The sequence below is a fragment of the Aplidium turbinatum genome, chromosome 9 (assembly GCF_918807975.1).
Source record: "Aplidium turbinatum chromosome 9, kaAplTurb1.1, whole genome shotgun sequence".
NCBI lineage: Eukaryota > Metazoa > Chordata > Ascidiacea > Aplousobranchia > Polyclinidae > Aplidium > Aplidium turbinatum.
The window spans coordinates 1,080,842-1,202,737 of NC_137480.1; the positions used below are offsets into that span (position 1 = coordinate 1,080,842).

At 38.7% G+C, this 121,896-nt stretch overlaps 1 protein-coding gene and 1 non-coding gene across 2 annotated transcripts; one reads left to right on the forward strand and one right to left on the reverse strand.

Moving 5' to 3' along the window:
* Positions 1–26,850: 26,850 nt before the first annotated feature.
* LOC145776950 (importin subunit alpha-6-like) lies at positions 26,851–104,495 on the forward strand. The gene is made up of 13 exons (XM_082588198.1): positions 26,851–27,026; positions 43,615–43,705; positions 73,978–74,082; positions 74,470–74,693; positions 81,212–81,300; positions 83,217–83,316; positions 83,463–83,593; positions 91,951–92,062; positions 96,990–97,102; positions 98,279–98,419; positions 98,638–98,810; positions 102,838–102,956; positions 104,170–104,495. Exons 1-13 carry the CDS (start codon positions 26,910–26,912, stop codon positions 104,239–104,241), a joined length of 1,587 nt encoding a protein of 528 aa, XP_082444324.1. The 5' UTR covers positions 26,851–26,909; the 3' UTR covers positions 104,242–104,495.
* Positions 54,226–54,327, reverse strand: LOC145777813 (U6 spliceosomal RNA). Its single transcript, XR_014290385.1, has one exon. It is a non-coding gene; the product is annotated as a U6 spliceosomal RNA (small nuclear RNA).
* Positions 104,496–121,896: the final 17,401 nt, after the last annotated feature.

Below are 121,896 nucleotides of genomic sequence, written 5' to 3' on the forward strand. Positions count from 1 at the left end.
TTCTTCACGTCGTAGCTCAGCAGGTTGGATGCCTGCTAGGATGGGTAGGTAGTCCGTCGGGGTTGGACGCAGGCATCCAGTCACAGTACGCAGGGCGTCGTTGATGGCGTTGTCAATCTGGTGGCTGTGAGAACTACGGCACCAGGCTGGTGAGCAGTACTCAGCGGTGGAATAAACAAGAGCTAGGGTGGCTGTTCGAAGTGTTTTTGCACCAGCTCCCCAGCCGGAACCCGCCAATCGCCTCAAAAGTGCGACGCGTGTAAATAGTTTTTTGCGCAGTGACTCCAGGTGTCGGCGGTACGTGAGTGACATGTCCAAGGTTATGCCGAGATAGGTAGGTTCGGCACAGTAGGGCAGGCGTTCCCCGTCAATGTTGATGTTTATCTCACGCTGTGCTTCCCGGTTGTTAAGGTGGAAGGCCGCCGACACTGGTTTTGCCTTGCTGAGCTGTAGCTTCCATTTCTGAAGGTATGCTGAAAGTGTTTGCATGTCTTGGCTGAGGTTCCTCTCCACTGACTGCCAATTTTCCGCTGAGTGCCAGGTCGTCTGTGTAAGCATATTTCCTGGAGATGGTAGTGGGAAGATCGTATGTGTATAATGTATATGTTGAACAGGAGAGGAGCCAAGACTGAGCCCTGTGGGACGCCGATTTTAAGTCGGCGTAGTCTGCTTCGACGACCGCTACCGGTTGTAAGGGTGAAGCTGCGGTTTTGCACAAGTTCCTTCATCATGTGGACCATGTGTCTGTCAGAGAGCAGACGGAGTAACTTGCAAGTAAGGCCGCTATGCCATACGGTATCATAGGCAGCCGCGAGATCAACAAACACGGCGCCAGCCTTCTTAGCCGAAAAACTATCCTCAATATCTTGGGTCATAAGTGTGACCTGATCTACGGTTGACCATCCGTGTCGAAAGACAGCTTGCTCACCGGGAAGCTGCGGTTCCATTATTGGTTCGACACGGACGTAGTGAGGATCTTAAAGGAGATGCAGACCAGTGAGATTGGGCGGTAGCTCTTCGGGTCTCCTGGGGGCTTCTTCGGCTTAGGAACTGCAACCACAAGGGCTCTTCTCCAGATTATTGGAATTTGCAGGTGGCGCAAGCAGCAGGAAAGGAAGTCTTTTAACCAGGACTAAGGAGGCGGCAGCATGCAGTATCAACTCCGGGCATAGGTTGTCATGGCCCGGGGCATTACCTGGCTTTATGTGCTGGGGGGCGGCGGAAAATTGGTCCGAGGTGAACTCACCCGAGATGTTAACCCTCCAGAGGTCCGTCATTTCTTGTAAGACGGACCTGTCTGATGCACGGTCTCTCGATTTGTATTTCCCGTTCTCCACAAGTTGTGAGGCGATGGAATTTGCTGAAACGGAACATTGTTGACGAGAGGCTCGTGATCTGCCAGTTAGGTTGTTCAATGTACTCCATGCTATGCGGCTGGAGTGCGTGAAGTCGATTGATTCAACGGCTTCTGTCCAGCGGTCTTTCCTCTTTGAGTCCAGCCTTGCCAGCAGGGCTGTGGCTGAGCTGTTGGTGTCATTGCTCTGAGGGGCGTGGAAGAAGTCGAGGGAGAGGCTTTCGCACTCCTTATCCCAGCACGGCATGTAGTTCTTTCGTCGGCCGCGGGATGGAGTGTTTTGCTGCTGATGTTATTGCATCACAAAAGTCCTGGTAGGCTTCTTCCACGTTGTTGGTGGGTGGGAGTGGGAGGTACTGGGTGGCTTCGTTGGTGAGGAGGCTGTAGTATTCCCAGTTAGCCATTTTGAAGTTCCATCGCTTAACCGGCTTGCTCGGGACAGTCATTGTGAGCGTTGGAGCCGTGATGATCGAGGGTCGGTGTTGGGACCTGGGAAACTTCTCTAGCACACGTCTGTCCGGCTGGTAATTATCGGGGTCATCACTCACGAAAGCCAGATCGGGGTTTGTACCAATGTTCCAGCGCCCGGAGAGGAAGCTCGCTGCACCCTTGCGATCGTGCAGTAAGGTGAGGTTATTATTGTCTGGCTATGAGGCCAGGCTTTCTCCGTCGTTGGTGGTGTTGTAGCCCCAGTCAACGTGATGGTGACAATTAAAGTCGCCAGCATAAAAGCTGGGTTAAGGGAACACTGGGATGGCTGTTGGTGTTAAGCGTGAGGGTGGTGGCTTATAGACATTGATGATGTGGTACCCTGATATGCCTAGCCACTCTATCTCCGATTGGGCATTGGACTGGTCTATTGGCGTCCAGCTCAGTTGCTCATGGACAAACGTGGCGAGGCCTGTTTCCTGCTGATGGTTGCACCTGCGAGTGTGAAGTTGGGTAATACCAACTTATCCACAGATGTGCAGTGGGTCTACTGGAGGAGAACAACGAGGGCCTGCTATTTGGTGTCCAGATACTCGATAATGCTGAGCTTACTGGACGTAATTCCCTCGGTGTTCAGCTGCAGAACGGTAGGCCGTCGGTACTTTTCGACAGAGGAGCTGCCGCGCCCTGAGAAGGGCGTTTCCCTATCACCCTGCGCTGAACGCGGGCCTGGTTTGCTCGGGTGTGACAAGCTTCGCTTCGCACATCTTTCTTTCTAGATTCTAGAAGATACGGTACTGATGGGAGTGACCACGAGAAGGTGCTTGTTCTTCCCAGTGATGTGTGATACAGTACGTACATTCAGTGATGGTGAATCGTAATAATAATAATCGTGTTTTTTATTTGCGTCCATTGCGATAACATACAGTAGGCTACACTGCGACCACAGAGGCGATACAACAGACGATTTGGCTTGCCTTTAAGTGTCTTTGCCGAGACACAGCCGCGTGCTCTGGAGCGGTGTCGAACCTACGTCCTTTCGAACGTCGCGTAAACGTTCTCACCACTCGGCTAGGCAGCCGACAATGCTTTACAAATTTCTGCCCCCTAAAATTAGGTTTTGAACGCGCAACCGTTGGAGGTATAGGCTACCTAGTCGTAACTTATTGCAGCACCATTCCGAGCACTGCGGTGGTGTGGAACTGTGGATGATCCAAGAATGATGTCTGGATGTCTATACATGTATGAGTTCATTGCAGAAAAACAATCTTCTAACCATCAGGACGCAATTAACTCAAAAGGTTGCAACTGAAAAATGCCTAACAGAACTTGGTGAACTGAATCAAATCGTGACTCGTAACATAAATTGAACTGACACCCAGGGTTGGAAGTTTTAGTCAAAAAGCAATGACTATTTCACAATTCGATAGTGCCCAAAATAGCAATGACTTTCCGTTATCGATACTTAAGAAAAGCAATAAATAGCACAATTTTGGTAAAGAGGTCACTTTCTTCAACCACAGACATATACAACCAAGCAACCACACAGCATTTAACATAATCCATTAAAATTGAACATAAACTATAAGCTACAAACGTTTTCGGCCATACACACGTTAGCCCTTATCAAGTAACAAAAAAATAACTGCTTATCATATCTACACTGAAAATGAATAACTGATCTAAACACTGAATTGAAAAAACGAAATGCAAAATGAAACGGCATAGCATAGGAGAAAGGCACATCACATGACGTTTAAATTACACGAGGCAAAGACGCATCATATGACGTATCAAGAAAAGACGTTGAGTAAATAAGAAGCACCTGAGGCAAACAACTGTGTATTGAGGCGAGGATTGTATGAGTCAAACATGTTCTAATAACAAACCATCCTTGGAGTCGTTTAGAATTATGCGTAAATGTTCCACCGAATTCGACACTAAAATCCACGAGGCTTTGCTAATAAAATCATACAATCCTCGCCTCAATACACAGTTGTTTGCCTCAGGTGCTTCTTATTTACTCAACGTCTTTTCTTGATACGTCATATGATGCGTCTTTGCCTCGTGTAATTTAAACGCCATGTGATGTGCCTTTCTCCTATGCTATGCCGTTTCATTTTGCATTTCGTTTTTTCAATTCAGTGTTTAGATCAGTTATTCATTTTCAGTGTAGATATGATAAGCAGTTATTTTTTTGTTACTTGATAAGGGCTAACGTGTGTATGGCCGAAAACGTTTGTAGCTTATAGTTTATGTTCAATTTTAATGGATTATGTTAAATGCTGTGTGGTTGCTTGGTTGTATATGTCCGTGGCAATGAATAGCAATTACTAAAAATATTGTATTGTATTTGCGTATTTAACGACCATTGATGCCAGGTTGTTTTTTTGAAAACAAGCAAGTGAATCCAAAAAACAAGCCCAAAACAGACAAATCAACACAAAAACAAGCCCAATAACTTGCAACAAATACCAATTAGCATGAAGCACGCAGTTTAGAAGTTCAAAATTTTCAATACAACCTTTGCAGTCCATACGTCATCACGTTTATTTCAAGCAAACCACTCAGCAGTGGCCGAGTGGTTAGCGCGTTGGGCTCGCAGTCGAGAGCCTGCATGTTCGACTCCAGCCACCCGCACTTGCTGTTGTTACTCTGGGCAAGAAACTTTACGATAATTGTCTCTACCCAGTGATCGATTTCGAGTAGGCTAATGGGTAGTACCAAATTTAAGTCATATTCAGGGGTTGTCGAGCATTTTCAGGTGTCAGGGGTTTTCAGGGGGTACGTCTAAATACCCATTGTCAGGCATTGGAGGCATTGTCGGGCATTGTCAAGTATTGTCGGGCATTGTCGGCTTTTTGGGGGGTCGTGGAGCATTTTCAGGGGTTGTCGAGCATTTTCAGTGGTTTTCAGGTATGTAGAGTAGGCTAACTACTTTCAGGCATTGTTGGGAATTTCCAGGCATTGTCTAGGATTTCCAGGCATTGTCGATCAATATCAGTGTTTGACAGGTTTGGTAGTCATTATGGAACATTTTCAGGCATTGTCGAACATTTTCAGGGATTGTCAAACATTTTCAGGGGTTGTCAGGCATTGTAGAGTAGCTACCTTCAGGCATTGTCGATAATTTCCAGGCATTGTCTAGGATTTCCAGGCATTGTCGATCATTATCAGTGGTTGACAGGCTTATTAGGCTTTACAGAACATTTTCAGGCATTGTCGAACATTTTCAGGGGTTGTCTAGCATTTTCAGGCATTGTAGAGTACGGTAGCTATTTTCAGGCATTGTTGGGCATTTTCATGCATTGTCAGAGGTGGGCAAAAAGTAGCGCCTCTCCCGCTACCGTTACTTTGGAAAAAAAGTAGCGCCGCTACTGCAGACGTTACTCCAACTAAAAAGTAGCGCCGCTACCGCTACTTTTACCAAAAAAGTAGCGGCGCTACAAAAGTTGCGCGCTATTGCCCACCTCTGTGCATTGTCTAGGATTTCCATGCATTGTTGATCATTATTAGTGGTTGAGGGGTTTGTCAGGCATTGTCGAACATTTTCAGGGGTTGTCTACAAGTTGGATGTCGCAGGGGTTGTCGCACAAGTTGGATTCACCATCTTGTGCGTGTGGCTCAGATTTTCAAACTGCACACCACATCATCTATCAATGTCCTGTATACCGACCACAAGATAGACATGTGGACCTAACAACGCTCGATGAATACACAATCCATTGGCTGCTGCGCCTGGATGTAACAACGTGATCTGTGGCGGCCTCAAACGCAAGAAGAGAAGGGGTTGTCTAGCATTTTTAGGGGTAGTCAGGCATTCTAGATTAAGCTACTTTCAGGCATTGTTGGGCATTTCCTAGCATTATCTAGGATTTCCAGGCATTGTCAATCATTATTGGTTTTTGACACGTTTGTCAGGCATTGTCGAACATTTTCCATGCGCAGCAGAATGATCCCTTTCTATTTTGCGTACCGTAGGTTGTAAACGTATTTACGGTATACACAAACACAGCAGCGTTTAAATGACCTGGCTATCATAAGTACTTATTGAGATCATGTGGAAGCCCTCGATCTCATCGAAACCGTAGATGAGTTTGTTTCCAGAAGTCAAACCCGTCGCAACAAGTTTGGATCGAGTTTGTGACTCCATTTCACAGATAGAACGCAAAAACTGTTCAAACTAGCCTATATATCAGGATTGTGTGAAGGGAAAATTGCCAATAGTAGGTATTCAGACAAGTAGTAACCAAAACTGTTGTGCACTGTTGTCATTTTATCTTTATATCTTTGTTTTGTGGGGATTGTTTGTTGATTGACCGACATATTTAAACCTGAACGAAAGACATTCATTGGGTTGTAGTATTTATTAACCCAGTCCTAAGCATGCGAGGGTTTCTCTGCTTGTCTTCAAAGGCGTTTGGTCAAAGTTACGCAATTACAGCCAAACTACATGCTGCACAAAATGTTGCACGACAATTGCGACATTTGGGTTCTCAAATAGTGCATAACAATCGCTTAGACTGAAAATCGGCCACTTGAAATATCACTTTCAGGATTAGTGGGAATTCTGATCCTCCTGGAATTACCTTACTTCAGTAAAACATCCACGCCTACGTGTAGGCCAAACTTTTTTTAAATAGGTGTTTTTATTCCAACTTTTCTTGTTTTTTTGTTTTTTTCTTCGCGCAACGCTCAGAGTTCAAGATGGATACCACTACATCTTGCAGGTTTACAATTTTCCATATAAAATGGATTTGTTTCCTGTCTCATCATTAGTGCGTCCGCTCCGGGAGTCGTCCACACACCCAAGCACTCAGCAGGCACACCATACTTACATGGAAGATACCTACTAGGGAGGCGAGGGACTCACTACGACCGAAGGGACCCACCGCGGTAGATGGTAATCTGTGGATGTAAATGTTTGGTTAGTGGCTGCCTCAAGCTGATCTGCCTGTCTCAACTTTCCTCTTGCTGATTTTGGAGCAGACTAGGAGATGGTGGGTCAAGCATGAGAACTAGCGCGTTTTGGTAGATAATTCATTTTTTAATTTTATTTGAGTTTGTTTGTGTGTGTGTATCTTCTTGTTGGCCGCTTGAAGAAGGGCACCTGCTTGTGGGAGACGGGCCACTGCAGTCTGACACCTCATTTAGCGGAGATGCCAGAGAGGAGCGGCCAGAGGGAGGGTAGCTTTCGCTGACCCCAGAGTCATCTTAGAATGGGCCGCTGCAATCCTGTCATCCCAGAGCGAGTGGGACAACGGAGAGGGACGGTTAAAGATCTCCCGCTGCAATCACTCTTCCGGCATCAGGCCGTTGTAGATGAGTGAGAGGGACGGGTTAAAGGTGGGTTGTACGCCCTTGGCTGTCTAAGCTTCTTCGAAGATGATCTACGACCGTACTGTGCTAGTGAGATCCACCGCTGCAATCAGTCATCCCTACCACCGAGGACGACTGAGAGGGCGGTTGAAGAGTGGATCTCGACTGGTTCTTCTTTCTTCTGACCGTAGGAGGAGGTTTAGAAGGAGTAGAAATGTCAGATGACAAAGGAATGTTATGCTTTTGTGTTATGTTTTTCGTTTTTGTCATGATGACCCACAGGGCTTGAGTGGTGGACCGTTTTGTGTCCTGTATATATGTGTCGCCTATGTCCAGAGATATCTTCTTTTGTGCAATCCGAAAGGACATGGAGGATAGGTGAGGTGGAAGGAGAAATTTGATTTCTTTTTTTCTTTGAAGAATTTCGTTCCAAGGAATCTTCTTTCCGTTTTGATCAATCTTGTTAGTCTTCTTTTCATTTTGCGTTTTCAGATTGAGGTAGATGTTTTTATAGGAAGTATTTTCCCAGTCGTGTTTCAAGCCTTTGAGTTTGCAAAAGGACTTGAAGATGTCCGCATACATTTCGTTTGGATTTGGGGCATGCGGAATGCTGTTGGAGAACAGATGAGGATTAATGTGTCTCATTCTGTAGCTCAAATTGAACATGGCTCATTCGTGCCAGATTTCGGTGGCGTCTTCTAGTGGGAAGAGGTGCCGAATTCTGTCTATGCGACTAGTTTGGAATTTTGATTGGATGTCCACCATGTTGATGCCTCCATCTTTGACAGGAGGAAATGTCTTGCTTCTCTGGAGCTGTTCAAATGGCGAAGGATACCAGAGGAAGTCGAAGAGGATTTTGTTTAGTTCTTTGATGTGTTGTTTCGTTGGCATCAGCACTCTACTGAGATGCAAAGTGACGGGTACCAAGAGAGTGTTGATGATGGAAATCTTTCCATAGAGGGAGAGTCTTCGTGGTTTGTGGATGTTGGCGATCGTTTGAGTTTTCCTGATGGCGGTCTGCCAGTTCATCTTGTCGAGTTCTGTTTTGTTTGTTCCTAGCCAGATGCCCAGGATCTTGACGTTGTTCAAGATCGTAGCTTCTGGAAAGAGCTGCTGAGCTCTTTGGGCCAGGTCAGGTTTGGACGCCAGGATCTGGGTCTTTCCCTGGTTCACTTTCTGGCCGGACATCGTCTGGTAGATGGCTAGTTCTCTGTTGATTTCTTTGAGAGATGGAATGTCTCTTGTGATTTCGGACTTGTCGTGTATGTCTTTCTTCATGATGAACATTGTCCCTGCATAGAAGGGGGTTCTGTCAGGTTCTATGTTGGTGTATGTTATGTAATTGTTATGTTGAGCCCACGTCTCGAGTTGATCGGTGGGGATTCTGTGTGTTTCCTGAATTGCCAGTACAGAGAGTCTGTGAGATGTAAAGAACTGTTTGACATCTCGCAATTTCTTGGATATTCCGTTGATGTTCATTGAGCCAACCTTGAGGTTGCCCAGTCCGGCGTCCGAATCGTCACTCTCCGTATCTGCGAACATGATTATAGATAGAGAAAAAGCAGGTTAAAGTTTAAGGGGTTGGACTAGACCGTGTAAATGGCTGGGTCGTCGCCGTCTGAGTCCGTGAGCTCACCCACCGAACTGAAGACATTTCGATGGGGAGGAGAGGTCCCGGGCAGTCCAGCCCGCGGAGACTCTCTCGAAGAAGCGGACTCCGAGTCAGTTGACGAGTTGTCATTGTCAACTGAGACCGACGCATCCTTGGAGCTGGCGTAGGATGCGTCGTGGTCTGTAAGATTCGTCGTCCTGGGAGATGCTGGTTGGGGAACCGATCTCCGCTTGTGCAATGGTTCTTTTGGAGTCGATGTCTTGGACTCTATGTTGGACCTGGGCTTATCCATTATCTCAGCATCTGGTGAGAAGATGCTGCGCACGGGGGTTTTGGGGTTGTGTTTCCCTCCTTTGCCCACGGTGGTAAAGCCATCGTCGCTCGTGGGGGGGGGTTCTTTCGCTTCCTACTGTTTTTCCTGAACTTTTCTCTTGCATTGCAGCCAGGTTTGTGTTGCCAGCCTGTTGATCGGCATACAGGACAGGCGATCTGCCTGGTCGGCGGCGAATCTGGCACATATGTTTTGCTTGATGTGTTCTCTCGTCTTACAAGGAAACCGATTTCCTGACATAAGACTCTTTCGCTCCTGTCCCGAGAGCGTTTTGATTTTCTTTTAGGCGTCCGATTTCTGGTCGTCTTGGACGCTCGATCTCGAGGTGGATCGGCCTTAGGCGCCGGGTCTCGAGGTGGGTTGGCCTGGGTCTTCTTCGGCTTCGTGGGGCATTTGGAAGCTAAGTGGCCCCGGACTTTGCAAATTTGGCAGAGAGGCAAATGTCCTTCCCCAGGCTTGGTGATGGATATCCATTCACCAAACATCTGCACCTTTTCTGGGATGTTATTCAGTTGAGTGTTCTGCAGGTAGACATGCAGAAACTCGTTGCAGATGGTGGAGTGCTGCTTATGTCTACCTTTGGTCATTTGATAGATTTTCCCCCAGTTTGCTTGGCAAGCAAACTCATTGATTAAATCTAGATGCCACTCGTCTGGCACTGGATATAATGTGATCACGTCGCATGGTGGCATCGGTCGCCATACTTTGATCACGTAATCAGTTTCCTTTTGCTTGTAGGTCACGGGTGACTGATGGTCTAGCGCCCGCTGTTCCATCAGCAAGGATTTTGTTTCATTCTCAGAGGCTGAGAAAGTAACGGTGAAAATGTGCTGCCGCAGGCTCTTGGCACGCACAGCTTTTAGCTCCTTTCCATATTTGGCAAGGAAACCGCCTTCCATAAAGAAACCTATGAAAGTGCTTACATCAAGCCAGGACTGGCTTGATGCTTGCACCACCAAGGTTCTTTGATACTTAAACTCATTGGCCTTAGAATCGCCCATCATGAAGTAAGTATAGTGTAGAGATGTTAATTAAGGTAAGTAAGAAATAAATTCAAACGGACTTACCGTAATTCAAGCTTTAAAAGTTTCAAATTTTCCTTCTGAAGGAAAATTTAGCTATTTCTGGCTTGACCACACCCTAAAAGCTGGTCACGTACTGTCTAGACTCGCTGTAGCTAACTAACTATTCTCACCTGACCTTTCTACGTGGTAATCAGCTAATTCCCTTAAGGGGAAAGGGCTGATACCAAAAAAAATCTAGGGAGGGAAAAAAAGCTAACTACTCGCCTAGATCAGTGGTTCCCAGCAGGGGGCCACTGATCTAGCTGACTTAGGCTATTTTCTAAACTTTCTAGTTATTTATTTATCTAACTGACTTTTAAAAAAAATCTAAAAAGGCTGGTAAAAGTTAGGCCGGTGTCGCTTTCACTCGCTCGCTCTAGCGAGGAAAGCAAGGCTTGCTGTTAATCGCTTTTGGCAGCACTGTCTCCAATGCCACCAGGTCGCAAATAATCGTTCGCACTTTGAATCGGGGTTCACCAGAGGGCGACTTACCTTTCAAAGAATAGAATCTTTTCTTGTAAATACTTTTTTGTTTTGTCGGCTGTCAAACTCACAAGAATGCTTGATATGAACGATTCGGTTACATGTGTTGTAGTGGACTGCAACTACAAGTTTATTTATTTGGACATGGTTGAAAAATTTCGATTTGTTAAATCAACCAAACCTCTTTGATAGAGCTTATTCGATTGTAGATTCTGTCAAAATAATAAAGTACCGTACTTTCGAAATCAACATTTACCTGCAATGTAGGCCTATACCCAGACAACCACTTTATTTGGTCTAGATCTTTACCAGATCGGGTACGGATTTGACCAGATAAAGTGGCTGTCCATGTAGGATTAGTCTGTCATAGCAAATCTTCTGCAACACTGGAAATGTCATTGTGCATTGGCTCTTATGGCTGTACCAGGGAACTGGACGAAAAAAAACAAGGCTACTGAACAGGAATACATTAGTTTGTAGCGTTTTTTGTTGCACCAGTGACTCGCAAAATCTTGTCGAAGCATCAAAACAATAAATCATAAGACTAGCATTTGCCTAATTTGTCACCTCAAGTGGATTAGAAAAATTTAACAAATTAGGCGAACTGACGATTTACGCAAACAGGTCAAAACTATAGGGAGATGTTCCACCAACGGACAGGGTACGACCAATGGACCACCCTTCTATTTCTTAAAATAAAAGTTGGAAGCACGAAAAATGTTATTGTGGTTTTGAGATTTAACCTTTTTGGTTTTGGAAATCTTCCTTGCGGGGACCTGTGATTTTTTTTCTTATTGTTATGAAGGAAAGTATGGTTTACAAGGTAGAAAGTAAAATTTGAACATTTTTCTTCTGCAATTTTTTTCACCCATCGGTTTATTTTTTCAAGACTGTTTTTTGTTTGCTGATTGCTTATTCATTGATTAGTGAAATTGCAATGAGTTTTTAGTGAAATTGCAATAAATGTTTAAATTTTATCCATCATAAAACTAGGCCATAAAATCCAAGAACTATCATGTATGTGACCAACGGACCACCCACTTGTTCGACCATTGGGTCACTAGCTAATTGTTCAACAATGTCTTCCTTTATGTATTCAGACTAAAGATGTCAGAAATTAAAACAACTAGCAATAAAACAGAGTTGTTTAGTTCGGAAGATCTTAACAAAGCTGTCGAAGATGTTTTGAAACAAAATATTTTTGTTCGAAAGTCGGCGAAAAAATATGATATAGACTACCACGAACAACGTTCGCTCGTTATGTTAAAGAATAAACCAATGAATAGTGAGAAAACTACTGCACCAACACCCGTGGCATCTACAAAACGCCTGTCTGATATCTTCAAGGTTTCTGCAACTTTAAAAAAAATATGAGATTTAAAAAGAATAAAATAAACACCAAAAACACTTGAAGCTCATATTACCGTACAGGCATGAAATTGAATATGAAAATATGAAATGAAATTTCATAATAAAAACATGTTTCTAGTGCTTATTGCTTATGTTGTTGTGTTGTTTGTATGTTGTTCATGTATTAAATAGTCCAAAATATGCTCCAGTGCATCAGCTTTTTGCCATGTAGAAGTGACCCGTTGGTCGAATAGCAGTGGCCCGTTGGTCGTATAGGGGTTTGACCAACGGGGCAATTTTTATTATCATTTAAAAGTTAATTTTCGGCAGTTAGTAGTTGGAAAATTAAGAAACTTTTTAGCTGAATATACCACGGTATGTGACCTACTGTTATGCCAAAAAAGAAGGACGCATGACCTTTGTATGGCCAGAAAATAACAAGTATGTGAAAAATGACCCGTTGGTGACACATCTCCCCCTAACGACTCGTATACATGGCGCATTTATTTGTAGCCTATTTATAAATGACCTTTTGTACATTTGGGACCGCGCGCGTGTTGATCTAACTAGAGCAGGAGTTCCCAAACTTTCTGTTTATCGGTACCCTTTGGCCAATTTATAGATTCGCTGGTGTACCCCCAAAATTTTCTCATATTTTTGGCTTTAGAAAGTTTAGATATTGCAACAAATTAACAGTAGAGCTGCATTAGAAGACTGCATACATGATATTTTGTACCAATCAAAGCACACAAAGTTATTCATAACAATGTAATCCAAGGTTAAACAAACACTACAATCAATCAAACAAACAATATATCGTCTGAATAAGCCCAGCAATCCTAGTTAATGTGATGGATGAGCCTGGTTTTTAGCAACAAGCTCATTAATACGAGATGAAACATTAGCAATAGCACAACAAAGATCATGTTCAGGTGTTTTGAGCTGTGATCTGTTTTTTAAATTATTAACATCATCAGGTGATCAAAAATATTTTAAGGCTGATTAGAAGTTATGGAAAGAATATCCTTAATCTAATGTACCCCTTGAAAAGTCGAAATGTACCCCTGGGGGTAGCCTACATGTACTCCAGTTTGGGAACCCCTGAACTAGAGACTGCGTGAAATAATCTATGTTGCTGTAACTAACAAAGCTGTGAATTTATAGTATTAAGCGAAGGACGAAGTGTGGGACGCGTTCTAAATGCTTACTGTGAAGCAGGTAGAAAGTGTGTAAGTTTAGTAAACATTTGAGAAGTGTTAATTTTAAATAGAGCGACATAAAATATAAGAAGTAAATTAAAGTGGTTTTTAGCTTTTAAAAAGGTTTCTCACTTGACAGTACGAATCGGAGTGGCGTTTTCTACGTTTCATTTCAATATTATAGTCAGAGCGAAGTCAATGCCAAACAAACGATCTAAGCACGTAAACACTTGAAAGCATTAATCGAATGGCGAATTAGCCCAACAAAATGCTTTTCGGGAATATAAATATAGTTGACGAGTTGAGCGAATTAGACGACGACAAATTAAACGAACTATCATGTAGGCTACTGAAAAAGATAAGAATTCTGCCGGAACCGAATAAAATGTGACGAATAAGGCGAACTGACGAATTAAACGATGACGAATTCTACTAACGTGATAGGTAGATTTCCTTTGTGAAAGTATTGTAGGCTAATCAAGATTGAAAAAAAAATCCAAAAAACTTAATGTGAGATTAAAATAAAAATGGCTTAATGTGATAATCATTCGGTGAAATAACAACGAAAATGCAATATACGAAAACAGGTTAGGCCTTCAATATTGAAACACATTTTGCAAAAACAAGAAAAAACTATCCTTCAGTCAACCCCCAGTTTAGGCAGAAAATGTGAACACAAAGAATTACAGAACAACATTTATAGTCAGGCATAGGCTATATCATTCTGCACATGAACTGTCTAAGAACGATAATGACATTTTTCAGGCCTTTTACGTTTTCTCTGCCCTGGCTTTTTACCACATGAATTGGAAGGAGGCACTGTATGCAACCTTCCCTCTGTCGAAATGCACGGTTTTGCCGTTTTTGGAGCAAATACCATGAAGCGTTGAAAATGACTTCTCCGATCTGCCAACGACCAAGAACACCAGTTTTCGTATGACGTTTTATATGTCATATAAGGTTCAAGTAAACTCTATAAGGCCCAAGACCAATCACTGCTTTTTCAATTGCAATAATGAAAATGCACCATTCAATACTTTATTTATGTAGAATGTGCCTAAACCAATCTTATCAGCTAAATACTTTTGCAAATTTTGTCTCAAATGGCGACAGCACAACACATGAGTAGCATTTGGAAAAGCATTCAAGATTGCCTGATGCATCGCCCTCTCATCGTCAGTTCCAAATATCAAGCGATCTCCTTTCAAAGAAAACTTAAGATACAAAAAAACTCTGTAAACGTCTGTAAATCAGATTTGGCATGCAGAAACGATGGTCCTAAAAAAAGAGGAGCCTTTCCTGATGTACTTCTCACCACTGACACGTTTTGATATACCGTTGTGGTGAGAAACATTTTCCCCAAATTATACGTCTTGTCAACACACAATACCACATTTTGGTTGCAGCAAAGTCGTTCGATGTCCAAAATTTGATCCTGAACGAACAAAATGATGGAAATTGGCATTCCTTTAGAATGAGATACTTTTTGGACAAATGGATGTGTTTGAGTCATGTCTATGACTTTTAGAATATCGTCGCTGTAATTTTGGCCGTAAACTGTTGGTTTGTAATCAATATTTTTTTTCGTATTATATTTCAAATTATGGAGCTGTTGTAAGTTTCTGGGAACACGAGACATATCATCTGTTTGCATGGCTTCATCATATACATTTTTGGCTGTTTTCAAAGGAACCTGTTTTTAAAAATCGTTAAAGATGTCTGGTTTTACTCTGATGTAGTCATTTGTATTGAGTTTAGCCTACTATTTCCATGTTGAATATGGCCAGGGGATAAACCGAGATATTCAAATATGCACAAGGTTTGAATGTTACATTCTCCAAAATAGTTCAGCCACGTTACTCTCCGCTTGTAATTACAATCTGTTGCATGAAACGATATGTATTTTGTCATTTTTACAATTTCGCTATGATTTGGCTGTGGATCCATGGTTGTGTATTGATTTTGTGTAGCTTTTCGAAACGAAAACTTATTTTTGAATACATATATCTGTCGTAGGCTATCTTTTTTGTAGAAGGTTGAATAGTAAGACCCTTTTTTCCAACTGCCGCAATCATCATAAAACTGCTGCGTTTGCCCAATTTTTTGTCTTTGGATGTTTTTCATATTTTTTGTCACAAAGTAGATATTTTATTTTTTGCCCAGTGGAATATTCTCCAATCCTTTAGTTTCCTTGTTACTTAATGTTTCAATAATTTGCCTACTTTCCAGAAACTTGTTGTCTAGTGGTTGACCTTTTTGTTTCTTCTTTGAGTTCAATTGAGGTTCCGATGCCTTAGCGCCTGCTTTCTCATTATTTTTTTGTGGTTGGACATTATCGGGAAAATTCGCATGTTCTTCATCTTCTTCGTCATCATCTAAGTCGGTTGTATTGAAAATTAGAGTTGAAGAACAGCTAGGACTACAAAGTACATTGAAATCGCTGTGGTCACCTTCCAGTAAAGCACTAAAATGATTGGGTATCCAAACGCTTTCTGGCTTGTGTTCGGACACCCTTGTCCATATAATATCATATTTAAACTGCATCTTAATCGAAGTTCAGTTGATAATGATTCGTTTCCACACATAGCTATAGAAACAGCATTAAACAAACAGTTTCCATCTGGAGTTGTTTTAACTGCTTGTTTTGATTTTAAATGTGGGAGTTGTTCCAAAAGTTTGTTGGTGTAGTCATCCAACTGTAATTTGCTCTTTGATTGACTTTGGCTTGAAAGAATTCTTAAACTTGAAAAGTTCTGCAGCAGGAGATTTTCTCTTTGCGCTCTTTTTATCAACTTGTCTTTGTCACAGAAACCACACTGAAAATAAATGAATTGTTTTTGTTGACATTTTCTTATCACGAACAAAACAAATTCTCATTTTTTAAAATATGTTAAGCTGCTTCGAGAAACAACATTTTACTGCAAGATGATCATCCATATTCTACATGACGCAAACTCATTCCTTAACATTACTCGTTTGCAGTTGCAACATTAAAAGTCTTATGTTTTATTTGAATTAAGTCATAAATAGGGGCTGAGACTGCGCTGAAGAACAAGAGCAACCTGTATTTTGCACTTTTGTGCATTTGGTACCTACTTGGAGTAGAATACATTCTTACCAATTTAATTTATCAAATTCGCTTTGCTGTGATGAGACACAAAAAAGATACAATCATTAATCAAAGTTCGAATAGAAAGTAGAAATTTTAGTCTACTTTGAAACGAAATATTTCCACGTAAGCTACAAGAATTTTTTACTCGGGTGAGTGTTTTATCAACGTTTGGTGGAACCAATTCATAGAAGAGTTGTCAAACGTCCAAGACATAACCTTTTTTAAATTATCAATTATTTCAAAAACGATTCAGCCTGAAAATAAAGAAGCAGGTAGGCCTACAAGCATTCAATATTTATATTAAAAGCAGTAGGTTTAAACTTTGGATACTAAACAAGCAGTAAATAACGACCTTTAATCGATATTTCCAATCTTGAAAATGATGGGAAATACAAATACAAAAAGTGAGCCCGAAAGAAAAAGAATATTTAGGTAAGGGAACGTTCAAATATTACGTAACGCCTTCGAGGGGGAGGGGGGGTTTATGCAAAGCGTTACGTTAGCGTCACATCGGGGGGGAGGGGGTTCACGCAAAACGTTACGTAACGCTTTCGAGTACGGAATGGTAGTTTTTTGTGCTGAATTCGTAGTGAAAAAGCGTTACATGGTGGAGGGGGGGATTGAAAAAAGCGTTACGTTGGCGTTACATGGGGGAGGGGGGGTCAAAAATTCGGAAAAAATGCGTTACGTAATATTTGAACGTTCCCTAAGAGGAAACGAAGCGGTTGCTCTTGAGAAAATTTTCTATAGGCAATTTCGGTCTTACCCTAATGTTGCTTCGTTTTAAAAATAAGATGTACCGGTAGGCTAAAGGCCTACACATTTCAAGATATTCTCATTTCTTTTTGCAATACGAGGATTTGTAAGGTATTTTCGGTGGAATGATCGTAATATATGAGCATCTATTCGAAGAATCAAGTCCAGTTGGCTGCTATGTGTCTTCTTATTTTATTTACTATTGTATACAGTGGCGTACGCAGAAAGTTTTTATGGGGGAGAGAGGTAAAAATTTGCATGAGACCATGTTAAGCTATGGTAACTTACATTTACTTCACGGTAGCAACAAAAATAGATAGGTCACAAAACGTAGGCTTGTAGTTGTGCTAATGATGAGGGCTACAAGATGGTGGAGCAAGCTTCATTAGCATCAGTTTGGACTTGGACTAAAAAACTTCTTTGAAAGCTTAATTCTTGTAGTTTCCCATAGCCTACTTGCATAGGCTTTGAACCACCGCCGCTGGCCCGGTCACCTAGATTGGCAGAGTGAAGTTTCCGTTTGCTGAAGTGTTGTTATTGTTCCATCCAGTAAGTGTAGCTGAATGGAGCTCTTCTTCATGATGCAATACCTTCAATAGCTTGCTCTCCTCCATGATGAGACACCCACCCCATGACTATAACGCACCCCTCCAGACCATCAGCACTCTTGATAACGCACCAAGGCCGATCAACTGTTTATTATTTTTTGTTTTTACCAATATAAATTTAAAAAAATTTCCTTGCTCTTTTTTCCTCCTCGTTTTTCTAAATTTTGAAACTCTTCGAAGGTGTTGCTTACCTTTGTGTCATATTTTAAGCTGATTATTCTATTATGGTGTCAAGCACGTTATAACTTTCGCGTTTTGACGCTTCTACTTTTTCTAGACCTCTGTTAAGTTTGGCATAGGCTATATTGTTATTCGCTGTGATGGTCAAAAATAAAAACAAACTGTCCTTAAAATGCGTTGCTCGTACGTACACCCCGTGAGCTGAATTAGAGAACCTTGCGGTTTCTCTCGTGCATGAAGGGGGGGCGCTTAACCAACTGAGCTATCGGGACGGACCGTAATCTGAACATACTTTTAAAAAAGCGACTCGCAATTTGAAGGCACACTAGTGATTTGAGAGGATGATTTGATTTTCAGACGTCAGCATAAATTGTCGGTCGGAGGTCCTATGAAGTTAGTTCTTTATGGGTCTACTGTTTGTTTTCCAGATTTGAATATGGAGAACTGCCTTGAAGTAGCCTGCATTGCTCAAGCACATATAGTTACATAGCCTACTCAAAAATTAAAAAATTACTTTTGTTTGATCTTGCTGTTTTTTTTGTTTATTTTACTAAAGTATGATATTTATCCATAGACCATTCGGGGCAGACGTTTTCACCATTATTGAAGAACAAAAAGATTAGGCTTAGGGGAAGGTGGGGCAGGACGGGACACTTAACTTTAATCGATGTTTTGCAGAATTCTATTTTATCAATATCGGTAACTTTGGTATCATGTTATTTCTATTGCACACCACTACCAACCAACAAGATACAAAGACTCAGTTAGTATCGCATGACCTTATAATTAACAAAAACAAAAAAAAAATTAATTTGTCCCATCTTGCCCCACACCTGGGGCAGGACGGGACGCGTATTGTTCATATGAGGAATCACCTGTAAAACCACAAATCTACTGATAATATCTTGTAGCCTAATTTCAAAAATGACCTGCATTTACAGCACACGTAATTACATCAGGGCAAAATGACAGACTACTTTTTTCAATAAAAATCTCATACCAAATTGCCACGCCCATTATAAGCAGAACAGATGTCCCATCCTGCCCCAAGCAGCTCTGTCCCGTTTTGCCCCAATGACTGACATTTTGAAATTTTCTGTTTGTTTATTATAAGGCATCTGCAGCTAATAAGGCCCGGCCAGTAATAAGGCCCACCCCCTGGATCTCCGTTGTTACAAATCTTTTAAACAAAATTGGAAGCTCTGATTGCTGCTATGGTGAATTGAGACTAACTGGTAAAGTTTCACAGACTAAAGTTGAGAACTTTTTGAGTTACGAAAAGTTGAAGTTTGGGGGGACTGAAATTGAGTGGTTTTATTAATTTTCACATATTTTAGACTGTTCTGCAGTTAACAAACCGCTTTGACTTCCGTTTTTTTGCATTTTATGTGAAAGATATGTGCATGCTGATGCAGTAAAACCAATAAATTTGAACTTTTTTTCTAATTAAAGCAAGACTGATAATGATGATCAGACTAGGCTAATTTTGGTAATGAGGCCCATGGGCCCCTGGAGTAACGTTGTGCACCCCTGGTTAAGAAAGTGAGGGTTAAAGGCTTGAGTGACCTAAACAATTCTTGTTACACCATTAATCCAATTTGTTATTGCAATGAAATATCATAATTTCAGAATCAAAATACTTTATCATCCCTACCATATCTAAAAACACCATGTCGCTTTTTAAAAAATGGAGCATGGGGCGGGGGAGGGAATAGTTGTCTCTGTGTATTTAATTATTAGTTATGTGCCTGTGTTGTCAATTAGAATTTGTTTTGTGGTGTTGTTATAGTGAAAATACACCTTTGCCCATCACTTTTGGTGCTAATTCAAACCGGGCCTTATTCACAACACGTGCATCTAATAAGGCCCGCTTGAGATTTTTTTAATTTTTTTAATTTTTTACAACCCCTTTTACTTAGAAATTTGTTTCATAGATATGTTGTTTAGATAGACCTAAAGTATCCTCATTCCAAGTTTCGTTCAAAATTATGCAGTAGGCTATTTAGAAAAATATTGAGGTTTGAAAATTAGCGGGCCTTATTAGCTGCAGGTGCCTTATATGCAAGTCACATCTAAAAAATCAGATACCCCAAAAAGCACTTTTATTACTGTATCTTCAGACCACGTATCATCTTCCAGATTTTTCTGAAATCATGCCAAAATGTGAAAAGTTTTAGTAAGATTTCTTATAGCAACTAGCCTCTAATCAGTTATCTTGTTGCCACAACCACGTTTTTTCTCTGAACATCTCTTTTTTTTGCAAGTCATCGAGAATCATGGTGTCCTTCATCTAAATGGGTAAAGGACGCTGAAGCTAATACTTTTAAAAATATCCACGGTGTCCCGTCCTGCCCCACGTCCCATCTTGCCCCACCTTCCCCTAAGTTCCATTTGAGCCTCATACTAAAATTCCGAGGCAAGGTTTGTCAGGTTGTCTTTGTTGAACTGACGGAACTCAAGGATTAAAGTTGTTTCAATACGCTATACCACTTGACTGTTTTAGGATTCCTGTTGAAGAAGATATAAGCAAACTTCGGAAGCAGTTATAACAATTTTGCTCCTGTTATACACTAGGAATGGCAATGGCCAACTCATCGATTGTGATCGACTAGAAAATTTCTTAATCACTAGCGATCGACCGGTCGGTGATAAAGTCACTAAACAATTTTTTTCCAGTGACACCTTTACTGTAAATGCATTTACATTTATCACACATTCACCATCGTCACATTCGTCAGCACAGAGCAGTCTATTCATGTTTCAGTTAATTTGGTTCTTTACAATAAAACACGAAAAGAATAATTATGTTCTACAACTAAATTTACTTTAAATTTCTTCTAAAGAGTCAGTGAGATATTAGAGTCATCATGTTGTAGGTACTTCAGCTTGCCGTTATCAGGACATCAGGTGTCTAAAGCAATCGTCCAGGTGGCGGTCGGTTAGCACAGCACGTTGCTTTGTTTTGATTACGTTCACAAATGAAAATGCAGGTTGACATAAATAAGTTGAACCAAAACAAGAATGGATGTGTCCCGCACATTTTTTGATATTGCACTATTTTGCATCAACAACAAACCACTAGAAATCATCTTGGGATGCTCGAACCTTCAATGCCTACATTTCCACTTCAATCGTATCTACGTACCTGTTTCCAACAAAAATATTTCATTTATTTTGAGAGAAATTAGTAGAGAGTAGACACAATTAAATCCGACTTGAACGGGTAGGCTATGAGACGTAGTCGACTATTTCTTCGATTTCATGAAAAACATTAAATCGAAATTCAAAATCATCAAAAACCATTTTTATTTTTCGGCAATGGATAATGGATATTTTGTTTCTATACTTACTAAAGCTCTGACTGGATTTATTTACCAAGCAAATTATCTGAGTCGATCGAGAATTTTTTTTCTCTCCGGAATATTGATGAAAAACATGCTTTTTAGGAATGTTTTTCTTCCTTGTATGACTGTTTGTTATCAAAAACATGTGTTGATGTTTGTTTTTTGCTGTGTATTGTGGATAGTGTGTAACATCGACAATGCTTGAAAAACCTGTCAAAACCTGGTAGATCGACAACCCAAGAAAACGTTCGACAATGCCTAACAAACCTATCAACCACTGAGTATGCTGTTCGACAATGCCTGGAAATCCTAGACAATGCCTGAAGATGTCCGACAATGCCTGCCAGAAAGAATCTAAAGTACTTTACAATGCCTGAGAACCCCTGACATCTGAAAATGCTCGACAACCCTTGAATATGTTCGACAATGCCTAACAAACCTGTCAACCATTGATAATGATCGACAATGCCTGGAAATCCTAGACAATGCCTTGAAATGATAGACAATGCCTGAAAGTAGCTACTCTACAATGCCTGACAACCCCTGCAAATGCTCGACAACCCCTGAAAATGTTCGACAATGCCTGAAAATGTTCTATAATGACTTAAAAATCTGTCAACCACTGGTCACAGCGGTAAACCATAATCTCTTCGTGGGAAAATTGTAACATAAGATTCCCAGATCCGTTCGTCTGTATGTAATGACCGAAAAGAAACACTCTTCAGGAAACGTCTATTCGAGAATTGTATTTCTGTAAAAATAGCCTCAAAGCTGTCGAAAATGGGGTGCAACGCGATACACCACTAAAAACTTGTCACTACAGAACAGATTACTTGGATAAAAGACGGAAATTTTCGTCCAGCTGACAAGCACTAAGCAAAACAGTTAAACATGCGACCAACCTCTTCAAGCAACAATTTTAAAATGACTAGAATAATTTGCGATATCTCAAACTCACGTGAACAGTAACCAGTAACTGTGACGCAATAGTGAAAGACATTGTCACGCAATTCAAACAGTTGTTCAATGGTGGTGATCCAATGTTTCATGTTTAAACAGGTTTGACACAGCAAGTCTTACGAACGATGGTGCAAGTTTGGCTCATTTTTAGGAAAAATTCCATGACGTAATATGCTAAGATTCAGTAGACCTGAACGGTTTTTATATGACGTTTGATTAGGTGAACAATTGTCTGGAACAACCACTGATAATGATCGACAATGCCTGGAAATCCTAGACAATGCCTGGAAATTCCCAACAATACCTGAAAGTAGCTACTCTACAATGCCTAACAACCCTTGAAAATACTCGACAACCCCTGAATATGTTCGACAATCTCTGAAAATGTTTGACAATGCCTAACAAGCCTGTCAATCACTGATAATGATGGACAATGCCTGGAAATCCTAGACAATGCTTGGAAATTATCGACAATGCCTGAAAGTTGCTACTCTACAATGCATGACAACCCCTGAAAATGTTCGGCCACCACTGACAATGTTTGACAAACCCTGAAAATGTTCCACAATGCATGAAAATGTTATATAATGACTAACAAACTTGTCAACCACTGATAATGATCGACAATGCCTGGAAATCCTGGACAATGCCTGGAAATGCCCAACAATGCCTGGAAATGCCCAACAATGCGTGTGCGGGAATTTTATATGAAGGTTATGATGCGGGGATAGCCACACCTGAATGTAGCAACTCTACAATGCATGAGAACCCCTGAAAATGCTCGACAACCCCTGAATATGTTCGACAATCCCTGAAAACGTTCGACAATGCCTAACAAGCCTGTCAATCACTGATAATGATGGACAGTGCCTGGAAATCCTAGACAATGCCTGAAAATGTTCGACAATGCCTGAAAGTATCTACTCTACAATGCCTGACAACCCCTGAAAATGCTCGACAACCCCTAAAAATGTTCGACAATGCCTGAAAATGTTCTATAATGCCTAACAAACCTGTCAACCACTGATAATGATCGACAATGCCTGGAAATCCTAGACAATGCTTGGAAATTATCAACAATGCCTGAAAGTATAGCTACTTTACAATGCCTGACAACCCCTGAAAATGCTCGAAAACCCCTGACAATGTTCGACAATGCCTGAAAATGTTCTATAATGACAAACAAACCTGTCAACCACTGATAATGATCGACAATGCCTGGAAATCCTAGACAATGCCTTTAAATTATAGACAATGCCTAAAAGTAGCTACGGTACTCTACAATGCCTGACAACCCCCGCAAATGCTCGACAATCCCTGAAAATGTTCGACAATGCCTGAAAATGTTCTATAATGCCTAACAAACCTGTCAACCACTGATAATGATCGACAATGCCTTGAAATCCTAGACAATGCCTGGAAATTCCCAACAATGCCTGAAAGTAGCTACTTTACAATGTTTGACAACCCTTGAAAATGCTCGACAACCCATGAAAATGTTCGACAATGCCTGAAAATGTTCTATAATGACTAACAATCCTGTCAACTACTGATAATGATTGACAATACCTGGAAATCCTAGACAATGCCTTGAAATTATAGACAATGCCTGAAAGTAGCTACTCTACAATGCCTGACAACCCCTGAAAATGCTCGACAACCCCTGAAAATGTTCGACAATGCCTGAAAATGTTCTATAATGACTAACAAGCCTGTCAACCACTGATAATGATCGACAATGCCTGGAAATCCTAGACAATGCTTGGAAATTATCAACTATGCCTGAAAGTAGCTACTCTACAATGCCTGACAACCCCTGAAAATGCTCGACAACCCATGAAAATGTTCGACAATGCCTGAAAATGTTCTATAATGACTAACAAACCTGTCAACTATTGATAATGATCGACAATGCCTGGAAATCCTAGACAATGCTTGGAAATTCCAACAATGCCTGAAAGTATAGCTATTCTACAATGCCTGACAACCCCTGAAAATGCTCGACAACCCCTGAACATGTTCGACAATGCCTGAAAATGTTCTATAATGCCAAACAAACCCGTTAACCACTGATAATGATCGACAATGCCTGAAAATCCTAGACAATGCCTTTAAATTATAGACAATGCCTGAAAGTAGCTACGGTACTCTACAATGCCTGACAACCCCCGCAAATGCTCGACAATCCCTGAAAATGTTCGACAATGCTTGAAAATGTTTTTTAATGCCTAACAAACCCGTCAACCACTGATAATGATCGACAATGCCTGGAAATCCTAGACAAAATGCTTGGAAATTCCCAACAATGCCTGAAAGTAGTTAGCCTACTCTACAATGCCTGACAGCCCCTGAAAATGCTCGACAACCCCTAGAAATGCTCCACAACCCCCCAAAAAAACGACAATGCCCGACAATGCCTGACAATGCCTGACAATGCCTGACAATGCCCAACAATTCCAGACAATGCCTGACAATGGGTATTGAGAGGTATCGTCATTTTCTCTCTTGCGGTCAGCAATGCGTTTGTGGAGTGTTCTCTCTTGTTTCGGCGCAGTGGACCAAGGAAAGGAACATAATTTAGTGAAATGACAGTCAAATCCCGGCTACAAGTAAATATAAACCTATACCTGAGCTGCCGTGAGATCCATGAAGCAATTTTTAATAACAAGGAGTTGCTGGAGCAGCTCCCAGCCAGCAAGCCTATATGGGCCCCACATGGGGACCCATATGGGCTGATGTACGGGCCCCATGTGAGATGCCCATATGGGGCCCATACACATTGTGTCCGCGGGCATCACATTGCCCCCATATAGGCTGCCCATATTCATTTATGGGTTGCTCACACTCAACCCACAAATCTAATATGGGCTGCCCATATGTAACCCATAATTCTAATACAGGCTGCCCATATGTATATCAGGTATATAACTGCAGACAGATGCCAAAGTGCCAAACTGCAAGCAGTGAACTTTGCGCAATGCATAGCAAGGTGCCCCCAGTAAAGTGCTCAATCGGCGTAAGCCAAGAGCGTCAACTGCAGACAGTGCACACGATGATGAACTGTTTTATTTTGATCAACAACGCACGAGTAGGTATATAGCTCCATGTGACATTTTCCTATTTGTGGTACGTAAGCACAAAAAATAGTACTACTGCTAACCTTGCCAAAGTGCTCCAACTGCAAGCAGTGAGCTTTGCGCAATGCATAGCAAGGTGCCTCCAGTAATTTTGCTTGTTCAATTTCATTTTGTGTTTGTTTAAAAGATCAACAAAAGTCGTTTGAGACAACTAAAAAATCTCAAAGTCTAGACAAATGCTGATCGAGGTGTATATCATATTAGTATGGGTTGCCCACAAACCTTTGAATCACTGTGTGGGTAGCCCATGGTCTGCCCATAAAAAATGTGGGCAGTCCATGGTCTGCGCATAAAAAATGTGGGCAGCCCATGGCCTGCCCATGAAAAATGTGGGTAGCCCATGGTCTGCCCATAAAAAATGTGGGCAGCCCATGGTCTGCCCATAAAAAATGTGGGCAGCCCATGGCCTGCCCATGAAAAATGTGGGTAGCCCATGATCTGCCCATAAAAAATGTGGGCTGCCCATGTTCTGCCCATAAAAAATGTGGGCAGCCCATGGTCTGCCCATAAACAAAGTAAGATCAATAATTTTATGTGGCTAAATTTCTTAAAATGCATTTATATGATCACGCATTTGAAGATTGGAAGTTTTATATTCCACCTTGTCATTTAGCAACACATTCTGCAAGAAAGCCCATATTGGGCGCATATGGCAAAAACAAAAAAACCCACATAAAACCCACATGCCCACAAGCCCATTAAAATAGTATATGGGGCCCATATGGGCTTGCTGGCTGGGAGATTGTTTCCGGCAAAAAGTATGGAATGTGATATGACACGGCTCGTATAAATACAAAGTAGGCTATGTCCAAAAACGTTTTTTAAATGTTAATCTAATTTTTCGGTTGTCCTTATTTTTGGGCCCATGTCGATGGCAACCCTGGTTAGAGCATAGATTACTCTAAGGTTAGTTGGGGCATAGATATCTTACATATAGATATGCATCTCAGTGGTATAGATATGCTAGCCAAGCTGGCAACCTTGATTGTTGATTGTGTCCATAAAGTCAGTCGAGCGTGACGATAATTCCACGATTGCTGAGTTGCATATATCTGTGGTTAGGGTAAGGGTTAGCGGAAGCTGCGGTTAGCGGAAACTACGGAAAATTTTTTGCGGAAACTGCGATCAGCGAGGGTTAGAGCATAGATTAGTCTATGGTTAAAAGTTAGGGTTAGCGAAAAGTGCAAAAAATCGTTTGCGGAAACTGCGATCAGCGAGGGTTAGGGTTAGAGCATAGATTAGTCTATGGTTAGGGTTAGCGGAAACTGCGATCAGCGGCTTCGTCTTTCTTTCTCTCGATCTTTTCAGGGGAAAAATTTTAAAATGTTTGCGGAAACTGCAATCAGCGACTTTCGCTTTTTTTAATTTTTTCTCTCAATCTTTTCAAGGTATGAACTGAGGGTACGAACTGTTCAGGGTACGAACTACGGTAGGTTGCATCCAAACGATACTGGGTGGGTACTGTGTGGGTAGTGACCCGGTGGTTGGGGACCCCTGATGTAGGCTGGGTGAATTTTGCTAATGCTGTATTTTATTTTCTTGGTTGGTTGCACATTTGATTATTCTTGACTGCATGCTTTTCAACTTTATCCAACAAATTTTTAAGGTTTACCGTACCAGCCTACTGTACTTGAACCTATATGTATAGCCTATTAACTACATGTAGTTGTAATGGCATCTAAAGAACGATTGCGAAGCTACAAAAACAAAGCCAAAGATCAAGATGAGTTGCGGCGTAAACGTGAGGAAGAGGGAATTCAGCTTCGTAAAAAAAAACGAGATGAACAGGTAAGCTTTTGATCTTAATGAATAATATGAGATCTCTTATAGGCAGTGGCTATTTGATCGGCTCCGGTCTTTTAATCTGAAACACTATTTGACCGGTCATGACGTCACTATATAGATATTTTTTTCTCTTTCAAAGCAACAGATGAGAAGAGACGAAAAAGTGCCTAAGATATAAGTTCTAAATTTGACAGTAATATTCAACTGAACCAGTGGCGCGTGCAATCTTTCTTGGGCTGGTGTTCCAGAGGGAATGAGTTCGGTACCACCCGAAAGCGTTCTTGTTTTTTAACTAAACTTTTGACCAGAACTTTTTGACTCAATCGTTAGGCTGCTGCATTTTTGTACGTAGTCAATTTTTAATTCGAGTAGCTTTTTTATGTCTTTTGAAATAGGCAGTGGCTATTTGACCGGCTCCGGTCTTTGAATCTGAAACACTATTTGACCGGTCATGACGTCACTGCATAAGCAGTTAAGCACTTTTTTCTCTTTCAAAGCAAAAGACGAGAAGCGCCGACATAAGTTCTAAATTCAACACGTATTCTTCAACTCAGTTCGTGGCACGTAGGGTTCGTCTCAGGCTGCCAATCTAGAGGGGTGAGTTCGATACTATCCGGAAGCATTCTTTTTTTCATTTTTTTTTTTTAAATTTTGACCCGAAGCGCATTTATGTGGTCAATTTTTAATTTGAGTAGCCTACAGTCCAAGTTAGTTAATAGTTCTCAAGTTAGTTATATACAATACTTCTTTTAAAAGAAATGATAATGGTAAAACCATTTTTTAAAGAAGTATTGTATATAACTAACTTGAGAGAAAAATGTAGGGTCGTTCGGCAACACACGTTCACTTATGACGATCGGAAAATTACCAAGAGAAATTCTCAAATTCCAGCAAATTAAAAAAACTCTAACATTATTACTCACATTTGAAAAGACATAAAAAATGGGCTGTAGGCTACTCAGATTAAAAATTGACCACAAAAATGCGCTTCGGGTCAAAATTTAGATAAAAAAAAAATGAAAAAAAAGAATGCTTCCGGATAGTATCGAACTCATCCCCTCTAGATTGGCAGCCGGAGACGTATCGCACGCGCCACGGACTGAGTTGAAGAATATGTGTTGAAGTTAGAACTTATATCGGCGCTTCTCGTCTGTTGCTTTGAAAGGGAAAAAGAAAAAAGCGCTTATGTAGTGACGTCATGACCGGTCAAATAGTGTTTCAGATTCAAAGATCGGAGCCGGTCAAATAGCCACTGCCTTTGAAATATAACTAATAAAGTTAGAGATTTTTAATTTGCTGGAATTTGAGAATCTCTTTTGGTAATTTTCTGTTCGTCATAAGAGGATGTGACCGTGTTTGCCAAACAACGCATTACCGGTACATTTCTGCTCTCAACAAGTTAGTTCCCCAGCAACAAGACTTCAACAATCGGAAACTTCACTCTGTCAATCTCGGTGACCGGGCCTGCGTCAGTGATTCAAAGCCTCTACAAGTAGGAAGTGGCTACGTTTACGGCGCCGTAAATACAGCCGTTCCATGCCTTTTTTTTAATCTTTACGTCGCTTTTACTGCGCATGCGCGCTGGTGCATATTTTTTCTTTTTTCACCTTCTCTTTGAAAGAAAAAGTGAATATATAACTTCTAAATTCAACCGCCTTTGCCAAGTGAGTCAGAGGCGCGTGCGATTTTTGTCTGACTCTTACTCCCAAGGATATTAGTTCGATACCACCAGGAGGTGATTCTTTTTTTAAACTAAATTTTAACATGAAGTGACTCAATCGTTAGGCTAGTACGCATTTTTGTGGCCGTTCAGTTTGTTTGTTTTTAGTTCTGACCATCACAACGAAAAAACAGTATATGATTAACACAGCAGAGGTCTAGAAAAAGGTAGAAGCGACAAAAAGCGGATGTTATAGGCTAGCCTAGTGTGCATGATACCGAAACAGGACAATCAGTTTAAAATATGGCACGGCCGTAAGCCCGTAACACCTTAATAAAATTTTTATAAATTTAAAACGAAGAGGAAAAAAAGGCTAGCGACTTTTTCTAAATTCATAAAAATTTTAGGTGTTACGACCGTGCCATATTTTAAACTGATTATCCTGCTTTGCTATCATGCATGCTATAACCAGTGGCGTACGGTATAGCCAGAAAAAAAATTTGGGGGGGCCAAATATTTAATGAATTGAAGAGAACGACAAAGTATTTGATTTAAGACATCGCCACCTGTGCAATGGCGTATCCTGGTGGCTTAAGCAAGGGAAGCAATAAAGCTGTTGGGGGTTTAGAGCGTGCCGAAGGCACGCTCTAGGGGGGTCCGGGTAGGGGTAGGCAGTACTAGGTCATATTTTCAAAACCAGCTTGCCTGTCTTTTTTTGGGTGTATTTTAGTCCAATTAAGCCAAATGTGAAAAAAAATTTAAATTTTTTTTCTTTTTGGCGGTTTGCACCCCAAAAAACAGAAACGAGCCCTAATTTCCTCTAAAAATTCATCGCTCCTTATCATTTTTCAATGAAATTGGCTGCAGACCTTCTAGAAAGTTGCTTAATGGCTCTTTTCCTACTAATTACAACCCAAGGATTCCAAATATAGCATTAATTTTGTCCTATCTCTTATAGATTTTGAAATATTCGCAAAATGTTCCGATGGCGAGTCAATTTTTTCTGTGGCAGAAAACTGACTCTATCATGACTGATTCTGTGAGTAAAAATCTAAATATTAAACAGGAAGTTACGCAACTTCTGGTATCAACTCTTCCTCCACCTAACCATCTACTGTGCAAATCCCATCCTGTTAAAGCACTTGATCGACCTAATCTATTGTTTTAGCTGCAATAGAGTACAATCTTGAGCTTAGAATAAAACTTGACGGCATCAACCCAGCTGTGAAACCATTTCTTCGTGGTAAAACAACTGTCGTTGAGTGTGCCATCAAATCCATTTTGTATCTGATTAGTCATGAAAAATCAGCACGAAGCACTAGCCAAGCTGGTCTCTTTGATTTCATTCTACAAAGAGAAAATCAGGTCAAGCACATAGCCAGTTACCATGAACGGAGATTCACTAAACTTGGTTACTGTGTTGGATCTATCATTCAAAGCTTGCCTTATTTGAGAATGCTTCTTTATGAAACGCATTTGAGTAATCAGCATGTTGAAATAATACGATTGCTGCTGGATTCAGAGTTTCTTTTGACTGAGTTGGAAGTTCTTGCATACTTTACACACAAAGTAACACTGCCATTCCTTTATTTTGTTGAAGTATATTCACAACAAGAGCTTCTGAAAACATTTCCTCAACTATATACAGATCTTCTTGCAGGAAAACTGTCATCCATTATCCTCATATCCCACTCCTCAACCCAACATCAGCTTTGTCAAAGAAGATATGGCTAAAAATGTGCACTGAGGCTGCTGAGATATTTGGGAAACAACCTCATGCAACAGAACTCAACTTATTGACCACAGAACAATTAAGTGGGTTACCAATTAATATTCCAAAACAAAGCTTCGTTCCTAAACTTTTCATCAAATTTTCCTATAATTCAACTGATGATCCACTGGGATGCACGGTGTGACAAAACATTTTAAATAAAGTAAACAATATCACACCAAATCAGAAGAATCGGTTTATTTAAATACAGAGCTTTCGCCACACAAGTGTGGCTTCATCAGTATAAACTGCAACAATAATAAAGAATGATATACTATTAAGATGGTTATAAAAGTGGTAAAAAAGTAGATAATATAGTAAAGAAATAGAAAAGATCAAATATTATACATAACTATAAGACTTTAGGTCAATACACTAGATAATAAGATGATAAGCAACATGTAAAAATTCAAATCTATTAAAATTGTAATTGGAGAGAACTTTAGAGAAAATTGGAGAGAACTTTTAACTATAGAACTAGTTTCTACGTATTGTCGCTCCTATCATTTGTCTGACTTGTCTGACTTCTAACGATGACATAGCCTACACTATTTATTATCGTGATAGCAAGGAATGAAAACAAACTGAACTGCTAATTCAAAGAATGTTGAGATGCAAACAAACTGAACCGCTAATTTAAACAGAACTAAATTCTAAGAATGTTGAGATGCAATGACATTGGCATAGCAACGATAGGTTAAAAGTAAAAATGCATTTCAATAATGATGTCATAATGAAAATTTATATTAGAAATGAATTAAAAATGAACAAGGGAGTAGTAAAGAAAAAAACGTATTGAAATGTTTAAATCAATAAGTGAAAGAAAAGAACATCTAAATCTAAAACGAGAGAATTAGGAAAATAGACAAAACAAGAAGGTCTAAAAAGTAGTTAGTAAAAAGATCGTCAGTAAAAGAGTGATAAGAATGTTTATTCTCTAATGTTTATCCCAGTAGGTTCTTGTGAGTGAAGTGTTTTAATCCAAAATTGTTCTTTAGTTTTTCTATATTCACACGTTTTGTTAAGTTTATCAATGGCAATGGCGTGAAAATCAACAGTGGTATGATTTTGTTTGTTGAAATGTGAAGCAACAGCTGTGTTTTTATTGTTTTTGATGTCTCGTAAGTGTTCACTAATTCTGATTTTAAATTTGCGTCCAGTTTCTCCAACGTATTGTTGGAAACATTTTTGGCAAGTAATTAAATAAATGATGTTAGAAGAATCACAATTAACTGACTGGAAAATATTAAACTGTTTATTTGTAACACTGCTGGAAAAGTTTTCGCAAGGATTAGAATGAGCACAAGTGGAACAACTTTTTCTGTTACAATGGGTGAAACCAGGTGGGGTCAAGGTGGAATGTAAAGGTTTAAGGTTAGTTTTGACTAGAAGATCACGAAGAGTAGGGCATCTTTTGTAAGCAGGAAGTGGAGGATCAGGAAATAAAGTTTTCAAATTTTCATCAATTTTTAAAATGTAATCAAATTTATTAAATACTTTTTTGATGTTAGGAAGTGCGGGATGATATGTGGTGACGAATGGTATACGTTTAGAGTTAGTGGTTTTTATTAGACTTTGTTGCTCAAGAAGACTTTCACGATTCATTGCTTTAGCTTTATTAATGGCATCAGTTATGATTTTAGTTTTGTAATTTCGTGTTTTGAGATGAATGCTTAAAATTTGGGTGTGTTTATCAAAAAATTGAGTTGTCGAGCATATTCTGCGAAGGCGTAGTGCTAAACTGTATGGAATATTTTTAGTGACGTGAGATGGATGGCATGAGGTGGGTAAAAGGTATTGATGTGCATCTGTAGGTTTACAATAAAGTTCTGTTTCAATTTTGTTATTAATAATGTGTACAGTTGTGTCTAGAAAGTTTATTTCATTTGAAGAGTAGTTTAATGTGAAGCGAATAGTGGGGTGAAGTGAATTGGCAAAATTAAAGAAGTCTAAAAGTGATTGTTCTCCCGTTGTCCAAATGATAAAGATGTCATCAATGTATCTTAAGTAACAGAGTGGCTTGTGTTTTGTAGATTGAAGTAGCTGGTTTTCAAAGTTTGCCATGAAAATGTTAGCATATTTCGGAGCCATTTTAGTGCCCATGGCTGTGCCTTGAAGTTGTAAGTAGTTTTTAGAATCGAAGGTGAAGTAATTGTTTTTTAAAATGCAATTAACAGATTCTTTTAATAATGTAATGAAATCGTTGTTAACATTTGTGCTGTGTAACATTTGGTCTAATGCATTGATACCATCTTCATGCGGAATGTTTGTGTACAAAGATATAACATCAAGTGTGACAAGCAATGATCCTGTAGGTATAGATTTGATTTGATTTAAATACGAAAGAAAGTCTGTGGTGTCTTTAATGTGGGAAGAAATGAAAGATCTGTTCATAAACTTTGAGAGATGAAAGTCAACAAATTCAGATAGTTTTTCAGTTGCTACACCATTACATGATATAACACTATATATATTACACTCTTTTACTGACGATCTTTTTACTAACTACTTTTTAGACCTTCTTGTTTTGTCTATTTTCCTAATTCTCTCGTTTTAGATTTAGATGTTCTTTTCTTTCTAGATATGCTAGGATATGCTAGAGATGAGAGAGACCATAGACCAACTGGCAAGGGCAAATGGAGTAAGATGGTATGGACATGTGATAAGGAGGGAGGAAGGAAGTTTTCTTAGAAAGGCACTAGATCTAAGGGTGGATGGGAAGAGGAAACGCGGTCGTCCAAGAAGAACGTGGAAACAACAAGTGAAGGATGAATTTAAAAAAGTCGGACTGAAGGAGGAAGATGCAAGGGACAGGGTGAAATGGAGAAAAGGGATTAAAACAATTGCTGCGCGGAAACAATCGGCCACCCCCACTAGTGGGGAACAAACCGACGATGGATTATGATGATGATGATGATTTCTTTCACTTATTGATTTAAACATTTCAATACGTTTTTTTTTTACTACTCCCTTGTTCATTTTTAATTCATTTCTAATATAAATTTTCATTATGACATCATTATTGAAATGCATTTTTACTTTTAACCTATCGTTGCTATGCCAATGTCATTGCATCTCAACATTCTTAGAATTTAGTTCTGTTTAAATTAGCGGTTCAGTTTGTTTGCATCTCAACATTCTTTGAATTAGCAGTTCAGTTTGTTTTCATTCCTTGCTATCACGATAATAAATAGTGTAGGCTATGTCATCGTTAGAAGTCAGACAAGTCAGACAAATGATAGGAGCGACAATACGTAGAAACTAGTTCTATAGTTAAAAGTTCTCTCCAATTTTCTCTAAAGTTCTCTCCAATTACAATTTTAATAGATTTGAATTTTTACATGTTGCTTATCATCTTATTATCTAGTGTATTGACCTAAAGTCTTATAGTTATGTATAATATTTGATCTTTTCTATTTCTTTACTATATTATCTACTTTTTTACCACTTTTATAACCATCTTAATAGTATATCATTCTTTATTATTGTTGCAGTTTATACTGATGAAGCCACACTTGTGTGGCGAAAGCTCTGTATTTAAATAAACCGATTCTTCTGATTTGGTGTGATATTGTTTACTTTATTACCAATTAATACTTTGGAAGCTGAAAGGCACTTGGCTAGGTTTGGCAGGCGAGCAGCAGTGCCAAATATACAAAGAAGAATTTCACTGTCAAAGGAATTAGAAATAACTGTACTCTTCTCTTATCGAATTCTTTCCATAAAGATACAAGAAAAGGCTTCAATGATGTTGTCAAAGTACTAAATTATATGGAAAACAAATGGTACAATGAACAGAAGCAGCTTCTTAATATCAGGATTGCTGAAAAAAAAATCGAGAGGGGCAAGAAAAAGAGTCAGTACACACAAAAGGGTCTCCAGCTTTGCAAAGGATGGGATGGCCCTGCAACTAGTGTTGAGGAGCTTCACGAAATTCTCTGCTCACATCCTGACATGAAAGAGAGGATTGTACGAAATGAATTGATATACTATCGCGATACGCACATGTCTGATGTTTTGGACAATCCAACTACAGTATGTTCAAGGTCAACAAGAACTTACATGAAGAGAGATTAGTCAACCTTTGTACACTTTTGGCTGGACAAGAATCTTCTTATTCTAGTGCCCTATTACCAACAAACAGAGATGCTGAGGTAGCTCTTGAATCTAATGTGGCAGAAGTTGGAACTGAATATATGGAAAGTGAAAGTACTATGTTACTGTAATCACTGAGGGTGAATGCAGCACTTGGTATATTGCTTCTTGTGAGAACAGGAATGATGGGCACATTCCAAATGTATCATCTTCTAAGAGTTAAAAAGGGTAACAATTTGACATATGGAAAAATCCTAGAAAACCAGACACTCTAGCTTCTATTCTGGACTGTGGACTCTAGCTTTTCCAGCCGGATTCTGGACTCTAGCTTTGCACTCAGCTTCTATTCTGGACTGTGATGCAAATGGTGAATGGTATGTTTCAAACAAACATTTTCCCTAAGAAACCATAATACTGTACCATCAATTGTATGGTTGAGAAGGCATCACTTCAAATAGTTGAATAAAAGTCCTTGATGAACTCAATTTTTCTACAAGTATTATTAACATTATTTTGCATATACATACAACATAGTAACACTGATTCGCATGTTATTTTCGCAAGCGCTATGCCTAATGACCAGTAATACTTGCAATTTGTACTTATATAAATGCTAAAAAACATGTTTAAAGGTGCAACTAGCTTACATCAGTCATACAAGTAATGATTTTTTAAGCTGGGAGATGATTATTTTTGCAAAAAGATCAAAAACTAACTCGTAATTAGTGAAAAATTGGGTTGCGGTTGAACATTTTCTCAAATATTTCTAAATCTACAAGAGATAGGACAAAACTAATGCTATATTCGGCATCTTTGGGTTGTAATCAGTAGGAATAGAGTCATCAAACAACTTTCTAGGAGGTTTACAGCTGATTTTAATAAGAAATAAAGTGATGCGGTGAATTTTAAGGGGAAATTATGGCTCGTTTCAGTTTTTTGGGGTGCAAACCGCCAAAAATGAAAATTTTTCAAATTTTTTTTCACATTTGGCTTAATTGGACAAAAATACACCCAAAAAAAGACAGGCAAGCTGGTTTTGAAGATATGACCCAAAATTCACACAGTACTGCCTACCCCTAGTCCGGGGGCATGCTCTCCCGGAAATTTTTTGCAAAATTACACTCAAATAATGGATTATAGCGCTTTCTGGAAACACTTTCAGGGTAATATTTGTATGAAATTTATTAGCAGATAAACAGCTATTAACTTATTAAAGGTAGCTGTTACACACGAACGGGCAAAAACTGCGGCTAAAATTAGAGAACACAAAAAACTCAGCTACACAAAAACTGCACAAAAACCCAACAGAGTAAGCGATTCTGAAATTGCTTCCACAAATTAGTTAAAAGAAGCGTAAATCGGGTAAACTTTGCGCGATTTACGATTTGCAAAATTTATTGGTGTCTTTCTGTGTGTCTAAAACAGGGGTTCTTAAACTGGGGTCCGTGGACCCCCAAGGGGTCCGCGGATTAGTTTTAGGGGGTCCATGAAGGCCCAATGGAAATCTTAGTGTATAATTCTGAAAATGGAATAAATTTTTCAAAAGAAAAGAGATTGTTTCAACAGCGCTGATGATTTTCCTCAGGTCATCGTTACTCATTGCTTTTTACATCGCCATGCATTAGCATCGAAAACTCTCCCAACAAATTTGAAAGAAATTTTGTCTGGCAGTGTGAAAATCGCTTATTTTATCAGAACTTGTGCTTTGAACCATCGAATATTCAAGAGGGTATGTCAAGAAATGGGAGCGGAACATTAAGTTATCCTCAATAATACAGAAGTTCGCTGGCTGTCAAGGGGACAAGTTTTGAAGTGCTTTTTCTTTTTTTCTAAGAGACAAAAATATTGAACTCTGAAAGCAGTTCAACAGTGAAGAGTTTATTCAAGGGTTAACTTACTTGGCGGATGTTTTTACTCACATGAATGAGGTAAATCGTTCTATTCAAGGTCCTGCCGTTACAAGTATGGACTAGGGTGGAGTGAAAAAAATTTTTTTTGAAATTTAAAAATCAGTAGTTTTCAAGTCCTGACAAATATGCCAGAAACACCAGAAAAAATGAATTTGGGGGGTTGCCACCATTTTCCAGCCGGCAACCAGCCACTAGGTGTCTCAGATAACCCCAAAACATAAAAATCTTTATAACTTTTGAACCGTACATGCTAGGAAAATTGTTGTTATTGAACAAAAACCGAAATTATTGAACAAAAACCATGAAGTTATTGAACAAAAACCGAAATTTTACCAAATAAAAACTTATTGAACAAAAATTATTGAACAAAAACCATGAAGTTATTGAACAAAAACCGAAATTTTACCAAATAAAAACAATAGCCTATGATATTAAGGAATATTCTGCCATTGTTCTGCCACAATCACAAGTTCATCTTCGAGCTCCGTGCCTTGAAGTGATTTATAAAGCTCATTTGCAATTGTTTTTGTTTGATTGTTTATCTTTATCCTGCATTGCGGGAAAGCGGACTTGAGCGCTATGCATCGGTGTACGCCTTCCGACGTACTCCTGACCCACGCTGCAGCCGACTGCAATGTCTGTTTCCGGTTGTCTACTTTACTTATGACTTCAATTTGGTACTACCCATTACTCGAAATCGATCACTGGGTAGAGGCAATTATCGTAAAGTTTCTTGCCCAGAGAAACAACAGCAAGTGCGGGTGGCTGGAGTCGAACATGCAGGCTTTCGACTGTGAGCCCAACGCGCTATCCACTCGCCATTGCTGCCGACCGCAATTGTACAACCCCTGCCGTCAGTGTAGGAGAAAGGTGAGTCAGGTAGTACTCTCCTGGTTCACCCACAACAGATATGTTCTTCTAGCATTAGTGATCTGTACTGCTTTCCGTTTGGCCCTTCCAACCATTGTGAGTGTAGCATCTTTTCGACCATCGAAATAAATGGCATTTACTGAATTTTCTGGTGTTTCTGGCATATTTGTCAGGACTTGAAAACTACTGATTTTTGAATTTAAAAAAAAAATTTTTTTCACTCCACCCTAGTATGGACGCTTCTGAAAAACTTAAAGCTTTTCAGGACAAGTTATCTCTGTGGAAAAGGAGATTGGAGACTAACAACTATTCTAATTTCTCAACGTTGGAAGAATTGATGCTTTAAAATGGAATTGCAGTTTGTAATGCTCTACCATCTTCTCTGCACACAGACATGTGCAGACATTTGGAAGCATTGTAAAACTCTTTCAGAGGTTACTGCTTAGCCGCAGAGGATATTAAAAATACAGCATGGATACGTTACCCTTTCCTCGTTGAACTGGAAATCTATCAGTAATGAGGACCTTGCAAAAGATGAGTTTATTGAACTAAGTGCAATGGAATCATTAAGAATGTCCTTCAATTCGAAAAGTATTGGCGATTTTTGGAGTTCGTTGAGGCAAGCGTATCCTCTTTTGGTAAAGAGAGCCATGGCTTGCATAAATTTTGTTACCAATTCATTTTAATTTTATTGCGTTATGTCCAATTCATGCTGATCAAAAGTTTCTCGGACTAGGCCACAATGGGGGTCCACGAAAACCAAAATTTTTTTGAAGGAGTCCGCGTTAAAAAAAGTTTAAGAACCCCTGGTCTAAAACAAGTCCTGGGAGTTGTTAATAATCAGATGTCTTAGAAAACAATATAAATTTATACAAATTATATTAGGAGCTAGTTGAGCACTCTCTTTTGATACAAACATTATATATATTATATTTTCAACAAAGGGTTCAACTTCGGAATCCAAACTTTGAAAAATTGGGGGGGGGCATGGCCCCTTTCGTGCAAGAAGCAATGGGCAACAACCATGAGAGGAGCTTCGTTTTTTACTAAAGCAGCAAATCCGGGTTTGTTCCCAAGCATAGCTGGTGCTCTATCCGTGCATATAACTTAGAACAAAGTATATTTTTTTTCTCCAAAATTCATCAAGGTAATCACGGACCCCCAAATGCTTTCTCACGGACCCCCAAGGGGTCCGCGAACCCCAGGTTGGGAACCACTGCTTTAAAGCATAGCCTATGCGAAGTTTCTATGAATTAAACATGATTTTGTTCCGACATAAATTTACAGAGCCTTTACATTTCTAATAATTTACTTGAAAACAAAAGCAAAGTAGGTTACGGTAGCCTAATCCAAAAACTTTTCATGTCATTGTGTTTTGTCAATGAAAAGAACATTTCAAATTTATTACATATATTAGTAGGCTACCAACGCAAACCTTTGCTTTTTGTTCTAAATAGACATAGTGGCTCAGAGTAAGTTTTGAGTAGCCTACCGCAATCGTTTCAATCTTAGAATATCGCAGCAACAAAATTAGTCGAACAACGCTACTGCTGGCCAAGCTTTTTTAACAACATGGATTAACTGTAGAAAATATGTAGTATCAAAGAGTGACGCAAAATTAGGTCAGCGAGTCATAATCGCCACTGTTGCATTGTGCGGGGACATATGATTTGTTATTGATGAAATATATCCATCTGCGATCACCAGCGCTGTATAAGTCTTGTTTGTAATATGTTTATTTTAACAAAGTCTTAATCCGAAGTGCTAATTTACATCGGCTGGCAATATTGTCGTTTTTATGTCGATTCGATGTTGTCGGACATTGAATCGTTGTTAAAAAGGAGAACTAGGTTAGTTGACATCCAAGGGGAAAACATTTTTTGATCATATTTTGCAAAAATTATGCTTCTTTTAGTAATGTCCTTCACATCATTGAAATACTTATTTTATTACCTCGACGTCATCGTCAACACAATCATGTCGAGCGTTGTTTTTCGTTGCTAAAAAGAATTCTAGGGAGTGGCGAACTTCTTTAAAATCAGCCACATTGGAGACTCTCGTGCGAGTGTCGTTAGATGGTCCCGCAGTAATTCGTTGTCGTTCTCTTCAATTCATTAAATATTTGGCCCCCCCAAATTTTTTTTCTGGTTACGCCACTGGTTATAGCGTGCATGATAGCAAAGCAGGACAATCAGTTTAAAATATGGTACGGTCGTAACACCCAAAAATTTTATGAATTTAGAAAAAATCACTAGCTTTTTTTCCTCTTCGTTCTAAATTTATAAAATTTTTATTAAGGTGTTACGGCCGTGCCATATTTAAACTGATTGTCCTGCTTTGGTATCATGCACGCTAGCCTATAACGTCCGTTCTTTGTCGCTGCTACCTTTTTCTAGACCTCTGCTGTGTTTGTCATATACTGTTTTTTCGTTGTGATGGTCAGAACTAAAAACAAACTAAACTGAACGGCCACAAAAATGCGTAGCCTAACGATTGAGTCACTTCGGGTTAGAATTTAGTTTAAAAAAAGAATCACCTCCTGGTGGTATCGAACTCACATCCTTGGGAGTAAGAATCAGACAAAAATCGCACGCGCCACTGACTCACTTGGCAAAGGCGGTTGAATTTAGAAGTTATATATTCACTTTTTCTTTCAAAGAGAAGGTGAAAAAATACGCACCAGCGCGCATGCGCAGTAAAAGCGACGTAAAGATTAAAAAAAAGGCATGGAACGGCTGTATTTACGGCGCCGTAAACGTAGCCACTTCCCTACAAGTATGCGAAACTGCCAGGATTAAGCTCTGCAAGAAGCTTTCCCAGTCCGAGGATAAAAATTTAATCAATCAATCAATCTGTAAGAAGTTATAATATATAGCCTACAATACTTCTTTAAAAAAAAAATGGTTTCATTATTGTCAAGTTTACTTTTAGGCAGTGTTTTTTGCAGGCAATTTAGTTTGAAGTAAAATGCTTCTGGGTAGTACTATCTAACTCATACCCTTGGGGATACCAGCCCGAGAAACATCATACGTGCCGCTGATTCAGTTGAAAAAAACTATTGAATTACTAACTTGTTGAGAGAAAAAATATATTGCGTCGTTCGGCAAACACGGTCACACTCACATCCTCTTAAGACAAATGGAAAATTACCAAGAGAGATTCTCAAATTCCAGCAAATTAAAAAAACTCAAAAATATTTGAAAAGCCATAAAAAATTGGGCTGTAGGCTACTCAAATTAAAAATTGACCACAAAAATGCAGCAGCCTAACGACTGAGTCACTTCGGGTCCAAGTTTAGTAAAAAAACGACGTAAACACGACGTAAACACCAACCAACGCAACAACGGCTGGTACAAACCGCATTGCGCACATGCGGAATAATCAACGCAACAACGGACTCGCGCAAACTGCATGACGCACACATGACCGTTGCCATAGAAACCTGATTAAAGGCGGGAATATGCGCATCTTTTGTTTCATCTGCAACACGAAAACAGGTCAACCATAAAGTTGAAAGCAGGTCAGTCATAAGTTGCGATATTGTAGTGAAAAGGGAGCTATAATCAAACGTCTTTCCGTAACTATTTTTTAAGAGCTGTTTACGGATGTCAGCAACTTCTAAATTTATTCAAGGTGACGTGCTGTTGAATTGATGTAAACGTGAATGATTTTACTTTCAACAGGTACATTTTCAAGCGTATAATCAAGTTAGTACTTGCATTCCATTTTCAAGACCACAAGACATAGTCATTCCTTTTACAGTATACATACCTTTTACTTTTTAGTAAACCTTTTCGTCTCTTATTTTATGGTAATAAATCTAATTCGTTGCTAAACTTTATGTTGTGCTTAGCTTAAAGAGTCGCAGTTCATCAACCGCTAGTTTACGCAGACGCATGGCATGTGTTTGCTTAATCGAAGTGGTCAAGTTTTGTTTATAATAATTAACGGTACCGGTAGGTCGAACGTAGCGATAACTCCGAGTGTGGCAATAAAAGCAATCCTAGTGTGACGACATAATTATGTCATCCATCTGCGTGACATTTTGCTGAATTTACGTTGCTGCTGATGAAACACGCTTTCGCCCCCACGGCCAAAAAAATAGTTAGGCGCCTATGAGCTACAACATTAAGTTTCGCTGAGAAACGTTGTCGTGTTTTATCTGAGAAAACTTTCTTCAACATTCATCAGCGAAACTCAACCTTGCAACACCCGAATTGACTATATATTTTTCGGACATTTTGACCGAATTGACTATATTTTTTTTCGGACATTCAGTCCTCGAAATTAGCGGCGGCACTCGGCAATTGCCGTGGTAAATGCCGCCGTAAACGTCATAATGGCCATTCTGCTACGGCAATAAAAATGCCGCCGCAAAATGAGCACTTAATTAGAACAAAACTTGTTCAAAATTTCTTCCTGTGTTATTTACTCGCAGCGGGAGTTTAATCAGCAGAAACATCGCACCAAGAACTCACCTCGGACTATTTTAGTTGCTGTGAACACTCACGCAGTCTTCGAAAATATTATATTTTATAGCATATTTTTACTTGGCAAGAACTTTGCCGAGGCCAAACGGCAAAAGTTGAAATTGCGTCGGCAATTGCTCTGAACGTTTATTACGAAACAATTGTACCAAAACATGTGAAACGAGAAGGGAAAAGTATACTAGAGTAGTCTATCACGACCGCATCGTTTGATTTGTTGTGATGTAATAATACTTAAAGTAGCGATAAAGCGAGCAACGCAATACGCACGCTGTTACGTTAATTCACGTAAAATAGCTCAGGGGAAAAGTAAGTTAATTTTGGGTTGATTCAACGTTCGAGTCAGCACAAATCGATTTACAATTTTCCCGGCGGGTTATATTGCGCACCCAGACAGCAAAACCATCATTTCTACATCGATTCAACGTCTACAGACGCAAAATCAATGCAAAAATAACGAATTATGCTGCCTGGGTAACAACAATGCCCAATAAGAAATTTACGTTTGTTTTTCGACATCTAGCGACGTTGAACCATCATAAAATAACGTTAATTGTTCAAACAGGTACCGGTAACAAATTAATAGCTCCCTGCGAGATTGGCTCGATTTATGTTTATCCTAACATAATTTCGGCACAATTGGGATACTGCGTGCGAGCAACACAAAGTCTGTTGGATAAAGAACTAGTCGGATATCATATATAAATCGGAATCATCAGATGCTGTATCGGAGGATGAGGTTGTAGCGTCGTCACTGGAATACTTGAAGACGCAAAACTGCCCGTTCGTGAACGCGCAATGCCATATGATCGGAAGCATTATTTTACTGCCGAAGAACCATTTATCCAATTTTGTTCTACTTTTTTAACTTGACCCCTTAGCTTTTCTAATTCCGATTTGTTTCCGTCATAAAATTCTTTATAAATTTTGTAAAATACCACACTAACTTTTTCCTTCTGTTCCCTCTGTTTGATAACCTATAACAGGTAAATTCTACTTTTCAACTGTATCCTTCACCATGATTTATATTCGCAACGACACCGGTAAACAATAAGCATTCGATGTAACAATAACTTTTTCGTAACAATTAAGCCAGTATTTACAAGGTTGCAAACTTTTTACAGTTTACAAGAGCATTGTCAGCGCGTAAAATAGCTTGCGTGATGCTATTCGCTACCGCCGTATGAAACACGAAGAATAAACGATTAAAATTTTGTTTGTTTAAACTTTAAAGCATACGGCAATTGCCGCCGCAATCCAAGGTTTGCTAATTTCGAGGGCTGGACATTTTGCTAAAAAATCGGTCAATGACCGATAAATGACCAAAAAAAAAACCCAGGTTCAGTTGAATATTGCTGTTGAATTTAGAACTTATATATATAGGCACTTTTATCTTCTTTTCTCGTCTGTTGCTTTGAAGGAGAAAGAGAAAAAAGTACCGTGCCTACCTATATAGTGACGTCATGACCGGTCAAATAGTGTTTCAGATTAAAAGACCGGAGCCGGTCAAATAGCCACTGCCTTTCTTGCAATGCAGCAGCTAATTTTAATATATACATACAGTATTGTGAATATAGTCTTTCTGAGGCTATATGCACATGTTCACTCAAGCATGATGCATTTTTTGCTTACTTTTCTCTTCCTACAACAACAAAAAAGCTGTGTTTATTAGTGGTACCTCTAAACTCGAGACGTTTCCAGGCCTCGAAATTTGTACTTTTTTTCGGCGGTCAAGCATATCCTACCGGACTGGCCCTTTCAGCGGACATTTAATATCAGCCTACCTTGAAATGTACAGGTATTTAAAAGACGCAATGTTTTGTTGGATGAAGAGAACGATGTGACTGAACGCATTCAAGATGAAATGGTTCATTCCACCACATCAGGAGGTTAGTATAGTAATTATTTGATTGAAACTGGAGATTTCATATCTTCAAATACTCTGCATATCACACAAAAACACTGCTCTGTGTGAAATTTATGGTGTTTATTTACAGGTCTTTTAGATGCAGACACCAGACAGTTAGGCGTCGGTCAAATAGGCAAAAATCACTGACTTCAACCACCATTCGTTCAAGCACATGACTAGGGAACTGTGTCCTGAAACCTAGTGCAATTCATTATTACCACAGCAAACTAGCAGCATTAGGCTAAAACAGGTCATTAAAATTACATAATTATATTTAACTCTCTATGACAACTTGTAAAAAGTTAGTAGAATTCGGTACACGACAACTGGGCGAGCCAAGGTGGGCGACGGCCAAAGTGGGCGACGGCCAAAGTGGGCGACGTGTCAAGTGGACGACGGCCAAAGTGGGCGACGGCAGCGAAAGTTTAGCCGGTCGGAACGGTGGTGACATATATAATTTATGTAGTTGCTTTGTGGCGTCACGGTTTATCGTGAAGCTTAAGAGAATAAAGTCATATTTTCTGTTTTAGATCATAAAATATGAATTTTTATTTTTACTTTAAAATGCAGTTCAAACAGCTCCTGTAGACATTGAAATTTGATAATTTGTGGAAGAGAGGCGATGGGAGTTTCACGATGTTAATTTGCATTGTGACATCATCTTGACACATTATTTTGCAACACACAAACCAGTCTCTGAATATTATAAACACTTGCGTTAGGTCACTAGGTCAGCCAGTGCTGAGATCTTAACTACTAAGTAGCTGGTTACGTGCATTAGACATTTGAATTTTGGCAGTGATTTTCAAGCGAAACCGAAGTTTTTTGTTAGTTGTTCGAGTGTGTTATTGTTCAAAATAGGCCTACATGTAAAAACTTACATACGATTCATTAACTACGGAGATTAGCATAAATTTGATGCTCTAAAGATAAAGTCATATTTTTCAATTTTTAGGTCATAAAAAATGGCCCTAGTAAGAACTGTCAGTCACAATGTGTTCCGTAAACTGCTGATGCGGCTACGCAGCGTCTAGACTAGAACATTCGGATTAAAAAATATCAGTTGACAGTTCGTACCGAAGTATTTTTCTGACTTGTTTGAACCGGTAGCTGAGTATCGTTCGAAACTCGAAAGACGCTTTCGATTGTGATGACAACTACGACTTGCCTTGCATGTATTATACGAAGTATTTCAATTTGTGAGCACCTTCTTCAGAATGTCGTGGCCTACATATATATAGGTCACCAATCGAATGATTGTGGGACAGACGCATGCGATCAAAACAAAGACAAATGTCTGTAATCCCAGACCATAATCTTATGTTTAAACGTTGTACTGCAAACAAAGACGTTGAATCAATATAAAATAATATAGTTTCGGGAGAGAGTTTGCTTTTTTATACCAAAGACAGGCAAGACACAACAATACCACAGGGTTGAGCATTACAACAGTATATATTTTTTACATATTTACAAAATAGTTAACATTAACAAAAAATGTTAACTATTTTGTAAATAGCTAACTGCTCTTGGCTGATGCTGAGCTGCGTCGGAGTCTGCCTCGCTTTCTGACCTAGTCTTATTCTGAAACGATCCCTGTTCCATATCTAGAAATCTAAAACCTCAATTGCTAAGGTAACAGGGATCAGTAGTCAGTAGATGTTACAGAAAATATATTTCGCACTTATTCAGTGCATCGTCAGTTCTGATAAAGGGTTCTGAATAAGTGCGAAATATATTTTCTGTAACATCTACTGACTACTGATCCCTGTTACCTTAGCAATTGAGGTTTTAGCTATTTTGTAAATATGTAAAATATATACTGTTGTAATGCTCAACCCTGTGGTATTGTTGTGTCTTGCCTGTCTTTGATATAAAATAATGCAATGAAAAATCTAAACAACTTTTAAAAAATTGTTTGTTGGTCTGCTTTGTTAAGTCAACAGTCATTATTAAGTTAATAAGTCATTACTATTCACTAGGGCAATTTTTTTATGACCTAAAATTTGAAAAATATGACTTTATTTTTAGAGCATCAAATTTATGCTAATCTCCGTAGTTAATGAATCTTATGCAAGTTTTTACATGTAGGCCTATTTTGAACAATAACACACTCGAACAACTAACTAAAAACTTCGGTTTCGTTTGAAAATCACTGCCAAAATTCAAATGTCTAATGCACGTAACCAGCTACTTAGTAGTTAAGATCTCAGCACTGGCTGACCTAGTGACCTAACGCAAGTGTTTATAATATTCAGAGACTGGTTTGTGTGTTGCAAAATAATGTGTCAAGATGATGTCACAATGCAAATTAACATCAAACAGCAAGCGCTATTACTAGGCTACAAAAAATAATGAAAATGTTGCTTCCAATGCTTCGTGAAACTCAGCTTCAGCGTGAGAACTCTCATTGCCTCCCTCAAATTATCAAAGTTCAATGTCTACAGGAGCTGTTTGAACTACATTTACGAAGTTACTAGGGTTCAATCATTGTATTTTAAATTTAAAATGAGAAGTCATATTTTATGAACTAAAACAGAAAATATGACTTTATAACTTCTTAAATTGACCCCGTAGCAACGTCGTTGTTTCACTGTTATCGGTTTGACAACTTTCTTCACCACTTAAAATTATGACTTTAAAGACTTTTAGTTACATCTTTCGATAACGGTCAGGGAGTATTTTGAACAATAACACACTCGAACAACTAACAAAAAACTCCTCAGAGACTAGTTTGTGTGTTGCAAAATAATGTGTCAAGATGATGTCACAATGCAAATTAACATCAAACAGCAAGCGCTATTACAGCATGCTTCGTGAAACTCCCATCCCCTCTCTTCCACAAATTATCAAATTTCAATGTCTACAGGAGCTGTTTGAACTGCATTTAGGAAGTTACTAGGGTTCAATCATTGCATTTTGAAGTAAAAATAAAAAGTCATATTTTATGATCTAAAACAGAAAATATGACTTTATTCTCTTAAGCTTCACGATAAACCGTGACGCCACAAAGCAACTACATAAATTATATATGTCACCACCGTTCCGACCGGCTAAACTTTCGCTGCCGTCGCCCACTTTGGCCGTCGTCCACTTGGCACGTCGCCCACTTTGGCCGTCGCCCAGTTTGGCCGTCGCCCACTTGTCTCGTCGCCCACCTTGGCCGTCGCCCACTTGATTCGTCGCCCACCTGGTCTCGCCCAAGGTGGCATTGCCCACTTTGTCTCGCCCAGTTGTCGTGTACCGGTAGAATTTCATAAAACTTCACATTTCCAGTTTTTTTCACTTCTATAATTTTCAATGTTTTGTTACTTCAACACCAGAGGAAGCTATTGAAAAATCTTGTTGCAACCTTAAACTATTGTCAAATTTGATGGTGGTTACCTGATTACTATGGCTGGTCAAGATCCTATGATCATTTTCACTTTTGTATGCTTATGGAATCCTGGGTCTGCTACTATTCGGCGAGTCCGATTCGGCGAGTCCGATTCGACTAGTCCGATTCGGCGAGTTCCCTATTCGGCGAGAGCCCTTTTCGGCGAGTGCCCTATTCGGCGAGTTTTTGAAATTTTTTTACGGTAGCCTACCCGATAATTTCCTTTCAATCTAAGCTGTAGGAGTGTAGGTCACACATTTGTTGATCCAAACTAATCATTTTAACCATAGGCGCCTAAGCCGTGGGGGCCAGGCCCCCACGCATATTTCCGCGTGGGAGCAACTTTTTATGCGGCATTGATACATAAAACAATAGATGAACTAGCGATCGGCAGCAGAAAAACATTTTTAAATGCAAACCGCAACAGCTTCGCAGTAAATAATCACTAGAACGAGTAGCGATGCTACAATCCCACCCCAGACAAAAAAATCTGTCATTTTTACGTTGATTTAACGTCTGCAGACGTTGAATCAATGTAAAATTACTGATTTTGCTGCCTGTGACATAGTAAAAATCTACCATTTTGCGTCGATTCAATGTCATCAGATGTTGAATGCACCCAAAAACAACATAATTTGCTACGTTGACGCAGCGTGCGTTTAACTTAATGCGCTTGCAAACAGCCTCGCTGTCGCTTTCGAAAGTCGAAACCTCTGCAGAGAATTGTCGCGGCAGTGAATCGGTTGCTGTGAAAATGAACTTGAAGTCTCGGCCCTAGGTTACCACTAACCAACGTAACAAGGGCTGGTACAAACCGCACTGCCCACAGTCGCACAAGCGGCATAATCAATACAACAACGGACTCGCGCAAACTGCATGGCGCACACACGACCGTTGCCATAGAAACCCGATCAAAGGCGGGGGAATATGCGCATCTTTTGTTTCATCTGCAACACGAAAACGGGCGTATTACAGCGAATTGAAACTTGAAAGCTGGTCAGCCATAAGTTGCGATATTGTAGTGAAAAGGGAGCAGTGTCAAGTCGAAAACTTAATCAAACGTCTCTCTGTAACTATTTTTCAAGGGCTGTTTACGGATGTCAGCAACTTTTAAATTTATTAAAGGTGACGTGCTGTTGAATTGATGTAAACATGAATGATTTTGCTTTCAACAGGTATATTTTCAAGCATATGATCACGTTAGTATTTTCATTCCATTTACAGTATACCTTTTAGTAAACCTTTTCGTCTCTTGTTTCATGCTAATAAATCTAGTTCGTTGCTAAACTTTATGTTGTGCTTAGCTTAAAGAGTCGCAGTCCATCAACCGCTAGCCAACGCAGACGCATAGCATGTGTTTTGGTCGAGCTTTGTTTATAATAATTAACGGTAGGTCGAACGTAGCGATAACTCCGAGTGTGGCAATAAAAGCAATCCTAGTGTGACGACATAATTACGTCATCCATCTGCGTGACATTTCGCCGAAATTACCTTGCTGCTGATGAAACACGCTTTCGCCCCCACGGCTAAAAAAATAGTTAGGCGCCTATGATTTTAACTATTCAAAAGTACTAACTTATAGACATAAACATTATTTTTTTTGTAACATTTTCTTCGTTTTATTTTTCCTTCATATCTTAAATTTTTCTGAAGGTGATGCAACCTTGCCAAATTTCTTTCAACTCAGTAACTTACTTCGGTCACAAGCACGTTTTAACGTTCGCGTTTTGTCGCTTCTACCTTTTTCTACACCTTTGTTATGTTGACGTGAATTGTTTTTGATATCATGATCAGAAATAAAAACAACTGAACTGACATGACGAATTCAAGCACGTTTTAACATTCGCGTTTTGTCGCTTCTACCTCTGCTATATTGACGTGTATTGTTTTTGATATGATGGTCAAAAATAAAAATAACTGAACTGACATAACGAATTCAAGCACGTTTTAACGCTCGCGTTTTGTCGCTTCTACCTTTGCTATGTTGACGTGTATCGTTTTTGATATGATGGTCAAAAATAAAAACAACTGAACTGACATGACGAATTTTAATTTAATAGTTCAAACATTTTCTTTTTATTCCTTTCTGCACGATTTCAACGTTTAGCGACGTTGAAACGATGTAAAAACGGCAATTGTAATTAGGCTACGGTACCCGATAATTTCCATTCAAAAATTTCAAAAACTCGCCGAATAGGGCACTCGCCGAAAAAGGCTCTCGCCGAATAGGGAACTCGCCGAATCGGACTAGTCGAAACGGACTCGCCGAATCGGACTCGCCGAATCGGGCCATTCCGTGGAATCCTTGCCCATTTTGACAACTGTGCTGGTTAGGCTAACTAACAGATAATGCCTCAAAATAGAGTTTTTTGAAAATAACTTCATTTTTAGACATTTTATGGCAAAATGTTCTCTTAAGACAAATAGAAACATGCTTCTTCTGCTTCTTTTGATACCAGGTTTAGTTCTCTATGACCATCGGCTAAAAAGTTAGAGCACTTTCCAAAAACTTGACCTTTTGCGACCTTTAGTGCGATGTTGCTCGGCCACTAGAGGGAGCAACTGAAAATTTTTAGTGAAACAGAAGGTTTTGGACAATTTGCCAACTTTTTGGAGGGGCCACTTTTTCAATTTAAAAAAAAAGTTTTTTTCAGCCCACCCTATCATCAGACAAGTGAAAAGTCAGTAAACTGGTCGGACTAGTGAAAACGGGGAGCAACTAGTCTGGTGGGCTAGTGAAAAAAAAAGTTAAGATCGACCCCTGCAAGTAGGGCAATACTTTTCACACAAAATGTTATAGGCCTATTGAACAGAGAAATATGTTGTTTTGTTAACGCACATGCATTTATTTGTTGTTAGTCATGGCTTCAGTCAATGAAGCTGCTTTATCCGGCATTCCGGCAATGCTTTTCACACAAAATGTTATGTTGAACGGAATTTTTTTTTAATGCCAATGTTTGGCATTTATTTGTTGTTAATCCAGGTTTAATCCACTATTTGTGGACCCCCACGTTAGTTTGTTGCGAGTGTTGTGCGTCCTTTTTCGCACTGTTTAGTTGTCTGTAATTGTGTAACAATTACTGAACGACCCGGAAGCAACTTTTGAAAAGGTACCATTATAAAATCCCCTTACAACTTGGTTTGGTAATTACAGAAGAAAAAAGAGCAACAGCTGCGGTGGGAATCAAACCCACGTCAATGTAATTACTAATTACTACCACCGCCCTAACCCAATGCGCCAAGCCAGCGGATGGGGAACGGATGACTAAACTGAGCTAGAATATTCGTTTTCCTTTGTTGCTCAGAGGGGATTTTTTTATGGTACCTTTTCAAAAGTTGCGACCCGGAAGGCAAATAGCAAAAGCTCTCACATGCTTAAAATGTAAGACTTAGGGCGGAATTCAGAAACCAGACTTAAGGCGGCTTAAGTCTGTCTGGACAAAAGTCTGCGTTAAGCGTCGATTTTGCGATTCAGAAAGCAGACTTACGCTTTAGCAAGGCTTATACTCGGCTTAAAAGCCGAAAGATATAAACCAACTGCGGAGGTGGTTTAAGCCTCTGTTGAAGGAAAAAGTGTTTGGCTAATACTGTAGGTATTGAAAGTAGGAGGTTTGTTACAGCATTTTTTTAAAAAATATACCATCTGGTGCAAAGGCCACGAGACTTTTTTGATAGTTTTTAATGTGAAACAGGTGTGCCTGTTATCTTAGCTTGGTTGCAGGCAGAGTTTCGGTCTGACAGTTGGCTTGATTGTTGAATAACTACACTTCTTTCAGACGCTGACAATAGTAGGTTACTAGTGTTATTGCTGGTGGTGTAAATTTTGAAATGTCTATTTTGTGTTGTTGAATAACCAGACGCTGACACGCAGTTTAGTAATACTGCTTCAGTCTTCGAAATTAGCCTCGGCAATCGGCAATTGCTGAGGTGATTGCCGAGGCAGATGCATGAATCACACATTAGCCTCGGCAATAAAAATGCCGAGCGCTTGCAAGGACCACAAGATTACAAAAATAACCCTCATTTTCTTAGACCACACCAGACTAGGAGGTTGATTCAATCTTACTATTGCTTGATGTTTTTATTTGGGTTACTTTCTGCTTCGCCGGCGCTTGGACACATGCCCAGCTGGGAGAATTGAATCTTTTATAGAAACATCACCCTATTTGCATTGATTCAACGCCAGTAGACATCAAATTATTGTAAGCATTTACTCCTTATCGCGCTTCGCCTTCCGTTATCTCGTCCAGCTGTATCAGAAACAATCGCGCCGCTTTCACAACGAACCACACAACATCAACATACGTCCAATACATGTAAGTAATAGGTTAACGCGTTAACTTTTAGAGTGAGCTTTGTTAATTGCGGTTTGTGATAGATGTCTGGTTGCGTAACAACAACAGGTGCAATTTTATGCGCTGACAATGCCCATATTCCCTGTATCGCCACTAGTTTGAATCCCGCCCCAGCCGAACAAGCTGCGCGCTCACGCCAATCTACCACTCAGAGCCAGGGTTCTGTAATTTTCTGTTCATACGCGATGCGCAATGGTAATCTTGACGAAGGGGAAGCTCGGGTTTGCATTGAAATGATGGACGTGCTGGATACATTGCAAGTTTCGTTGCAAGAACGGATGAAGCAAATCACGCAAGACTCGTTTTTTACTGCAGTGGCTACCGTCCTGGACACCAAGTCTTACGTCAGTCAAGAGATTGAAAATATCCGAAATGCTGCAAACCGAATCATGAAACAATTTTCATCTGTGCTTGAGCAAAACAACTTTAACCAAAGCCGCATAGGTGAGTCTATTTTCATCAGTATTGGTTTACTAGAGATAAAAAGATGAACAGCATTCGGTTGACGTTTTATATGTTTTTTTAACAAATTGGTAATTTTTTTTAAGTAGCTGGTTACTTTTATGACATTTTTACGTTGATTCAATTCAACGTAGTGAGACGTTGAATCAACGTAAAAATAACCAATTTTTGCCTGTGTGGGGATTTTGCCTGTGGGTCATCTCTGGCAAGATTGTAGCGAAATAAAATGGTTGTTCCTGATCGAAATACCACACTTTTATAGATTCCACGTCTGACGATGTTGAATCGACGAAAAATATTGGCAAATAAGTTTACTACAAAAGGCATTTATCAAGTTGTATTTTCTTTAGGAATTGAAGTCAATCTGGCTGTCTCGCACGTGCGACATTTCTTCTCTTCTTCCGAGCCAATGAAAGTATGGAAGCAACTGTTTATGCTACGAGACAAGCTGCGACTCCACAACGTTCTGCAATTATATAATTGAGATATGCGCCGTTTTGCCTCTTTCCAATGCGGAAGTTGAGCGTGTGTTTTCTTCATTTGCAAGAATGCTCAGCATTTTATATGGAGTAATAAAATTACGTATGACAAATTGATAATCTATATGTATAAAGATTTACCAATGAAATGTAATTTATTGCGTACTTTTTGGTTTACACTGTAGCCTACTAAATCAAGGATAAATGTATAAAAAATAGTTAGGCTGTGTTGTTGAAACTGTGTTATTCTTTTCTCTTGAATGCGTCTCAACAATGATAGCCAAAGAGCACTAATGCGAGTGCGATGTGCAGGAAGAGACATTCCTCCCAGTCGATATGCTACAGCCATAGATTTGTTCCTTAGTCAACACCCTAATGGACAGGCTACGGTGCGACGGAGCAAACAGCTAACCACATCATCTTTGGGTGTCCCATCTATTCCCCTCCCAATGGAATAACAGGCCTCCGCACACTTGACGATCTGACGAAAAGTTGGCTCCAAGTCCTTCCATAAAGCACAACATTGCCTTATTTGGTGGTTCAGCAGGAATGTAGCTCAGCTTTACAGCCTTCAGTTTCACGCTTCATTACCTCAACCAAAGAGTTGCTATAGCAATTTCTCTTTCGCGCGAAAACAAAGAGGCTTAATGCGGTCTTATATAAGTAGCGCGTAAGGCGAGTTTCTGCATCGCAAATAAGCTTCTCGTATAAGCCTGGCCTATATAAGTCTGACTTACGCATAACACTGACTTATTTTGAGACGCAAATCTGAATTCCGCCCTTAGTTAAATACAACACAGTCAACGTTGTTCGTTAAGGACTAAATTTGTGGATCAATCAAGCAACAATCACACCACAAAACAAATGAATAAAGAGAACGAAAAAGTGCACAACAGCTTTTGTTGTCTGATTATTGTTGACAACTTTCTTTTTGTACTCCACAAATTTTGTTTCACGTTCCCCTAATAGAATGCAAAACTGTTTACGCTATTCATCTATGAAATTAGGAACAGAGGAATATGAAATAGGGTGGAGTGAAAAAAACTTTTTTTGTCATATTAATAAAGAAGGCTGTTAAAAGGGTGTCATAAGGTCTAATATTGACTTTAAAAATATTTTTTTGACGTGGCACCCAAAATCGAGCGTGCCACCCAGCCCCATGGGTCACTCAAAGGTCAAAATTCATGTAAACAGCGTAACTTTTTTTTATAATGCTCCTAGAAAGCTGGGAGTAGGCTTAAAAGTTGCAGAACAGCTATGTTCCTATATGCTCTAAAACAGGGGTCACCAAATGGCGACCCGCGGGCCACATGCGGCCGCCACGCTGTATCGCTGCGGCCCACGGAAGGTATCAGCGTACAAGTATAACCAAAAATACTTTTCTTGAGGGACTTAAAGAGCACGAAGGCAAAAAATACTTTCCTGGAAGCATATTTTCGCATTGCATACGATTCCACCGACCGACCAATCAGATTATAGTTCTAGGTGGGGGTTGCTTAAAGTTATTCCAATGCGATGTCCAGCCACACTGTCCCAGGGGTTGATTAAAACGTCTGTTTTCGAATTTTGAAATTGTCTGTGAGCATAGGGTTGCTTATTTTAAGTTTGCAATTGTCATGTAAACACTAGTGCGAGTTTCACTGTTATTGTGTTTCACGAGCAGTGTTCCTTTTATGCAAGTTTTTGTTGGCAGAATGGGTCGGTGTGCCAACTCAATTTATAATAAATTGACAATATATTACATTTAAATTTAGAGACTTTTTCTGATTGTATTATGAAAATATTTAGCTTAGTAGGCTACGCCTAGTGCAAAACGTTTTCTTTTTTAAGAAATATGGAACGCTTCACGATTTTGCGTGTCATCCTTGCGCAGGAACCATGCTAATCTGTATCGTTCCAATTATAGTATATGTACTGCCGAAGCAAGTACTGCAAAATGTTGTTAATCAACAAATTCTTGCCACGCTGATGAGCACCGCAAGTGACAGTTGTCTATAATAAAAGAAAGACGGTTTTATAGATTCTCACAAAAAAGGATGAAAAACCAACTCATTGCTTTTTTCGAGGGAAGACTGTTCATAAATTACGATTTTTCGGTGATTTTCACAAGCGTTTGTTTCATTTTACCTGGTGTGATGATGTCTAGTTTAGCGTTGGTGGTGCTTTCAACATTTAGTTGCAGAATGGTCACTCCTTGACCTACAACAGCTGGTGCTGTTCGCCCTGACAAGGGCGCTGTGCTTGGTCTGGAGGTGCCATTCTGATGATTGTTCTTCCGCATAACTTTATAGCGACAGTTTTAGCAAGTTTAGTTTCCCAAAGTCGGTACTTGCGGGGGCGGCCACGTGGAGGTACTTGCTTTCGTCGGCAGAGAGTGCTGCTTGTGAGTGTGGTGAAATGCAGACGGCAGCACACATTATCAAGGATTGCCGGCTGTACAGACCTCCTCATGGTATGGAAGGCCTAGTTTCCATCGATGACGACACCAGGCAGTGGTTAACCAACGGATGCCCTGACATATAGCGACAACACGAGAGAAGATGGTAGGCCTACCTGGTTTTTTTTTCCCTGTTATTGGAGCCTATTTTTTGCTGATATGTTTGCAGGTCACTATTGTTGCCTGTATTGCGATGTGTCAAACATTTCCTTGTTTACTGTTAATTACTGTTAACTGTTTACTGTTAACTGTTAATTGCAAGATATCTTTTGCGAAGCGAAGTAACAACACCACTCTTGCTTGGCGATGAATATTCTGATGAAACCGCTCGCCTCGCTATTAGTGCACAAAACAAGTGGCCTCTATTTATTAGGCATTGTTAAAAAAGTCAAAAGTGTTGTAAAAGGAGCTTGGCCTGGCAGTAGCGTTGTTTGATTAACTTTGTTGCTACGGTATTCTAACATAAATATGAACAACATGTAACGCTGGATACTGGGTACGAAATGCGTTCTTTTCTAGCATAAGAGTCAACCTACTTAACATTTTATTAGTGCGGCCCGCCACAGCTCTCCTTAGTGCCAAAGTGGCCCGCATGCAAAAAAGGTTGATGACTCCTGCTCTAAAAGAACATTTTGTTCTAAATGCATCTATTGGGCAGATATTCCAAAAGAAAACGTATTTTTTCCATTTTCGGGGGCAAATTCAGATGAAATAGCATTTATTTGATGCTTAAATACATTTTTTACTTCACTTTGTTCAATTATTTTGTGTGTTATTATGGAGTCTACATAATTGGACAGATGGGTACCTTGGCTATTTTAATTGAATGGTTATGGTTGGGTGCCTAGTTTGTTGGTAGGTAGGCGACCATACCGTCCTTAGCATTAGCATATTGTAGCGGACTTGAAGCAAGCGAATACTATCTTTTAATTTGATATTGTTATGCATTCATCAATATTATAGAGAGTTACTTACACATTGAACAGGATATTTAGAAGAGCACATATCTAGGTATTTAAATTAAAATAGAAAATGCACATCAAACCATAGCTAAGCCACAATTCGACTGATCTGCCACCATCCCCAGCCCACAATTGAACAATTGTTCAATCTGCAGAAAGTTTAATTTAAAGCAACAGTAGCCAGCTTCGAGGAAATACATGCATATTGCATATAAAACAGTTGTAGTACAGTAAAACCATAAAAAAGTGTTACAAGAATAGTAGGTATTTAAATCATCATAATATTAGTCCATTAAGAAGCAAAATGTTTCTTGGTGTCGAAGCGTTTCATTAAACACTGAGAGTTAATTTTTGCCTGATCAATCCGTCATGTCTTTCATAGCCAGCAACTGAAGGCGATGCCTCGGTAACAAGTTTAATGTGCCTTTCAACAGCTTGACTATGATAGGCTATGGATGTTGAAAGCACAATGGGGTGGATCTTACTTCTTCAAGCTGAACATCATTCAAGTGTGTGATTGCCTGAGGATCAGAGATGTCAGCCACGTTTAAATTGACCATTTTAAAATATTTTTTTGCTTTAAAGTTTAGCTTTGGCACCAAGAATTTCTTCAAGCTGAACATTATTCAAGTGTGTGATTGCCCGAGGATCAGAGATGTCAGCTTCATTTAAATTGACTGTTTTAAAATATTTCTTTGCTTTAAAGTTTAGCTTTGGCACCAAAAATTGTCGCACATCAACATTATCGTTGCTTGATTCGTCTTCACCATCTGATTGATCAACAAATCCACCATCAAAATCACCCATATTCATATTTTGAGTGGCCACTACATCATGTTTTTATGGCTTTGGATGGAACGACAAAAAACCCGGATACCTTTTCTGGAAAAATTGGAAAGGAGTTAAATGGAAGTGTATCTGATTGGCCAGATTTTAACTCCTTTCCAATTTTTCCAGAAAAGGAATTGAAAGATGTAACGGATTGATCAGGCAAAAAATTAACCCTCGGTGTTTAATGAAACGCTTCCACACCAAGAAACATTTTGCTTCTTAATGGACTAATATTATGATGATTTAAAATACCTACTATTCTTGTAACACTTTTTTATGGTTTTACTGTACTACAATTGTTTTATATGCATGTATTTCCTCGAAGCTGGCTGCTGTTGCTTCAAATTAAACTTTCTGCAGATTGAACAATTGTTCGATTGTGGACTGGGGATGGTGGCAGATCAGTCGAATTGTGGCTTAGCTATGGTTTGATGTGCATTTTCTATTTTAATTTAAATACCTAGATATATGTGCTCTTCTAAATATCCTGTTCAATGTGTAAGTAACTCTCTATAATATTAATGAATGCATAACAATATCAAATTAAAAGATAATATTGGCTTGCTTCATTAAGTCCGCTACAATATGCTAATGCCAAGGACAGTATATGGTATAATAGGCCTACCTACCAACAAACTAGGTAACCAACCATAACCATTCACTTTAAATAGCCAAGGTACCCATCTGTCCAATTATGTAGACTCCATAATAACACCCAAAATAATTGAACAAAGTGAAGTAAAAAATGTATTTAAGCATCAAATAAATGCTATTTCATCTGAATTTGCCCCCGAAAATGGAAAAAATACGTTTTTTTAGAATATCTGCCCAATAGATGCATTTAGAACAAAATGTTCTTTTAGAGCATATAGGAACATAGCTGTTCTACAACTTTTAAGCCTACTCCCAGCTTTCTAGGAGCATTATAAAAAAAAGTTACGCTGTTTTCATGGATTTTGACCTTTGCGTGACCCATGGGGCTGGATGGCACGCTCGATTTTGGGTGCCACGTCAAAAAAATATTTTTAAAGTCAATATGAGACCTTATGACACCCTTTCAACAGTCCTCTTCATTATTATGACAGAAAAAGTTTTTTTCACTCCACCCTAATATGAAATAGTCGTAAACTCGATCCAAACTTGTTGCAAAATTAGTTTCATTAACAACAACAAAAATAAATATATCCTGATTTAAAAGAATTTTATAACATTTTTTATTCAAACATCCAAGTAGTCCTGCATCAGTGATTCTCAAGCTTTTTTGAGCAAATCTGAGTTTGGTGAACACCTCGCGACCCAAGATACAGATAACCTGTATTTAAACAATTACCGACATGTACAGACAATTTCAGTACTCTACTATTTTTTCAATCTATGGTTGCTATACAGTAGACAAAACATCGACAACCTGACTGATTTTGTTTACTTACTCTAGGCCAGTAGTTCCCAACTCGTTTTTAAGGCGACTCATTTCCATAAAAAATTCAGTTCGATAAAATCTTACAACCCAAGCAAGTTATCGTAATATTTTAAAAGCCATACAAGATTGCGTTGCAAACAAATATCACTACAAAAGCAGTAACTTTTTTTGAAAATAATATGTTTATCAAATCAGTAATGAGATAGCTGTGCTGGCTTGCTGTCAATGAGTTTATGCAGTCGAGGCGTTATTTTGCTTAGGCATAGCCGCATGTCGGCTTTAACTTCCAGCCGGTTGCGCTGTTTAGTTTTCAATACACAATCGCGCTAAACCCAGTCTCACAAAGCCAAGTTGTTGCAAATGGAATTTTATTTTTGAATCACTAATTTTGAAACTGTGGGATACACTTTGTAGCCTACATGGAAACCCCAAAGTGGATGTTTGCAGAATCTTTGGGGTAGCTGTTCCGGACAATTGTTCACCAAATCAAACGTCACATAAAACCGTTATGGTCTACTTAACCTAGCTGGCATCTTACGTCATGGCAATTGCTAGAAAATGTCCAGAGATTGCAATATACTTCGTAAGACCTGTAAAACATTGCACCTGTAGCATTGCATTCCACAATCTCTCTTTAAACACCTGTTAAAATTGCTTCATAATGCAGGCCTCGAAATTTACGGCGGACATGTCCGCCGTCACAGCATGTGATGTCCGCGGGAAGTACCATCTAGATCGGTCAACCGAGAAGTACCATCAATATTGTCCACCGAGAAATAACACAGGAACTAGCGATAGAAATCGTCATTACGTAGCACGAACAATTGTTGCGAGAATATACTGTAATTTCTGTGCATTCTAGCACGCATCCAGAAAATGTGAATACTGTATCCCTTAGCTTCTATTCAAGCAGGAAGACTTAGATTTTTATGTTGCTTCAACGATTGATGACGTTGAATCAGCGTAACAAAGGTGAATTCTTTGCTAAGAATCGATGGGAGTATGTACTCCTACACTAATCACGTGCAACTTTGTTCAAGTCATACGTCACAATGTTTGGCTTTGATCTCCGAGTAACGTTGATAAGACAAGGTTGGTTACAAAGTTGGATTATAGGAGTAGACTATTACAGCAAGATGCAGCAAAATTTGTTAAGTTTTGGTATTAGGCCTACAATTCTTGAAAAAATACGTTTTCAGAAGATTATTTTTTCGGTGTTATCACATTCAGATGAAAGGATTCGGTAAATTTATGTTACAACTTTCCCACGAAGATATTATGGTTTACCGCTGTGACCAGTAGCCTATTTGTCTTTGCAAAAGAAATACGATTTGCTGCTTCTGTCATTGTATATCCATAGGCTAAACCAGTGCTTTTCAACCTTTTTGAGAACCATCGGTTGCTGCTGAATATTTCTGGCAATTTCAGACCAGTTAGGCACAACTTCTTGCTCCAAAGCTCTCAGCATTAGGCCATCAAGTGTCTCATCAAGAAGACAACTCCTTTTCCTCGTTTTAGTGTCAACTAGTGCACTAGTTGGACATGCAAAAAAAACGTGACATTAAAAAGTTAAAAAGTTTTGAAATGTGGTGTCACAAAAGACTATTACGCATCAGCTGAATGGAAGGAAAAACAAATGAATTTGTTTTTCAAACAAATAAACGATAAATGGAGTCTGATAAACAACATTAACCTCAGAAAATTGAGGTATTTCGGACACATAGTAAGAAGCAACTTGTTGGAAAATTCAATGTTGACTGGGATGGTGCAAGGCAAACGAACAAAAGGACGACAAAAATGAAATATTTGGACAATATCAAGCAAATTACAGGAATAAAAAGCATCCCGGAAGCACTAATAAAAACAAAAGACAGAACAAAATGGAGGTAGTTCATAAGGGAGATCACAGCTGATCAAACATGATCAATCTGTTGAAGAAGAAGAAGTGCACTAAAGCCATTTTTGGCCAAATAAGTTGTTTTTTGTTTTGTACAAGAACTTCTAATGCTTGGATGGCCAGGTCTTTATAAGAACTATCCAGAACTCCTATCCAAAACGCAGCGTGTTTTCCGCGATTGAAAAATACTTGCTGGCAGAAATCGGTTTTAAGAGTAGGTTATGACCCAAAGGTCGCGGAGGCTCCTGTTCACCGAAGGGCTTCAAAACCCACAGCTTTGTTTGTAATGAATCTGCCTGAAGTCTTAGAAAATAAGATTTAAAACTAAATCACAATGAGTAAGTTTATTTGAATTATTCTACGTCAGAAAAAGTAAAAAATATGCACAATTTTCATCCGCACTCATCCGCACTGCAATTTTTTTCATTCGCACAAGTGCGTACCATCCCACAGGTTGAAAAGCACTGGGCTAAACTGTTCTGCAACATGGATGGAAAGTTGAGGCAAATCTTTTCCAACAAATGGATCAATTATCCAATTATTTTGGCTATTAAGTGTTAGAGATTCTCCATACTAGTGCACAAACATTTTTTCAATCTGTTTCAGGTGTCCAATTATGGTTTGCTTAATATCAACTTTTTGCCACAAATATATTGCGTTAGCTGAGGAAATATATTATACTCATCTCTGGTGATATAATTTTTCCAGAATATGAGTTTTTGTGGTAAGCAGAAACTTTTGCGGCACGACCAATCATCGTAAAACCGTTGCCTTGCATAGATAAATTTAGAGAATTCAGAGAGTCAAATCGGCAAGGTAAGCAACTTTTGCGTTGAAATCTTCTTGCAAAAACTTCTTGGCTAATCTCACACAGTTCTGTTGCCTCAGGAAGATAGCAATCTCTTCCCGCAAATTACAAACTCGCTTCAGGACACGACCTCGTGACAAATATATAGTACTCCTGTGTGCAGCAGAAATGCTTGATAACAATCAGAATCCATGTCAGTGCACAAAGACGAATGCAAACGCCGATTTAGTGGACTTGCTTTGATGAAGTTTACACACTTCACAACATCATTCAACACTTTGTGCAGCTCTTGAGATAGCTTTTTTGCAGCGAAGGCCTCTCTGTGGAGAAAGCAATGAGTGATGAGTCCATGCAGCACTTGGGCCTTTGTCTTTGATGCGTTTTACCACATCAGACTATGTGTGGCTCAACGACGTCAACGTGTGGAAAAATTTGTCATGGTTTGTTCGACATAGCGTTCGTGACATATAGTGCACGTTACAATGTATAGTATGTATTACAATGTAGCCTATGTAAATCCCGTAATTTTGGCAAGTTAATTTATGTTTGAGACTGAAATTTTTGTTGTACATTTATATACTAATAATAATAACAATAATAAAAACGAAAACTGTTAAAACTTCTTGCACCACGATCATGCTACAAAGCTTTCCGATGTCTCTACATGAAACACTTCATGACTTGTGCTTATATTTTCTAGTTTTGTGATCGATCTTTTCACGTTTTAATTTTTTTTCATTGTTTTTTTTTTCGCCCAAAATACAATATGCCTGAAAAACAAGCAACCCAAAAATATAATTAGGCGACCCAACTTTGGGTCGCGACCCATGCGTTGGGAACCACTGGTCTAGGCTATTATGTTAAATCGTTTGGTTGTATGTTAAATAAAGAACCCTTGTATAACTTTTCATCCTCGATAACATCGAGAAACCAGAAAATGACATCACCGTCCATTTCATTATTTATACCGGTAACCGGTTGTAGTGTGGTCTACTATTCTATTTTGTGCCGTTTCTTGGTACTGCAAAAATGCCCTCGTTTTTCACATGCTCCGTGTCCTTCGTCTACAGATGTCTGTTTGACTTTCTCTTTTTTAAGGATTCATTTAACGATATTTCATAGCACAACCCACAATAGGGCTTTTACAGCACCAGGATCGCAGTTAAAAATGAACTCCAAACTCAAAAAATAGTTCAAAAGTATTGCATTGTGAACATACAGTAGGCCATAATTCACGTTGGCTGTGATTTTCTGAAGGAAGTTGCTTGAATGCCGGCGAACTACTTATTGAAGCAATAGGCTAATTCAGTGGTTCTCAACCTTATTTCTTTTGTGGCCCATTTTGTTGCACAAAAATTCTTATGGCCCGTTAATTGTTTATGCAAGAAAAAAATGCAATAATAGATTTAAAAACAAAAAAAAAACAGCAGAAAATGTTCAAAAACAGATTATACCTTGCAGCAATGAGATGCGTGCTCCTGCATGTTAACCTTCTTGAAAAGACACAACTATTGTCAATTTCTCCCCACAATAATAAATCACAAAATAATACTAAAACAGATTTGCACAAATTTCAGTAGGCTACTGCTTTCAGTTAGGCTATGACTTGATTGTAATCACAAAGTGGTCTGTTACATCATAAAGTGTTGTAAAAACTCGACGTTGATCTAATTCTGAGTTATAAATAAATTAACCATTTCAAAAAATTATTTAGATAAATTTACATTTGATTTACATTTCTTCCCAATTCCTTTCAACACGATATATTCCTCCCTTTAGGTTCTCCATACGGAGCCAAGTGGCTCCCTATAAGAACCACACTGTTGTAGTTGCTTGAAATCAACATTCATATATTATGCAACAGACAGCATTGATTACGGTTTACGGCAGCAAGTCTTTTAGGCGCAGACAGTTAGGCGCCGGTCAAATAGGCGTGCACACTGTGGCGTCGGGATATTTAGGTGCGGAACACTGTGGCGCCCGTTCATTTAGGTGCTATTCCTAGTAACGTCTGCAGATTAATCAATCATTCAATCATTTTATTTTTCGTCATTAACGCATCCGGGACGAAAAAGATACTAACTACAAAAATCGATACAAACCTACCAGCACGTTAACGAACGGGAAAAGGTGGCAAAACCTTGAATTGTATCTGCTTGGCAGGTAGGGCAATGCTTTTCACACAAAATGTTATATTGAACAGAAAAATATGTCATTGCTTCCGTGAGTGAAACTTCTTAAACCGGCAATGCTTTTCACACAAAATGTTATCATCATTATCGGCCATGCCTAAATAAGGCGTCGGCTACCGTGAGTCTCCACAACGATCGATTGTTCATAGTTCTTATTAAGTTTTGAAAATTTTGGTTTGTCCATGTTGAAAGATTTTTGAAGATTTCCAAATGTGGACGGCTGGATGGTGGACGCTCCCGGTGCCTCTGGCCAGGAAGTTACCCCATCATTGCCGAGTGTTCAATTCCGCGTTTGCGATAGACATGCCCAATAAATGAAAATGTTATATTGAACAGAAAAATATGTTGTTTTGTTAATGCGTGTGCATTTATTTGTTGTTAGTCATGACTTCAGTTAGTGAAGCTGCTTTATCCGGCAATGCTTTTCACATAAAATGCTATACTGAACAGAAAAATATGTCAAGGCTTCTGTTAGAGCTTCTGTGAGTGAAGCTGCTTAAACCAGCAATGCTTTTCACACAAAATTGAACAGAAAAATAGATTGTTTTTTTAATACGCGTGTTCGGCATCTATTTGTTAGTCCATGTTTGCGTCGGCGAAAGCTTTATCAATAAATTATTCAAGTTTCCGAACATGACTTAGTTCACTTTTAATTATAACTAGACTAAACATCAGTAAAAATATACTGTAGCCTATATTCAAGCGGGTGGTAGGCTTGAGTGAAAAGTAACTTAGTTTTCAGTCAAAACCTCGACTAGCTGCCAAGCTGATACAATCTGCAGACTTTACTAGGAATAGCACCTAAATGAACGGGCGCAACAGTGCTCCGCACCTAAATATCCAGACGCCACGGTGTGCGCGGCTGCGCGCCTATTTGACCAACGCCTAACTGTCTGCGCCTAAAAGACTTGATTACATCACCCATCACCCTTAAAACCCTTGATTACATCACGCCACCAAAATTATTATTTTAATAATTAGAATGGAAATTACCATTCTGCAGCAAGTTACAGCTGTAACCGCTGGGTTAATTGATCTTGATAAGAGGAGCCAAATAAATACTTATGATAGAATAATCTAGTCGATGTTGGAATTAAAACAACTTGATAAAAGAAAAAAAAAAGTTTATTAATAAATTGATTTGCAACAGGCCAGTTTTGGCAGATTTAGATCGTCCCTGCACGACTCATTTTTTGACCTATTGTGACCCATAGTTTGAGAACCGCTGTCCTACATTAATGATATGTTTGCTGCTGCCGGCAAATTCTCCCACAAGCGAGGGTCTATCAGTTTTTACAGTCTCTTCAACCACCACACTTACCAGATGTTAGGGTTGATTTTATCCGGTTTCCTTGCACTGATATCATCTCTCACCAACTTTAGCCATCTGTTCTGTTCTTATTCAAATTTTCTTCACCTGGACAGACTTAGCTGTCAGTATTAGATTTCGGTTTATTTGTCGGCCAAAGTGCAACAGCAAGGGTGGCAGTTTTTGTGACTTTGTTCAAATGCATGTTATACTATTCTTTTTAGAATTTTCTGAGCACCCAGCCCTCGAAATTAGCTTCCATCTACGACGGCAAAACATTGCCGTTGCCAAATCAACAAACCCTGGATTGCGACTGCATTAAAGCCGTATGCTTTAATGCAGTGGTTCTCAACTTTTTTGTTTTGGCGGACCCCTTTTGGTACCTTCGAAGCGGTCGCGGACCCTTAGAAAATTGTATCTGAAATTTTGGTATATCGATTCTCCTACAATAGAATCAAATGTTTCTTAAGTTTCGAAACGACACACGTGGAAGAATTTGTTGAACTCGCTGACGATTGATGACATTGACGAAATTGTGTTATGAGCTTTATGTTGGCACACAGCATCAAAAATCAGCAGGCTAATCTATATGCTAATTTAATGTTTTTCTATAAATTTTATCAAAAATCAATAGAATTTTGCGACCGTTACAAACAATTTCTCCCTTTTTTAATTTCTAATCAATATTAATTCATTATAATCTTTGTCATTGCAAAACTGTGAGGGGTGATAGACTGCTGACTAACGTTTGCAATTCTAAGTTAAGCATTGATCAATAGACTGCTGTCTCAAGAATTAAGTTGAACATATAGCCTTATTAAAAAATTTATTTATATGATACTTTTTTAGTTAAGAAACCAAACCTTTGAACTTTCTAAAGACGTCGTACTAGTTTGTTGGGAGGTAGGCTACAGTTTGAAAATCACGGTAATACACAAATAAAGCACAACCTACCAATTTTTAAATTTCTTAATTTATCAATCATGCTGCAAACTCGGAAACTTTCACGGACCCCCTGAAATTGCTTTGCGGTCCGCGGACCCCCGGTTGAGAACCACTGCTTTAATGATTAAAGTTTAATCAAACGAAATTTTATGCGCTTCTTCATCGTGTCACATGGCGGTAACCCAGAGCATTACGCACATAGGCGCCGGGTTTTGAAAAACAGGGGGCAAACTTTCTAGCCGACTCTTCTTCATCGTGTGTCTCACGGCCGTAGCCCAGAGCATCACGCAGGCTCTTGCTCTATCGTTGAACTCGGCCAAATCCTGTGCAGAGCACCTTGCTTTTAGGTCAGGGCATTCGAGTAGATGTTGCATCGTTTGCTCCTGTCCGCATTTGCAACTTGTGCTCCCCATGGAATACCCCCAGTGTCTCATCAAGGTTATACACCTGCCAATACCAGTTCTTAAGCGGTTGAGGCATCGCCAATACTTCCACGGTTCACGTTTTCCGGGAGGAAGGCTCTCCATGGGTGTGAGCTCCATATTGGCCAATGTCGGTCCGGCTGCCAGTCTCTCCTGCCATAGTTGAACCCGCACATTGGCGGCGACATCGTCATGACCTAATGGGACAACTGAAGCAAGGAAACTTTTTCTTGACTTCAGACGCCTGTGTGCTGGAGTTTGGCCATACAGTGGGTGTCTCAAATCCATGTCCTGACAAGATGTTTCCTTTCTGCTGGTCACGCTTCTTCTGATGTTGGGGGGAGCAATTCCAGACAGAATGTGCAGCGACGTGATGTTGGTTGGTTTGAGACAACCTGTAATCAGACGGCAGCTTTGGTTCAATATGGGGTCAATTTTCTTGGCATGTGCTGAGCGTTTCCACACTGAGCAAGCATATTCTGCAACCGAATAGCATAAGGCTAAAGCAGTTGACCGTATTGTGTCAGGGAGGGCACCCCAATTAGAGTTTCCGAGTTTCTGCAAAATATTATTTCTAGAAGCCACCTTAGCTCTTACTTTTTCGATATGGGATTTGTATGTGAAGGACCTATCTAATTTGATACCGAAGTATGTGGGATTGATACAGTGTGCCAGTTTGGTTCCATTCTAGGAAATGTTTAGTTGGCGTGATGCATCCCGGGATCTAAGGTGGAATGCGCAGACTTGGGTTTTATTGGCGTTGGCACGCAGGTGGTTGTCCGTGTAGTATGTTGTCAGCCCATCCAGAGCATCGCTGAGTACTCTCTCCGTGGAAGTGAAATGTTTGTGTTGTGTTGTTATACACAAATCGTCAGCGTATATGAAGCTTCTTGTACCAGGATGGATTGGTTGGTCGTTTGTATAAATGTTGTACAAGATGGGGGCTAAAACACTCCCTTGTGGTAGACCATTTTTCTGCTGTCTCCATCTACTATTTTTGCCACAAAAATAAACATAGAAACGGCGATTGCTAAGCAATGATTGTATCAGCTTAGTGAATCGAAAGTTCTCGGTGATATTGAGGATCTTTGATATAAGGAGACGATGGTTGACAGTGTCACACGCTGCAGATAGATCTACAAAGACAGCTCCAGTGACTGAACCCTCTTCAAACCCATTCGCTATGTGCTGTGTTAGATTCAAGAGTTGTCCTGTGCAGGATTTACCAGGTCGGAAACCTGCTTGTTCATTAATGAGTTGGTCTTCTATGAGACCAACATTAACAATATCTAGCCGACTGATTGTTTACATTCAAAATGCTGATGTTTGTTTGTCAGCATTAATGTTTTTTTGCGTCTATATGCCATTGTATATCGCCAAGCTTTAAAATGTAGGCTCAGGCCTCGAAATTCACGGCGGACATCAGACATGTCCGCCGTCACAGCATGTGATGTCCGCGGGAAGTAGGCTACCATCTAGATCGGTCGTATTTGTCCGCCGAGAAATGACACAGGGACTAGCGATACAAATCGTCATTGCATAGCATGAACAATCGAACATTGAACAATTGTTGCAATAATCTAGAAATTCTAGCGCACATCTAGAACAGTGGTTCTTAACCTTTACTAACCTGCCGAACCCTTATGCTAATCTGCAAGCTTTTGTTGAACCCCAAATTTTCGCTGAGTCACAAAAACAAAAATCTACCACATTTAATAGTAATACATTACTGTTAATGAGATTTCTGTTGTTTTTCTGAGACCAATAGTGAGATTCGAGATTTTGTCTCGGAAACAGCAATCTTCATGTCATTTTCGCATGCAAGCCGGTTTAGTTTTTTTGCTCTAACAACCACCAGAATAGAAAACGCATGCTCGCATAAAAATAAGTGGTTATGAATGGAATGAGAACTTCAAGGGCAACTTTTGTAATAAGAGGATAACTTTCCATTTGTTGGTACCAAAGCGTTTGAAGATTTGTTGTGTTGAAGTTTCTTTTTCTGCACCTCGCTTTCTTGAAGCTCGATAATGTCATCCAAGTATGAACTTTCTACACAATCAGTGGGGCGTGTGTTAATGTTTCAGAGGACTTTTGCGCTGAACCTCTAAAACAGCTTAGTCGAACCCCAGGGGTTCAATCGAACCCTGGTTAAAAACCACTAATCTAGAAAATGTGAATACTGTATCCCTTAGCTTCCATTCAAGGAGGAAAACTTTCCATTTTTACATTGCTTCAACGATTGATGACATTGAATCAGCGTAACAAAGGTGAATTCTTTGCTAAGTAAGAATCGATAGGAGTACAGGTACTTCTACAATCTACACTTATCACGCGCAATTTAGTTCAAGGTTTACGTCACAATGTCTGGCTTTGATCTCCGAGTAATAATGATACGGCAAGGTTGGTTACTAAATTAGATTATACGAGTAGGCTATTACAGCAAGATGCAACAAAATTTGTTAAGTTTTGGTATTACAGTAAGAAAGAAAAGACCCAAGGAAAATTCACTTTCGCTCACATGACACGCAAAAATAAACTTAAAGAAAAAAGCTTGTGAAACTTTGCACAGCAGAAAATAGTAGCGTTAGTGTAGAAATTTTCCATTCCTGCCCAGAGCATTGTGACGCAATAAGCCACACGACCTCGTTCGGTGGAAGTTAATCAGTTATGTGACGTATCGACCAGCTACACGGCGCTTTGACTCTTCAAGCGCAAGTCGTTGGTATGATGAAAGCCTTTCGGAGTGACTTTACTGAATTTTTAAAAAGCCTAAAACCGTAGTTATAGTTCTGAAATGGCGAAGAATTATTATCAAGATAAAGTGATTAAGCATGACGATCGACGGCTAAAACTGGTGTCACTTTGAACTTTAGCTCTTAATACGCAGAGATACTAAACTGAACAAACAGCAAACCGCACCTCGTTATTGACACTCCCAAGAAAAAACAAAGCAGAAGAAATCAAGAAAAACGTTTTTCAATCATTGTTACTATGCTTAACGGCACTATGCTGGCGTTTATCAGCTACCGTACTTCTGTTTCTTTTGTTATCTTAGGAGCAGCGCTCTTGTTGCAACAAGTACCGGTAGATCTTTTAATTGAGATCGATCCGCAATGAAGGTCAAACTAACGCAAATCTGAACTTAGAAACATTTGATTTAGGATTTTTTTTTTAATAATTTGCGGGGGGGCAGCCACCCTGAGCTAAATTTACGGGGGGACGTTGCCCCCCTGGAGTCAGCGCCTATGATTATGCAAGCTATTTTATGCGCTGACAATGCTCTTGTGAACTGTAAAACGTTTACAACCTTGTAAATACTGGCTTAATTGTTATTCTTTCATCGAATGCTTATTGTTTACCGGTGTCGTTGCGAATATGCATCATAGTGAAGGAAGATACAGTTAAAAAGTGGAATTTACTTGCTATAGGTTATCAAACAGAGGGAACAGAAGGAAAAGTTAGTGTGGTATTCTGCAAAATTTGTGAAGAATTTTATGACGGAAACAAATCGGAATTAGCAAAGTTACGGGGTCAAGTTAAAAAAGTAGTACGAAATTGGATAAATGGTTCTTCGGCAGTAAAGAAAAATAATGCTTCCGATCGTATGGCATCGCATGTTTATGAACGGGTAATTTTGCATCTTCAAGTATTCCAGTGACAACCTCATCCTCCGATACAGCATCTGATGATTCTGACTAGTTCTTTATCAAACAGACTTTGTGTTGCTTGCAGTGTCCCAATTGTATCGCGAAATTATGTTAGCTTATACGTAAATCGAGACAATCTTCTCGCAGGGAAGCTATTAATTTGTTACCGGTAACTGGTTGAGCAATTAACGTTATTTTATGATAATTTGACCTCGCTAGATGTTGAATTAAGCAAAACAAACATAAATTTCTTATTGGGCATGGTTGTTACGCATTATAACTCGCCGGAAAAGTTAAATTGATTTGTGCGGACTCGAACGTTGAATCAACCCAAAAGTAACTTATTTTTCCCCCATGAGTTATTTAACGTGAATTACCTTATAGCGTGTGTATCGCGTTGCTCGCTTTATCGCTACTTTTGGTATTACTACAGTACTGTACATCACAACAAATCAAACATTGTGGTCGTGATAGACTACGGTACTCTAATATATTTTTCGCTTCTCGTTTTGCATGTTTTGGTACAATTTTTCATAATAAACATTCTCAGCAATTGCCGAGGCTATTTTAACTTTTGCCGTTTGGCCTCGGCAACGTTTTTGACGAAGTAAAAATATGCTAATTTTGAAGACTGTGTTAGTCTTCACAGCAAGTAAAATAGTCCGAGGTGAGGTCTTGGTGCGATGTTTCCGCTGATTAAACTCCCGTTGCAAGTAAATACCACAGGAAGAAATTTTGAATAATTTTTGTCCTATTTAAGTGCTCATTTTGCGACGGCATTTTTATTGCCGTAGCAGAATGGCCATTATGACGTTTGCAGCAGCATTTACCACGGCAATTGCCACATGCCACCGCTAATTTCGAGGACTGAGCACCTGTTGATCAACTTTCGTACAGCACCTCCGAATATGCTTCCCCCACTTGGTGCCGCAGCGTACACACTTCCAAAATTGACACTGCCCTCAACACCACCATGAGAATAATCACCGGTTGCCTGCTTCCAACTCCCACTGACTTTCTGCCGGTACTATCAGGCATCGCCCCAGGTAGACTTCGCAGGGAAAACCACGCACGTAGGCTGGTTTTACAAACTAGGTCAATGGATAGCCAGATGGTCCTAAAATCGCATCTCCAAAGGCCCCAACGCTTGAAATCTTGACGCACTTTTTCCCACCATGCTGCAGCTATCTGCACAACTCCAACTTCCACATTTCCGAACTTTAGTACAGTGAATGGAGAGAAGTTCTGAGATCAGTTCAATGCACGACCCTTTCCTAAACCAACGCTCCACCAGGAGCAGAACTTCCTCGGAAGGAATGGGTGAAGCTCAATCGCTTGCGGACTTGGGTGGCCCGCTTCAATAGAAACATATTACAATGGGACCTTACCGACTCAGCATCTTGTGCAATGTGCATGTGGATTGTGGATCAGATTTTCAGACTGCATACGGTACCACATTATATACCAATGTCCTGCACACCGACCCAAGAATAGACATTTGGGCCTCACCGTGCTTGATGAACACACAATACATTGGCTGCCGCACCTAGATATAGCAACGTGACCTGTGACAGCCTCAAATGCAAGAAGAATACGTAGATCAACTGTACGAAAACTTTACAACCAACATTAAATTGTTGTTTTTTTCCAAATAGAAAATCTCCCTGTCAATCCCTGCCGCAATGTTCGTAAACCTTTGCTATATGGAATTACATCTAAATAGCTTGTGGTTTTTATTAAATGCGATTCGACCTTAGAAACAAGTAATGGACATTTGTGCCAATTTTGAAGTTGTTATGTAATGTTGTGGTCTCCTACTCCACGGAGTTGCCAGTGAGCTCTTTCAAGTGAAAGTCAAAGGCGAAACTTCCAGTAGAAACTGAAACTTTAGGAAATAAAGACATTGGAAAGAATGTGCTATGAATGAGTTTCTTAAAGATGCTGAGAATGTGTGGCTTGATGAAAATATCAAACCGAGTGGCCTGTTATTAATTCCTAATTTTCCATTTCTCTATTGTCAGTTTGCAAAGTATTTCCCGAACATTAGAGATAATTATTTGCCATTTGTTAGAAATCCGTAGCCTATCTGTCACAGAGTTTGTGAACAATCAGAGATGATAAAACCGTAGTTCTAAAAAAATGACTCAACTTCAGAAGACGTGTTTGTCTACGCAGGTCACAAGTGCCACCATTCGAGCTTTAATGTATTTCAGTAAACTTGGCTGTGCCAGATTGACTTTTCAGCATCGCTAGAAATAAAGAACAAGGCCAGAAATAAGTTAATAGTAGAGCCAGACCTAAGCTGTTCTAGTGACAATACCGACACTCAAAAGAAAAACTCTTCAACAAGATGCAACACTGGTCATCCCACAGATGCTACGTTTGTCTGCATATCATTAATAAACTCTATTTAATAGATTCTATTTGATTAACTTGATTTGAGTCTATTTCTATTTGACTTCCGATTCCCTTTTAGGGTGAAACAGGCTGTAGAGGTAATAGAAAGTAATAACTATATTTTAGGGTGGTCGACCGTGGTCCCGAAAACCGAATTTTAAAAAATGCAATGTGACACTACCCAAAACTTCTCCAAATGACCAAAATGGACCCTGTAAAAATTTCAGAGAGATTGAACTTTGTTTAGAGGTGCCAGATTTACCTTGAAAATTCAGATTTTTTCCCTATGCGAACATATGGGAATTGGGAAGCTACAGTCTGTAAAACCATACTTGACACCACACTGAAGTTGTAATTATCCAACTGTTGATATAGTTGTAGGCAATGTCCTCTTTTAAACTGGGTTAATCTCTTTTTATCAGCATGATGTTGTTCCATTTCACTGACCACCATTACTTGGCTGCCATGTTGATAGTCTTAACAGTACCGCATATAAAATTATGTCACACCAGCTACTAAAGCTTTGTCTGTAGTTGAGCAAATATTCTAGATTCAGCTAAAGCTAGTTCAATTCAGCAATAGGCTACTGGTCAGAAGTCTGGTGCTTGTTTCCTAATTTCAAAAGAATTGAACAAGGACATGTTTCATCTGGCTTGTCGTCACCATATTCTGGAACTAATATTACAAAAAGCCTTCTTGACATGCCTTGGGCCATAATCTGGACCAGGCATTCTCCTTTTTTAGCGATTTAAATCAAAATGGAGTACATTGAATAGAGATGGGTATGTGACATTGGAAAAAGATGACAGCAGCTTTTCTAATGAAATCATACAGTTCTGTATCCACTATTTGCATTACAATGATCAGCCAAGAGTCAACTACCAAGAATTACGAGAACTATCGGTCATAATCCTCAACGGAACACCACCACATGGAATTCGATTCTGTCATCATGGTGCCCTTCATCGCACCAGATGGATGTATACTATAATGTATACTGTATATGCACTCAAAATCTGGTTATTTTGAATGCAGTTTGATTTGTCAAGTCAGGAGCAACGTGGTTTAAAGCAATTTGTTCTGTTTGTTTTGAAGGTGTATGTAAAATCATGGTTCACAGCACCTTTAGCTAAATGTGCACCACGACATGACCTGGAGCTCTTGAAAAGGGAAAATTTTGAAGAAGCCATGAAAACATTTTCGAGGCACTTGTGGTATATGAGTGAAGAACTTGTGGGCCTGGCATTTTTTAATGATGCTGTTTCTGTTAATCAAAAAAAGCCATGGTTTCCGCGTTAACTCATCAAAGTAACTCATCAAACTCATCATCGTTAACTCATCAAACCTTCACAGCATCTTTTTTGAGTACCAGATGATACTTCATCAAAAGATCTGTCGCACTTTGTCACATCAGACACCATGAGATTTTTCCAGATTCTCAACTTACCATGTGACTTTCTGAAGGTGGAAATCACATCATGGAATGTTGATGACAATTATAAGAAAGCGCAAGCTATTGTTGGTGGGCTCCATGTAATCAATGACTTTGCTGAAAGAGGTGTTTCTTTGATGCAAAATTTTAACAATGTATCATAATGTATATTAACGAAAGATGAAGAGCAAATTCAATACATTCTACAAGTTATGAAACAGCAAATCTTCAGAAAGTGTATCAGTCTACACTGTACAGACTGAATTGTATTATGTATTTATCTTTAGAATGCACTAGTTAATCTTGTTGCGAGTTAAACTTCTCGTTTTCCAGTAATATACTTTGGAGTTATAATCACTTTGGAGTTATAATAATCAACATAGTACTAGAAAATTATATCAGTGTTTCCTACTGCAGAGTTGGATGAGAGTACAGTATTCTTACATATCATTTTTCTCATGTTTATTGTTCGTTCTGCCATGATGTATTATGTTTTTTAAAGTGCAATTGCAAATGTTTCGTTATCTTGGGCTCAATTTATAAAATTTTCACCTATAATCTGGTACCTCTAAACCTTCATCAAATTCTTTCAAACTTTCAGGGAAATGTTTTTATATAAAAAGGAACCAAATAGAAGTGTGCGCACTACAATTTTTTAAGTTTGAAATTTTTGCATACATTTGAGGACCACCCTATATTTGATGTCAATAATAAACTCAATAAATGAGACGTTTTTGATCGAGTGGTTTTGTGATTATGTTAAAGGTTACTGGTTACATTGGATGACTGAAATGGGTCGCTGCATGAAAAAAGTAGAAAACCACTGCTATGAAGCAATAGCTCTTGTCAACACTGATTTTTTTATTCTTTACACATTACAGACGATCAACCACTTATAACTGAGGAGATGATTTTTGCAGTGAAGTCAGGAAGCTTGGAAGAAAAGTTTATTTTCACTCAGAAGTTTAGGAAATTGCTTTCTAAAGGTATAATACCTTTTGTGTGATTTTGTAAATGTTATCGATTTTGATTATAAAATTGTTTGAAATTTGTGCATACCTTTATCTATATTTTTTCACATGTTCACTGTTTAGCTAACTGTTGCATTGATTGCTACAGCATTAGACAGAAAAGTGTTTAAGGTCGTCAGACTACCCTGCATGCGACAACTCAGCATTTTCATTACATTTTCATTTTAGCTTAGTTGTTACTTTCTCAATTTCATCAGTTACCAACTTCAGCCACTTGTTAAAATGTTGCTAGCCCAATTGTCACTTGCCTAACTGTGATTTGCTCAATTCACGAAGTCTGCTCATTTGTATGAGACTCTTTGACTATTTGTGTTGATTTAATTTTTGAAATTGATGCTTCAGAACCGAACCCGCCTATTGAAGAAGTGATTCAAACCGGTTTGGTTCCAGAATTTGTTAAATTACTCAGTTACAATGACCAACCGACACTTCAGTTTGAAGCAGCGTGGGCTCTCACGAACATTGCATCTGGCACTAGTTGGCAAACAAGAGTCATCATCGATGCCCATGCTGTCCCAATATTTATATCACTGCTTACATCACCACATGAAGATGTCAGAGAGCAGGTGAGAGACGAACAGGCTAATCATGTATTTCTAGAGTATCTGTACTGGTCACAGATTTTCATTGAATACATACGTTAGTGAACCAATGCGTCTAAAATAGCAATTAATACTGAACAAATATCGACATTAAAACGATGTAATTGCCTTTACAGTTTTGTTGACATCAAAAATTCTTTGACTGTTTTGAGTTACAGCATCGTTTTGTGAAAAAGGTAGGATACATGTCAATTTTATGTGAGCAAACATTTTAATTTAATAGTTCAAACATTTTTCGCTAAATTTCATTTTAATTCATTTTTCTTTGTCGGAATGCAAAAAAAAACGATATTGTGGAATAAAATACAAAATTCTCTAAATAAACAGAAGGCGTCATTAAATTTTCAAAAAATCGCTGAATAGGGAACTTGCCGAAAAAAGCTGTCACCAAATAGGGAACTCGCCCAAACGGGCTATTCCGTATCAAAAACGTTCAGAGGTTTGCAGTCACATAAAATGCTCCAAACAAAAATACAGTATCAAAAGCTATACAAAAAAGAGGCAACATAATTATGTTTTCACATTTAATATATTTGTTGTACACAGACTCTAAACAATTCTTCGTTTGATTTATTTGTTGCAATGCACCACTTTACATAACTAAAGTCGGCCATAAAGTCCGTTTTTTAGTACCGCTATGCTAAACTTTTTAAACGTCTAACATTGGGTCATTTTTCAGGATTCACAAAACAGAATTGTGAAAATAGTTGAATCATTGGATCTGTTACTGCTTTGATAGAAATATGACAGGTTGTGGGTAGTGTGGGTATGACAGGTTGTGGGTAACTATCACATCCCTAACTCGTTACTGTAACTGCTACAAAAAAAAGATACTGAGCATGGCTCCATCCGGGCCGCTGCATCACGAATCCAATGAGCTAACCACTTACAGGAGTTCTTAAACTTTTTTTAACGCGGACCCCTTAACAAATTTTTGGTTTGCGTAGACTCCCTTTATGGCCTAGTCCGAGAAACTTTTTTGATCAGCATGAACTGGACATAATGCAATAAAATTAAAATGAATTGAAAACAAAATTTATTTCTATTAGAAATAGAATAAGGACCTTTTGACGATCCTTCTTTTAGGGTGAAACAGGCTGTCAAGGGTTTAGAGCAGTGGTTCTTAACCTTTTTTTCAATCAAGCCCTCCTTCAATAATGGTCATGTGCCTCGCGCCCCCCTAGATTTTAAATAATAAGTATCATACCAAAAAAATTGCATTTTTGTTTGTTATTGTACACATCAGTGAGATACTTGACACTGCTTTTTAGCGGCTAGATTTTTAATGCGAGGTTTAGCTCCAGAGAGTGAACAACGTAAGTCTCCTTTAACTCTCAGCCTGTTTCTGTACTTGGTCTTGATAGCAACGACAGCAGAAAATGTAGCTTCACAAAGATATGTGGATCCAAACATTGTTAGAATTCGAAGAGCCCGAGCTGCGATAAGAGCGTAAACAGGAAGATAATTGGCCCAGAACATCTCAAGTTCCAGTTCTTTGAAGTCTTTTTTAGCTGTGGAGTTGAACTTCATCTCAAGAAACTGCTCTTGTCCTTCGAAAATATCAACTACTTCGCATTGGAACGGTTGCAATTAAGTTCAAAAGATTCTCTAATTGCTCCAATAACTATCAATCAACTAGCCTAGCTGTAAATTTCTCAATTTCTTTACGCTGAGAATGACAAACTGGAGTGAATCGCTGCAGCCTACGATGCTCTGCAACAAACAAAAAAAAGGAAAAAAATAATAGTACCACGTGACTGCATCTAGGCTGGGAATAAGCCACTGAGCTAAGCACTCATGTGACCTGATAAGGTCATCGAGCATTAAATAAAAGTGTAAAAAGCAATCGAGCATTAAGTAAATAAAACAGGCCATTAGTACCGGTAATATTAAGTAAGGTGATCGAGCATTAAGTAAATAAAACTGTAAAAAGCAATTTGAACAAAAAAGTAAAAATGAAACAGCGTCGAGAAAATTTAATAAATCTGAAGGAGTTCAGCACAAAATAGTTTTGTAAAGTTCTGGTCTAACTAATAAAGCAAGAATTACTGAATACATTATAAAATACAAAATATGACGAACACTAACAGCATAGCCCCTAGGACATTAAAGTAATTTAAAAAAAAAGAAATTGTTGTAGAGCTTGCGTCCCCCTGAGAGATGCTTCACACCCCCCTGGGGGGGGGGGGGGCACCCCCAGTTAAGAACCACTGGTTTAGAGAATAGTAACTATATTTGATTTGAGGTAAACAAAATTTATGTTTTATTAAATTTAAGAAATAGCGAATGTAGATTGTTTTTCAATATCTTTGATTTAATTTCATTAATGTGAAGGATGCTGCTGTTTGTGTTCAACAAGAACATGAAATTGTGACTTCGTCTTTGATAGGGCATGTCATTCTTTGCATCCAACCGGTTTCGACTCTTTGTTTTGATAGTTACCAAGGATGAAAATCCTTTCTCACATAAATATGTAGTCGCAAAGGGATTATAGCACTAAGCAGCCATGGCTCTCTTTACCAAAAGAGGATAGGCTATGCATAAACCTTTCACAATCTTAACCTAGCTTAGCTGACGTCTAACGTAGCTGCAACTGATAAAATTTTGCGATGTTCAAATAGCGGCAAAAACAACAATGTGGAAAGTGACGTAACAAAAACAGTACAATGCGATAACAAATATCTGGAAACGCCAAACTAGAAATCATCAGCGTTGTTTGAACTTTATCTCTTTTTTTTAAAAAAATTATTCCATTTTTGAAATTATACACTAAGATTTCCATTGGGCCTTTATGGACCCCCTAAAACTAGTTCGCATACCCCTTGGGGTCCACAGACCTCAGTTTAAGAACCCCTGCACTACACCAACGGCAGCTGATCAAAATCTACCCTTAATGGGCTGTTAAGTGCAGCGTAATACTGTATCGATCATACGGTTGACCCGCAATCAAGGAGAATTATATAGGCACTTTAACATGAAGATATCCAATTCAACCACAAACCAATCAGATGTTACGTTCTCCATGATGTGTGAATCAGAACATGTTTTCGGTAGCTACCGTCCAATTGTGACCATTTCAGCATTCAGCCAGAGAGTTGATTATCACTCAAGTATTTTTTTTCTGTTATTGTATTCGTTTTGTTTTTTTCAATATCCCCCAACACTATTTGTAGGCAACATTTATTTGTACGTATTTAATGCTTGGCTGCAATTGTTTCCATTGTAATCAATTTATTCTATGGCTTAGGACATATTTTCAACCAACTCACACTCTTGGCAGCCATTTTGAGCTATGAGATTATTTCCAGTCAAGTTTATTCAAATAGATCTGCACAAAGTTCACACTTTTACAGTCCTCGAAATTAGCGGCGGCACACGGCAATTGCCGTGGTAAATGCCACCGCAAACGTCATAATGCTCATTATGCTACGGCAATAAAAATGCCTTCGCAAAATGAGCATTTAATTCGGACAAAAATTGTTCAAAATTTCTTCCTGTTTGATTTACTCGCAGCGGGAGTTTAATCAGCAGAAACATCACACCAAGACCTCACCTCGGACTATTTTACTTGCTGTGAACACTCACACAGTCTTCGAAATTAGCATATTTTTACTTTGCAAAAATGTTGACGAGGCCAAACGGCAAAAGTTGAAATTGCCTTGGCAATTGCTGTGAACGTTTTATTACAAAAAAATTGCACCAAAACATGTAAAACGAAAAGAGAAAAAAATAATTAAATAGTCTATCACGACCGCACTGTTTGATTTGTTGTGATGTAATAATACCAAAAGTAGCGATAAAGCGAGCAATGCGATACGCACGCTATTACGGTGATTCACGTTAAATAAGTCATTGGGGGGAAAAAGTAAGTTAATTTTGGGTTGAATCAACGTACGAGTCAGCACAAATCGATTTAATTTTCCAGGCGGGTTATGTCGCGTAACAACAATGCCCAATGAGAAGTTAACGTTTTTTTTTACATCAATGCGACATCTAGCGACGTTAAATTATCATAAAATAACGTTAATTGCTCAATCAGGTATCGGTAACAAATCAATAGCTCCCTGCGAGAAGATTGCCCCGATTTACGTATACACTCACATAATTTCGGCACAATTAGGATACTGCGAGCAACACAAAGTCTGTTCAATAAAGAACTAGTCAGAATCAGAATCATCGGATGCTGTATTGGAGGATGAGGTTGTCGCGTCGTCACTGGAATACTTGAAGACGCAAAACTGCCAGTTCATGAACGCGCGATGCCATATGATCGGAAGCATTACTTTTCTTTACTGCCGAAGAATCTCAATTTTGTACCACTTTTTATATTCGCAACGACACCGGTAAAAAAATAAGCATTTGATGAAAGAATAACTTTTGCATAACAATTAAGCCAGTATTTGTAAGGTTGCAAACTTTTTACAGTTCACAAGAGCATTGTCAGCGCAAAAAATAGCTGCCTGATGCTCTGGGCTACCGCCGTGTGACACACGATGAAGAAGCGCATACAATTTTGTTTGATTAAAGCATATGGCAATTGCCGCCGCAATCCAAGGTTTGTTGATTTGGCGACGGCAATGTTTTTGCCGTCGTAGATGGAAGCTAATTTCGAGGGCTGCTTTTATGTTATTTGCATTTAGATTTTGATTTTGAACTATAAGTAACATTTGAAAAAAAAACTAGTACGGTATGGTAAGTGCTTATTTGACGTTTCTTAAATTGGTTTCATGCTAATTATAAACTGTGCAGTAGTGCGTACACTATTCGAGTCATCATGACTCATGCCGTTCACTCACTTCTCTGCCTTGATTTAAGTTTCTTGTTGTCGTTAACATTTCAACTCCCCCCTTTTCTAGTTCAAAGTTTGTGCGCGATAATTTTTTGTCTAGAAGTTGAATTTTCATTTTGCATGTTCACTTGATTTCAGCTACATGGTTCTGTGTTTTGCCATGCTGGACAGGTAGGCACTACCTGGTCTAGTTCCTTGAAGTCAGTCGTGTCTGATTGACGAAACGTCGGAATAAAAGCAGATTGTCACTTTATACTTCTTGTGATAGTTCAGCTTAATTTGCACCCGTAGAACGCATCATGTTAACAATTGATTCACTTTCAGTTTTGTCGATATCTGGGCCTGTTTACGTAATGAGAACGATGTACGCAAAAATTACAAAAACGATCGCTTAAAACAATTCTTTTTGCTTAGTGAGCAGTGAATATTATTTAAAAAAAAAAACAGTTATTTTATTTCGTGAGCTTTGCATATTGAATAGCCACATAAAGTTTAGAATCGACAAGAAATCATTTAATTTGAAAATGCTATTTGAATCCTGGCAAATAAACGTGTTGAAATTTTTTACTTCGGCAATTACGTTAAATAGATGATCTAAAATTGCCACAGCACGATCCGACTGCAACCTTTTGTTGAAACACTTTTGGCGAAGTCGACTTTTTGGAAATTAAACAAAGGTAGCTATGCAGTGTGCATTCGCGTAAGCAGATCAAAATCGCCAGTTTTCTCACACAGTTGTTAATATTAACAAAAAGTCCAGGCGGCCAAACATATCTCGCTCCCCTCTATCTCAGATCCGAGGGGGTGCCGCCCTGTTTTGTTTTGTTTTTTCACTGAGACTTTTTGGTCATTTGTCCGAAATGACTTGAAAAAATTCGGTCATTTTTTCTGATGAAAATATTTCCTTTCAAGTAGCTGATAATTTGCACTCCCTGCAAATTATTTGCAAAATTTGCACTCCCTGACTAGTGACTAGCTACAACATTTAGTTTCGCTGAGAAAGTTGTTTTTTTCAGACATTTTGACTGAATTGACTATATTTTTTTCGGACATTTTGCTAAAAAATTGGTAAATGACCAAAAAAAAAAACAGGTGCTGCCCCCGCGTAGCGAACATAGTGAAAATTAAGAGTGTTTTACTAGGCTTGCTCCAACTGAAAACTTTTTAAACTAAAGCACCTAAAAACCTGTAATGCATAGAAAAGTGTAAATAACTAGAGAATGTAGTAACATGTGATTGTTTTTCTGATATGTTTCACAGAGTCAGGGTTGCTTGAATCGCAGCCCATCAAATGTAAAACTTCAATGCAGTACCGATATTGTGACGTATTTGCAGACCGTTCTCGACACGCGGCGAAACTACTTTTGCTTTTCTGAGTTGTCTATTGAAAAGATAATACTGAAAGACTGTCGACAGAGGAATTTACTGGGATCTGACCCTTGTGACAATGAGAAGTGAAGATCCGATGCACAATCTGCCATGCGTGCAGCTAGCCAGCGACCCATCTGGTGTGGGGCCTACGAGTGTAGAACTGTTCAGCAAAACCTATGTTAAAAAAAGCAAAACTGATGATAGTGATGAATTCAACCAAACAAATGATGCTCCTGTGGTGTATACAAAAAACGAAAATTTACTGCTTCCTTATATTGCTGATCCAAGGGGAACTGCCATAACTAACTGTGTTTACTTTCAGGCTGTCTGGGCTTTGGGAAACATTGCTGGTGACAGCTCACAATGCAGAGACTATGTCATCGATTGTGGTATTATCTCTCCCTTAATACAGTGAGTGTTGTGTGGCTTTCACCTGGACATTGTTCAGTAAAGATTCTTTTTTAAATATTTTACTTAATTTCTTGTTAATTCTGGTGACCTCAATAAGGGTGAAACAGTCTTTTAAGTTGTTTAGGTCAGTGGTTCCCAACCGCCGGTCCGTGGACCCGTGTCGGTCCGTTTAGAATTTTTGCCGTCTGCAAAGTATCTTATTACCGAGCTAATTTTATTAGGGAATCATAGACCTTGCAAAATTTATACCCTTTGTAAAACTTATGTTACGCATGGCTGGTTCACTGCAGTAAAATTGACGTATCTTGCCTTCGTTGATACCTCAAAATAAAGATAAACCTTTTGACGACCTAAACTTGTCCAGTTTATGATTGTTTTGTCACGCAGCTTTCAAAAAGTTTTGTAATTCAGGGTTGCTGAGTGGGTAGCTAATTTTGTCCCTAATTTCAAAAAAAAATTAAGTTGGTGGTGACAAAAAATCTAAATTGGAGAAATTTTGAGGTTCCAGATAGAAGGAGCAGAATGTAAGACCCGGAATGGCCCGTTTCGGTGAGTCCGATTCGGTGAGTCCGATCCCTTAACGGGGGATTTTTTTCAATTTTTTTTTTAATTATCAGGTACCGTGGCCTAATTATCATTGCCGTTTTAGGGTTAGGGGTTAGGGTTAAAGGTTAGGAACTCACCGAATCAGACTCACCGAATCGGACTCACCGAATAGTAGCAGACCCGTAAGACCTGCACTGGAAGCCTGCAAGAACCGGAGTTTGAGATTGCTAAGATTTTACATTTCAGAGATTAAACAGTGGTTGTTGGAAAACAGCGCTTCGAGATAAAACTCCAATTGTGAGTCAACACTTGAAAGAGTTGGCTGACAATTTTGATTATAATTTTGCTGAACATAAAGATCCTTGACATGAAATTTTTTAGATCAACAATCCATTCATCGAAGGCAATACACGTGGCCTTAATCTCCATAAAAAAGTTCGATTGAATTATGTTATTTTACTTTGCAGTTCAGATACAAAAACATTGTCATAATTCTGGATTTCTTTTGGAAACGAATATTTGTGTCTAACTTTGAAGGCGATCGAATTGTTGGTCATTGTTTCAACCAGCTATATGTGCGAGAATTTTTTTAATCTTTAGCTTTAATTATAACAAAGAAAAAGAATTCACTGGGTGCTGAAGCAGAGCTACGTGTGTCAAAAACTTCTCTGCTGCTTCGTTTGCCTCGCATAGGCTATTAGCAGCGAAAAGCAATAAGTTTTTCACTTACATTGAGTTTGTATTTGAATAATATGTAAATGAATGTAACATTTTGTCGTTTGAGTTAATTTGATTGCTGTTTTCTTTTAGCCTATTTTTTGTCTTATATACAAAGTCAAAACCAAAATCTTGCGCTGCGGTACGCAGCCACAACTAGGCTTAACAAATAATTATAAATGTCGACCATTTGCAACGATCTTTTGATGCCGGTCCGCAAACATTTTTTCAAATTTTTCCGGTCCCCCGGTGGAAAAAGGTTTGGAACCACTGCTTTAGATGAATATTGATTACATTTTCTACTTGACTTTTTTGCTTGACATTGAGCACTCTTTTGTGGTATATATGTACATATTGTTTTGTGTATATAGTTATACGGTATTTGAGATCGTTCTGAATAGACGATTTTTTTCAAATGAATTTTGTGTGGTTGTGTTTCACCGTCATGCAATGGTTTCTTGCGGAGTGATCTTCTAATATTTGTTTAAATAAGCACCACAATTCGACGTTAGAGATTAGGAGAGTGTGAAAGATCATTTGTAGTCGTCTTGTTTAATCTGGTTCATCTTGAAGCGTCAATTAAGGACTCAACGTTGGTAGCAACGAAATAAATAAGAACAATATTCTTTCAACTATTTGTTGATTTGTTTCAGGCTCGCCCAATCAAGCACGAGACTGTCCCTTTTACGAAACGTGGTTTGGGCGATTTCGAATGTCTGTCGAGGAAAAAGTCCTCCTCCTAACTTTCAGAAAGTTTGTTTATTTATTGTTGTTTACCATTCGCTGTTAATACGTTGCGAAAAACAACTTTGTTGCTACAGAACTAGATTATGTTTTCTGCAATAGCAGAAGAGAGTACATACCATTTCAATTTTTGTGTTAATTGTTTTTTGTTGTAGATTTCCCCATGTCTTCCCACACTCGCAAGGCTTCTTTTCAACGAAGAGCCAGACATCCTCACTGATACTTGTTGGGCACTTTCTTACCTCTCGGACGGCCCTAACGAACACATACAGACGGTCATTGACAAGTACGCTAAATAAATAATGAACTTCGATTCAAATTTCTGCATTTCAATAAAATAATATGAAGTGGTTGAATGAAATCATGAAAAAAGTGGACCTTCCTTAGGCTCCATAATGCTGCAAGCAATTACCTGAAAGAATATTTGATATGTTCCCATTTCTCTTTCGTACAGTAGTCCCCGCTTATTAAGTCCACAGGTTATTAGGCCCACCCGCCCAATTTGGTCCAGTCTGGAACAGAGAATCGTCCCTCGCTTAATAGGTTTCTTACCAGTAACTTAATTATTGTAACCTAGGGTCTGTTATAGCATGAGACAAACAGCGCGGTGCGGGGTGAATTTCGCACATATAGTCTGAATTAACACAAGCGGTAACTTCTCGAGAAAACTTATTTTTGCAAACTTTAGCGAAATGCCCAACTTTATTACAATGATAACAAGCTGCTCTTCGGGCAGGACATCTTACACTTCAATTACTAGTACAATTGTTTAGGTACACTACGATTCACTATTTTATAACTTGATATGAAGCATATAGGATTATCAGTTTTATCGCTATTTGCAATTGACTGTTTAATGACGTCATTGCTGACGTCATAATTTTTCGGAGTCAGTACACAATGAATTGGATTCTCCTAATTATATTGAATCTGTTGACGCATAAATCATCTTTTTACAATAAGAATTAAGTAAGTTCCTATTAAAAACAATGCATTTTCAAGCCTAGAAAAAAATCGCTCCAGGTACCTTTATAAATCGCGATGTTTAGAAATGAAGACGATGACCGATCAAGCTCAAACTTTCAGGGATGTCGTTTTATGACTATTCGCAAGAAAGAAAGTTTGTAGCAATGAAATCGGAGAAAAAGTCCAAATTTCGACCCACCCTAGGTGTAGTAACTGCAGAATATGCGCAGAATTAAAACCAAGATTTTTTACGCAGCCCCAAGGCACTCTTGTTAAAGCTACTCGCCCCTTCGAACGCATATCGATTGACTTCAAAGGACCATTACCATCCAGTAGTCGCAATGTGTGTTTACTACTAATAGTGGATGAATTTTCTCGTTTTCCATTCTGTTATCCGTGTTCAAACATGTGCACCGCAACGGTGATTAAGTGTCTTGATAATCTATTTTCTTTGTGTGGGTTCCCTAGTTGTGTACACACTGATTGTGGGGGATGTTTCGTGTCTAGAGAATTCAAAATTACTTAACCACAAGAGGCATTGCCACCAGTCGCTCTTCCATTTATCATCCTTTTGGGAACTCGCAAGTTGAGCGCTACAATGGTATTATTTGGAAAGCGATACGTTTGGCATTGAAATCTCGCAATCTACCTCCTAGTCGTTGGGAAATGGTGCTACCCGTTATGCTGCATTCTGTTCGGACGTTGTTGTGTACTGCAACTAATGCTACACCGCACGAGTTGTTCTTTCGTTTCGACCGGCGATCTCCAACTGGGTTATCACTGCCGTCTTGGCTACTGAAACCCGGGCCCGTGTTACTGCGCAATTTTGTGGGTTCAAAGAACGATGATCTGGTTCGGCTGGTCGAACTAAACGATGCCAATCCTATGTATGCAACTGTAAGATCTCCAGATGGAAGAGAATCAAATGTATCGCTAAGAGACCTAGCGCCGTGCCCGGACGACTTTCCCTATCAATCTCATTGCCCTGAACTGTTTGTCACGGAGAATTCCCGACTGGAAGCTGATGAGTTTTCTAAATCAATTTTGGAGGTTGGCAATGACCCGAATAACATTGGACTCGATACGTCTGCTGATAGCACAAGAAACTTCGACTGTGACGACACAAACCCAACATCAGACATTCCAAGCGAACTAACAAAGGTGTCCCACCACTGCGATATGGCGATCCCGTTACGTTTTAGGAGGGAAGAATGTTGTAAATTTACGTTTATTTTATGTATTTTTGTACGTTATGGTTTCTCTGCTCGGCGCGCTTTACCTTGATTGTTTTCTCTGTTTGCGCCTCTTGGCTCACTCAATCTCAGCAAGCCCGTTTTCATAAGAACTTTTCTTGCAGTGTTCAGTCAAAGGGACTTTCTTTTGCTTTAAGTTCTGATTGTGTGAGACTAACTTACTTTGTTTATTTATGGCTTGTGTTTTGCAGATGTACTTCGTTTCTTAGTTCATTAAAACCTAATAAATGGTCGTTTCAGGGTCATACGGGGTCAAACGGGACACTTTTTCAGTTTTTTGAATGCCACATAAAACCTATGATGAAATTTAAAAAAAATTACCACAGAGCATTACACCTTTCAGCAGTGAAATAAGACATTTTTCAGAAAAATTAAAAACTTGCAAAAACATAAAAAAAAATCTGCTAAGCTGGGGTAGTTGTGGCCCATTTGACCCCATCAGCTGTGGGGTCAAATGGGCCACAACTTCTATACGTCAAAATGGTAAGGAAAGAACTTCATTTTTGCTATTCTATCACAGACCTGTATGGTGGCATGTATTTTGTTAAAGTGATGCTCAACAATTATAGCCATAAAGGCCTTCTACGCCCTTTTCAGATAAAGGTAGAACACATGATTTGCACTGTTCTTTTTTGCAACTAAAATTGAACGATATGAATAAGGAAACATTTTACAAATGTTCAATTTTAAACGGGCAGTCATAAACAGAGTAGAAGGGGCTAAGTCAAACAGCAGGGTCTATAGTTGACAATTGAAATAGGGTACTACACAATAGGGTGATTCATGAATTGGGGAAAAATTAAAATTTTGAAATTCAATTCGGACACCCTCTCGCATCGTGTTAATACCTGAAAAAATAATCCTGTCAAAGTTTTGGGGCAATTGAAAATATTTTTAAGGTTGCTACCTACTTTGAAAGCTTCACGGAATACACTAATAGCAACCCGGGATTACATGATAAGAATATAATGACAAAATTACTCAAAATTAATTAGTTAAGTGTTGACAGATGTCCAGAATGTTATTAGTTATAGTTATTGCATCAATGTAGACTTATTCCTATATGGATACAGCTGTCTGAAGGTTTAGAATTAAACTGTCATTAGGAGGAACTACTTTTACTCTTCGTCATTGGTGTGCAGAAAATTGTGTTCGCTCATCACGCTCAAATTTGTATTCGCCACACCATATTTAGTTATGTCATTCACAACTCTCATGGCAAGTAGAGTTGATTTTGTAGTAGTTATTGGGTTCGTAAAGAGGTGGGTCTTGTATCAAAAAGTCAAAATGCAGTTCAATAATTTTTAAAAAGCGTGTGGTGTTTGCTGTGATGAAGACCTGCAGTTCTTTCCTATTGACAGTCATCAAGTCCACAATGTCACGTTTAGAAGGGTTCTCAAATCTTGGACTTTTCAAAGCCTTTACCACTTTCAGTTTTATGCTTTCTATTTTCTTTTTGCTCAAAGAGAAAAGCGACGTTATATCGGTTCTCTGTCTAGGCATGTCTAGAGCTAATGATGCAACCAACAGCTATGTCTAATAGTAATAATATATAGGCCTGTTTACCTAAAAAATACCATATATAAATAAAAAATACCATATATAAATTAAAATTAAAAAAGTTATGCAAGTGAGCTAAAACTTGTCAAAAAGCCAATGTGGCCCATTTGACCCCATTTTATTTAAACAGAAAAAAGTAAAAAGTGGAACTATTAATATTTTGAGCATACTAATGAAAGCATCCTGGAGTGTATGCTGTTCAGTAAATTTTTATTCCAGCTTAATGAGTTTTTGAGGTACCGGCATACCAAAGGTTTTTTGGTAAATTTTTAAATTTTAATATTTTCACGTTTTTTGGCCACTTTTTCATCATGTGAAGAATATTTTCCAAATGTAGATCTGTGTTTGTTTTACATGATGCAAATCTATGGGAAAACAGCTTTAAAATGAGTTATTAACTTCCGATTTTAGAAAAGAATAAGTAGGAAAAAAAATTTGAGAAGTAAAAAGAGTAACAGAATGGCCCGTTTGCCCCGCGTCCCATTTGACCCCGCTTGACCCTATAGGCTACTGCTATTAGTCAACCTGAAATGCTGCGAGTCAATTACCTCCTGCTGAGTGCTGACATCGGCCTTGGCTTCTAAAATAGAAAACAGCGTCTTTGTTGCATCACAGTTTCTCAGTTAATGGATCGTGTTTTTGTTTGTAAACTCCATGAACATTTCCGTCAATTTTTGCAGCATTTCCATGTGAGACATTTATAGTTGACCTTTGATAGATATAGCTGCAGCAGGCTGCACATGAAAGATTCATTTGCACATATTAAATTCAGTTATTTTCACTGTAGGCTAATCAATGCATTTTATGGCTAAAGACATACTTTTAACCAACTCGCACTTTTGACAACCATTTTCAATTTTCATGGAATGTCCTCGCGACGCAGTAGCAACCTTTTTGCGACTCGGTGATTGGGAACCCCTGTTGTAAATGAAGCACTGAAGATAAAGACAGTATAGCTATCGAAACGTTTGTGGAATATAAGTTTAGTATCTTAAAAAGCGCTGTTTAGATAGTGCATGCGGGAAAGGCGCTCGCTTTCCAATTATACAATCCTGGTTCGACCCCCGGCTTATGCTGGTTGTTGACAAATACCGCTCACCTGTACCAGGGTGCAACAAATTGGGTGGGCGTAGTTGCTGAAGTAAAGGCGGCCGAGAGAAAGGAACTGGCCACCCTACTCTCATTAGTGCCGAAGGCTTAGTATAATGAGAACCTTATCTTCTCATCCCCCGATGCTTCGATTCAAGTATGGGACTCACCTTACCTTACGTGAAATTGGACACGAAGATTGGTTTTCTTGCCTTCAGTTTACTTAATCTAAATATTCAACCACCGGGATACGACAAACAAAAAACCTCACCTTACTTTTAGTTTTTCAAATCAGTGTGATGTACTTCAACAAATAACAACTTTATTATAGCTGTGTGTAAAAACTGCACCAAATGTTTATTGAATGGGAAAACACCATGAAGGATAACACTGGTCTACAAATTTCAACTTTTTTTTCCAGGTTTGGGTTTTGACAACTGATTTTGGCTAATTTTGGGGCGCTGAATCCGAAAATGAACTCAGATTTTCTCTATCACATCAAGTTTTCTTTCTATCGTTGCCATTATTTTATAAAATTGACCAATTTTTACCCTTTTTAGTGCAGTAACATGTCAAATATAATTATTTTCTGACAGCTATGAACTTTCAAATATAGAGATATTTTTACACTAAATTCATAAATTGCTTCAGATTTCCTCTAAAATAAAAATAAAATCCTGTTATGATAATAATCGTAATAGGACATAGTGGAGATTGGTAGCGTTGAGTCTTTCCATGCTGGCTTGAACTCCCTGTCGTGGCTTCTCGGGCGTTATCTGTGGGTCAGCTGCTATCTCTGTGCTGTGCAGCTGGAATATCGTAGGAAGACAGCTGGTGGGAGTAGATTTGACTTAGTAATAAATTCTTGCTTAGTAAGGAAGATTTATTTAGAAGTTTCATAAAGAACATGTACAATTGTACATTGTACAGACCAACATCAGAGTTCAAGCTGAAAAGTGGTTTGTAGAAGGAAAAGGAATTTTCATACTTTATAAGTTTGAGTTCAAGTCGGTTAGAGTTTTTGGTATAGTGGTGTTTCTGTGGAAAAACTTGCTCTTAAAAAACTACTAACAAAGAAAGGTTATATTTGATCTCAAGCTATGTCTGCTTCCAGCAAAAGAAGAAAATGTTGTAATGATCCGGATATATTTTGTTACATTTGTGGATGCTTCATGTTGAAGTCTCAACAATGCAATATTACCGCGTTTGTAAAAAGGGCATATCTTGCTTACTTTAAAGTCAAGTTGGGGACCAGGACAAAAGCTGGGCTCCTCGTAAAGTGTACAAGACCGGCGTTGAATGTCTGAGAAGTTGGTTGCAAGGAAAAGGTTCACAAATGAAATTTGGAATACCCATGATTTGGCGAGAGCAACGAAATCATGTTGACGATTGTTATTTTTGTCTTGTTAGTGTGAAAGGGTATAACAAAAAGAGTAAACATCGTTTGAAATATCCAAATCTGGATTCGGCATTGCGGCCAGTTCCTCACAGTGATGAAAAGCCACTGCCAGTATTTACATCACTTCCAGAACTACACGAAGAGACTATTTCTTCTTCAGAAGCATCGTTTAGTGAAGGAGAAAGTGAAATTTTTCAACCAGCACCCGAGGATCTGTCAGACAAGCCTTCCCAGTTTAATCAGATGGAATTAAATGGTTTAGTGAGAGATTTGTATTTGCCTAAGCAATCTGCGGAGTTATTGCCATCAAGGCTACATGAAAGGAAACTTCTCAAAGCTGGTTCAAGCGTGACATTTTATCGCAAACGAGAAGAAGAACTGCTTCCATATTTTGCTTTCCACAATGATTTCGTTTATTGCAACAATATAGAAGGGCTTCTTCTAGAAATGGGATTACCACAGTATGATGCAGACGAATGGAGACTTTTCATTGATAGCTCCAAACGAAGTTTAAAGTGTCCTACTTCACAATGGTAACGTGTACGGTTCTATTCCGATAGGACATTCGGTGACAATGAAAGAAGAGTATCAGAACATCAAAACCGTTCTTGAAAAGTTAAAGTACCATGAGCATGGTTGGCTCATCTATGTAGATTTTAAAATGGTGAACTTTTTGCTGGGACAACAAAGTGGCTACACCAAATATCCATGTTTTCTATGCTACGGACAGCAGGGCCAAGGATCAGCACTGGAACAAAGAAGAGTGGCCTCCAAGGCTCACCTTGACACCTGGAGACAAAAATATCATACGTGACCAGTTAGTTGATATCAAAAAGATCCTCTTGCCTCCTCTTCACATCAAACTTGGTCTCATGAAACAATATGTAAAAGCTTTGGATCATGAAGGAAAGTGTTTTAAGTATATATATATGTTATGCTTTTCCTGGTCTCAGTGAAGAGAAAAAAAGAGCTGGGATTTTCAATGGACCACAAATCAGTAATTGTTAAAGGATGAAAATTTTGTAAAATCAATTTTGCCATTCGAGGCTAGAGCTTGGAATGCTTTCGGTGCTGTTGTGAGAAATTTTTTGGGAGCAGAAAAGCAGAAAATTATAAAGATCTCTTAAGGGAGCCACTGCTTATTTTTGAAGATTTGGGATGCAGGATGAGCATCAAAGTTCACTATTTGAAGAGCCATGCGGATGAGTTTCCAGAAAACCTTGGGAAAGTTAGTGAAGAACAGGGTGAACGTTTCCACCAGGATATTAAAATTATGGAGGAACGTTATCAAGGTCGGTGGGATTGTCATATGATGGCCGACTATTGCTGGAGTTTTAAAAGAGAAATTCCAAATGCTGCTCAAAAAAGAAAGTCCCTCAAAAGAGCAGTTTAAGCTTATAAGTGAAGAGTTCATATTTTATGAAAGCTCTTTTTTTGACTGTTTCTGAACTCGCCCTGCCCAAGTCCCTTTGAGTCAATCTTTATTTTGGCACTTTGCTATTTCTGTGTGTGTCTTCAGAATTTCTGCACTCCATTGGAATGTCTATGTGCATATTGTGTGAACTGTAGGCTATAATTCAGACCTTGTCACTGTCCTATCGACATGTTCGTCAGCATAATGTAGCGTTTGATGTTATTATGGTTGCTCTTTTGCATGACTATTTTTTATTCCAAGGCATGAAATTTTAATAAAGACAACGCAAATTTGTGTGAATATAATATAGAATGCTTGTTTGCTAATTAAAGCTAGATTATTGCAGGTAAAACAGTGTTTATTGCATCAGAATTCCTTGTTTTGACAACAGAGGGTGGGCAAAAATTGATTTTTTTCAAAAATTAGGGATATTTCATATCTCAAAAACGTGATGTGATAGAGAAAATCTGAGTTCATTTTCGGATTCAGCGCCCCAGAATTAGCTAAAATGAGTTGTCAAAACCCAAACCTGAAATTTTGTGTAGACCAGTGTAATTAATCTGACAAAAAGGAACTTAAGAATTTAAAATACAAACGATAGAGAGAAAGTCACTGCAGACAACTGGGCGACCTTCATGTTTCCAGATGAAGGCTTCTTTGAAGTAAAATGGAGAGAGGAGTTCAATAAATATTTTAACAAACTTTATTTTGATAATCCTTTTCAGTACCGGTGATGATATCGTCCAAGTTTTGCTGATACCAATATGACAGTACACTGGATAATGTTAGTACTAAAATAAAAACGAGTTATTTTAGTACGTTATTTAACTCGTCTTTATTTTAGTACCAACATTATCCAGTTACCACATATCGTATTTATTGTTTTCCATATTTGTTAAAATGTGTTTGTGGTGCCTGGTACTCTGCCTACAGGGCAACATCTACTTTTTGATTTGTTCCAGCGGTGTGTGCAGGAGATTGGTCGAGCTGCTAATGCACAACATGCAACCGGTGGTTTCCAGTGCTCTCCGCGCCGTGGGAAACATCGTGACAGGAGATGACATTCAAACTCAGGTAGTTCCCTCTCTGCCCTGGTCATCACCAAGGGTGGCTATTGGACTTGTTTCCTTAAATAAAATTGTTTAGCATGATCGGTTGCAATAAAACCACATGCGAATTTTTTTTATTAGTTATTATTTGCATGTTTCAAAATGTTATTCTGACACACAGTTTAACTGACACTTGTTGCACAGATTTAACTTCAAGGCCTAAGTATAGGTCGAATAAGCATTTCTCAAAATGTGGCAAACTTCCAAAAAAAGAGCTTCAGGAGCAGATTTTTTTGAAACTTTCCATCACAGTGACGCATATGTTGACATTGGTGAAGCAGTTACTGAGATGCTTGATTTTTAAGGTTGACAAATTTGTTAAAAAGGATCAAAGTTTTATATCTCATATTCGATTGAGGTAAAGCGTTAGATTTGGCAGTTTTCACCTACAAACATTGGACCAACTTAAAAGGATTTATTAATAGAAAATAAACAAAATTTTATCAAAAAATACCACAAGAGCTTACAATACTAGGAATAAATTTACTTATTTTTATTGTGGCCGCCCTTCACTTAGATAACTCAATTTTTTGTAGGAACTTTTCGACCGAGCCATGTAGCTCATCCTGGGATATTTTGGTTTTTGACGGCGGTAAGCTGTTCACTAGGGTCGGTCGATTTTCACACAAAATAGTCAGATTGTCGCTTGAATCGGTTTTTAGGTGAGGCTTGCCATACTAAATAAAGTGTTAAAATTTTAATGTGATGGTGTGCTTCTATCCACTTACCCCAGGTGGTATGGAAAAATACAATTTTCTACTTCACTGTAAATTATATTCAATAGGTAGGCTACAGTGAAAACGAAACACAATTGAAACACCACACCTGGATGTTAAACTAAACAACATAGTCTTTCTTTGATTCAAATATAGGCCGCTGCTTCCTTGCATCTACTGTAAGATAGAATGAATTATAAAGTTCCTTTTCTCCTTTCCGACAGTTTTGAGGCTGACCTCAGCGACTACACGAATCATTCTTTCAACGGCTTGAGTCTGTGGTGTGTATGACAACTTTACTGGGACTGACTTTATTGCATCCCAAAGCTCATCTTCACTCTTAGATGATAATAATGGTGGTTCAGTAACGTCAATCTCTGTCCAGTCGATCATATCAATATAATCCATTGCATTAAGATTAAGTTCATCAGCAGGGCGATGGAATCTGTATTATTGTAGATGAAAGCTTTTGTGCTTTCAGGATCCGCCTAACAGCTACCTCACGACTGGCAGGTCTATTGTCATGAAACATGGCATATAGCAAGTTTTTGGGGTGAGCTGCATGACAATTTTGCTTGATCGATTTGTCGATGACAGACTGCACTTCTGGCTCAAGTCCACGACTGAGTTGTATCATAAGGAAAAGTACTGCTGTAGCATCACTGATATCTGTGGCCATCTTAGTGGCAAACCATACAGGCCCATATACAGTTGCAATGAATCGTGTCAATGTCTTAACAGCTTCTGATGGGTGGATTTGACTAACATAATAGCGGAACATTCAATTTGCTCCTGTGAATGATTATATTTCCCAGGATCTCTGTGCAAGAGTGTTTCAGAGCATTCCCTAGAACTGATTGCATGGCAGATATCCAAAAGGTACATCTGGTCTGTGCTTAGATCTTTGAATTGTCCAATTTTGGCAAATGGGGAGTTTCAATTTTATCAAACAATGCGATTTCCAAGGCTATAAGGTTTGACCACAGAATATTGTCAATTTTACCAATGAATGTTATTGGATCAGATGTCTTTCCAAATAATCCAAATAGATGCCGCAATGGTAACTCATTGCTGGGCAGCATAGGCCAACATATATTCTACTGAACTTCATACTGGATATTGGATATAGTCTTCTATTCTAGCAATTACTCCATTACGATTCCCAGAGTTCACTGCTGTTCCGTCACAACCTGTTATTCCAATTCCATCCATGTTCATTGTTCATATTCTCGTCGATCATACATTTAAAATGTCAACTGAACGACCACTTGGTGTTGTGACATGAGAGATGTAGATGTCACCAGGTTGTGTCAGTAAAATGTAATGGTCTTCCTTTTTTTTTCTCATGCGGTGGTAGTCATTAAAGACATGTGATTTATCCTTTCTCCCATCGAAATAGAGCAATATAAAATTATTGACATGCTGGGTTGGTTTCAATCCAGTACGCCTTTTGACTCGGCTATGTCTCACTTTCCGTGGGTCAATAATGATGTCTATGGAGAAGTCTTTTCCTAACACATCCTGCAAAGTAGAAGTCGCAATAGAATAGCAGCAACTGTTTCGTCAGAAACCATTTTTCGATCGGCTTCCCTTGCAACACAAGGGATTGGGATGGTATTGTATTCACTACTTGTTGAGACACTCTCCATGAAACTCAGATCATTATCGAATGAATAACATAAAGAGTCAGTTTCACAAAGTTTTTTGTAGCGTGTAAAACGGCACAACTATTAGAAGTTTGCTCACTGCGCAGGATTTCCGGATTGGGCGAAAAGATAAGGTAAAATGACAAAAAAATTCGCAACTTTTTGCCCAATCTGGCAGCCCTGTTGTAGGAACAGAGGGTCATTGGGGTAACGGGTTGCTGTGCACAAAACGATTTTAAACTTTGAGGAAATGTTTAGAAGGTAAAGTCGCACCTATGTTCAAATTTATATGATAAATGGAGAAATCGACCCACCCTACTGTTCACACAATCTTCAATATCTGCTGAAGACTTTGCATAAATTCTATCATTCTGATCATTGAACTGAGCTTCAATAGTGAAGAGTTTTTGTCTGAAAAAATAATCTATTGCCCTCCTACGCCTGCCTTCACTTCTCCGGAAAGAATTTTTGCATTTTTAAGTCTCTTTTGCTTTTGGAGATGTGTAAGCAACTGCCATTTTCTCATCTTCTGATAAGGAGACAACTGAAGATCCTATTTCACAATGGTTGCTCACATTCATGTCTTTGGCTATTTGACAAATGGATCTGTTTGGGTTTCTCCTCGCCCTTTCTCGGACAGCCGTAACCACTTTCTTTGTTCGAGCAGCGCAAGGTCTTCCACTCCTAGGACGATCTTGAGATGTACCAAGTTCCTTAAATCTATTCACAACATGGTAAACGGTGAATTTGGCAACTTTTAAGACCTTAATGATCTCAGAGTTGGTTTGTTTTTCCCCGCGCGATGGAGCTGAATGATGGCTTCCGTTTGACTCATTTTAGACCTCACAATTAATGCTGACAATTAATTGTAGAGAGTTTAACAAGATATTTGGCATAAAGCTCACTGCTTGCAGTTTGAGCACTTTGGCAAGGTTGGCAGTAGTAGCCTACCATTTTTGGAACTTAGGTACCACAAATGGGAAATTGTCGCATGGAGGTATATATCTCCATGGCCATACCAGTCACGTCACCAACTTATACAAATCTTTAATATATTACAACGAAAAGATATTTACAAACCACTTGCACAACACTCTACAACTAAATAAAATGAAGTATTTTCTTCCACAAATCAACAAATCCGTGGCGCGCAATCTTTTGGCACATTGGGGTACTAAATTGTGGAGTGAATTGGATGAATGTGTAAAAAGCAAACACCTTGCTTTGTTTAAAAAACTTTATAAAATTACCTTGTTAAACTCTTATTAAATGTACTTGTTCAGTTTAATTATTTTATCTACATGTCACCTCGTATTTGTGTAAATTGTATTCTTACTCTATATGATTCATTATATGCTCATGTTTTGCAAGCTGGTCTTGATTCAATTTCTTAAGAAACCTCAAATGATTCATTTCGATTTCGTAGCTACTGTTACTGTTCAATCATGCTGTTTATTGGTTTAGCTAATGTAAAATGTGAAATGTCTGACGCTGCAATATATGAAGCCAGAAGTCAGGCAGCACCTTGACTGGTTAACCGCAAGGTTGTTCGGTGCTGCCAGACCTTTCTATTGCTATATTTTAATTTTTATGTAAATGTGCTTCGTTTTCTCGACTCATATTGGGAAGGCAAATAAAACAAACATCTCTCTCTTAATTTGCTCGGATGGTGTTGGGACAATTGCTCAAAACTAGATGGAACATATACGAAATGTGTTTTGGGCGTGGCTAGTATTTCAGAACTACTACACTTTTTGACTTTTAGAAAGTTTTATTTTTCACAAGTGCACCCTAATGGTCACAATGCCCATTTTCTTCTTTAACCCCAAACTACACAAGTCATGTCTCTACTACAGCATTTTTCCCATTTCTTACCAGTGTTGCTTGCTGCAAACCTCTTTTCTGTTTATTTATGTAACCTCTTTTCTGTTTTATTTATGTAATCGCCATAATTTTCTTTCTTGGCGATACCCTCGTTCGCCCTGGTAGCATATTTTCTGTTTTGTGCACAGTTTTGGATATATGCCACACATGGTCAATTGTCGACCTTTGTTTTAGTTCTTTTTCTGACTGTAATTTTCCATACTTTAAAACGCATTTCATCACTCGAATGTTTTTTGAACTTCTTTACTTTTGCCGGAAAACTTGTTTTGTACCATACTAATACTATGAAATGCGTGTACTTGTTGCGACCTGTTGTAAATTAAATATGCCGAAAGTCTTTCCACATTTAGTCAATGTATTACAGTAATAATTAGACACAGATTGTGCTGCAATACGTTAATCAAATATTGTAAATACATTTTTAGCTCAAATTACATCATTCCCTTATTTTATTGTCACTAATGGGTGGAGGACTTGTATTTTCTGAATAACGGAAAAAGATTTACATGAAAACGCATTAGCCATTGCACACTCGATTGACTTATCACAAATATTTAACCATCTGATATATTTTGACATGCTAGTACCATAGTCGAGGCTCAAGATCTTAACATTTGTTAAGATTCCAAGTATTTGTCATTGGCAGGTTGTGCTGAACTGCTCTGTCCTTCCCGCTTTAAGGCATCTACTCTCTGCACAGAAGGATTCCATTAGGAAGGAAGCGTGTTGGACGATTTCCAACATCACCGCCGGAAATAGGTAAAGTAGCTTGTGGCCACTCTGCCACTACCACTACTGCAGTATCAGAGCCTTTGATGAACCAGATGCTTAGTTTGTAAATTTTTCCAGTATTCTCTATGTCAGGGGTTCTCAACCGTGGCCCTGGCCCCCCAAGGGGGCCACAGAGCGTTATCAGGGGGGCCACGATAAAAGGCTTTATTAATGAAGTATAACATGTATTAATTGACAGAAACGTAGAATTGTGACACAAAAAGCACTCATGTAGGTGTTAGTAGCGTAAAGCATGTTTTTTCATCGTATGTTCTGTCTCACTGCATGTTGCATCATCTTTTGTGATTGTAACGTAACAATCAAGGATTTATTGGCGTAGTCTATTACGAAAAAGAAAGCATTGGCGTAACTTTGTGATGTTTTCATTTTGTAAATGAGTAAGACTGTGTTAAAATAAAAGTGTTAAAGTGAGGTATAAATCTTTTAATCACTCGTTAACTGTTTTCATTGATTTCGTTTCTTTCGTTGTTCTTTAAACAAATACATTTTTATTTCACTCAAGGGTGGCCACAGTCTTTTAGATCCACAGCCTGGGGGGGCCATGACTCAGAAAAGGTTGAGAACCACTGCTCTATGTCGTGCAGTATCCCAAAGTATTCTTGGTTGGCGGATTGATTTATTTGTTGAAAAATAAATTTTTTGATGATTTTTGCATTAAATTATTCCAATCAATTATTGTAACTTGTTAACAGACTGCAGCTGTTTGTCGGCTGCATGGCGGAGTGGTGAGAACTCTTATGCGACTCTTGTATGGTTGAGTTTTTGTAGGACACGTAAAAGCATTGTTGAAGGTGGACACGAATGTTGGCTCTGTCTTTCCGTTCACTGAATCTTCAACCACTGAGCGTAAATCTGGATACGACAGCACTATTTTGTTACGTGCTTGAGATTTATTGCTTTTTTGTATATGACAAAACAAGAGAGAAGGGGTCATTTTTCCTTGCTTTGAAAATCTGTGTCACATTGTCATGGAGATTTAGTTGTGACTCCAAGCGACTGATGTTTTCGCTTTTCCATCGACATCTCCACAACAGGCCTGAAGACATCTGCTTTGTGGTGCTTGTCATTAGTACAGGCAGTGCTTCTGACGTAGTTTCATTCGGCAACTTTAACGTGGTTATTATTTTGATTCACAACGGCCAGGCAACAGATCCAGGCTGCAATTGACTCGAACATTTTCCCAAAGCTGATTGAGATCATGCGCACTGCTGATTATAAAACAAGGAAAGAAGGCGCTTGGGCAATAACTAACGCTACATCGGGTGGGAACCCATTGCAGATAAAGTAAGTCATTTTTAGTATGCGAGTTAGATCTGTCAATGAAATGTTGCAGCTTTCTTTGATTAGGAAAGTGGTTACTACAAATAGTTGAAATGTCCACCCTCGTTCCGAGGGTTAAACTCTCCATACATTTTGATCTAGTTGCACCATTAAAGAAGAATAGAACTTTGGAAACACCAAATGTACGTCTTGTAATGATGATATTTACGTCATCTTTGAAGGTACTTGGTGGAAAACCAATGCATTCCTCCGCTGTGCGAGTTACTTGGAGCGCAAGACTCTCGAATTATTCTTGTTGCTCTTAATGGGCTTGACAACATACTGCGTATAGGCAAGCGTGAGTCGGCGGAGACGGGTACCAACCACTACGCGATCTGCATCGAGGAGTGCAAAGGTGTGGAGATGGTGACGTAACATGTTTTGTTATTCTCAATATGGTAACAAATCTATCAATCTCCATCACCTATGACTCGTCCTCAACGGAAATTACATTCATCATTAGGATGCAGTAAAATTTTTAAATTTCAAAACAAAAGTTTAAAAATGATGACTTAGGCCTAAAAAACGTCTTTTGATATTTTGGGTGGTTGGCCCTAACACTGTCCGCTCGATCTGCAAAGTGTAAATCATAGCCGAAAACGTTCGCTTTTTGTTTTTTGTTTTTATAATGTTAAATGTAGTGTTGTTGCTGAGTTATGTCTGTTTATGGTTTAAAAGAGTTACCTCTCTACCCAAATTGTATTGTAAATCATAGGGGGACAAATCCCTAAAATTGATATAACTTGTAAACCATAGGTGATAGAAACCTGATTTTTAGATGTATGGATTCAGAAATATTTTCTTCCTATCTGCTTTAAGAGAATTTTTTTCAAAACCAAACGCTTTTTATAACTTTTGAAATATACTCATTCTGCATATAAAATGATATTTCTCAAGCAGGGATTTTGCTTACGAAATTGAAGATGACTTCCCTGATCCCATTTTTTATCTCACATATACATTTAGGACCAATGTTACTGGCAACATGTGTAATGTGTATTCTGGTACAACCACAATCATACAAAAATTTTGGTTTAGGGAGCGTTCAAATATTACGTAACGCTGTTTTTCCGAATTTTTGACCCCCCCTCCCCCATGTGACGCCAACGTAACGTTTTTGTCAACCCCCCCTCCCCCACGTGACGCTTTTCCATTACAAAGCCCGTTTTTCCAGTTTATATCAAAATTATGACGTGGAAACACGTGCTGATAAAATATCGTAGCCATGTTCTAACACTTCTTTATGCAGATCGTCTAACATTTTTACAGTTCTGATAATTTCTGATCGTCTCCTTTCATCGGCACACACCGAGTGTGCCAACACAATTTCCCGCATATAGTGTCCAAAATTCCGCTTTGCACGTCATCAATCCTTGGCCTTCCCATGCGTTGCAATGCATACCTTTGAACAGGGGTTTCATCCGGATGTTTGCTGGCTATTCGTTTGAGCTCCGCTGCTTTTTTTTCACGTGCTTTCACAGCTCTTGCGTTTCCTTTTTGACGATCTTTTAGTTTCCGCTCTGCATTCTGTAGCTCTGTCCGCATCCTCTTCAAATCTTCGTGGTGTTTTTCTTGCTTGAGCGGTAAACCGGTCAAATATGTTATATTTTGACATGCTTTTGGCTCGCTGGCGGTATATTTTGTTGTGAAGTTTCTTGTTGTCTAACAAAATGTGCTGTTGTTTTAAGAGAGTTGATTCAACTGTCTAACAAATTTGTTTGTTAGATAAACAAATTTGTCTAACAAAATGTGCAAAACAGATTTGTCTAACAAAATGTGCTGTTGTTTTAAGAGAGTTGATTCACTTACATATATGGTTATAATTCAATTTCTGTTGCTGAATGAAAGTCAAATACCAAATCCTGGATCAACTTCGTTAAAACAACTGCACAGTTTGTTAGACAACAAGAGACTTCATTACAAAGTATATCGCCAACGATCTGAAAGCAGGCCTCGAAATTCACGGCGGTCATATCCGCCGTCACAGACTCACAGCATATGATGTCCGCGGGAAGTACCCTCTAGATCGGTCATATTTGTCCGCCGAGAAATAACACAGAAACTAGCGATACAAATCGTCATTGCATAGCACGAACAATTGTTGCGATTGCGAGAATATAATTTCCCGCGCATTCTAGCGCGCATCTAAAAAATGTGAATACTGTATCCCTTAGCTTCCATTCAAGCAGGAAAACTTTCGATTGTTACGTTGCTTCAACGATTGATGACATTGAATCAGCGTGACAAAGGTGAAATCTTCGCTAAGAATCGATGGGAGTACCGTACTTTTATACTAATCACGCGCAACTTAGTTCAAGTCTTACGTCACAATGTCTGGCTTTGATCTCCGAGTAATATTGTAAGGCAAGGTTATTTACAAAATTAGATTATGCGAGTAGCAGCAGGCTATTTTGTTAAGTTTTGGTATTACAGTAAGAAAGAAAAGGCCCAGGAAAAATTCACTTTCGCATACATAACATGGCAAAAATAAACCTAAAGAAAATGCTTAGTGAAACTTTGCACAGTAGAAAATAGTAGCGTTAGACTTAGACCGTTAGTGTAGAAGTTTTCCGACTCGTGCCCAGAGCATTGTGACGCAAGAAACCATACGACCTCGTTTGGTGGAAGTTAATCAGTTATGCGGCGTAAGCAGCTACACGGCGCTTTGACTCTTCAAGCGCACGTCGTTGGTCTGATGAAAGCCTTTCAGAGTGACTTCGTTGAAATTTTAAAAAGCCTTCTAAACCATAGCCATACTTGTCAAATGGCGAAGAATTATCAAGATAAAGTGATTAAGCATGACGATCGACGTTAAACTGATGTGTCCGCCGTGAGACTTAATTTGTCCGCCGAGATCGGACACATTTGTCCGCCGTCAACAAAAACGAATTTCGAGGCCTATGAAAGCATGTCAAAATTTCGGCCTGTACTAAACTTTTGGCCGGCACTGTAGTAGTTGTATGTTAACGATAGTTAGGGGGTGCTAGACTGTTTAGGCCTGTTTACAGGGGTGCTAGAGTCAGAACAGGTTAAGAAACGCTGCTCTACTTAGTAATTAAAACGGATATAGTTCAGGCTTTAAGTGATGATAAGTGATACTTTTATTTGCAATTTACTTAAAATAATACTTTTTAAACCGGTCAAAATTTGCAGCCATAAAAAGGGCCAAATAAGGCCAGATTTTCTGGCCTTATTTGCATCAATTTTTTTTGCCAACTGCAATTTAAAAAGGCCAGATTTTTGGAATTTGGCCTAAAAAAGGCCATCTGGCAACCCTGATGTTGTTCACTCACATCAAAGCAAGCTTTGTGATGTAAGAATGCTGCCTTGCAATTTCGCAATGCGAGGCTTTAAGCACTTAGAACCTGTATGGAATTGCAGTACCGTAGTTGATACTTGATAGAGATTTTGTTGGTGCTAATAGGTGCTGTTGGATATGATTTCAGCTTAATTTAGTATCCAAACGACGATACCAGCCAGCACAAATAAACTACCGTACTCGTAGCGTTACGTAACGTTTTGCTTGAACCCCCTTCCCCCGATGTGACGCTAACGTAACGCTTTTCATAACCCCCCTCCCCCTCGATAGCGTTACGTAATATTTGAACGCTCCCTTACCCAAGGTCGTGAATTTGGCCTCAAGGAAGATTTTTAAGATTTTTAACAAGAAGTTAAGCCACAAAACTTCATTTTGAAATTTCATATGAAATCTGGTTATGGGGTAATTTAACGACGTCATAATTATAATCAACTTAAAATTTCTGCAATTAGTCACGTGAGACTGCATGTCATGTGAGACTGCATGCATCCTCCTGATCAATATCCTTGACAGCAAATGTGTTCATAGTAAGCGTAACCTAATTAGCCTTTTCCTCAGGATAGTAATTTTTTGTGGACTACTTAAGTTGCAAGTTTTAACAGCAACAAGTTAAAACGGAATTGAGTACACAAAGACATCATTAAAGCTCCATGGCGATGGGATTGACAAATATCACGTCTTTCCTTTTTTTCTGTGTGTGTTTTTTTCTGAGAAGAGGACATAATATGCAATCCATGCTAGCGGTTTCTTGCCAGCAATGCAAAACATCCACCAAAAAACATCTGAGAGGAAGTTTACTGAAATTTCAAAATGAAAATCACCAAAAGTTTTAGAATATCCTTGTATGCTAAAGTTGAATTTGAAGTTTTTCCAAATAATCCCCCCCCCCCCATGGTGTTGTTGTCGGTGCTTCTGTTGTAGGCCACCAGTTGGTTTAGCATTTTTATAAAAGTAGGCATGTTCTTTCAGTGTTCATCTACGTCGTGATTGCGATATTCCACGCGATCAAGATATTCCTTGCTGGATCATAGTCGCAGCTTTAACAAACGCTATCATTAAACAGGCTTGGATAACATTGAAAGCCTGCAGAACCACGAAAACCACGAGATTTATCAAAAAGCTTTTGACATGATCGAAAGTTATTTCAACGCAGATGACGAGGACGGAAAGATCGCCCCACAAGTAAGTCCGGCCAATATGTTCCCACCTCCAGCTGTGGCTCGGCTTATCGGCGCTTAGTTTTCTTTATTGCAGAATGAATCCTTTTTCATTTTTTTTTTTTTTATATATTTTTGAATTGATAGGACATTTCTGTCACAAATACATAAAACGGTGTCGCTATCTTATTTAACTTCATTTTATGCAAACACACAACAATTCATGCGAAGAAATGCAACTAACGTTTACTGTTTTCTCGCCAGGGAAAATAATTCAACTACTGTAGCCTACATGTGCATATGAAAAAAAACAAAAATTTAATGTGTTCATTCATTCATTCAATTTATTTTCATTGCTGGCGCAAACATGTAGAAAACGGCAAAGTAAACTCACGAATTTAGCACCAACAAAAGGGAAAGATGGCAAAACCAAAAGGTTTAAAATATGCAAAAACAGTGTTGGGATGTCACTATCTTTAATTTGCACAGCCACAAAACCTAGAAATGAGATAGAAAAGATAAAAAAATTGAGAAAACGATACAAAAATAGGGCTACAATTACAATCAACACTTGCCACGCACTATGTAATTTTTAGATAAGGATTGATTAATCAACTTTAGTTGAAAGTTATCAAGATTTCACAAAAATTAAAAACGAAATAAAAAATTGGGCGATTTAAATGCATTTCTAGTTTCACAGTAAGGTAGACTAAATAAAAATAGTTTAAAAAAATATATTTAAAAGCAAATTATTATATAATTGTAACAATTTGTATAATAAATTAAGCCACATGAATGAAGCAGTTTTATGATAATACGAATTTTAATACAAACATCCAATAAGGTCTGGCAGCACTTGTTTTAGAAATACAGGTTAGGCTACCAGTCAACAGATAATTGTAGTGGCAATTTAAAGATAAAATAACTATTTAATATAAATTAAAGTTGTATTTCAAGTTTTCCAGCACATATCGCATGAGGTGTTGCTGGCGCAGTTATGTAAAAAAAGCGAAGTAAGTTGACATGCAATTTGTGAACGTGCTTCATACCTTTTTGACGCGACGAAGAACTTTCCGCCAATCGAAAATTATGTCATTGGTCATTTGGTTATTGAAAACGAATCCATAAACAATTTATGGCATATTTTTAACTCTAAATTGAAATAAAACAAGCTTGTTGTTTCTAAACGCTGTTGTTTGGCGCAGAATGCTTTCTCAGTAGCGGCTGTGTACTTTCAGATTGATGCAAATACAAAGCAGTTTGCGTTTAGTCATCCTTCAGATGGTGTCCCAGAGCAATTTCAACTTTGATCCCTTCAACGAAGGTGGTAGCCTTTTCATTATGCTGACAGAGCTCACAACATTGCACTTACCCATAAGCTTCGGGGTTCAGGCTCAACAATTGCCGTTGCTCGGACCATCGGCTGGATGGCGGTGGCAAGGCGGAGAGCGCCGAGACCCAGTGCGGTCGGCTACCAGCAAGCGCTTCAATGCCATCATTGTTTTCATGATTATTTGCTTTTGAAACTTTGCATTTGCTTAATATACCCATCAGTTGTTCTCAACGCCAGAGTGTGGTTATTGCAGAGGATATAAGAGAAAGATTCTTATTAGGCACTTTTAAGTAACCTCTGATATAGCTCAGCTACTTGAAGGCGAAGGCTCTTGATTTGTGATGATTTCAATGGTCATGTAAATTCTGTCATGGCTTCAGCGGTAATCGTGGCTATGGTTCAAGAAACTCTGAGGGAACAAGTTTATTAAACCTTTGTGTTGCTCTCGATCTTGCTGTGGTTAATACCTTTATAAAATTGGCTCCCCGGTTGATCACCTGCAGTTCTTTGTCTGTATCAATCATTTTATTTTTCGTCATTAACGCGTCCGGGACGAAAAAGATACTAACTACAAAAATCGATATAGATTATAGACCTAATTGGTTCGATTAGATCAGTGGTTCCCAACCTGGGGGTAAATTACCCCCGTGGTAAATTAAGGCTATTTTCATATCGATTTACTCAATTTCAAAGCTTAAGAAGTGATATGACCGTCTTTTCACTCCCTTGTACCTGTGATATAAGTTTTGCGCCTGTAGAAATCCAGCTTGAATTCAATTCACTGCAGGAGGATGACATTCTTCTACAAAATTTCAATAAGATAAACTCCGTTACTGAAAATATGAATTAGTGTTTATTTAATGTGCGGCCCTCCTGTAAGCATTACATTTTCCTAACTGGCCCCTGTGTTCAAAAGGTTGCCCACTCCTGTTCTGCGAGTATGAATTGTATCAGAAACTGCATAAAATTCAAAAAAGCGATGAACTTCAAGAAAGATTTTTGCAATTCGCAAAGCTGTTGAGAGGATATATTTGGCCTGGTAGGCTACCGATAAAATCTTCGGGGGTCAAAGTAAGACGCTTTTACGAAAAACACACAAGACCTACTGTATGGTACAGTGGTTCCCAACCTTTTTGACCTTGCGGCACCTTATCAAAGATATAATAGTTTGCGGCACCCTGGCAAAACTGGATCAATTTTATGAGGTTTTTGTATTTCAAATAGGCTAACTGTATGAAATAACACAGAATGAGTTGTAGCCTACACTATAGCGCGCGTAAATAAATGTAGGCTATTCAAAAGTTGGTGTGAAATTTGGGCTTGACTTCTTGCACAAAGTCCCTTAATATCTGGATGCACATTCGATAAAGCCACCCGCATTTCTTCCTTGACTATAAGCAGTCGTTCCAGTTTTTTAGTTTTTATGTTCGATAATACTGAAAGCCGAAAATCCACTCTCACATAGTAGGGACGGTACATTACGGGACGCGCAACTCCGTTGTTCCTTCAACATTAGAAGGGTCAATTGCCAATTTGACATTTTTTTTACGCTTTAGGCTACTGCTGGCTTGCTTTCAACTAAAAACCTTAAATTACTTTAAAACCAACTTCACTCTTCTTATATAACCCATAAAAAGTAAAATATTTTGTAAATTACAAAAAAACGTAACCCTTCTAGTGTTGCGGATAAGTCAAAAGCGGATGAAGTTTCGCATCCCTATGATCTACAATCCCTATCACATAGGTATGACGTGAAAACCTGCAGCAAAAGCACAATAGCTTTCTTTCAAACGCAAGGATATTCATTTTGAATTTTTATCCAGAACTCGTCGAGAGGCATCTGCATGTGCAATTGTGCATAAGCTTAAAAGTTCCATCGTTACGAATGTCAATTAATTCTTCTTCTTTGTTCTTCATTTCAGAAAAGTGTGAAAGCATGTCAAAGTTCCATTCTCCTCTTTTAAGGACCACATTTGCAGTTTTTCTCTCAGTGCTTTCATTTTATCGGTTAAAGTTAAGAGAGTTTCATTTTTGCCCTGCATTTTGGCATTTACGTTATCTAAAATCTAAATGGTCGAAGATATCTACTAAATAGCCTGCACTAATTTGGAGACCCAATTGTAATCGCAAAGCAATTCACAAAATATATTCATAAGTAGCCTATAAAGAACAAATTAATTATAACTTAGCCTTTTCTCGATTAGCTATGTATCGTGCTTGTATGCGCATTGCGCAAGTATCACCCATGCAAAAATTTCCGATTTTATAATGGTTCGCAAACAATCGTGCAATTTTATAATCGTGCTGGTCACAAAATCCGATAATGCATCACTGCAATTTGACTTTGCGCGCCCTAAAACGCAAAATAAAATCATGAAACCTGGAAATAATGATGCGCTTCAAACGTTTTTATGGAAAGAACAGCAACGAGTCCCAAATCTCTTTCACGCTGTTTTTCCTGGGCGAGAAAACAAAGGCTTACCGCGGATTAGAGTTAAAAGAAATATATAAATTCCACACTTAACGGGTTAAAATAAAGAATGGGCCGCAGTATTGCAATATCTCGCAGCACCCTTGAGCAGTGCAATTGGCATCCCGGTTAGGAACCACTGGTAGCCTATAGTATATCCAAAGAACACAATAACAATGAGCATGAGAAGCTCAGTGGTTACGCGCCCGGCTCAAGATTACGCGGCGCTGGTTTGACTCTCGGCGTGTGCGCTTGGGCAACGCATTTCAGGACTGCTCTCCATTCAGCGGCACCTAGTGAATGGAATAATTCCACTTCAACAATCGGAAAACATCACTCTGCTTATCTCGGTAACCGGCCTTGTGTCAAAAGCCTCTATAGGCTAAGTATGCGAAACTACCAGGCAAGGCCTATGAGAGGGGGGTACGGCGTACCCTCAAGGGCCCAGGACTGTGATTGTTGGGGGGCCCGAAATTGTGATTTTATAGATTACGCGCAAAATTGTTTGGTTAAAATCATCTTTAATGACTAAATTCAAGCATAAAAGTTGTTATTCTGTAATCCTAGGGGGTCCGTAATGTAGACAAAGGGCCCAGAATGGTAATTGAATTAATTGTGCGCAAATTAGTGCCCCAAAGTAGTGATTTAATGCTTTACGTGCTAAAATGCTTTGTTAAAAGCACCCTAAATTAAATCATAAATGTTGGGTAGCTTATTCTCTTGTCCGGGGGAGAGGGGGCATAGTATAGCAAAAGCAAGGTTGAGAAAAACCCGGGCTTTTTGAAAACGCCCGGGTATTTTTGGGCTTTTTGTTTTTTAAAAACTACGGTATTTGGAAACGGTAGTTTCACGTTAATTTCACTTCAAAATGGATTTCGGAGCAGGAACCGGAGTGAATAGTCGAAACAGGAGCGCAGCCGGAATAAAAAAAAAGGTGACTTCGTTCACCCCTGCTAGGCATGTGGTAAATGCAAAAGTTAATGACAGTTTATTGGTCAGATGATTAATTTGATTATGTTTTAACAAGATTTTATGTTTGAGCCTTGGTAGAGAGCTTGACTTGTAGCCTACCAGATACCGTATTACCGTAGGCCTACACATAAATATCATTAACGCTAAGAGAAATAACATTTTCTATTAAACACACACAAAAAAAGAAAAAACTAGCCTGCTAAATCCAACGTTTTCGACACCACATTGTGTCCTCATTAGGAGAAACTGTATAGTATAGCAAAAGCAAGGTTGAGAAAAACCCGGGCTTTTTGAAAACGCCCGGGTATTTTTGGGCTTTTTGTTTTTTAAAAACTACGGTATTTGGAAACGGTAGTTTCACGTTAATTTCACTTCAAAATGGATTTCGGAGCAGGAACCGGAGTGAATAGTCGAAACAGGAGCGCAGCCGGAATAAAAAAAAAGGTGACTTCGTTCACCCCTGCTAGGCATGTGGTAAATGCAAAAGTTAATGACAGTTTATTGGTCAGATGATTAATTTGATTATGTTTTAACAAGATTTTATGTTTGAGCCTTGGTAGAGAGCTTGACTTGTAGCCTACCAGATACCGTATTACCGTAGGCCTACACATAAATATCATTAACGCTAAGAGAAATAACATTTTCTATTAAACACACACAAAAAAAGAAAAAAACTAGCCTGCTAAATCCAACGTTTTCGACACCACATTGTGTCCTCATTAGGAGAAACTGTAGGCTACTCCGCTACATCAATAAGAAATAAATAAATGAATTTGAAAATTTTACATTAAGGCTGTACATTTGTACAGCGACACCTCTCAACAGCACCATCAACAACTAGACACACGAATTCAATGCAGGATACACAAATCGGCGAGGGACAGATCACATGATATGCACAACACAAAACACTAAATAATACTTTTATTGCAGCCTGATACTATTATTGCGCACAGATGTCCAATTCTGCAGTAAAATGTTGTATGGTGTGCAATATGCCTAACTAAGCATCACGCGTTTTGCCCAAGACAAAGAGGGTCCGAAGTGAGAAAGGGGCCCGGAATGAGTGGGGGGCTCGAAATGACTCTTTGCACCCCTAGTAAAATTTTCTCTCAGAGGCCCTGCTACCAGGAATAACCTATCAAGGCTTTGTCAGTCCGAGGATAAAGATTCAAAACCAAGCGACGTAAGTAAGGGAACGCAAAAATGACCTATGGGCGCTACAGTTTCTTCAAGTTACCTGCCCCATAAAAAAGTTTACGTCTCCAAAAGTAATCCAATGCCCGGGTCCAGACGTGCTCTCTGGACCTCCCTGTCAACACTTCTAATTCTTTATATAACCATTGTGGCCACTGCCGGCTACAACCATAGGAGCTATAGTGTAACGATATAAACCGATCGAGATACAAGTCATGTGAGCCGTCAACCTAAACTGGGTTATGAGGTGTAATTTTAAACAAAGAAAATTAAGTCATAAAAACATTTTCTCTGAGAAAGAAATGTTATCAGAGACAATGAAAAAATGACGTCGTAGTTTTTACCGTGGTAGGCAAAGTAATATCAACTGCTTTTCCTCGCTCAAACCATGTAGCCTACTTCTAGACTACCTGTACTGGACATAGGTTTTTATTGAATACGCTAGTGGCCCCATGCGCGAAAACCGTAATTACCGAACAAACAACACCGCAGTACTGTTTTAGGTGTGAGTTATGTAGAATATAGCAAAGAGTCAGCTGAAAATGTTTGTTCATTAATTTTAGTAGCCTACGTTAAGCAGCACAGAAAATTGCAATGCAACGTGAATTTAAGGAGAGGTGTGACATTGATGCAACACAAACAACAAGGTAGGCTACGCGGAACAATGTCAAAGAAACTTATCACTGAATTATTCCCATCGCATTCTTGGCTGAAACTTGTATAGCTTTAATTAATTTCTCAATGTTCGAGGTACGATTCCACTGACGACAACGCCCAAAATATCGCTTGTCCGTTAGTAGACGTAGACTACTAATATTGAACCAATTCAATATCACATTGGTAAGCAGTTAAGCAAAAATATATATAAAGTCACATCTCTGGTTGTTGTTAGTAGGCCTATCCATCACGCAACTTCGTAATTTTACGGCACGATGTTGATCTACCGCTTTGCGATAGATCACGAACATAATTGGACATAAAACAATTAAAAACTTGCAGATCATATTGATGATATCATGGATATCAGATATGATAACAAAATGATATCAGAAAACTTTATAAGAGAAATAGCTTTGATCTTTCGTTCGTTCTGTAAAACTTGCTGTACAGAAATGAAATAATTGCCCCCACACATTTGACGATACCAACCAAATCGGGACTCTAAAGCATCTGATTGCAATTTTCCAAGCAAGACATAACTAAAACCAAGTTCAGACAGAAGGTATCTAGCAACCGCACAAAGAGCCAACGAAGTGTGTTTCAAAGCTAAACACGTTTCTTTTGATAAACAAGGCAGTCCACTTGAAGACCAAGTTTCAATAAATTTAGCAAATTTTTCAAGATAACACAACTTAAAATCATCACAACATAAAGTGGGATCTCGCAGTGGGTCTCTTTTGTGATGACCAATAGATGGTGTCTTTACATTAACAATTTTCCACATATTGAGAACAATAGTGATGAAGTCAGCAGTTCTGTTCCATTGTTTTCCTTCATTTGTGTTGAAGTACTGCAGGGCATTCATGGTGCTTTCATGAAAAATACTATTCGACAATTTCGCAGAAGTTTTTTCAATATTCTTGGGTTCAAGAACCTTTTTTTTTTCAATTTGTGTGCCAACTTGAGGGGTCGTTTTGATTCTGCAGCATACAAGTCACAAATGTCATCAAATCTAGCAGTTTTTATTATGTTAGGGTTGTCAATATCAGGAAAAGAAAATACTCTTCGATTATGCAAATTGTTGTAAATGTTTTTTAAATTATGCACTGAGTCGAACAATAAAAACAAAGTATTTTTTGTGATTGGATGAGAAACAATCGGATTCAGAACACCTTCACACAAGACGTTTTTAAAGAACGAACGATTCACAGTGTGATTGTCACAGCAGAGTGATACAACATTAATACAACAACAATTCTGCTAGCTGTGTAAATTTCATCCAGCATGAGGTTAACATTAGACTCAAGTGAAGTCAACTCAGATCGACGTGCTTTTACAGTAAATATTTAACAGAAGCATTTTGATTTGGTGCGCCAAGTTTGTGTGTGATACGACAAAGTGTTCTTTCTGAAGGCAAAATTAAAATTTTTATTTTTTAAAAGAACTTTGTAAGCACTTGCACTTGTTGACCATACCAGATATGCAAAAACAGTGGTTAATCTAGAGTATTTTCGTCGGTTTGTAGAACCTCCAATAAGCTTCAGTTATGAAATTTATTCTTTTACAATCAGAAAAAAATGCTTCAAAAGAAGTTGTAAAATCATGAAGAACATCATCAAAGCTAGTTGTGTGACAAGACGGTAATTGACATTTTAGGTCAGCAAGCAGGTTTGTGACTTCACTGAAACGACTTATTGTGTCATTTGCAATATTAACATTGTTCTTTCTTTTTTTACTACTCAAAAAGGACTCGTATAACAAATCAACAAAAATCCGCAACCCCATGCTTAAAGATGGAATTTCAGCAGTCATGTCAACAATACAAAGAAATAAAATGTCATCTTTCAACAACGCAGTAATTTCAGATAGCATGGCTTGTTCTGTCTGTATTCGCTAATATAGCCTATGTCTTCAATTGACCTCACCTGGTCTTTTTCTAAAAATAATTTGCTCATTTTCTCTACATTTTCAGTATCTTGTTTGTGTCTGGCACTGGCAGAAGTAGTTTTGGATCGTTTGGGTGGTGGGTCACTGGACATATAAGTTGGGCAGTTGGCAAATAATGTTGGCAATCAGAATGCATCACTCCTTAGTTTTCTGTAAAAGTGACAATACAAAAGCTATAGTCTAGAAGTACATGGCTCAAACCATGGACACCTTAACATAGCATCTTTTCACAAATTGGGACTATAGGTGGGCAAATTTTCAAAAAAGGACACTTTTAGCGCGAGAATTATGTTAAAAAGGGCATTTTTCGCGCGTAAATGATGGGAAAAAGGGCATTTTTTCCCGAGAGTAAAACATGTGAGCTTAAAAATGTAGATTTCTCAGCAAGTTGTGGGTAAAAAGGCATATTATACAATACATACACTAAACTTTTGAGACCCATAATTGATTCCTATATTCATCCCCGCCCACAATAGGGCAAACCGGGGCGTGTTGTCACAAGGGGCGTGTTGTCACAGCCATTTTTTTTGTATTTGCACTGACTGCTTCGAGTCTTTTTGTAGCACGTGCTTCGTTAAGAGTCATCTTCATTTTGAGGTTAGCAAAGTCAAGAAAAGACAGCAGGTTTAGCTTAAATTAAATTATTATCAAAAATGTGGTCGTCGATGTAAATTTCACTAAGTTTTCAAAATTGTGTGACGCTTTCGTAAGAGCAGTCTGACCGCAAGTATGAAATCAGTTTTATAGCTTATTATGTTAGGAGTTTAGCTGACACTTTAGAAGTTAATAGCGTACCTTTTCTAGCCGCCATTAAAACTTTTGTCTGACTGCGTAGGCTACGTCGGGGCGAGTTGTTATGGCTGTGACAACACGCCCAAACGTACAAATTTAATGCAAGAATATTAATAAATTTCATTGAAACATTCCAAACAATTTTAAAAACTGGGTACTTCACCCCCATCAACACAAGCCTTTTCTTTGAATTCTGTTTATTTTACGGATTTTTCCTTTAACTTTAGTGAAAACGTAACGCCAAAGTGCTAAAAAGTACATTTTAGGATTTCAAACATTCAATGCGAAGGTCAGGCCTGGACTTCAGACCCCAAATGGACTTCATGCGGCACTGGTTAGCAGGTTTTAAGTTACTGCAAACGTGCAAAAGAACAGTTGCAATCTTGCGACAACACGCCCAGGGCAGGGGCGTGTTGTCACAGTTTTTTTTTTACAAAATTTTGATTTTCTTGAAATCCTTTTGCGGTTAAAAAGTTTAACTAGTGGCGAAAGGAAATGTAAGTGGACAGCGTACGAATGATATAACCAAATCACTTGCATTGTATATAGCAAAAGCACAAATCGAAAAACCCCAAACCTGTGACAACACGCCCCGGTTTGCCTTATTTTATAAATAATAATGTAATAAAATTTAATCTAGCAACATTTAGTTGCAGAGGTCTTTTGTACTAAAGTGAAAAGAAACAACTACGATAATCTATGAGACACAACTGCTAAGATATTATAATGAGTTGAATCTTTGCAAAATTAGATGATTCTAAAGAACTGGTATTTCATTTTAATGAAAATCAGGAAACAAACTTAATTCAGACATTTAGAATCTCCCACAAAATTTGAGGTACTCACCACACAAATTGCTGATTAATCTGCTTGAATGGAACATTAAGGATATTATAAGTACCTCTTATATAAGTACCTCTTATATAAGATATTATAAGTCAAAGGTAGGCTCATAAGTTCTAAATGTATGCTGAAGCTTTCCATTTAGCTATTCATTCTGTAACTTGGTTCTAAATTAAACAAACATTAGGTCTTAAAAAATTGCCCACCTAGTTTCAAACTAGGGGGGCAAAGAAAGGGCTAAGGGGGCAAGCAAAGGGACTAGGTGGGCAATTGCCCACCTAGTTTATATGTGAAAAGATGCTATGCACCTTAAATAGAAGGACTCGTAACTCGCAATCTCGGGTTTTTAAACTTGGGTCCCAAAATCTTAAGACTAGTATGCGTAATTTGCGCAAATTGCGCATACATAGGCCTAACTATGACTTACTGTAGGCTACTATGGCTAACTGTTGCTAAATCTATTGAAAATATCCACAACAATTGCAGTTAACGAGCAAGCAATGTTTGCCAATGAATTGCAGCACAAACAAATGGTTTGTGATGAAACAGTTGAATAAGAAGTTGGTCAGCAGCGTAACGAAGTTTGAAACCGTCGAAAGCATGACAAAGAAATGTGAATTGCAACTAATTGCAATGCTTTTCACAAATTGCAACTGAGCACAATAAAGAACTCTCTTTCATGAAAGAGGCGAAAATGCATGTTGCACGCTGGCGTGATATTGAAGCACTCTACAATGAAGATCGTAAAACAGCATCCGTTTAACAAAGGTCACATACACAGCTGTGTAGTAGGGTGGAGTGAAAAAAACTTTTTATAAAATTTTTATTAGCTTGGGGTTGGAAAACTTGTCAATTACTACTGAAACTAATTGTGAAAATTTAGAACGTAATCTGACGAGAGCTTGATCTGCCACCAGCCACTTGAAAATTTATCATTGGGCCATTCCGTGTCAATTCACACAGTCAAGAAATTCAACCTATTCAATTTTTCTTAAATTTTACACACCTTTTTACTATCTTATATGATGAACACCTGCAAAATTTGAGTGAAATTTATTGAGAAACACGAGAGTTATAAAGCATTTAGTTTGGGGGGGTCTGCCGAGGGGGCACAATTATTTTACTTTTGACAATGTTTGAGGTCCTATTACTGCTTAAGTAAATTAGGTAAAAACCTAATTTTTTTACAGGTGATAGTAGCCTACTTCTGCCAAATATTGAAAAAAAACATCGTTCGTATTGTCACTTTAAAAGGTCAAAGGTCATACACATCCAAATGTGGCCGTTTCCAGCTCTCGGCTAAAATTTTCCAAAATTTTGAAACCTTGCTAAGACCCTATTTTTGATTGGTTTTGGCTGAAATTTAGTAGAAATGTTGTTTACAGGATTCTCTATGACATTTCACTGTAAATTTTTACTGGGGTCATGGGTAACCAGAATATTAAAAGGACCTCTTTTTTGCTTTTTGTCATTTCGACCCATGTTTCACATTAAATACCTCCCAACCCCTTTAATATTTTGTACTGAAGTTTTTTCAGTTCATAGAGAATCCTGTAAACAACATTTCTACTAAATGTCAGCCAAAACTAATCAAAAATAGGGTCTTGGTAAGGTTAAGTTTGGAAAATTTTAACCGAGAGCTGGAAACGGCCACATTTGGATGTCTTTGACCTTTTAGAGTGACAATGTGAACGATGTTATTTTTTCAATATTTGGCAGAAGTAGGCTACTATCACCTGTAAAAAAATTAGGTTCTTACCTAATTTACTTAAGCAGTAATAGGACCTCAAACATGGCCAAAAGTAAAAAAATTGTGCCCCCTCGGCAGACCCCCCAAACTAAATGATTTATAACTCTCGTGTTTCTCAATAAATTTCACTCAAATTTTGCAGGTGTTCATCATATAAGATAGTCAAAAGGTGTGTAAAATTTAATTTAATTCTTGTTCCATTGACTTAAGTAAAAAAACACCCATTTTTGCCAAAATTGTAATATTTTTGCGACTAATAAGCTTCAAAAGACCTTTCATTGATATTTTAAAACAAAACAAGTGTGAAAAATGGAATCCTTGCCCCCCAAAACCCTGTAAAAGACATCAAAAGCAAAGTTTTATGAATAATTTATACTACATTTTACATGGACCCAAGTTTGGATTTGGGACCCAAGTTCCAAATACCGAGCATAGCAGATACTAGTCCTTCTATTTAAGTTGTCTATGGTGTTCCCGACAATGGTTCACCGAATCAAACGTCATATAAAACCGTTCAGGTCTACTGAATCTTAGCGTATTACGTCATGGAATTTTTCCTAAAAAGTGAGCCAAGATTGCACCATCGTTCGTAAGACTTGTATCACACCTGTTGAGAATTGCTTCACAATGTTTCACTATGACGTCACAGTAACTGCGTACGTGAGTTTGAGATATTGCAATGTATTCTAGTCATTTGTAAAATTGTTGGTTGAAAGTTAGTCGCATATTTAACTGTTTGCTTAGTGCTTGCCAGCTGGACGAAAATTCCGTCTTTATCTAAGTAGTTTGGATTGTAGTGACAAGTTTTTAGTTGTGTACCGCGTTGCACCCCATTTTCGATAGCCGCGGGCTAATTTTACCGAAATACACTTTTTGAATAGACGTTTCAAAGGGGTGTTTCTTTTTCGGTCATTACATACAGACGAACGGATCCGGGAATCTTATGTTACAATTTTCCCACGAAGAGATTATGGTTTACCGCTGTGACCATAAATAATAAAGACCTGGCTTGTTAGTTGGTAGGCCAAGAAGCACTTAAAGCATAAATAATAAAGACGTTGTTGTCAGTTGGAACTTAGAAGCACAAAAAAATAAATAAATAAAGACGAAGTTGTTGGTTGGTAGGCTGCAGAAGCAAAGAAATAATAAAGACGATTTGTTGCTGGTTGGTAGTCTACAGAAGCAAAAGATTAAAGCCGTTTTTTTCTCAGTTGGTGCAGAAGAACTTCAAGTTAAAAATTTAAGGCGTTTCTTTGTTGGTTCTGAAGAAAAAACAACATTACATTCATTGGCAAGAAAAAAGATTAAAGACAATCGATTTGTGCTTGAAGATTCAAGTGGACAAATCCAAGCAAGTTTTGTGGAACTTTAGGACTTCATATATATTACCCTATGGCGTATTGAGTGGCGTAGCGGTCAGTGGAGTGGTGCCGCACTCTACCGGCCCGCGTTCGATACTCGGTGCGTCAAGGGAAGCCTCACTTAACACATTGGGGTGTAGGGGTTTTCATGAGAGGTAGCACCTCTGTTCCTACCAGTCGCACATCCCTGACGTGGGTAGAGAATTTTGGTCCTCCACTGAAATCCTACGTCTCACTTATGGCTCCACGTAGTTGGTAATGCACACCAACGGCCACACCCTGGTAACGGCTCGACTGCCGGACTAAACTAAGTGAGGTGCATGTCTAAATGGTTTGCGTTTGGCATGTTTTATTGGGAAGTAAATCCCATGAAGAGCATGAAGACTGGATCGGCTGGAGAGGCAAATGAACTCATTAATCGGGTCAATGGCTCTAAAGGCGTAACAGCAAAGCGATGTGGCTCGCTAGGGCGTACTCTTGACAAAGTGAGTAACGGTCAGTCACCTCGAAAGAGATTGGAGCCTCATCGAGTACTTTTATCCGTAGTCTACAATGGACGTCAGTAACAATGAAGTGAGATATAAGGATCGATCCGTGACCCCTGCAGAAACATCCTTCAATTGCTACAAGGAAGGAACATCTCCATCTACCAGTAGGCTATGGACAACTATGATGACGGCGCATGCCCAAAGCCCTATGGACGGCATGAGCCTGACGGAGGCTGTCTGAAAACTAGAGGAAAGATGCTCAAACTAGCAACATGGAATGTACAAACATTGCATGCTATAGGGCATTATGACAATTAAAACAGGAGATGAAAGAAATGGGAATTGACATTATGGGAGTTAGTGAAACACGGTGGAAAGATAATGGTAAAATAGCAGATGATGGTTTTGTAATGATCTATTCAGGCGGATGTAAACATATGCATGGAGTGGGAATTCTAATGAAGAAAAGCGTGGCATCTGCAATGATGGGATATTGGCCAATGTCCAACAGAATTATAATGATGAAACTGCAAGGAACCCCTTTCAACATAAATGTTATATAGGTATATGCACCAACACAAGATCATACAGATGAAGAAATAGAAAAATTCTATGACAACATAAACAATGTTTTATCATATACCAAAAGAAATGAAATTACGTTCATAATGGGAGACTGGAATGCGAAAGTTGGAAACCAATATGAATTTCCAATAACTGGACATTATGGTTTGGGAGAAATGAACCAACGAGGAAGACGACTATTGGAATTTTGCAAACTCAATCAGCTGGTAATAGCAAACACTTTATTTCAACAACCACCTAGATGACTATACACATGGCATAGCCCTGGAGATCAATATCGTAACCAAATTGACTTCATTATGATAAATCAAAGATTCAATAACTCAATAAAACAAGCCAAAACGTATCCTGGAGCTGATATAAACTCTGATGATAATCTAGTTGTTGTAAAGGTGTAAATTTAACTAAAAAAAATGAAACGAAACCCCATTTTGGAACAGTTAGATATGAATCAGCTTACAATTGAAGAAACGAAACGACAGTACAATCTTTTGGTGAACAACAAATTTGCCTTACTGTACAACGAATCTGGACCACAAGAAGGTGACACTGAGAACATGATTGAAAACCAATGGCATGAAATACAGAAGAACTTGAATGATGCAAGCAAAAAAGTTTTAAAACAAAAGAAAAAAGCCTCTAAGCAACCATGGATGAATCAAGAGATTCTAGACTTGATGATAGAAAGAAAAAGAAACAAAGACAATAACATCCAGTATTTTAAGCTACATAAAGAAATAAATCAAAAGTGCCAAACAGCAAAACAAAAGTGGTGGATGAACAGTGTGAAACCATAGAACAATTAGAAGCTACGCACAAGTCACGAGATATGCATCAAAAAGTTAAAGAAATGACTGGTAATAGAAAGTCAAAAGCAAAACAAAACAATTGCATCAAGGATAAAGACGGACAAATGATTTTCGACCGAGATCTAGTGACGCGAAGATGGGAAGAGTATATTAGCGACCTGTATGAAGATGAGAGAGGAAATATTCCTGCTATTAATAATGAAGAAGGTGAACCAATACTGGAATCTAAATTTGATGAAGCCATAAATGAATTGAAAAGCCATAAAGCTCCTGGTAAAGATCAAATAACAACGGAAATGATAAGAGCTCTGGATTGTGAAGGACTAAAACATATTTATAACTTATGTAATAACATCTACATGAATGGCCACATACCACTAGAAATGAATGAATCCATTCTTGTCAAACTGCCGAAAAAGCCAAAAGCCACACAGTGTACAAAATTTAGAACCCTTAGTCTGATGAGTCATATACTAAAAATTTTGCTGAGAGTCGTTCTTAGAAGAAATAGAAAAATCATCGAAAATGAAATTAATGAAACTCAAAGTGGTTTTATGCCTGGAAAGGGAACACGGGAAGGAATTTTCAATATGAGAACTATAATTATGTGAACGTTACAACCAAATCAATAAAGAGGTTTATAGCCTACTTGCTTTATAGACTATGAAAAGGCCTTTGACCGAGTTAAACACGAAAAATTGATGAAATGTTTGGCTGATATAGGTTTAAAAGGAAAAGATCTGCGACTGATAGCTAATCTATATTGGACACAAAAGGCATTTATTCAGATGGAAGATGGTTTATCTGGTGCGATGGACATAAAACGTGGAGTTCGCCAGGGATGTATACTATCTCCATGTCTATTCAACCTGTTGTATACTGAAATGATTTTCAGACAGATTGATAGAATGAAGGGTATCAGCATAGGAGGTATGAACAATGAACATATCCAACCTACGGTATGCAGACGATACTGTTTTATTGGCGGAATCAGCAGAAGCTCTCCAAACAATAATAGAAAAAGTGAACAATATTGGAAAGGAATATAACATGAAAATCAACACAAACAAGACGAAAACGATGATTATTACAAGAAAAGAAAATGTACCAAGTTTAAATATTACTATTGACGGAATGCTGGTCGAGCAAGTCAAAAGCTTTACCTATCTGGGACACACAATAACTGAAAATGGCAGATGCGATACGGAAATATTGAGACGAATAGAAATAGCAAGAAACAACTTCGTAAAAATGAAAAAGACATTAACAACACGCAAAATTGACATCAACACTCGAAAACGAATTGCGAAATGCTATATATGGACTACGTTACTCTACAATGCAGAAACATGGACACTGTCATCACAGATGGTTAAACGACTTGAGGCATTTGAAATGTGGATTTATAGAAGAATGCTTAAAATTTCATGGAGGGATAAACTCACAAACAAAGATGTACTATCCATAATACAAACCAACATGGAAGTTCTACAAACAATTAAATCAAGAAAATTGAAATATTTTGGCCACATGATTCGCAATAATTCTATTCAAAGACAACTACTAGAAGGAAAAATGAACGGCAAACGAAATAGGGGCAAACCACCAAGAATTTGGACTAATGATATTGAAGACTGGTCAGGACTTAACTACAAAACTGCAGTAGAAAAATCTTACAACAGAGAAACTTGGCGTCTCATTGCCTCCAACCCTCGACGAGAGGAAGGAACTTAATGATGATGATGATATATAACCCTACAACTACGGTATTGTGCATTTAAATTCTTTTTGTGTTTTTTACGGTCTTTGCAGTTAAGTTTTTTATAACTTGATATTTTGTGTGTTTGTGTAACTTAATTTTTTAATTGTTAAAATTAGCCCCAACATTTAATATGTCTACACTCGGTGGCGACAAGGACTCGACCGCCGTCGACTCGACTGAGTTTAAGCCTAATGATGTTCTTTGCGGTCGGGCAGGCCATTCTGGGGAGGGACCCAGTAACGATGAGGCTAAGTCAGTTCGTGAGACCCGGCATCTTAGAAGGGATATTTTGACTCAAATTGGGGAACTTTCTGTAGCCCTAGGTTCTTTGAGTGATAAGCAGGAACTGTTTTTCGATCTAACTTATCTACTTTAGAAGAGGAATTACGGCATTTCCATGCTATTTTGACTAAAATTTTTAACTCTGCAATTTGGCAGAACTTCGTGATAGGGTAGATCCCGAATTTAACTCGTTAAAAAATAACTTCGAACAAAAAGTAAGTGAGTTCTCAGATAGGTTGGATGCTGACATACATCCTGAGAATAGCGCCTCAAATGTAAGCACTAGGATGTCTGGGAGCTCCTCACGGATAGTTGCACAAATTAACCTACAGCTAAGACGAGAGGAGCTCCAGATCCAAGCCGAGGCCGAAGCGAGAGCTGCTGAGGCCGCCGCGAGAGCTGAGGTCATACGAGCTGAGGCCAAAGCAAAAGCTACTGAGGCCGCCGCGAAAGCTGAGGCTGAAGTGAGAGCTGCTGAGGCCGCCGCGAAAGCTGCTGAGTTCGCACTCAAAGACGCCCAGTTGAGGGCTGAACAACGTAAGGAGGTAGCTTTAGCTGAATATCGATCAGAGTTGAGCTCCGGCGTAGTTCTAAGAAGGGCTCTTCAAGCCGTTCCAAAAGTGAACATCAATCGCGGTTAAATTTAGATAACCTTTTCCAGACACCTGTTCAATCCGTAAGTGGTCCAATACAATCCACATGTTTTCAAGCTGTTTCAGAAGGTCTCGGGGCCGCAGCTAAGGATCTTCCGAAGGATCTAAAGCCAAGGCCTGCGAATTTTAACCGAACTCCTCCCCCAGAGCGTACAGGTCACGAGACCGCTATCAGAAGTAATGTTTTGCCCTCTTCACAGTTTTCTGCGCCGCTAGGTTTTGATCGCCCAGCTACACGTAATTTGAGTGGCTGTTAGGCGTATCGCGTCTCCTGATTTTAACGTTTGTGAGGATCGTGATCGGGCTGTGCGTGTGATTGAGACCCCCTCAGCCCCTTAAGGGATATAACTTGTCTTCTCTCGCTAAATCGAGTTCTCAACAGCAGGATTGCTTTTTTGAATACCAAAATAGTAGGACGTTTTTCGATAAGGCGGCCTCGATTGGTTACGATGGTAATAATATGCCATTTGTCTTCTTTAAAAATCGTGTTACGGCCTTGATGGCAGCTTCGCCCTTCAAAAGGACTCGTTTGACTTTGTTACAAGCAGCTTGTGTTAGGACAGCTGCGCAAACGATTGTTAATTTGGTTTCTGACACTCCTGGCTTGTCAGAGGAAGACAGGATAAAAATGTCGTTAGCTCGCTTGTCTCAACGTTTTGGAGCTCGTGGAGGTCTTTTTGCCGAACCAGAAATTAGGAAGTACCGCTATGGTAGCAAATTAACTTCGATGTCTTCTAGTGATTTAAAAGAGTTTAAAGATGAAATGTTGCAGTGTCTGCTTTACGCGCAAGCTTATGATCAGCGTGATAAATTGGAAGGACGTTTTGTTTTGGATTTGGCTAAGCGACTCCCGTTTGACGCTAAACAACGCTATCTTGACTTTTAGGTGATCAGTATGGTGGCACTGATGAACCTACTTTTCAGAGTTTGTTCGATTTTGTAGTACGAGAGGAAACGCGCAAGTCGACTGATTTTAGCATTATGCTAATGGGCGATTCTGGTGAGTCGCAGCAATTTAAAAAGTTTGGCAAAGGAAAATTGCCTTCATGTCCGGTTAGGCA

Bases quoted from the DNA above. Each gene is read 5' to 3' on its own strand.
- LOC145776950 (XM_082588198.1), top strand. From the start codon at position 26,910: ATGGCATCTAAAGAACGATTGCGAAGCTACAAAAACAAAGCCAAAGAT. The intron at 74,694-81,211 runs GTGAGAGACGAA...GTTTACTTTCAG, and splicing joins ATGAAGATGTCAGAGAGCAG to GCTGTCTGGGCTTTGGGAAA. The intron at 98,811-102,837 runs GTGTGGAGATGG...ATCATTAAACAG, and splicing joins CTGCATCGAGGAGTGCAAAG to GCTTGGATAACATTGAAAGC.